Raw genomic sequence first — 140548 nt, 5'->3', positions numbered from 1 at the left:
AATTTAAAATAGAATTTATACGTTTTTTTACGAGCCCAGGCAGCGAGAGGAGCGGATTAGTGCGATCCGCTCTAGACACCCGACACCGCCAAAAGTGTGACGTACTTTCCGAGCGGACAAATTGTTAAGAATTGAAAAATGTTGGCCATAACCGTTCAGGACCATGCCCTGGCAACAACGCGAGCTGTGAAGCGCAATGAAGCGACGCCACGACCCACGCCATAATTATTAATTACACATGTTTTTTCGCCGACCTTTCACGACTTTGGCACCAGTTCGCGGGAAATCACCGATAAAAGCAAGGTTTGCGACGTCCATTACCCAAGTCGGTGCCTCGGCACCCGACACGCCCGGGCTGCAGTGTGGGAAAACTCCAGCGAACCGTTCAAGCGCAAAAAAGCGGCAACCGACGTTCCGGTTGGCTGCGACCGATCTTGGGGCCATACCCGGTGGCTCGCCAGCTCAACCGCCAGCTGGCGCCTTCCTCCGAAACGCTCCTCGCACCTTCGCGGGCGGGCATTGGCAAGTATTTTCATAAAGTGAGAAAACATTGTCACAATGTCAGCTGTGTCCCCAGGGCCCCGGCGGGTGCGGGTTAGCGTAAAGCGCGGCGAGAACACCGAGCACTCGGCACCATTCGTTCTCGTCAGCTCGTTATTCCAGCTATTCCCCAACAGACAGGCGAACCCGATTAGCATATTCGGAAACCAGCATCGGCTCCTGACTCCTGACACACACACACCTACATGCTAACGATGCCTTCACGGATCACGAATGTCGCCGCAAGAGGGCAAAAATCCGCAAAAGGGTTTCGCTTTTTTCGGACCAAAATCCCGGGCTGCCCAACCCGGCCGGCCTCGATAGCAAATGATTGATGTCAATTTTTTGGCCATCCTCGGCACACAACACTGTACGGAGCATTGTGTTTACATAAATATCATTAAAAGATGGATTTCGGATCCGGCGGTGGCAGGTTTCTTCAGCTGCTGGCGCTCGAGTGCTCGAGTGTAATGGAGTCTCCCGGAACGGTGCTTCGAGTTTGCCGAAAGTCCAATAAACAACGTTCATATCGACGGTAAACAACTGCCGACGGAGCTGAACGGTTTGGTTTGAAGTAGGCGCACGATAGGTGTGCGTGGGGATTTTCTCATTTTTTATGTGAAGAAAGTGATCGTACGTCGGTGGATAACTCGCTCCAATTCCACCAGACAGATGTCACGGCAGCTGCGTACGGTGCGTGACACACTCGTATGCGTTTGTTTTGTCCGTGTGCAGGATTTATTGCGCGACTAAGGTCATTGCTACAACACAAGCTCAATTTTATGTATGTAAATAAGGAACTGTTACTTCCAATTATTTCCGACATGACTTATTATAATCAGTCTCTCTTTTGTAATATGGAGCACCACCGTAATTGAATTAACATTTATGAACGGAACTCGGTCCTAGGCTTAGGCACTTCATAAAACGCTATTCGCGAGCCGTTCTATCGACGGACCGAGGACACCGAGCGACGCAATAATGACAGCATCCGTTCGCCAAGGGCACTTGTTGTAATGCCGAGCGTATTACATTCCACCGACACGAACCGGACGTAACGGGCCACCCATCGGGCGGAGTCAATCTTCGCCTTCCAGCAGATTCTTCTCCCACTTTTCCTTTGTGTGGCAGCGGCACAAGTAGCCGCAAAAAAGTGTCCCTTCCGGCGGGGCCACGCATAACGTCTACCGATTCCTATCTGCCTGCGAGCCCATTCTGCCTTCGACCGGTGCAAGATATGACCGGTATCCGTACAAATAATGTCATCATATCCTTGCGTCGCCAAAGCCAACCGAGTCCGATCGACCAGTCTCGCCACCGGCCGCCCTGGTGCCTCTTCAGAGTGCCATCGACGTGTCCTTTTCGGTTCTCGGAAGCGGTGCTCGGCTTAGTGTAAACAAGAATCAGGCCAGAGTACACAAACTTGCCAGCTCGCCGCAAACACGTCGCTCGCTCCGGCAAAAGATCGCGGCCAAAGCGAGAAGGCAGGCCGCCAGAAGCCTAGGGGCTCGGGCAGCACGCATTGACATAGTCCTTTCGAAAACATTAAACAAAGTGCACAACCCAGCCGGTCCCGGTATTTGCGGTGAAATGATTGTTGTTAATTATGCCACAAAGTTGTTCATAACTTCCGATTATTACAGTCTCTCGTTGCTGTAAATACAAGAAGTGTAAATGAAGAGTTAAGTGAAAAGGAAACAAATAGAGTTGAAGGAGAACGTTAGTGAAACCAAGTCTTACGAATCTGTTTTTAATAAAAGTTTAAACTGGTTCAGTAATTGATGACGTTTAAAATTAACACCTAGTCTAGTTAACCACCCCCAGGCCGTGATAAAAACGTGTCCATCAGCCAACGGAACGATAGGCCCTAATGACAACCCTAAACTAAACAGAAACCTCGGCAGGCTTTCGGCTCTTTCTCTCTTTCTCGATGTCGCTTCCGCCATCCGAGGCTGAAGTAGTACGAAAATAAACAACCATCCAAATCTCTCCTAGCCAAACCATTTATCATTCTACAACACAAACAGCCCACAGGGGTTCAAAAGGTTCGATGAAACCCGGTAAGCCCCTCAAGCATGTCACAAAACTCTCTGAGCTGTTTAATGGCAAAAGTTGGCCGGACACCATTTGCTATCGACCAACCGACACTCTCTGACTCGATCGAACAATAATTAATCGTAATTAGCGTGTTATTTTTGGGTGATTTCATTTTACGGTCACGTGCGGTGCACAAACCGAAATGCTTTTCCCGGCAGTGATTTTTGGGTGTTGTGGACATGTGAAACCAAATCCCTCAAACGGTTGCAAACGAGCATTGGTCGAGTTTGTTTACGTCTCCGGCCAGCGAACCTTTTACTGACAGAGTCATTTTATTGCTCGCTGCCCGGCGGGCGTAGGGACCTGTGCAGCCGAATGGCGTCGTAAGACTGAAACGACCACGGAGATTCGCCGATCACGACTACCCAACACATGGGTAACGAGTTACTCCAAATTGGGCGTGAGTGGGCGTTCGGCGTTGGCGTGTAAAGCTCGCGCGTCCTGAAAGCTCCCTAATCAGGAGCTTTCAAAGAGTTGCGAGCTGCAGCTGTTGAGCGATGACGTTTTAGGAACGACGATTGATAGCTCCCATCCATCATTCCGTACCGTGTGTCTCAAGTACCAATTTACTCCCAGATCATGCACTTTTAATCTTTAATTCTACCGTTTATTTTTAAACTTTTATAATAGAATATGGCGCTCCGTTTAGTTTCGGTTATAATACGAACGTCTTTAAGGATCTCCCGATAGAAACGATCTCGGTTAAGCAGCATGCACGTGTTACGGGGCTATGCTGTGGTAAAACATAGAACCGAGTTGTGCCATAAAAAGAGCTTCGCAAGAACGAGGCAAACGGCCCCAATATGTTCTCCATCAGAAAACTTGTTTACCGAGCGGGAAACCTGTACGAAACAATAACTGTTCGTACATCGGCACCGTACCTGGTACCTGGCATGCTCGAAAGCACAGGATTTAAGACGGAGGATCCACTTGTCAAAACCGTCTTCACCTTCCCGTCCGGTGCCGTTCCATCTTCTTTCATGGATAGTTTTCTTAGAGCGCACCGTTGGCCAAAGTAATCAAAAATTCTGCTCCTTTTATGAAAGGAAATTCTGGTGCTCGTTGGAAAAACTTTTCCACCGCGTTCTATCTGACGAAACTTGAAGCGAGCGTACAAATCCGCACATCCTGCATCCACGGTAAGCTTTCCATAATAATGGAATGCCGCAAACGGCCATATTAGCCGCACATCCTGGAGCAGTAAAACCGCGAGCGTTAGGTGATTATGTTCCCGCGTTGAGCTTACATGATGAGAGTCGGTCATATTCACTTTTACACCGCAACAGGAAGCTCTGCGGCGAATCGCGATGGCATTAGCATCGTGCAGCAGTGCACCCAGTCCATAACGCGGCAAGTTCTCTGCTCGTGGGCAAGCATAACCTGTGGGCCACCGTTACCGCGTTCGCTGCACTTCCAACTGTTGCATAAACTCCGAATGTGTTTACTGCAAAATGCTCCTTTTGTTTGAACAACAATGACCAAAAATCAATAAATGGCAGTCGTTCTTAGAGGCGAACTTCAAACTGCGACTAATTAATGCCGTCGAGCATTAAAAAAGCTGCCCACAATTTTTAATGTCGTTTGAACGGAGTTTTTTTTTTTTGATAGCCAAAAGAAGGGAACCAACGGTTCATTACTGCATAATTTGAGTTCACTAACGTAAAAAGCCAGCCGGAAACCGAATCCGGAATTTCGGTGTTCCGAAACAGAAAAGCCACACGATGGAAGCAAACCACAGCATGCGCGGCGTTGACACGGAACCCACCACCGAGTTCCGGCACCGAGTTCCGGCACCGTGCACACGCACAGGGTTTACAGATATTCAAACGTGTGAACAAAGGCCAGAAACAAACGAATCCGGTGGCCATTCCATTGTAATGGTCTCCCAGGGGGCGCACAAGGGACCAAACTGTGCGCATAGAAACCCAAAAAAGGACACCGTAACGTTGCTTCAGAACAGAAAAAACAAGGAACGAAATCATAACACGGTTATTGTATAGATAATTTCTTATCATTTTCTTTTAATCCTATCGCACGTGCAATCTAATGAGAATTGCTTCCTGTCTGTTTTAATAGGCGCCATTTCTACGAGGGCTCTTGTTGAGTTTTACAACAAGATGCTCACGAAAATGTGTTAAATAATTCAAACATTACCCGTCGACGGTTCAGCACACTCCATGTGATCTTCAGAACGCCACATCGACTTTGCGCACGGACTTTGCTCTCGGAAATAGTTTCCACCATAACTGAATTATGTTTCTCAAGTGTTTTGCCCCTCAGAATGGCATTTAAAAACCTGTTAACTACCGCGCGTAACCAGGGCCCTGTTTTAGTTCCTTTCGCGGGGACTTCGTGCTTTTCAACGCCAATAAAACGCCCGTTCCGCGCCCAGACGCTCCCGAAGGAAACATCGACCGGTTGCAACCATCTTTCTTGTTTAATTAAAAACTTGAACCATCTCATAATTGGCATTGGCCCGTGGAATGTATGTATGAATAGTTGCCCACAGCTGATGTTTGGCCCCGTGCTCGACGCCCGGCGGCGGCGGCCCGTTGGTGGGTAAACTTTCTGCGCTATCTTTTTCCTTTTCCCGACTCATTGCGCGCCACGTTTGGGGTGGTAGCCACGGTAAAGCCAGAGCACCGATCGTCGAAAATCCTGACCTGAGGAAGTGGAGCGGGCGTGGATTGTTTTGAAGTGGCACTGAAGTGCTAAAGTTTCCATTCGGGCGGCTTATGGAGTGGTTGGAACGAGGGGGCAAAGAAAATTTATAACCATCAGGAAAGAAACCGCCCTCGCCCGTGGGTGAAGCCATCATCATCATCAAAAAGTTAGAAGCGTAGTATTACGGGCAAGTGAGCAAATTACAGGGCCATTCCGGTCGTTAGACGGAGTAGTTCCCATTCATTCAGGGAGGAAAGCCGGCCGGCTGGCCGGAGGTCGCTGAATAGAAGACACTCGCCCTGGTCAATGGGGCGGACTTTTACTACAGTTCCTCGCCAATGCTTTCCACGGCTCGCCGCAAACGTTGGCGCAAATTGGTAGTTTGTGATAATAAATCAGCTTTTACTATAAAGTCTGCGGACCGGCTGACGTCTGAACTTTATTGAAAGATTGTGGTTTCGTGGTACCTGCGAACAGGAGGGAGCAACTGGATTGTTGCTGTCTAGAAATAGTATTTACTGGAACCGACGTAGGAGCACAATGTAGGAACCGCCTAACAAATGCACCTCAATTACGAAGCCAATAATTTCATTATGTTCTAAAGCCACTTCCAGCACCGGAGTGCTTGTCCCACGAGCGATTGCCGTCGTCCGTGGCCCAGCAATAATATCCTATCAACATTGCGCGCACCTTACGTGGCGAAGCTGACGCCCAGTGCCTGTTGACTTTGGTCCCAAAAGCAAACACGATTTGTATCGTCGTTGTTAATGCACTCTGTTACGTGTTCAAATGACGAACCTTGAGCGTCTCGCTCCATTGTTCAGTGTAATGCAATGATTCGCCCACGATCTGTGATGCAGCTTGCATGTTGCATCCTGCATACACATGTTTTTCCCCTTGCATCGCTGCCGGAGCGATATGAATACCTAATTGGATTTAAATAAGTCTGCCATTGACTGCCATTGTGGGAGCCGGTTCACGTGGCAAAACTTCTGCCACGAGAAACATGTCCTGATAAAGAGATTGTGTGTCATCGACTCCAACTAGCTCAACCGTTATCTCTGCTAGTATCAGATGCACTACACCGCGCCTCTATTAAATAGCAGTGTGCTGTCATTAAAAGCGAATTTGCTTCAAATACTTTTCCTTGAATTTACCTTCGTTCTTTCTAATCTATTTTATTCTAATGTGAATAATCCGCAGAATGCAAAGAATCGTGTTAAGAATAGAAAATGCAGTCATTCTCTTCCGTTCAGTCACACGCAACCATACACTGTACGAATAGACAACATAAACACACCATACTGAGCCGTTTCCAAAGGGGCTCACCTGACAGCAGGCTTCGAGAGAGCAAAAATACTGAGAGAACGCGTCAAATGTCAAACATACTCTCACTGTTTTGATATTTTGTTTTGCTTCGCCAAACCCAATATTTCGCCGTAGGCGGAGAAAAGGAATACGTTTTTGGCGGATTATTTGTCACTGAAAACCGATCGCGAACCAAACCGTGCTCGAAGCGAATTAGTGTGCCTTTTCTTACAACACCCGTAACGTGTGTGCGTGTGTGTTTTCGTTGCGAACCCGAAGTGCATTTGGCCGATGCACTGTGTGCTCACACAGAGAAGCCATCAACTTACGTCCTGCCCAAAATGGCAGATCAGGAAACGAACGGATACAACGACGAGGAGAGCGATTTCAAGCGAAAAAGTACCAACACGACCCGCGAAATCCACCATGAAGAAGAGGATATCGAGGAAACGAACAAGCAGTCGGAAAAGGCTCTCGAGTACATCCGAAACATACTGGCCGAACGACTGGCGATAGACCGCAAATATCCGATCGCCGACCGCTTGCTGGAAGTGGGTGAGTTGCCTGTGGGCTGTAGCTGGTAGGATGAGCCCAATGTCAAATGGTTGTACATGCGTTGCGTTGTCTTTGCAGAAGTGGAAACGGTCCAGAAAAGCGGCAAACCTCCGTCACGGCGCTACATCGACATATATCGAGAGAAACCCATCAAAGTGCAGGTGAAGGTACTGGTGCCGGTCAAGGAACATCCAAAGTTCAACTTCGTCGGCAAGCTGCTCGGTCCGAAGGGTAACTCACTGAAGCGGCTGCAGGAAGAAACGATGTGTAAAATGGCCATCCTCGGCCGGGGCTCGATGAAGGACCGCAAGCGGGAAGACGAGTTGCGGTCCGCAATGGACCCGAAGTACGCACACTTGAGCGACGATTTGCACATCGAAATCAGTGCGCTGGGACCACCGGCCGAAGCGCATGCTCGCATTGCGTACGCCCTGGCTGAAGTACGCAAGTTTCTCATCCCGGACAGCAATGATTTCATTCGCCAAGAGCAGATGCGCGAGATGCTGGAAGATCCCGATATTGAGCTCCCTGTTCGGAAGGCGTACAAGAAAGCTCTGGCGCCGACAGCGTCACTGCCACCAGTGATTGAAGTGCCTGCGGCACCGTCGATGTCCGGCAGTGCATCCATCCATGCACGATCACGCACACCTGCCAAAAAGGTGCTCTCGATCCTCGACAAAGCACGTGAAGCCATGCAGGAAACACATATGCCACGGTCTCTGTAGTTCCTCGAAGTGACGACAAGCGCTTTTACTGTTGTGTATTTACCATCAGCCCTGCGTTTCTCATCATTTCAGAAGCTCCAGTTTACGTTACGACGAGTCACGGTTTTCGATACCACGAGACGACCACGACAGCTATGAACCGTCGTATGTATATCATCCTGGAGCACCATCATCCAGACCAAAATACGGCTCAAGCGACTACGAGCCCGAGTATCGAAGAGACTATTATCGTGATTCTGACCACTCTTATGGTAAGTATTATTCCACCGGAAAAGTAATCCTTTTCAGCACCATCTGCCTCGATGCAGTATTTATCGGTTAGTGTGGCATTGCTGTAATCAACCGATCTAGATAAACTGAAACCACAAAAACAAACGCAAAACTATCAACCACATAAAAGAGCCAATCAAAAGCAATTAACAAAACAGAAAAAAATACTTAAATTAAATAAATAATTAAATTCATAATCAAACCTGTATTGTTAGCACCCCACAAGACCACCACTCCGTCGATGGGCGGTCGTCACTGGAAACCATCGGCTTATGGTGCCTCTTCATCGCGCGACGATATCTCCTCGAAACACCACGGAACGCGGGATCTTCGCTCGTATCGCCATGGACCGTACGCACGTCCGTCAAAATGAAAATAACTATCGCAATCCGGCTCGAAATCCACTTTGCCGTGTACCCGTCATAAGTGACCATGAGTGAAAACGTTTGCATAAATTTAAAACAAACAAATTAAACTAAAATCAAACTGAGCCATGGAGAAAAGGCTTAATATTTGTCGAAATCGGTTGATTTGGTGGTTTTTCAATGGCTGCTAGATGAGTATAATAGGCTATGTAATTTTTTGTATAGAGATACTGATGCTGTGACTGTGGAATGTCAAATTAGTTTAATTCCTATTGCTTGATGTCAAAGGTCACGCCTTTCTGGTCGATCGATCGATCGACCGAGAATGCCTTGCAAGAAAATTACAAATATTTTCACAATCAATGCCGCTGCGGTTGACAGTAATGTTGTAAGGGGTATTCCATTGTCTCTCCTCACATACAAGGCCAAAAATCATTCTGAGCAACTTCCGCTCGGTCGTGAGTAGATGGGATTCTTCAACGTTCGACAGGGCCCATGTTTCATAGGCATATGTACTGGGGTTTTATAAGTTTTCTGTATAACCCCAGCCTCAACCATCTCGACAAGCGATGTGGGCGAAATAGATTCTTCAGACTGATGATGGCTGATGGCTGCTCGCACTCCAGTGCTATGCCCTCTGTTAAATCGTTGTACGTGCTAACGTTTGACCCTAGATAGGTTAAAAAAATGCTTACTACAGAAAAGCCCTTGAGTGCCACATAAATTAAACCCACAAAGGAGTGCACTGTACAGTTCGGACCGGATCGTACAATGTCCTTGTGACAGTTTCACAGTTTGAATTTTAAAGGCAAAAATTGGCCGACATTTTTTTCAAATGACGTATGCAGTCACAGTCCACTACGATGAAAACATCTAATTACTCGTAAAAAGACGAAATATATTATGTATTGTACATAATAACAGTGAAAAGATATTTTACCACAATTGTTCTTAAATGCAAAAAGTCATTTAAAATATCACCAACAAGCGCCAAAGACGATTTACATGGCCCTATAACTTTATCTAAGACAAATATCCACATGTTAACCGTCGTTGCACGTAAACAGTAAACAATTTCCACTAATGACTCTTGAAAGTCAGATTTAGTATTCCGCTACAGGAACAACCTCTGCTAATAGTGGCAGGCCATATTATTCTGGGGAAACATATTTAACTTTCACATAGAGAACTATTAGACATAAATTTATCAATCGCACCTAATGGACTTTTAAAATCTTGTCGACTCGGTAAATTTGATGACAACTTACTAAACCATTCAAACTGTAACGTATAATATAAAACCATTAAACGCAGAATAAACGGTGCAATAAGCAAAATAAAATGTTATACTCTTAAATATCGATTGGATAAAAAGTGTCAAGAATTATAATACTCCGCCCTGTGCAATGAGCATTGTGTTGTACAAATTGGCACAATTGCTACAGTGCTATAGTACAAAGCTATAAATAAATCAAAACGAAATAAGTCCATGAATTCAAAAGTGAAGCATAATACCAACACATGATGCCAAGCAAATAAAAATGTCACAAACATCTAAATAAAGCCGAACCAACAACACTGACTTTCTTCAGCTAAGCTAGTTAAAAGGCCGATCTCTAGAACATTTCTCCGTACCGTGTACTTATTCATTGCCGGTGCCGGTACTAATTAGCACTACTATCAATTGCCAGATTTTCACCAATTTCTGCTCCCCGTTAAACGTGAGTCATGTTGGTTCACATAAAACAACTTAGTGAAAGCATATGGAAGCCCCGATTGTTCATTTCATAAAGCAAAGGGCTATAAATGTGATTAAACGGCAAAGTACTCAAAACCAATCGCTAAACGACGACCGTAATGTATCAACCATAACAAAAGATAAAACTATTCCGATTGTACCACGCAAATAATACATACAATACAATAAAGTTCGTATCACCAACGTAGATTGTTGGAACAATTTGTTGAAGCCTTTCGAAAACGAGTAAACACCGCTTCAATAGCAAACTTATTAGTTGTTTTATGTTGTAATCGTCGATAACTTCTTTTCATTTATAGCCAACGAAGACGTACAACCCAACCGAATCGCTGCTTATAGGCACAAGAACTCGACATCACACTAGATACTTCAATTTTGAACGATGGTCCTTTACACGAGACAGCCAAGAACTGAAACTGTTCTCTTATCTTTATCTTGTTTATAGCTGAATAAAACATTATTTTATATATACTATATTTCCTTTCGTGTATTATGGACATTTTGAAACTACAGTTGTTGTGTTTTTCCTAATCTCATTTCACTTGGGCGCATCACATGGCCAGCAAGCACCTTTTAATTGCGCTTCTTGCTTGGTGGAGCCGGCTTGGAAGGATAGATGGCAAACAGAGCCAGCTGAATGCCACTCAGCAAGACGCCTGCGAGGTTTTGTAGCTGCAAACAAGGATACCACAGAAATTTAAAATACGATCTTCCAGTGGGCCGCGAACCTCCGCTAATGGGCAAATCACTTACCACGACAAACACGTTGTTCAGAATCACGCCGTACAGAAGCCAGCTCAGACCAACGATCGTACCGGACAGAATCATCGGGAATGGCAAACCTTCGGTGGTTTTCCGGCGAATGATTTCCGGCAATCCGAATAGTGGTTGCCCGATCAGACACAACATCAGCACGGTAATAATCATGCCGAACCGGTCCTCCACCACGGCCGGATTCTCGTACTTTGCATACAGCAGTATTGCCAACGTGAACAGTCCCGACCACATGACTTGTCGCCAAAAGTTGCCCTTCAGAGCGGCCGGGGTGTAGAACGCGAAGAACGCAGCATACGCAAAGCTGATGCTAAATCCTACGATGTTCGTGGTGATCATTGCCGGATCGCCCATCAGCATACCGTGCTGCAGGAAGAGGATGGTTCTGTAAGGCAGGACGGACCAATAAATCGTTTCCGGCAGTCGATAAGAAGCAACCCCAAACTTACAGTCCGCAACCACCGATGAACATCATCGGTGAGAAACCCTCCGTTGTACCCTTCTTGCGTATGTCGTTGCACACAAAGCAGCCGCTAAACATCTGACCGACGGTCAGGAGGCCGGCCGTAAACCCGACGTGTTCCTTGTATGGTTGCAGTGCCTGCGAAATTGCTTCCATCCTACGTTCTGTGCTATTGACGCAGTATCGCAACAGGTGAGCGAAGTGTTTCACGGCGCACGGGATACTACCGGATCCACTGTCCGACCGTTTAGTCTAATCGGACACTTTTTTCTCCCATTGCGTCGCGGTTGGTTGGATGAATGTGTATTGTTCCTTCTCCCCTGGAGGTGTGTATGTGGGGCCACTTGCGACCCATGTGCGAGCGCGCAAGCCGCTTGAACGGTATTTCGCAAGGTCACGTTCCGTTCAGTTGTGTTGACAATCGACTCACCCGAGCAGCTTCCAACCCGATTGATTACAATCGTTTGGGACTATGACTAGGCACGTTTTTTTATCAGAACCACGTTCGTTCAGTCGCGGTCGCTATGCTTCTTATGCTCGTCTATCACGCAGACGCGTAAGCATTATACCGCGCTGCTGCCTCACGCCCACAAACGCAAGGTACCGGCATGACTATTGAAAACCAAGAGTTGGCGGAGTTCTCACACACCGTAGTCGAACGAAATTGTGTTTCATTTATTCGACTTTATTATTTATTTATTTTACTTTTATATGTATTGGAAGCATTCGCGGCATACCGTTATCTTATCTTATCTTTTAGTCGTGTTATTTGATGACATCGATGCCGTGTGCATCACGCTTGAACTGCTTTAATTCGCAATCGATCGTTCGAGCAGACTCTTTCCAATCGTTCAGTTCGTTGAGTTGCCTACTTCCTTCTTAAATTCCTCCCAAGTGTAGAGTTTGTCATCATCGAAGAGGTTGTGCAGTTCGCGTACCACTGGTTCTTTAAGCTTTGCCTTCACGAGGCAGATGAGCAGCCCGTCGGTAATCGTGCCGTGCTCCTCGTCTTCATTGGCCAACAGCTTCGCGGTGATCAACGCCATGTCCACTTTATCAATCAGATCTGCAAGCTCCTTCCGAGTTTTTATGTCACCGGAAGACAGCAGCGGTAGGATCTGTGCCTCGAAGGCTATCCTTCTTTTCTTGGCAGAGTTTTTGGTAGCTGACGATGTGCTTCCGGCTTGAGCACTGCCCACACATATCACGTCCTGCGGAACCGGAACTGCGGATACCGTCGGTGGTTGTTGCTCAGCAAGTTTTTCAGCAATCGATCTGCGTATACTTAGCAATTCGTCTGAATAGCTAAGCAGGTCGAGCAGTTTCCCTGACGAAACCACACAACATGCTTTGACGAGCTCGGCATACATTGAATCCAAAATGTCTTTGCGGAGCAGCATTTCGTCGGGACTTTGTGAACCCGCGAAATATTTGTTTATATGATATACTTTGTCTCTAACAGACGATAGCCAAAGGCCAGGCTTTTCCATCGCGTTTACCATCACTCTGGGATTCTCCACAATGAGAGTTCCTTTCAAGCTGATCTCGCACTGTCAGTCGTCACTAAGTCAGCAGATACGAGCAGAATGGTGATAACTGTCGGCGGTGGCTCGAAGACGGTGAAAAACGCGGACGGCGTAAAATTTGACTCTCCAAACTGACGTGAATTCGGTTAAGTCCGGCTGTCAACTGATGCGATTTCTCTCTGAGAAACCACATTTATACAAGTAACCATGGTAAGCATCCTAAACTACCTAAGTACTCCTATCGTATTTTTCAAAACCATATCGCGAAGTACGGCCGATCCGGGGTACAATGCATGGGAACTAATTACCAATTACCCTAATGTGCTGTTTAGTCCTTGTTACGGGTACGATATCGGTTACCACCAACGACGGCTAACACGTATGTTGTCTCTTCGAGATCAGCGCCCGTTGTACCTGTTGTCAAGCGTTGTTGCCAACGCCTACCGTTGTACCGGACCAGATATTCAACCTTTTCGTTTTGTATTCTTCGTTATGTCGTTGCTTTGCATTGTACGAGTTTTCGGTCGGTAGAGTGGTTGAGTTTGCTAGGATTGAGACCAAATGGCGCGACAAGGTAGAAGCCCATCAAAGTGACTCAATCAGGATAAAAAACAATTTAAGTATCATCACTAGCAAATATTCGATGCATGATCCCTATTATCCAATTTATTAAAAAATATCGTACCTACAGATGATAGTTCCTGTTGGAATAATTTGTTTCTATACTAATTTGTGCCTTGCTTTCAGCAGAGCGCATTAGAAAATATCACTATTAAAGGTTTGATCATTCACCTTAACATAACTCGATTTAAATATTATTCGTTATAACATCTTCCTCGATTTTTCGAACAGGAAACCTTACAGCAATCTTTGAAATTAGCTACACCAGCATAACAATGACGGTTTTACCTGAAACACAGCAAACATTTCATTACACTTCCATCGTCCGCTTTAAGGACATGTTCTTATCAACCACTTCAGTGGCGAACGCACACCCTGCTGCGTTTATCATTGTCACCACGCTCGCCAGTCGATAAACGAAACGACGCCATTCGGCCTCAGCCGGCACGTTAAATCGTTAAGTCAACCATTTTCGGCCACTGCAGAGTCGAAAAAAATAACAACAGCCATCAAAAACCCGTCCAACGCCTACCGTATTTGAAGGGAAAATCCATGAAAATCAACCCTGTACGGTCAGATAACGTATAACCACCCGGGCAGGAGATCCTCTCGGCATCGTCCGTCGGGCGGTGATAATTATTGTTTCTTTTCCCCTTTCGACGGTCCGGTGGCTGGGTAAATGATAAACAAGCATAACTGGGCCGCGCACAGCGCCAGAGCGATGGTTTTCTGTAGCTAAAACGAAAAACGGGACAGATCGGTAATGCCCATCGTGAACCGGCCGTCCGTTCGCGACCCTACTCTACTTACGACAATGAACGAGTTGCGGATGAGCAATCCATAGACCAGCCACAGGACGGATGCTCCCGTCGAGGCCAAAATAGCTGGCAGAGGCAACGCGGCCGTGCTCTTTGCCCGAATCACTTTGCGCTGTAGATTTACGTTTATTTAGTGTGAAAATTAATGAAAGCGTGAAAGCAGAGTACTTAAAAGTGAGTTGAGTAATATTTAACAATTGTTTTTCGCTTACCAGCTGAGCCAACGGCAGTGCGATGAATATGAGCGCCAGAACCGTTATGATCAGGCCTAGTCGGTGCAACGTGACCGGATCTTTAGCCTGGGAGCCGTACGCACACAGTGCAGCGGTTACTGCGGTCGTACCCAATGCCTTCCTATAGAACGGTCCTCTCGAAGCGGCCGGAGTGTACCAAAGGAACCACAGCGTGTACAGAACCGAAAAGCTTAGTGTGCAAGTACTCGTAGCGACCAGCGACGAGGACTGTAACTTCCGGAAGTACTGTAATTGAAGAACGGATCTAAAATCGATTATTAACGCCATGATAATAAAGTGACAACACAGCGACAGTTAACCGCTGCGTACGTCAACTTACAAGCTGCAGCCCCCGATGAACCGTACGGGTGAAACGCCCTCGGATGAGCGACGCCTGTGAATCTCTGCGCAAGTAAAACATCCGGCCAAATACTGCAGCACGGTCAGCAAGCCGGCAATCTGACCGACCAGCTCGCGGTGCGGATCGAGACCAACCAGCACCGATTGCAACATGGCGTCCTCGACACTTGATCTCACGGTACGAACTAAATCTCTAAAAACAGCTTCCGAGTCGCTCGGCAAATCTCTCCCAGAAGCCGTCACACCACCACAGCGAAGGGAGTCACCAGATTATCTCAGACAGACGCGAAACGTCGCGCGATGTAGGGTTGAGTCGGAGATGAAATTTATCAACGCAGCGCATCGCCTCTACGTCACGTGGTGGGTTCTTAACACTCAAAGCGGCCGCGAACTCTCACGCGCGAGCCAAGCCGCCAAGCCGCACGCTGATCTTATCGTGGCCTTGTTTGGTTTGGAATTAACAACGCATGACTGTGCGGCTGGGAAGCGCTAGCAATGGAACGAAAAGCCGGCAGACGCTCCACAGCACAGAACTAGTCAAAGCATAGTTCTTTAAACATTCACCTTACTACAGTTGTGGCCCAGTTGAAAATGTTGCCGCCAAAAGCATCTGCGTTGATTCCATTTTAGATTGCCTGCTACCAACCATCGGCAGCCACTATGCAAATCTTCCGGAACCCAATTCAATGTAGGACTGTAGCTGGTACCAGTCAGCAGCTGCATGTGTTCTTCGTAACATTCTAACGTTAAAATAACAAGCGAAGCTACAGTGAAGAAGTGACATTCTGCGACGAAAATGGCCCCACATTAGCATCAAGGTACAGCGCAACTGTGACCCGTAAACAATGCACACCGTGAAGATAAATCCAAGGTACACTGGGCCGACTTGCTCGGGTTGATTGTCGGGGGCTGTAAGTAGATTTGTAGTAGCATGCACGTTGAACGTTACTCAGCGAACCGTGCGCTGTCACCTGCTGAGTACAAGTTCCGCGATAAGAAGGCAGGGCAACGTATTTCACGCTCGGCTCACATGTCCACTGCGTAGCCGAGTTTTGGTGACGAAGACATAGGATGACCAAGTAGTAGGTAGGCACGGCTCGAAGTCGCTCGAGCGTGTACTTGATTATTTATCAGCTCTCGAAGCAGTGTTTTTGCCCAACCTTTCAAGCAGCGCAACGTCGCGAATCATTTGCATTTAATGTGTACTCTGTAACATCTCTCTGTTGAGAAAGGAACACCTGGAGCCACAGACCTAACGGGACCGCGTACTCCAAATATCAAAAACAAGATACGCAATATCTCTGTGCGACACGTTTCGTGTTTGATCGAAATTTTAGATAACATCGAAGCGGAAAAAGGAATGATAATGGAAATGGTGTGGTTATGCGGCAACGAAAGGTGCTTTACGCTTCGCCATTCGCGCACTGGTTCGGAGTTTTCATTAAGATACAATTACATTTGGGGGCGAATAGACTTCCAAACCCATTTGTAGCATTCTTCATTTTTAGCTCAATTTTCGGAAACCTTTTTTTTTTCTTTGAGCATTGGTAAATTTTTCTTTAATGTATCCTCAAGCATGAGCTATGAGTACGGCGTAGTGTGGGCCTTTCTTTAACCCCATTAGTCATCTATCACATCGCTCCGTACCACCATGGTACCAGTTGCACACACCTTGCCGGTTTATCGGTCTACTTCTGCCCTTATCACAATTTTCGCGCCCTTATCGCTGAACACCGTGCGATAGGGTGATTTCAACCTGCCAGCTAGCATGATTGCTGAACGCTATTTTGAAATTCTGCGTGAGCTGCAAAAGGTAATGAGAATGGCCCCTTTGCTTCTCGATTTCCTACTCGAAGCTGAGCCAGCAGCGTAGCTAATCAGTTCATGGTGCAAATTAAACACCCGAAAGAGACTTCATTAATTAGCTGTCCCAGAGCGTGACGTCCGCGGTCCGGTTCTAAACGATGATCATGCTGAATCCGCCTCCTCCCGTTTGCCTCAGGCCATGCCTTATTAGTATTAGGCAGAAAAATGATTGCTTTCATTTTGGCGAAACGAAAAGCTAATCCTTTCCCACATCAGACTGACCTCCCACAAGGACGAGAGATCGCATTTAATAATCCCCCACCGGTGGCAGGTGTTTGGTCTCCGTTTCGTCGGTGCAGACCGGCCAAATTGGGGCGCCTATGGAGGCAACTAAATTTCTAGTTCGTTTCCACTCCATCAGCTGTCCCGAGTCGAACCGGTAACGACCACGGCGGCCCTATCCACACCTCTAGTTTGATTTCAGTCGCCGCCTGTGGTTGGCTAGAACGCGGTGCTTCCTGCCGGTGCCAATTGTTTGTCATTTGTTTCTATTAGTCCTGACAGCGGACCGGGAAATCCGCCACCATCAGTGCCGCTCACTAAATCTCGGCAGCTCTACCAGTTGGCTGCCATTTAGCCCGCCGGTCGTATGTGGAACGCGTCGAACAAATATCCTTCATCATCCGTGAACACCCGATACGGCCGCGAACGTTGAGGGTTATCTTTAACGACTTGTACGATGAATAGCTTCACCCGAGCCGGTGGACAAATTGCTCTGGAAAATGGCTACTTCGCGCCCATGGCGCGATTCGATTTGATGGCTAAGCTAGGCAAGCCCGACACCGCACGGTAGCAACTTTCCACCGTACATTGACTTTGCAGCAATTCTTCCATCATCGGTCAGCCTAAAACTAGAAACGCCACGAAGGGTAACGAGTTCACCGTATCGTGTCGTTCCATCCGTCGTTTGCCACATAACTCCGGCCGTTCATTCTCCAGAGGGAAATAAAAAACGGAAATGGAGAAAAACGGACATCGGGACCATCAACTTACACGGCCTGACAACTCCCAATTAACTTTGGCACAATCTTTGTTGATTGGCCATCCTTCGACGAGTGCCGACAACGTTCCATCGTCCGTCCTGACCAGCGAGCGATTCACACTAGGAACATTTTTTTTCAGTTGTTTGTTTCCGGGGCTTGGCACATGGCAGCGAACGTGGAAAAACTGAAAAGGTAGCAATTTCCCGCCTGGGACCTTGCGTCCAATGACCGTGTAAAGACCACGCGTGATAGTTACAGGCGCTGGACAAGCGATCGTCGATGGGCGTTAGGTCCCGCACGCCTTGCAGATGTTAATAGGTTCGAGGAAATGACCTCATTTCCGGTGGACGTTAACCGATTTCAAGGCAGGTTAGTTGCTTGTTTTATAATTGATTTTTTTTTTGTCCAGTAACACCGGACAAATATCGTCCGGCCAACCGTACTGAAATAATTTTTTCCACTTACGGTACCGCGCTATGAAGCTGCTACTAAAAACCCTCTAAAGGCAGCATTTAATAATGCGAACCGTCCTCTGCGAGACATTTTCGTTTTGTGCTGCAAAATAAATTGACACCTGAGAAACCACATCATAGAGCCACTCGGAGGAGATCCCCGCAGATCAAATTAAATCTTTTGAGTATTCGTCCTTCGATTTGATTCCTTACGTGAATACGAACTCCGCTTTTCCTTCGCAGAGTCATACGTTTTCTCTGCCTCCGGGAGTTTCCATTAGATGCCGTGTGGCAGATGATCCACCGTTTCGGCCATTGAAGCAGCATCGTGCATCGGAGAGGACTGCCCGGGAAAATGATTACGTTGCTCGACATAAGTTCGTATGTTGTTTCGCTCCTTGTGTCGATAAACCGCAAAAGGATTTTCACAGTAGTGTCAAAGCAGTACCTACGATGACCCGCTTCCTGAGATTTCACGCACCAAGAATTTGAGCATATAATTATGGTAAATTTATTCACATTTTGTGATCAGACTGAACAAATTCTAATTTATCCGATCAAAATTAATTGGACAGCCATCGGTGCGCTCCGTAGGCTTGATACTTGGCTTCGATAATAGGGCAGCCGATGGATCGATAATGTCCCCCCTAGTTTCCACCTTTGACCCAACCGACGGGGCGCAACTAACGCGGCCAAAGGCTGGCCCGAGCCAGAGGTGTAATTTAATATGCAAATCTGACTGACATACCATTAATTGCTGTCCATCCACCAATATCCTGGCTCGTGACAGGCCATTGGGTTGGGCTCTCGATGCGCAATCGCTGCTATAATTTAATGGCCATTCCGTGATTTTTGAGACCCACTATGACGATTGTTGACTTTCTAATTATTCTACGCTGCTCTACACGTTGTTTCGAAGCAAATTGAAAACATCAGAACACCTTACAATCGTAAAAGCTTTATCGTGAACCATTAAAAAGCCAGTTGGAAACTTTAGGAAAACGGCTTCAAACTCAATCGATGCAATCTCCGATAAGGCGCACCGCCTAACTGTTTCGTTATCAAAAGTCCCACCGTTACTCGGGAAAATTAATCCGCAACTCTCAGTTCATCCGCCTTTTTGTGCGACAATTGCACGATCGTGGCCACCTTTTCGGCGGATGACGGGTTGACGGATTGTCACCAGAGCCATCGTCATCGTTGCAAATGGCATTTGGAACGCGAAACGCTATTCACTGGCAAAATTGGAACGAAACGAAGCAAAAATTAAGCCACCTCAAGCCACGAGAAACCGGGCGACAGGGTTACGAGCAGCGACCGGTGCTGGCCGCCAATTTCCAAATTTAATTTCAGAAATCATGCTTTCATGGGTGGGATGTAATCCGCTAGGATGGATTCGCGTCGACAGGATGGAAAAGCGAAGTGCTCGGTATTACCACGCGGCATTGGCCCTTCCGAGCGGACGGAATTTTTTTGTGACACGCCGAAAGAAAGAGTAGAAAAAGTAGTTATCAAACACCATCTACTAGGGGTACTTTTTTAAATCCCCAAAAGCAATAAGCGGACACGGCTGCATCAGCAAAGAGCAACATTTAAATTTGTGCAACGTAAACTGCATTTAAAGTGCGTAGGAAAAAGTCGAGTAGCATTTATCAGAAACAGAATCGAAATAAATGGCACCGGTAGCCGAAGCATGGAGCAACCATCTGCATATGTAGGCCCACGAGTATTGCCCTTCGAACCTTCAAGTTAACCTAGTTGAAATGATGTAACAATCACTATCGGGCATGCCACAAAATACTATCAGGTTGTCAGAGCATTACTTCGTCGACACTACTTGCTGGCGCAAATCAAACGTAGACCCACCGGCGCGTACTGCCAATGCCAATCGACTTTATCGCACGTTAATTTACACGTATGTAAATGCTAAACCTTGTTACGACGACGAACCACACACAGGGAGGAGCGCTTTCCCGTGCAAAACGCTCGATATCAAAAGTGGTGCGTTTGACAGCACAAGCCAACGTTACGAATCTTAAGCCTGGGACGTCCCGAATGCGAGCCTCAGTTCCTTCAAGATTACAACTTGCTGCACTGCACGAGCCCAATCACCTGTTCTGGTACGCAAATGCAATCGTCTCGGCCAGAAGACATTTACCTTGTTTGTCCGTCCTAACTCCGGCAGTCGGTCGACCGGCAGCGCCGAACTCCGAACGAACTCCGGCCACCGAACGTGTTTGCACAGCTGATAAAGCCGGTAGGGCCGTGTTCGGGCCGTGCGTTTATCAAACCGTAGGTTTTAACAAACACGCAAATTCAACCGTGTCACCGGTGAGACACCTTCGTGTACCAACGATCCAGTTGCAGCCCCGCTACGGGCAGGCCGGAATTGCTGCCGCTCCACCGAAGGTACGCGCAACAGATAAGTCCCCGACCGGCCGGCCAGGCGGGCGGTGTTCATTTTGGTTCATTCCTTCCCGAAGCTGGCGAAGCGGGCTTAAGGAGGTACATTTCGAGTCGCTTATCAGCAGGTGCCGGTGATGAACTCCGCGGCGTGGAGTGATTCATTCGTTCGTGGCCAGCTCGGGTTACTGTTTCCCAATGGGGGGTGCCGATTCACTCCGTTCCGTTGGCACCGGGGAGCAGTCCTGCGAAGAACGTCGTGCGGAAAAGACCGCCAACGTGTCCAACGCGCACCGCGAAAGGTCGCGAGCTTTCCACGCCAATAACACCTCGTGCATTTATTCGTTATCTTCGTGTGTGTGTGTGTGTGTGTGTGTGTGAGTGTAGTTTCGCTCCATGTGCTTGTGCACCGTTTGGACTTGGAAGGTATAGTGTGTCTGGTAGTGGGTTCCCATGCTTGATCAACCCATCAGCCCAGGTGCTGTGATTTTATGTTTTCCAACCGACGAGTTGTGTACATTTTTTGCCAATTTCTAATTAGATTAGAGTTCCGCTTCGCGTTGATAAGTCCCCGTGATAACCAGTCGAAGATTCTAAGCGAATTCATTGTAGAACCCACCCTACTGTGACCGTGAGAAGTGCAAAACCGGGTTGTGGTTGCATCGCTTTCTTAATCTGCGCTCTCTTTAGTGGATTACCACCCGCTTCTCGGTAGCGGATTTGACCCGAAACAAAAAGGGACGAGATGGGACAAAAAATTAGATTAGAATTTCTCGACTGGCCCGGGGTGGGTTTCGGAGCGGTGCTCTCGGAGACTGGGATCACGAGTGGTGCTCAGCGGTGCGAGGACAATCGGTTCCCGACGGTGCTAATCCGGTGGCCGCACAAAATCTCACCTTCACGACATCTTTGTAACGGCCTGTAAATCCTCTCCTGGGAGCCTTTTTTTGTGCGCGGAAGTGCTACAACATTCCTGAGGGCAGCGTGCCACCCCGCACAACATTGCCAACTCCACGAGGATTCCCGGTTTAGTCCGGCCACTGAATACCGCGCACTCCTCTCCGAAGGGAAAGAATTAATTCTGGTTTATTTTATTTATGCATTCAACCCCACCTCAAGCCAGCTTTTTCTTTGGCCACCACCCCGGGTTTCCCTGCCCCGGGCCACCCCCCTCGTGGTAACTTTTTGTGTTTGCGCTTTGTTTGCGCTGTGCTTAGCAACGCTTTTCACGCAGAAGAAACGGATCCTCGTGGCGTGCGGTGTTCCTGTGTGCCTTTCTATAGCTCCCGCTGTTTGTCAGTGTCTATCGCTCTCTAGTCCTCTATCCACCTCGAGCAAAGGTGAGGCCACACCGATGCAACGAAAGGCGCCCGGCCGGCCGGTGTGCGTCGCAGTGACCGGGAAAAACAACCCCTACCGGGTTCGTGGGGGGTTCGCTTTAAGCTGCACCATGCTCCTCGACGGCCACCGCGGTGCCGTTGCGGTTCGAAACTCGATTAACTCCTTTTCTGCTGTGAGCAGCAACGTGTGTAATGTGTTCCGGGTACTTGGCGGTTGCGTTGGGTGAAGGCAAAAGTCAACGTTGCAATGTTGAACCACTGCATGTGGTTCGTGCAGTCCGCGCGCGCGTTCGTCGGTCAGCCGCAGTGGTGTGTCAGCGGCGGTTCCCTTATTACGGCGAAACGTGGAAAAGTCATGCAAGAATTAAAGAGAAATAAACCGAAAAACTCGGTCAATGAGAGGGGCACATCATGACACACATTCGCCCGTCATGCGATCCACGAGTGGGTAGTGAAGTCCTGGCGAGAACTCGGCTAGGCATTGTGTGTGTGTGTGTGTGCAAGTCCACCCAGCGCCAGTCGGATTATGTAGAGCCCTCCCTCTCTTCCTCACTCGCTGACTGCATTGTGATGTTTCACAAACAAAAAACCCACGGATTACCCGGGGCCGGCCCAGAAGCGGCCGGCGACACTTGCGAGCGCCTCTTGGGCACCTGTGAGCCCGGTGGTGACCAAAGTGAAAAGCAACCCCACCCCCCGCCAAGTGTGGCCACACCAGAGCAAGAGTGGCGGTTAAGTACGTCAGCAGACGTGTGAAAGAACGAGTGCAGCTCCGCTTGCTACGGACGAGTTGCTATTGGGAAGCGATGTAAATGGTTGGAAACGAAATTAAGGAATCGTGCAAACAAACGACCACCGACCACCATTCTTCATCTGGGCTCGGTAGCAAACGTCAAAGGGTGTAATCTAGCATCCCAGCAGCCCTGCGTTTCCGTGACGTGTGTTTGTGTTTCTCACTTTCAGGCAGTGAAAGATTTATCTTCCCCCCACCCCAAAAAGCCAGACGATCCCAAGTGAAAACGGGTTCTGTGCAGTGTTCTGAGTGGAAGTGTTTTGTTTCAGTTCCTTTGCGTTTTGAGATTTTCATTTGAAATCGGCGGCCGGAGTTCAAGAACAGTGGCGGAGTACAAGTAACGCGGCCCACGCGACATTTGGCACGTTCATTCTGTTCCATCAACCCAACGCTGGGTGGCCAACATTTGACCAACCACCAGCACCAGCACCAGCAGCCCCAGCAGCACCAGCAGCGGCCACAGCATGTACCCGTACTACGAAAGCGATTGGAGTATTTTACCCCCGGAGCACAATCGAAGGTAACGTATCTTATCAAGAACCGTTCAAAGTTGGGACTTGGAAACTTGGGCCCAGGCGGAAGTTAGCAGCGGTCGGTGAGTGATGGGCCACAGCGTTGGGCAGCAGTTAACGGTAGCCACACTAACCCACATCCGTTACGGTTCAGTGGATTGAGTGACTGTCGGAAAAAGTTTCGGGGCCAAAGAAACTTACAGCATCAACGGTGGTTCGTTCCGTTCACGGAGGAGCCACTTGGGCACCGTTTGAGCCGATCGCATCCGTTGATGTTAGCATTTGCTTTCTGTTTTTGTTTTACTCCCTCTATTGCATGCCTCAGGGCCCATACACGGACTGAATCTTGGGTCGTCAAGGCACTACTGTCAACTGCACCAACTGTTGGCTCGCCGAAAGTGGACGACTTCATGTGCTTCGCTTGCTCCCTACTGTCTAAGGGCGCCCGATGCATTCATTTGCTATGCTCAGTCTGCTGTGTGTGTGAGTGCGATTCAATATTTCACGAAGGCACTTCAGTAGGCCTTGCACGCGGCACGGGCTCGGAGGAACTCGAACGAGTGGTCGTTATAAATCCGCTGCAAAATGCAACAGTTGCTGCAATATGCATCGCCATGCGCTCGGTGCTGACGTGTTCTTTAAGCCGGTCCAGATATTGATGGTTTGGCCTCACAAACTACAATCGATACGACGTGCAGGAGGAAGGTCACAAAATGTGTGAAAAGCACCGCGCTCGACGACAACGTAGACTGTGCTCATTTTCCTCGACGCTAAGCTACCAAAAGTCACCCCTGATCAATGGTAACATTTTAATTAATTCCTGAGCGAACCTTTCCAAAAATGCAGTTCCACCGCCAAATGTGACCAACATCTAAATGCTAAATGGCCATTTGTTTGCGTTGCCCACGACATGACATTTTAATATAATGCCAATGCATATTCGATTGCTGGTTATGGAAACTAATAAAATTCAATGAAGCCATCGACCGGTTCCGAGTAAAACCCCAAAGCGAACGCTGCACTGTGAAATGAGCAGTGAGCGAGGACGATTTTGGTGTCACAGAAAGAACATTCGGAGTTCAATCCCCGAGATCAATCCCGTCTCATTTACTATCCCTGTCGCAGCCCACAGCCCATTAGCTAATTAGTGCACCCAGCTCGAGGGTCGCGAATGTCGGAAGATGATTAAAAATCCAAAATGTACACTTACAGTGTGTTTGCATTTGGTTCGACTAGCAGACAGCAAATTTGCCAAAAATCTCTCCAGCTTTACCCATCAATCAAACCGTATCGATCCTCGAACCCCATCGCCCGGCCGTTCGTCGGGCGCAGAAAAACAAACGAATCGATCGAAAAATCGGCCGATTTTGTTGCCAGAAGTTCGTCGTTGGCCCCTGTTTGTGGTTCCCTGTTTTTACCAGCCCCCCTTTTTTCTGCTTTGTTTTTACCGATTTTCCGAGGCCCGGCAGGGCGGGCGACTCACGCGCGTAATAACTTTCTTATGAAGTAGTACACAACCAACCAACCAGCGTCTGAGAAAAGCGTCTGTTGTCGAGCAAAGCAAATATCTTTGTAAGTCGTGCCCGGCGTTTGTTTCGTTATCTTTCTTACCAAAAGCCACACAAAACGAGGGCCACTTCCAACGGTCCCGACGGTGTGTAAGCCTGCCATTTGCCGGCATTCCATTCCATTTCCAGCGCGTTCACGTCCATCAATCGTAGGAAATCCCTCCAATAAGCCACCGTTGGCGCGGGACATCCTACCGACGGCGGCAATATTGATAAAAACACAACCGCGATCTGCGATTGTGGCGCTTTCCTATTGATTTTTGTGCCCCAAGAAAACGACGACGACACTCGCCGTCCCTACGCGATTGCTGAGGCACAAAGTTTAGTGTTGGAACTAAAACGGCTTGTTAAAAGTCACTCCGTCACGAAAACGCTTCGCGGCGAAGTTGCGATGAATTTTTAAATCCAATTTAGACCAGATTCGACAAGCGCTACAAAACGAGCCCACCAGCCAGCCAGTTAAATCTGGCGAGCGTGTTCCGTTCGTTTTGTTACCTGCAGCGGGTTTAATATTTAACGGATCGCCTCGAGATTTACGATAGGAGTTCCATAGTTTTGGGCTGAACGCGACCGAGCCTCTCGTTTGCATTTCGTGCGCTTTCACTATCGTCGGGTTATCAAAAGCACGAGAACACGGGCGAAGAATGTTGCACTGCCGCCTGACTTCAATGGAAGCGCTAATTATTGCCATTCAGCGTGCACCGTGATGATGGCGACACTTTAGACTCCTGGAAAGCCTCCTCCCTGCCCGTTGGATCCGCTTACCTGAGCGGGGTGGCAGACTACACCAGAATTGCATTAAGCGACGGTGGTCCCAGGTGAGACGGCACCACTTCCGGGAATCACGTTTTGCCCTGAAACAATCATTATCCTGTTGCTCATTTCCATATTCGCCTTCGCCATTTTCTTCCGGCTTTCGATTCCGCCGATTGCGCCATGGCGAAACGTTAAAACAACGTTTTCCATTTCCGTTTTTTCCGATCGGCACGAAAAGTGGCTACGATTCGAGCGCAGCGGTACGAGGACACCGCGTTTTCTCTACTCCCGCACGTGTTGCCCGTGCCACGGTAAACACTACCGCAGCGCGCGCCCACCGATCTCGCACGAAATCGATCTTGGTCTGCTCGAAATTCAATCACGCCCTGCGTCGTGTGCCGCCGGCAGCAGTCAGGATGAAATTTTAAATAAAATTCCATCACAGCGATTGGCGGACGAGCAAAGGAAGAGACGGCAGCTCTTCGATCTGCGCAGGCAAACAGTGACCGTGTAGCCAAACGGGAAAGCTTTCGAGGGCCAAACGATGTCGAGCAGCACTTGAGTGTAATGTATACCACCCGGCCGTGGGCCGGCCGATCATATTCTGGGCGATGGTGGCGGGTCGGGCCGTAACATGATGCGAACTACAAACGAACCGTGTAGTTCGTCGCTTTTGGAAGGACAAAATCAGCTTTTTGGGCGTACCTTCCCGGTACCGGAGTGGAAAGTGTGTCTTGTGATTTTGATTTGCTCAAGTTCCACTCTATTACCATAGTGTTGGAATCACACACTACACACAAACAACCGTCATTGGCCTCATATTGTTGATTTTACGTTACAGTCAGTCACCATAACAGTCTGATTTGGGCTCCATCGACCTTGCCGCATATTCCACGAAGGTCTGTTCCCTTATTCATTGGCCTAACGACGACCACGAGGTCCACAACTGGTCGGTGTAACCGAATGGAGTTTCCCAATAGAAGTTTCCCGCCCTGACCAACGGTTCCACCTCGTCGATATCAATTTGTCGGTGACGCAAGCCGAATTTTCCTCCGCGCCTATGGCCAATCGTGGGCCGCTTGATGAAGTAACGGTTGATATCGCAACCGAAACCGATTGCGCTGCAAACGTTCAAACGCCTTCCATCATTTGATCCCCACCGTCGGAACCGTTCCCAAATACCGGACACGGGAAGTGCCACGACACGGGACGGGTCGCCAGAAAGATCATCCCAAACCAATCAAATGAGCGGTCGGCCGCGATTCACGATGTCCGCTAATGTCGGGCGGGAAACAATTTCGTTCGGCAAATAGGCACCACAGGAAAAAGGGACAATCAATATTGACACGAAAATCCCCAGCCAGCCAGCGCCATGGCGTCGCTCCACCGTACGGCAGAATGTTTGTGTTCGAAATTAGACGGATTGCCTGCTTTGGTTTGTCATTACAGCATTACTTGACCGCCGGTGGAGTGGATTTAAACAAACTCTCTTCCCAATTCGGTTGCCCAAACCCCAGTTAAGCCGCAAAAGCTGAACGGTGCCGCTGCCAACCAGCCATTCGTCGTCACATAATTAATCGCTTATTTTAGCTCCGTAGCTTAGTCAGCATAAAACATGTGTCTTCCTGTTTTCCGGTGCAATCGGAACTGCGTACTGTCCCCCGGAATGGGTGGCCCCCTATGAAGGACGTGGGGATGTCGGGCCAAATGAAATACTAATTCGGATCGACGGAGGTTCCTTTCAGCCCAACGTCGTCGGGTTATTTCATTACTCATGCGAACTCGGGGCATGCGGGTGTCTTCTTGGCTCGCAGGGCTCCAATGGCCCAGGTCCAATGAAATATTAACCAAATTCACCCTCCGGCACCCGGGGCCCATTAGGATTCTGACACTGGTTGATTCCGGGCCCGTGCTTGAGTTTTCCCCGGAAGGTGCGGGTTTCGGCCACACACGCATCGGTCGGGTGTCGCGTGTGGTTGCCGCCAGAAGCCTTTAACCGCCGCCGATGGCGCGCGGCCGAAGACGCCGCACGGAGCTCTGCCCATGCCAAATGTTCAAGCGCGAGAAACCCATCGCTTCCGGGCGCCCTGATGCTTCACTTTTGGGCCCGTTTGGTAATTGTTTCTTGCGAACGAACAGTGGCGATGGGATGCGTGATGTGTTGTGGCCGTGGCACACGTGTAGTGTGCCATTTGAAGTAATATCCTTTCAGGCGCACAGAGCCTGGGAACGGTTGCGATGCGAAGCATCGTTTCGTCCCAGCTGCTTATTTGTTCTCGTCCCCACCCGATTGCCCGTTTGCTCTCCGGCCGGCCCTGAGCGCGGAAGAAAACAAGCTTCCCTAATTGATGTAACGTTCCCAACAAACCGCAGGCGACACACACACACACACAGTGGCCCGTGCGAAGAACTAGAATGTTGGCCCATCTTCTTGGATCTCGAATTTCTTAATTAGCTCGCTGTCGAATTCGGTTACGGGGCCCACACCACAAACAAGAGCTTCGCGCTGGTCGTGGGTAGACTTCTGATGCGAGAGGTTCCCAGAGAGGTCCTTCCGCTGCACGTTCTGAACGTGGGAATGTTTAGAATCAGGTAGAATGAGAACCTCAACCTCGAAAAAGCATATTCAACTTCATTAGCACCTTGCCTCGTAGCGAATCACACGCTCGATAAGGCCGACACGTTGCCGACACGTTACCGACTTCGGCTCTACCGAGTTGAAGTTGAACAAGTTTAAAATAGTTTTCTCGGGTTCGGATCAATTTAGGTGTGGAAACTGACAGCACTGTCCTCCGTCTACAGGCTTCTTGCGTCGATGATGAAACAGTTTAGCAGAGCAAACCGAGGGCCTTTCCATTACGGCCACTGTTTGCACACGCCCGTCACATTAATATTATTTAATTAAGCCGTCGCCGTTGGGTCGCTTGCCGATTCATAAATTGTAACAACTTTCCCGGGGGCCTTTTTTCGAGGGTCACGGGCACATTTCCTTAAAACCGTCCAAATCGTCGTCCGAAACAGCCTCGTTGCTGACCCATTGCCATAGAAAGTTGTCCACTTGGTTCCACAATCTTTCCGCTTAATCGTTTCCGGGCGGCGTCGTTGTCCTGAAACAGCTGCTACACGCTCATCGTCTGAATATGGAGAGCAACGAAATGTGACCAAAAAACAAAAGCAGCAGCAGAAAAGTGAATGTGTTTGGCCGCTGTGGAATGGTCAGCCACCAGGCGACTCCATCGCCACCGGGCGGCTCCATCGGCGGGCCCCCGACTGTCGGAGATGGTAGTTAAAAATAAGAAAAAGAAAGGCGAGATGTCTGAAAAACTCATTTCCGCCCGCAAATTTTGTGTTTGTAAAGACAGCATCTTTTATGAGCCCAAAGTTTGTTGGGGCCCCTAGCCCGAGGGTTCTGAGTCGTTCAACGATGTCCTCGCACTCTGAGGACAATATCTCCATCAGTGGCCGTTGAAAGCCCGATTTTTATTGCTCCATTTCGATTTGGACCATTGAGAGAAGAAACAAATCAACCTAACCTTGGCTGGGTGAATGATGTCCAGCAGCGTCACAAAACTGGCTGGGCATGATTTGTATCGGTGGTCCAGTCCGTTGCGGCACGGCTTTCCGACCCGCTTTGATCGAGCGGTGATTAATGCCATACTTCGATCGACCCAGCACCAGAAAGCCGGAACAAATTACGATTGGCCTAACGCTTGGTGCTTACTCTTCAGCCTTCGGCCCGTAGAAGGCCGCGTGGCTGACGCCCCAAACGAGGAAAAACTCTCGCACCGCCGAAAGAAAAATGTACCGTCGGGTGGAGAAATTCGGTAATATATTTCTATGACCTCTTTCGAACGGTTCGCCGTGCAAGCGCGCCCGCGACATGGCCACGCGGGAGAGCCTCGTGGGGGAGCCCTCATTTCCATGCTACGGTAGGGTTCACCGGCCAAACGAACCGGAACGAAACTATTCGCCCTCGGCCGCCGGCACGCCGGAAAGTGGTTCCTGAGGGCCACGGATCTAGAGAGAGACGTTCACAAAGATCCGGTCATTTCTTTGCCTCCGTTGCCGGCAAACGGATCGGTCTTTATTTTTACGACAACATTAACACTTCCCGTTACGGTGATGTTGTTCCGTCGTCGTCCTTGCGCCAGTACGAGCTGCCCGGGATGAATGATAAATGATTTGTCAGACGAAGTTTTATATCTATTTTACATTTTCCACTCCACCGTCGCCTGGTGGGTCCGTTCTGGGCCGTGCCCTTCTCCATCACACGGCCGTCACGTTGTGAAGAGCAGAGAGAAAGAGAGAGAGTTAATTCAGTAAGCCAGTAACCGCCATCCATCTACAGGTACAAATTGGGAGATAAATATCAACAGATTACCATTCCACGTTCCGACCCGGCCCGGCCCAGAATCTCATTTGCGGTTCATCCAATTTTTGCTGTTCCGCTCTCGAGGCGATGTACCGTACATTCTCGGGGCGGTGGCGTTGACTTATCGGTGCCGCCGCAAGCTGAAATCTGTTTCGATTTAATTTTCCCTTGAAACAAAATAACAATCCATAACCGGCTTGGCATGAGCTTCCGTTACATACGGTACCCTCATGCGCTCTATCAATGGTACTTTGTCGCTACATTTGTTTACGGTTAAGTCTAGCAACAAGTAATCAAAATTATAATACAAAAATACTGTTTGTTATCCCAGCATTATTCGAGAAACTTTAAAATAAACCATTCCCATTTCAATGATCGCAGAACTATTGACCTATTTAGACAATCGATAACGCTTCTATAATTTGCTGGAGGCCCTGCAAATTGTTGATGATTGTGTTGATTTTATAGAACTTTCCCTTCTTAGAAATGCGGCTTGAAAACATAAGGCTTCTTATCCCTCGGAAATGATTCTTTCCAAAAACATTCACATTTTTTATGTGTTGTTCACGTAGATTTAAACTTCATAAAAAAGAAAGAAAGAAATGCTCTGTAAGGTCGGTCAGAGCCTTAATATCATCAACTTGAGTTGTTGCGTTCCACACCGTCACCCGTTTTCTGGCTGACGTCTTTCGCATCGGAATCGATTAATCGATGCCACTTGAACGATTGGTCGAGTCGCAGTATAGATAAAGCTACAATACTCCCTGTGTTGTAGTCGGTTTAAAATAATCCAGAAACAAAAGGATAATAAAGGAGAATTCATCGTCTAAAAATTGTTCACCATCATCTTGACAAAGAAGGTTCGGTATGTGAGTTTAAAAAAACGCAGTTCCTCCAGTGACAACACGTCTACCCATCCAAGCATTTTCACCACCAATATTGTGAGCGTTTTTCCACACTTCCCAGAGCCCTTTCCTCCGGCACCCGTTTTTCCTCATTAGTGTTGATGGTGGCAGCACGACAGCGATTCCGTTTTGTTGCACATTACACCACCGTGAGGCGTCACCGTGCCACGTGGCGCAAAGTTCTCGCGATGCTCGCCGGGAATCTTTTCGGAAGTTTATGCATGAATCTTGCCCAAAGTGCATAACCCACCGCACGAAAGCGAAATGATCCCGGTCCTCCCAGCACGGAAAGTAGAAGTAACGATCACTAGCGATTCCCCCCGTCGACTGGGACTCCATTTACGTGTTGACTGCTTTATTATGGCTCTGCCCGTGGTCAAAAGTGAAGTGAGTGGTTTGTCTCCAGCACCAATCTTGGGAGGGCCCTACTTTCACCGACGGAAGACCCCGTGGTCGCCGCCAGCTGGCGACACCAAAACCGGTGCTGTGCGCTGCGATGTACGTGACTGCATCGGTGGCCAGGCGAACACCGATCCTTGGATCAACGACACACACACACCCTCACAGCACAGTTTACGACCGAAAACTTGGCCCCGCACGTATCCATCGGACGATGGGGACCATTTTTGCCTTCGGCCGGCTGCGTTGTTTCATTTGAGTTATCTCGTCCTCAGCCAGTTGTTCAACAGCGGCTCGTAACAGTAAACCTGTCGTCCGGTCGCTTGATGCACCACACAAAATACACGCTCGACGGTGGCGGGGTGACCCTCTTATCTCAGCTGATAACAGGAAGATGAGTAAAGCGGCGAACTGTACGGTATCGCAACTCGCAGTTGCGTGCATTGGAGCGTAACATACGGTCCGCTACGTGATATCTTAACCTCATTTTCGCCCTTATCTGGGCGCCCTGTTTGGGCAACATGTACTGTCAACAGTGACTAACGACAACGACAGAGCGCACCGACCGAAAATAAATCGCCCAAGGTTCCTTTTTTTATCGAAAGCTTTCAAAACTTTCACTCGCCCAAAACTGCTGACAAGGACGTGTCCACGAGGACACCAGGGCCCGTAAATCGGGCTGCCCTGCGCGTCCGTCTAATCTTCGTGTAGTTCTCCGCTTGTTTGGACTGCACAAACAAACAGCCGTTCATTTCGGTCCTGACACACGCTCCTTCTTACACGACAATAACTGTTTCCAATGAGGTGACGCTATCGAACACCTGTCAAGGCTGGGAACCCCTGGGAACCGAGAACTTCAGTCGTCACAGCCGATGGAGGATAACAACGCCCGAAGCTAAGCGCCTTGGAATTTAAACTTCAAGAAAACGACGAGTCGTGCCGAATCGAAGCTGTTTGCTTGCCTCGAGCAACCGAATTTGGCACTCGATTTCGAAACAAATTCCGTGTCGATGCCATACCGTGGGTAAGGCGAAGCAAATGTTTTGCGTTCCCCGATGCCTAAAAGCGCTTGGCTTTCGGCGGTCTGCGATAAAATTATCTGTGTGTTTTGCGTTAACTTTATCCAAACGGAGAGTGCGGGGTGTAAAGCAGCAAATCCGCTCAACGAATCTGCTGCGATAGGAATGTTGAATGCACCATTTTGCAGAGCGGGACCCAAATGGTTACTGTACATTGCCGTAACCGAAATTTTCGGCGATAGGATTAACATGAAATTAAAAGCACATACTCTAGGTGGGGCCTGGATATTTCGACATTTTTTGCGTTCTTTCGGCTCCAATCCGAATTTGTCCTAGGGAAAAGAATTCAAGACACATTCCAATTTCCGCTAGATACGCTAAGCCTTATCAGCCTTCCTCTATACTGTACAGCATCATGGTAAGATGGAAACGGAATTTATCTTCGGTTTCTTGTTTAGGCTACACACCACGCAAACGTTTCATAATAAAATTTGAAAGGCTTTGCCTTTGTCGGGTCGTTAAAGCTTTTCTTTCAAATTTACCTTTCTGAGTTATTTTCTTTCAATAATCTAAACATGGTTTTGGGTCAGTCATTGTTACTCTTATGGTAGTGTGTTTGTGTTATGATGTAAGCAATGGACGCAGCCAAACTTTTTCGCCACAAATTATCTCCGATGTTTATGACTAAGTCAGCACGATCAGCGTCAATTTAAAGACCAAATGCTGTGTAAGCTTGAAAAATCAACATGTTTACGTCAAAGAGTGCCTTCAAGAAAAGGTTTCCGTATTTCATTCAAAAGCATACACATTGTATGTTGTTCAGGCCCGATTTAATCACTAGGAAAGGTAGCTCAGAAAATATGCAGAAAGCAACATTGTGGCAAAAGACTGTAATCGTGGTGAAAGTTATTGTGCCAGCATGCGGCAGAACCTTGGAAAATCAACAGGGAAAGTCGAGTGATGAGAAAGATTTTACCAAAACGTAAGGGAAGCATCCAAACCGTAACCGGAGATGATGAAATTGCTTTCGTAAGGCATAAAAAGTAATAGTTGAGAATGTACATGACGGAGAAGGAGCTATGACGAGAATATGTTAAAATATTCCTGATTTGAGATTATTTTGAGTTTTTACAGCGTGTTTTTCTTTCCCTAAGTTTTGCTTTGTCCATCCCTTAATGTAAGATTGTTACTGGACCAGTTTACCTCATCATCATCCACAATGTAGCTCCTAAACGATGACTATTAGGGCGCGCAACCACAAGGGCCAATATTAGCTAAGCTAAGGTCTTCCTACTGGTCATAGCGTTCGTGCAAAAAACAAAGGACAACAAACTTTTCCCATAACAACGCCTAGAAAGGCGTACCATGGACCACGGGTTACCGAAACAAAGACCAGATTGATTGACGAGCAGCGAGCAAACCATTCTCACATCATCGCATAGTTTAAAAGTTCGTTTGATGCAAACGCAACCCCTTCGAGAGGGTCAAGATTTTCCTTCGGAAGATACACTTTCGCACCTTCCGGGAGTTTAAAAAGGAAACAACCCGCCGTCGGGGTCAACTTCTCAAACCCACTTCAAGCTGTGTTTGATAAGTCAAGATCCTTTGGAGGGTGCTATCTCTTTCATCGGGGCCATACACGTGCTTCGGTGATCGGTGGTCGATTCAAAGACGATCCCAGGCGAAGGGTGCTGATGGAAAATAATTAAAATTAATAGCCTTGGAAAACACACCACTCGAGCAACGAAATTGATGGGCAGAAGATAAATTGGGAAGACCAGAAAGTCATCCCTTGAGTTCCTTATTTGAATCCACCTTTCTTTTGTTCGGTTATCGACGCTTTCCACATTCTCCTAGCCACCATCAGATAAAATGTTGTGTTATCGAACCTCGAAGACAGGGAGCCTTCGGGTAGCGAACCTAGAGACCCAAACCGTACTTTCCATCATCGCTCTCTTTGACACTTCCCGCACCACCGGGAGTCCCAGAGGGTCGTGGGCTGCATTCAGCATTCAGGCAGCACCCTTTTCCCGAGGCAAATACAACTTTTCGTACAGCGACAACCTGGACCCGAGGACCGGCCGTCCCGGACACTGATGCGCCTCGGGCGATACTGAAGAGTGCTTTGGGAAATCTTATCAAAACCCCAACCCCAAATGCTTATCGAATGACCGTAAACAAGTCAAAGTTTGCTTTTTGCTGAATGCTGAAGACGCTTTCAAAGGCGACACAGACTGCGACAGCGATAAAGAGAGAGAGAGAGCGAGTTTTCAAAGAAAATCGTTTATCTGGCGGTTACTTACCGGCACAATAAGATTGCTTACAAATAATCTACTTCGAGTGTGAGGCCATTGACTAGCTTCGAGATCGAGTCCTCCCCTGTCCCTGGTGGGCCGGTGATTAGATTTCGCCACCCGATAACCGATATCATTGTCGACTTGAAAGGATGTTTTGACGTTTTAATTAAGTGTCTAAACAAATAGCACCAGGCAGTCGTCGGAAAATTAATTTAAACGGCAAAAAAGACGGGCACCACAAGTAACACGAACCCACAACGCGGTTCCGTTCCGTTGTTGTTGTGTAAACATTTAATTGCTTTCCACGAAGTACCACAAACACCTATTCTTGTGGGGAGGAAAATCGGAAAATCCGCTGCATTCCCGGCGCGCACTCCGCTTCACGGTGGGTTGGTGCCGTCGGTCGTGCATATTTTAACCGAAACTCGATTCCCGAAGTCTGTGAAAAACTCTCGCAGACGCCAGAAGCCACACGAGCTTCGAGGGATGTCCTGCCTGCCTGCTTGCGCTGGGTCCACAGCCCTGCGAACCTAAGCGAACCAGATCTGTGGCAAATTAGATTCAGTTTCGTTTGAGCGCGTGAACCACGCGCGCTCTGATGGTGTTTAATTTCGCCGTTGCTGTCACGCTTGCTGGACGGGGACCACGTTTCCTGGTTTGTTGACATTTTCTCAGCTGGTGGTTGCGGGAATGCCGTATGTCGTGGTTACATTTTCGCGCCATCATTAGCCGTTAGCTAGTTTCATTTGAAATCCAAGAGTTAATGTCACCAGAACGGTGAAGTGGAGATAGCACCGTCTCTAGGTATCACTCGCGCCTTTGCTAACCGCACTGAGAAAGGAGAGAAAAACTAGAAATTAGTTAAAATATAATATCAAAAAACAGTCAGCAAAGTTTATCAAACCTAATAGAGTTTAAGTTATTGAAAAATTTGAAACATACCTCGGCAACCAGCTCGGTTTTAGTGCCTTTGATTGATTGCCTTTGCGCGTTCCCACCGGAGAACGAAATATGATTCCGTACGGTCCTCAGAGTCTTGGGACCCGAAAAAGGAGACGCACCGTCGGCGTAAGCAGTACCGTTGTCAATGTCCAGCTCGCTGTGCTAGCAGGAGTGCCGGACCCAAATTGGATCCTTTTTCCGCATAGCTCCATTACACACGGAGAAAACATCCCGAGGAGACACCCTTTTTTTGTCCTGTCTGCCCTGCCTTTCCACCGGCACCGCCAGTGGTTTCGAAATGTCCCGGACAAACAGGACGTGTTCATTTTCCGCTCAGCCGCCGGGAAGTTGCTCCGGTGACAGATTCATCAAAGGGCAAGGAACACCCAGCAGGAACTCAAGTCGAGGCGACCACATTCCAAACACAGGAGCCCGGCAACGGGGTGATCCGTTGGCGATCCCTTTTTTGCTGCAATAACAAATAAAGCATCCGCTTTTCGCCCGCCTCGTCCCACCAAGCGTCACCGCGTCTCGAGCGCCACTTGGTCAGGAGAGACCAGCAAAAGCAAACACCAGGGCCTGGGTCATCGAAGCACAATCTGAATTTTCTGCTCCAACACCCAGTTGCCGTCCCGGCACATAACGTCCGGGCTGTTAAGTAAATGTTGGCTGGCACCGGGCACTCCTGTGACCTGGCACTGCCGAGAGTTTTCCGGATTTTTTTTTCGGTCACTAGTGGAAAGGTACAATCCACACAAACCAGCGACACGATAAACATGGAAGAGTGAAAACATTTAAAACGCTCCCGCACACGGGCAAACATAACGTTTCGTCCGCTTGTTATCTTCTTTTTCACCAATGGTACGCCACCGGCTGGTCATCACTCATCAACCGGTTGTGGGACTTTGCCTGGAAACATGCTGCCGGGTGCACCTCAACCCCGGGCCGATCGTCAGGCCTTCCGTCAGACCTGACCTGACACAGGAGTGGACATCACGAGTGGGGATAAAAAATGTGCTCGAACCACAAACAAATAGTGTTTCTACTTTCGTCCGGCCAACTCCGTCGTGACGAGCTTGGAGGCCTCCACCAGGCAGGCGGGATGTGGATCAAAGCTAATCCCGAGGGCGTCGAGAGATATGATCGTGTGCCGTCCTCGTCCGGAGCACCCGATGGCTGCTTAACGTCCGGAGTGCTTATTCGGTACCGATGCCACGCCGGTTCCAAGCACCTTGCGGGCACGATTTGAAGCAGCCGTTGGGTCTAATAAATCGATAATATTGAACTGAATGTCAACCGACCCCGGGGGGGCGGAAAGTCAGACCGGTGGTGGTAGCCGGTAGCAGTGACAAAGCAACAACCGGCATTCAGGCATACAATCAACGTACGTGTATCTCACGATCGATACTACGCTACGTTCCGTACCACGACAACACTGTCATCAACTGGCGGCCCCGGTCCCGGATTGTTGTGGGTCGTTTGGTTGCAACCATTTTTTTTTTACCAAGCCGTCGTTTAACCTTTCGGTCTAGTAGTAGGGCCACCCTTCGTCGTCGGATACAGTTAATAAGTAACCGAAGAGCAGTGAAGGGTGATTGGGTGCCGTGTAAGTCACGGGGACTGGACAGGGGACTCATTACGGCTGTATTGTGCCCCGCCGCTAGCCCGGGTTGCGAACAAATTGTCATCGATTTTGTGTCCCGGACGCAGGAAGTGATAAAATATAACGAACAGTAGCTTGGTCCGCCTTGGTCGGTTTCGATGGCATGAAGGTTGTCTCCACTGGGGCGATCGGTTGTGTCGTTCAACGTTAACGTTAACAATAAAACGTTCAACTATTTTGCAACCTTCAGAAAGGACATGCGCATGTTGGTGGTGTACTCCCCGTTAAATCTGGATTTCGAAAGGGAACTCTGTTCAGTATAAAAATTTAACCGAAGACAGATTAAATCATCGTTGATGTAACATGCTTTCGTCCTCGCTTAGTCGTAGGCAGGATTAGTCATTCGAGCAGTTGAGCTCGCCCCATCTCGCTTATTCCAAGGGTAGCGCATCTGCGCGTCGCTCGAGTGCCGTTCGCTTCGAGCAGTTTCGAGTAGCAACTAAATCGGATGTTGTTTTTGACCGTAATTTTTTTTTTTTGCATGTAGTTTTAAGATGTTTATAAATATAAAAAAATAAACAAATAACAAAATAACTAATAATGTAGCGTTAGAAGAAGTATTGGGTTACCATTAGCCACTATGACCCGAATTCCGGTCCCAGAGAATTATTGCAACGATGACAGGCTGCTTCCGGTCGCTTACCGGGCAAAAAGCTTCCGTGGCCGACGTTGAACGATCGTACCGAAAAGTTGTTGATAATTAAAAAGTTGTTCCGAAAGTTTAAAATCTCCAACCAGTGCCAAAACTGCGTCCATTAAGCGATTGAGTAGCGATCACGGCTGAAGGAGAAAATCGAAATCTTAATGAATTGCACTCGCCAAGCATTTTACGGGTTGCTTACTCCGTTCGCGCTTTCGTTAGTTTACTCGGCTGGAACTTTGGAACAACTTACCGGCGAAAAGACGGAAAAGTACATTCGTACCGTAGTACCGAGAGCAAGAGAACATTCAACAAGCGGCCAAAGGGCGCAAACTTCTTGCCGACTTCTCAGAAGAAGACTAACTAGTCAGGTGAGGCTCCTACAGCCCCCACGTTATCAGTTGCATTTTGCCGCGCTTTGTGCCCCGTAACCACACCAGCACCGTAATGAAGTCCGGAAACTTTCCGGATAAAAAGTCCGGTCTTCTGGCCAAACTTTGGTCGGCGTGTGTGGTTGAGTTGCGTTGCGTACTTTTGGCCGATCGACGACCAAAGGGGGTTCCGGCACAAAAAAAGAATCAGTTACGAAAAATACATAACCATCAGAAAGTGGTAAACTTTCGTACACTGAGCTGCCCGTTTTAGAGTTGGCTCTCTGGGCGGCCTTAAGCCTCGACAATCCTCGAAAAAAACCCCGTCAGTTCTGTAGAGCGTGCCACTCATATTTACTCTACTTGCCCATCCATCAGGCCATTAGGCGTAAGTGCTTACGGCCTCGCAGGCTGCTACGTAAATGCGTTCGGCGGATTTGTAATGAGTTGGACGCATCAAAACCTGGAGGCCTAGTAGAGATAAGTGCAAGGCTGTCCGACGGTGCGCAATCTACACCGGCACACGGCCCGATTGGCCCGTGTAGCGTGGCATCATATTGCAGTTCGCGGCACAGAAAATAGATCCTTACTTCCTGCCGACCGATTTCCAGAATCTGTTTCGCTTTTTTCGTAGAAGTGTCCTCGATTCCGCGCACACTGTTGCGTACGTACATTTCTCGGTCGCTTTGCTTTCATGCGCCCGACCGGCTCGGCGTGCCGTTGATTTATGTCGGAGATGTATTTTGCTTTCACGATGCACATTGTTTCTGCCGTTGTGAGACCATTGAAATATAGGCCATCCGGTTCCCGGCGGACGGGGTTGATGGAAAGGCATCACCACCGCAGAGGCACCAGCTTGCGAGCTGATTGCCAAATGACGATCGTGGGCCGATTATGTGGGCCTTCTGTACGCAATGAGGAACCCCGGGAACGTGGGCCCACGGGAGACACCAAAAATATGCTCACTCGAGAGGAGCAAAACACGGGCCGACGGAACACCAGGCGCACCACCCGACGGACGAGAACTAATAAGACTTGAATGGGGCACGCCCCGGAGGTAATCGACAGATGGGAAACACATCCCGGCGGGTTGCAGGATGGCCGCGCGTTTTATCCGCAAACAGACACCGCGGAGGCGGTGAGTGAATCCGAATTTATGACCTCGCCCGGTTCGTGGGCTCGAAGTTGGATTAAACCTGACCCGAGACCCGGCCCGGGAGTGAAGAAACCGTGCTACACTGTATGAATATTTGACGATTTTCCATTCGACCCGGGAAGCCGTACGGTGGCCGCTCATGTCTTAGCCGGGCCACAGCGGACCAGCTGTTGCTGGAGTCTTTTTTCCGCTTCGACGCTACTTCCGTACCATTCTTGCTGTCTTATTCGAGAAACGTGTTGGGCGCCCGCAAAGACGTACCGAAAATTCACTCCATTCTTGGCGCCCTTTTTTGCCGCGCACTTCAAAGGTAATCCACACACACACAGGTTTGTGGCCCAACAGCCGACGAAATGGCGGCGTAAAACATTTACGGCGACTTTAAGCTGACAAGACGAGAGTACGGGCTAACTGTCATCATTAATTCAAGCGTCATTATTTGATTGTTGGGCTCCCAATTGAACGGAACGTCGTTTTGCTTATTGGATTTGTGGCAAACTTTATGCCACTAGGACCCAATGTTGTACGTTGTTCCATCGTTTTGCATTCTTCTTCGCCGTATTTGTTGTACATGAAATCAGAACTTCCGAACCACCACCTATTTGCAAATTTCTGCACGAAACGTGGTCGATACATCCGGCAACGAATGTACGTAATCGCCGCGCTCAAAGCCACCGGAGTTGCGGAACCATGCCGTACACAATGTTTCGATTTTTTCCACCATTTTCTTTCATTTCCATCGCTTTTCTGCATATCAAAAGGGTTGATTTCGAACCCCGGACACCGGCTGGCCAATACGAAACTCCAGCAGATGGCGGAAGCACCTAGCTGCAGAGGGGCACTCGAACAGATTCAGTGCCCGACGTTACGGCCCGGGTGCAGCAACCAGCCACCAGTGTGGTCCATTGGGAAATTGTGAGCTTTGCCAACCGGAAAACCCATTTCTTGCGACACTCCGACCGACCGGCCGACCGGCCGATATCTAACAAGTGGCCGACCCGGCCGGCAAATGGAGGCCACGCGGGCCCGGGGATGAATACCGATTGTTTGTTGTCGCTGGTTGTGAGCTGGCGGCGTCCTTGCTTCGCCACCATTCGCCACTAGCCACATCAAACAACGGCCGGTGTCGGGACGCTATTTTCGGGCTGCGGTTTACCGACACCATCAGGAACTTACACGTTTTGGCCCGATGCTGGCCCCAGGGCACGTACTTCTGTTGATATTTTCTCCCACTTCCCATTTCTTCATCGCGAGATGGAGTCACGTTCGGTCGACGGCCATCAATCAAATCGGGGGACGGGTGGCGGTCACGGACCAGAGAGCCAACAGTCGCCCAAGCAATCCTCGCTTCGCCACCGTCGTTTACAGTTTTAAAAGGCCCCGTACGAAACTGTGGCCAAAGGCGAATTGCGTTTGCGTGTCGACCCAACAGCGCGGCAATCGGCGTGGAAAATTGATACTTTGTCACTATTGACAGTTATTAAATTTGCCCTTTCTACCGGTGCCCATTCCGTGTGCAGCCTCTCATTTTCGGTAATGTAGTCGAAAATGATCCACCGATCAGTCAACCTCGCGCGCGCCAATGGAGGCGCCCGGTGACAGCCATTTCGATTCGCTTTATCGCCGTTCCAGCATCGGCGACTAATGGAGCGAACGAATCCCACCAGCGTCTCCATTTCGCACCCGACTTGGGCTTCCTTGAGGTGCGAAGTCACTTGAGCCACCGTTTGTTGCGTGTTTAATTTGACTGTGGCCTGTGCATCGGAATCCAACCGGGCGTCGTGCCGGAGTCGGACGCGAGCAGATGTGTCGGCAGATTCAATAAACTTTTTAATAGCCAAATAGCCGAAAGGCAGACAAAGCTCCGGCTCCGGCTGACGGTAATGCTTCCCGTGAGTCGTCGTGCGGGTCGTGCGTAATTTTGTTAGCAACAGTTTTGCTTTTTTTGTTGCTGCTACCGTTGCGTGCCTTGCGGAAGTCGGATGTATCAACTTTTTTACGACATTACGGGCGACCGGCACTGTTGCTGGGTAGGACGGAACAAACCGACGGAGGAGGTTTGTACACAAAATTATGGCTTTTGGGATTTGTTGGTGGTGGTTTTCTTCTGTTCCCCACCGGCAGGGAAACTCCATAAACTGATTGCGGGCTAGCTGGCTGGCTGGCTGGCTGCCGTTGCTTGTTGCCCCTGAGCCGTGCGACTGAACTGATGAGCTTCTGCTTCACCGTGGGGTGGTCTTTTACGACCGACCGGAGGACGACGGCGTAATGTGAGGCAACAAATTTAATTCGATCTTTGCGCGGAGGGAAATCTTATCTGTCGTGTAATTGATCGCTATAAACTTTTCAGCACACATTTTATGTGTTGCTCTCCCCTTGACTGGTTATTCGCTATTTTGTTAAAAGTACGAAGATTTCTAAATATTAGAAGTAAATGATCCTTAAAACTAGTACTTGCAAACTAAATCTATTTTGAAAACAGCACTTTAAATAGGGCTTTAAATGCGAAGGACGTCAGTTCGAACTCTACCAGTGCATCAACTTGAGTGCAAAACTTTCAGTTGGTGCCCGGTGCTCGGACAGCTAGAATAATAAATAGAGACGGATGTGGCTGGAAACATCTTGTGTTGGCGTTCAGTTAAGTTCGGTGTGGTTCTCTCAACGCCCAAACGGAGTCAAAATCCTTTCACCAAAGTTTTGATAGTTGAACAGAGCCAGAAGCCACCGGATATCGGAAACGAAGAATAACGAAGAATATCGACGTGTATAGATACAATCTTTTAAGGGACAAACATACCGGCTCTGATGGGAAGGATTAGTTTGCCAAGCAGTAAAGTAAATCTTCTGTTGGATCAAAAATGTTTGAACGTTTTTTCTTCGACATTTTTTTTAACTCAGCGATCGTTCTTTCTACAATCACTAATCAATACCGAAATGGGAGCATTCCGAAAACATGTGACCATTAATCGGGTCAATCTTTTGCTTAATGGGGGAAAGGCAAGCCGGCGAGGTACGGTGTCAGATTAATTGAATCAAGAAGCGACGGAAGCGACGTACCAAGAAGCATGACCCCAAATAATCATTAGCCATTAAAGGCGAAGGTCCCCTGGCGACTTTCGGACACGGTTGATTAAATCCGACCCTTTTCTTGGGACCTGTGCCACCGACGCTAAACAGTGACCCTTTTTCCGTAATGATCCGGCCACCGGAAGGGACGCGCTCGTAGTTCGGGTCCCCATTCTGTTACATTTCCCCTAACGTTAATCGAATACAATCGCTTTAATGCTTTTCTCCATTTTTTTTTCCTTTTTTGTTCCCGCCCAGGTACAGCCCGGGGTTGACGATCAACAACATCAAACAGGTGATCAATGAAACCATCGAGACCAACATCTGTGAGTATCCTGAAATATCCATTAGCGGACGCCGTCCGTTGGCCGGAAGCCGCCATTCGGTTAAAAATAAATATCCTTCCCAACCGGCAGTGCGGAAGCCGGCCCCGACCCGGCTGCGGGAGCTGATACGCCAGATACGGGCCTGTCGGACGGCGGCCGAGGAGCGTGCCGTCGTGAACACCGAGTGTGCCTACATCCGGAGCACTTTCCGCGAGACGGACTGCATTTGGAAGTGTCGCAACATGGCCAAGCTCCTTTACATCCACATGCTCGGCTATCCGGCCCACTTCGGGCAGGTCGAGTGCCTCAAGCTGGCCGCCAGCGCCAAGTACACCGACAAACGCATCGGTTACCTGGGCGCGATGCTTCTTCTGGACGAGCGGGCCGACGTGCACGTGCTACTCACCAATTGCCTTAAAAAGTAAGCGAAATGGAAGAACAAAAACCGTTCCGCAATCTGACCGGAATCCGAACCGGAACGGGATGGATTCCCGCCAAGTGGCATAAGCTAACACGACGGTTAATTTATTCGCGAATCAAATGTCTATGCCCAATGGCTATTTTACGGTTCTGCTGACTCCCGACAAAGGGACACGAAAAAGTTTCATCAACGACCCGGATTCACGCGTGACCCTCGGGATTGAATAATTAAAATTTAATTATTTTTCCTTCCCCGAACGCCGTGGGTCGTGGCACACGGATTTAGACCATCGCTTGTTCTACGGCCGACGTGTCAATTTTATGGATGTAACTTTTTTTTTCCTTTGGGTACAAAGGTGCTTAGCGGCGGAATTATTCGACCATTCCTGGCCCTCCAATCCCAGGATTGTGGAAAAATCGTTGACTACATTGGAATTAATCTTCGTCTAATTAATCAATCAATGTTTTCCAAACAATAATTTTGGGGAACAATGATTTTTCAATCTTCATCTATAGGAATATTCAACAACTAATGTGTTGACAGTAGATTCTTGATCTTCTCAAATGTGTTTATAAGCTCATAATGATTCCGATTTCCGCAGCGATCTGAACAGCCCCACACAGTTCATCGTGGGCACCGCACTCTGTACGCTGGCCGCCATTGCGTCACCGGAGATGGCGCGCGACCTGTGCAACGACGTCGAGCGGCTGATCGCCTCGACCAACGCCTTCCTGCGCAAGAAAGCGATCCTATGTGCCTTCCGGTTCGTGCGCCGCGTCCCGGAGCTGATGGAAGACTACCTACCGAAGTGCGAGGTGTTCCTGGCGGACAAGAACCACGGCATTCTAATCGCAACCATCACGCTGATCACCGAAATGTGCGAACAGAGTGTGGCCGTGATGCGGTACTTTAAGTCGATCATCCCGACGCTGGTGCGGATGCTGAAATCGCTCATCGTGACCGGCTACTCGCCCGAGCACCTGGTCAGCGGCGTCAGCGACCCTTTCCTGCAGGTGAAGATCCTGCGGCTGCTGCGCGTCCTCGGCCACGGTGACCCGGCGCAGTCGGAGATAATGAACGACGTGCTGGCGCAGGTCGCAACGAACACCGAGACGAGCAAAAACGCCGGCAACGCGATCCTCTACGAAACGGTGCTCACGATCATGAACGTCGAGTCGGAGAACAGTCTGCGCGTGCTGGCGGTCAACATTCTCGGGCGCTTTCTGCTCAACAACGACAAAAACATCCGCTTCATAGGGCTGCTGACGCTCGTCAAGACGGTCCACAAGGACATGACGGCCGTCCAGCGACACCGCATCACCATTCTTGAGTGCCTTTCGGATGCCGATCCCTCGATACAGCGTTGTGCCATGGAGCTTTCGTTCACGCTCGTCAACCGGCACAACATCGAGATGGTGGCCCGCGAACTGTTGCGCTATCTGGAGTCGACGGACGCAGAAATGAAGGCACTCTGCAGCAGCAAAATCGTTCTGGCCGCCGAAACCTACTCGCCATCGATACACTGGCACCTGGACGTGCTGCTACGGATCCTCACGATCGTAAGTTCGTACTGATTCGTACGGCATGGGAACGGGAATGATCAGGTCTTGTCGTTCGTTAGGCCGGAAACCACATACGGGACGACGTGATCTCGTCCACCATACAGCTCATCTCGAACAGTCCGGTACACGAGCAGCGCTTCATCACCGGCAAGATGTGGGAAGCGATCATGAATATGAACCAGCTGGAGAACCGTCAACCGTTGGTGCAGGTGTCCGTCTGGACGATTGGCGAGTACAGCGAAGCCGGTGGATTCGATGGTAAGTTGCAATGGCTGAAACTGAATTGAAAAATCTAGATCGGATTACCCAAATGTCCCAATTCTGCAGAGTTTGAGCTGATCGAACACTATCGGCAACTTCTGTGGGCTCCCCAGCTATCGATCACCACCAAACAGTATATCCTCGTATCGCTGGCAAAGATCAGCGTGCGGATAGATGGCTGCACTCCGTAAGTAGAATAAATGCGAACTTTGGCACGTAAATCCGCTTACCAAATGCCCTTTGCATTACAGAGAAATACAAAACATCATCAACTCATTCCGGGTCCACCTGAACATCGATCTGCAGCAGCGGGCGAACGAATTTGCGCAACTGTTCACCGACTACCGGCACCTGCGGACGTCGCTGCTGGAAAAGATGCCCAAACTGAAGCTTTCTGAGCTGACCAATCAGGTGTACAACGCAGACTTTGCCTCGAGTGTCGCGAGTGAGGAAGTCGAGCACCAGCAGGAGGCGCCCGTGGAGGAGCCATCGGTAAGATGAACTTGAGCACTTGCCAAGGCAGACTACTGTACCGATGCGAGGGTTTTCCGTTCGACAGAATCAGGACATTCTGCTAGACCTGCTGGGGGATTGCTTCACCAGTGATGCGAATGGCAACAACGCTCTGGCCGTCGTTCCTGTGCCCACCACCCAAACCCATCTTCAGAGCTTCAATCAAAACGCACCCAACGGCGAGTTCTTGGGTATGCTTGGGCTTACGCAAGGCAACGGTCCGGTAATGCATCGCCCCGCCCCGATGCCAATGATCCCTACGATCGACGTGTACCAGAAGGACGATATCCACATCCGCTTCTTTATGCACCCATACAATCAAGCGCAGCCCGTGAACGGCAATGCCTTCGAGCCACGGCCCGCGACATCCGCTTCGGCCCGCATCACCGTACAGACGGCCAACGGTTCGCACAATACGATCGAGAAGTTTGTCTTTCAGGCTGCCGTCCCCAGGTCTTTCACGCTGACCCTGCACGAACCGTCCGGAACGGTGATGCCACCGGGCGGAATGATCATGCAGGATCTGCTCATCACACGTAACGCCGCCATCGGCAGTGGGTTGCGCATGAAGGTGCGCTTTTCGTACGAAATCGAAAACTACTCCATGATGGAACAGGTCGATGTGAGCGACTTTCCGAGTGATTTCCTACGCTAGCGGCCAGCCGGGGACAGGTGATGATGTGCGGCAGTGGACCGAGGATAAGCCACGGCAAACGGAGGAACTGAGTATCGCGCTCCGAGATACAAACCTCGAGACGACTTCAATTTCAAAGCAACACTATGTAGAAAAATTCTAAAACTATACACCGCCGATCGGTGCGACTGAAGGTACAAAACGGACCCCGAGCTAAAGGACCCCATCCGGGAACGAACGTGTGATAACAGGGGTCCTGTGCGCAGTGTCCCAACGATCGGAAGCGGGTAGAGCTTTAAGCGTCCCTCGAAAAGAAAAAAGAATTGGACAACTTTCTTTCCGATCGGAGTTCTTTGCTCATCAGCATTTTAACAGTTTCAGCTCATTGAACGTTTGTAAAGAGGTCATAAAGTGTGTTACTTTTTCTATGTGTATATATAAAATTAACGAGTGTGTCCAGAAGGGAATGAAACTTTTAGCGGTATTCAGCTTTCCTATTTATACAGGTCGGACCTCCGGTAATCTGACTCATGTGATCTACGAACCCTGTTACGATCTTGCCCCATCCGAAACCTATCCCACAGAGTTATGTACCAGAAAATTGGACCAATTTATTGATCAAACAATAACCCTTAAGAAAACGTAAGCCAGTAGAAGAAACAATAAATTTACCCCACTGTTTAAGTAGTCCCGGTGAGAGTAGTGAGAGCACCGGTTGGTTTCGATATCGGACATCAAATCAACGGCCGAACTGACCGCTCAAATCATGTCTAGGTTTGATGAGGCACATTTATTGAACGCCTCCTTTCGTAATCACTTCTTTAATTTCGTGTTTTTATGATCTTGTAGATGATATAGCGTGTAACGGATAGAAAGCACCGAACGATTGAAAAGAGGAACCGTTGCTACGGATTCGGAACGACTTTTGCACACTCCGAAGTATTAAAAGAACTTGAACTTGTTCATTGTGTTTGCATTTTGCTGAAGGTTTATATGATGAGAGAAAAATAAATCAAAAAACTTGACAAAACCAGGAAGTTGTATTATTTAAGCCCTTAGTGGTATACTGCACTACAACGGATTAATAATTTCACTCCATTTGCACGGAAATGCTGCAATGCTCATCACGACCGACCAACCCATCCGCGTCCTATGCACTCATGTTTCGCTAAATTACTCGTAGTGCGTTGGGCACAAATTGTCGGGCCCATTTCTGCCTGCACCAGGGCCCGAAAGGCAAATTGATAAAATTAGAACGGATAAAGCAAAAGCTGTCCCACATTCACGCATCCGAGCTCAATCCGTCGGGTTCTGTATGACGATCAGCAGGAAGTCCTTATCGGGCGCGACCATAATTTCGTGCTTCTTCGAACGCACCCGCAGGAAGGACAGATCGTTCGAAGGATCCAAATCGCGCACCACCGACCGTGCCTTATCGGACAGCTGGCTCATCAGACCGGCGTACTGAACGGTGGACGTGTTGTCGAGAGTGCTTTTCACGGGGATGCCTACGGATAGGGAAAGCGAAAAGTACGGTCTTAATCATCCGCTGTTCTGTTGCTTGATGATGACATCATCCAAATCACCGATCCTAAACCCAAACACACGTACCTTCATTGTTAACCACAATCGTTCCTACGACACCTTTGTGCGATTGAATCCGCTTGAGAGTTTCTTCCACTTCTTGCGACTGTTCCGGAGGTGAAACGACAAGCCAAACCAGAATGAAAATTAGAAACATACTCGAAGACGGAACAAAACTTCCACCTCATCGCTTGGACGGTGGAAGTGGCCCGTTAAGCAGCCGTTTCGCTCACTTACCATTATGCGAATTTGCCAACAAATAGCTTATTGATACGCTGTCCGAAAAATACTTTCGCCAAACGAAGGAAAGCCTCTTTTCAAGTCGCAAAATTAATTTCCGTGGTTCGTGTGGTAAATATCGGAGCAAACTTGGATTCGCGATTTGTTTTGACAACCAAACGAAGCGTTACCATGATGACAGAACCACGGCGTTACAACGTTACGGTGTGAGGGGTCTTCAAATTGTGTTCTGATGGAAAAGATTTGAAAGCGCGCGCTTAAAGCGATCAGCTTCCTTATCTTCCGCTCTTTTACACCTTAATTTTTCAAGTTTTCAGTTTCCAGCAATTAAAATTAGATAAGCCAAGCTACGTCATGAGATTGCATAATGCATAACACGTGTTAAAGTAACCTCATCAGGCCTCACGTCATACGTTTGATAAAATTCTGTGCATTCCTGAGCATCTGTTTCTGTTCATCTGGCAAAACCAAGAAAGTATTCATTAGCAAGAGGTTCATAATCATAATCACAAGCATGGCTTGCACAGCCAAACTCACAATTCGTTTCCCATTAGTCTCTATCTTCACTAACAAGTCCATGCTTATTTGTTTTCAGTCACAAGCTAGCCATTTCATTTTGAACAAAGTCACGCGAGCACGCAAACCATCATTTCACAACAGTATACGAAATTTCGGCATTACTGTTGTTGTTATTATCACTTGAGAGATTTTGAGCATGAAGCTTCTTTCATATCTAACTGTGAACAGCTAGATAAAATTTAGACATTTCTCGTATGCTTCCCAACCCCTGTTGCAGCCTTCAGCGTGATGCCTACAAAAAAACACGTTATCAGCACAATCGTTCGGATAAGCACAGCATCTCTTCAACCGCGTGGCTCTCTTCGTTCTTAGGTCATTGCGTGCTCATGTTTCTACCTCCAAAGAATGCTCAGAGAAACACACACCCCGAAGTTAGGCAAACCACGTGCACAACGCTACTAACTGGAGAGCAAACAGAATCCACCTCTTGCGATATAAATTCCCGTGCGTGCGTGTACTTCTTTTGTCAGCTTTATTGTATTTTATATTTTTATCTGCCTTATTAACTAGTCACGCACACACGTAAGGCGTCAGCACACTCTGGCAATTTATGTTCAGCACCCTCAGTTTCTCGCGGAAGTAACGTAGAATAGGACGAATCGGGCACTGACGAGCGCAGGTCCACAGACCGCATGTCACTTTCAATTCTCCGCTGTGGAACACGGAAAAACGAGGACGCAGGCCAAAAGAGTGGATTTGTGTGCGTGTGCGGATGGTGTAACTGGATAGAACACGAGTCCTGAGAGAGTCCTCGTCCCTCCCTATCGGGAACAGTGGCCAGTAAGAGTGGGCCGTGATTACTTAACTGACGTGATTGTCATCAACTTGAGTTTGATAGAAGCTTTCGCGTGGAATGCTTATCACATTGATGAACGCTTCCGACACTAAACTGTAGTGACACGTGAAAAATTCGATTAACTTTGCGCCTCACATCTTGGTACCGCGCGGCCTGGCAACAAACCAGCTCGAAACGTGCCAGATTATCACAGAGTGTCCCGCTACGTAAACCGTTAGCGGGAAAAAGAATCGATTTTGCTTCGGGCCCATAAAAAAGGTCATCAGCTTCACTAACAATATCCGTCCAACGGTCTAGTATCCTTCGGTAGCTTTGCTCGTGTAAAAGCGAGTTTGACCCAGTTGTAGTGACCTACGGTTATTGGGCGTGAAAAATCGGAAATGAACATGTCACGCTTTTGTGTAAATCTATCCAACTTCACACATCAGCTGCAGTGTGGCGTTAGCGTCCGATGCCGATCATTGGCGACCCACCAGACGACGGTCATCGAGAAGCCCGCACCCGGAGACAGCTGCAGAGCCAGGTAATTAGAATCCGAGCAACCGCCACCGCCGCAAGCCAGTTTGGCACGAGCCGCGATCAGACCTCCCAGCCACGGCACGGTCCAGTGAAGGAGCCACGATGATTCACGTTCTGTGTCGCACCACAGCATCAAAACTTACACGAGCGTACCATTCAAAACAAGCCACGTTGCGAAATCCGTTGCAGAAATTCCATTTTCACTCTTCTCCACAGACTTCAGCACTCCTCGAGGCGACAGCTCAGCGGGAAAGCGGACTTTTACTATGACGACCGAAAGCGTCCACCGCCACAGATCGAACAGTAAGTAGTTCGGACTGCAGGAAACTGAATCGGTAGCATTGTGACCAAATTTCGAAACAGCAGACAAGAATGTCGAACCACGAAAAGTGCGTCTGATTCACGTCGGAATCATGCGCCCCTAGCAGCATTGAACTGGTTCCGTGTAGGTCGGCTGTTGACGAAACAAATGTATCACCCCGGTGTTTGTTCTCCTGGCAAGGTGTGTGCAACATTCAATGATGGGCTACGCCACGGACGAGTGTGTAGACAAGCTTGGGCATCATTGCTGATCAGCGCAGACACATCGCGTCTATCCGAAATCTTCCGCCGGAAGATAAGCCAAGACCCGGTGAACGGTGAACGGTCCCGGTAAACAGTGATTTCTGCTACGTCACAGATACGTCAGCTTTGTGCGGTGGTTATCACCTTCATGAGAGTTTAACATTGGCGGCTGATGGCGCAGACAGGTTACGTGGATTGTTTTGATGCGGTGTAATAGAAAACTGCACCCCAAAAAAGGCGGACACCACTACCAGTGCCTATATTAGGCACTACGCGGGACGAGCCCTTTCTAGCCTTCGTCGCAGCAACGTCGGCATGGCGGCCCAAATTACTTGGCGCAAGTTTGGCATAAACAGCCACTCGGGGTCTAGCTGTCTGCACATTGCTTAGTCCGCTAACAGTGGCGCTAAGCATGGAACCAAATATTGACTCGCAGTCGTTAGCATCCGCCTGCCATTTTAAAGCGGTAGCCGTTTCCTAGCTTCGCAATACGTCACGTCACGCCACGAGCTCCCCACTAATCACTCTCCCGATGCCATCCTTATCCGGCCTCCAGGGCGCGTTAGAGTTTGATCTATTGGTAACAGCATTAGATGGCGTTTGATATAATTTGCAACCTCCACCGTCGTCGATCGGTAACGAAAGCTTCAGCCGCCATTGTTGCCATTGTTGGATGAATCAACTGACGACCAGGGGGGGGGGAAGAAGAAACTGGACGCTGCTAATGGAGCTACTTTTGATCAACAATCAAACAGTAACGCTCCCTTGGTGCGTTTTTCCACACGCTTATCGTTACACTTTTATCGCACCTCCACCGATACAGCCACAGATTAGGGCAAGTTTGTGTGGAGCGCCTTCGAGCACGGCGAGCGAATAAAAGCCGCCGCGCAGCGACAGATTCACTGATAGTGCGCCATCGCCAGTTTTCGGATACGGGCGATCGGGAATCGATCAATTTCCCAAAACGAACAGCTTTTTGTGAAACTCTAGTAGTTGCTCTTGTGGCGTAGAACGAGTGGTGTCTCAAGCGAAAGTGTCCTGGGAGGTTCTGTGAGTGGACGTTTGGTGAACGAAAAGTTTCGAAAATGGGTGATCTTATGGAAAACCTAATGGACGATGAAACCTCCGATCAGGAGATGGTGTGCGACCAAACGTTCCAGGAGCTTAGACGGACGACGAGCAATGAGGTGACCGCACAGCAGCGCGAAGCGTTCGTTAAGTTGCTGGCCAACTTCGTGAGGTACGAAACATGAAACGCCGTTTCATTATTTGTTTCACAGCTAAGTCTACGGCCCGGGGTTGTTTCCTCGTAATGGTTTATCGCAGGGAGGGCTGCGCAGTCAGGGAAGACTCGGTCTCGGTGATGTTGTCGGAGATCACAGTGTTAATTGAACAGGATTTCAAGAACTCAAGGTATTGCAGGCAAACTACGTCGTTTAATGGGAGATCTTTTTTCATGAAACATGAAAACAAGTCAATTATCACGTGCGTCTTCAATAATGGTTATGCGTGAAAATCAGTTCGAAGTGATATTGAACACCGTTCGATCAAGTCTTTCGTTCTAGCACCAAGCGACGAACCCTCCGCATGGTTTAACTCTCTAATAGGCGTTTGTGCTCAATTTTTCTCCATCTCCAGCCAGCGCGATTCGGATAAGAAGCACTCGGAGGATCAGCTGTTCCAGATCTTCAAAAATAAAGACACAGGAACGGTCAATATGGGAAAGTTTCTTGCGGTAAGTTGATCGCTCGAGTCCTTACCGACAGCTGTTTGATCAGTGATTCGTGCTGTTAAAACAGGAACTGCGAACGATCGGAATCCGGCGGACGGATCCACGCATACAGGAGATGATGGAAAACCTGAAGCGCGTCCATAAGCTGAGCAACTACGAGAATGGGTCACCGCACACGCAGCAACTGAACGAGGAAACGTTCAAGGCCGTGATCGCTCCAAACATTGTGCTGATCGCCCGCGCCTTCCGCCACCAGTTTGTCGTGCCCGACTTCCAAGGTTTCACGAAGGACATCGAAGAGATCTACTGGAAGTGCAAAAGTAATACGGACGGCAAGGTGGCCACCTACATACCGCAGCTGTCGCGCGTCAACCCCGACTACTGGGGTGTCAGTGTGTGTACGATCGATGGTCAACGGTTCTCGATCGGTGACACGAGCATCCCCTTCACACTGCAGAGCTGCAGCAAACCGCTGACGTACGCCATCGCCCTGGAGAAGCTGGGACCGAAGGTGGTCCACCAGTACATCGGCCAGGAACCGAGTGGCCGAAACTTTAACGAGCTTGTGCTGGACTATGAAAAGAAGCCCCACAATCCGATGATCAATGCCGGTGCGATCCTAACCTGCGCGATCCTGAAGACGCTCGTCCACCCGGACATGACGCTGGCGGAGAAGTTCGACTACGCGCAGTCGTGGTTCTGCCGGATGTCCGGCAATGAGACGTTCGGGTTCAACAACTCGGTGTTCCTGTCGGAACGGGAGGCCGCCGATCGGAACTACGCGCTCGGGTTCTACATGCGCGAGCACAAGTGCTACCCGGAGAAGACGAACCTGCGCGAGTGTATGGACTTTTACTTCCAAATCTGCTCGATGGAGGTGACCTGCGATACCATGTCGGTTGTGGCGGCCACCCTTGCCAACGGTGGCATCTGTCCGCTGACCGAGGAGCGTGTCCTACAGTCCGGAAATGTGCGCGATGTCTTGTCGCTGATGCATTCCTGCGGAATGTACGACTTTAGCGGGCAGTTTGCGTTCAAGGTGGGCTTGCCGGCGAAATCGGGCGTTTCCGGTGGCGTCATGCTCGTCATACCGAACGTGGTGGGCATATTCATGTGGTCGCCTCCGCTCGATCCACTGGGTAACAGCTGCCGGGGGGTGCAGTTCTGTAAGGAACTGGTCGACGTGTTCAACTTTCACCTGTACGACAACCTGAAGCACGGTTCGAACAAGAAGGACCCACGGCGCCACCGGTACGAAACGAAAGGTCTGTCGGTGGTGAACCTACTGTTTTCTGCGGCCATCGGTGACGTAACCGCACTGCGACGTCACAAGTTGTCCGGCATGGACATTACGCTGTCGGACTACGATGGACGCACCGCGCTCCATCTGGCCAGTGCCGAGGGACACTTTGAGTGTGTGCGCTTCCTGCTCGAGCACTGCGGTGTGCCGCACGATCCGAAAGATCGTTGGGGCAATCGGCCGGTCGATGAGGCGGAAACATTTGGCCACGAGGACATCGTCGCGCTGCTGCGGCAGTGGGAAGAGAAAGTGCTGAAGGCGCAATCGCTCGGAACGACCAACACCACCGAAACGGGCTACAATTCCGATCAGGACAGCGACTCGTCGAGTGGGAAAGGGACGAGGTCTAAACCTTCGGGGAAACCGGATATCCTGTCTTAACGCGGGGATAGTTAGGTGCGAAAGGTGGAGACGAAACAATCTCTCCGGAATCTCTCATGCTTACGCGCCCGTAAGAAGCACAGTACCGCAATAATCGAAACAACTACCATAACGAGGACAATAACTGTTTCTGCGATTTAGAAGAGATTGATACCAATGTTCCAGATCTTGGCGTCATTGCTACGCACCAGCTAGATGTTACTATTCATGTCCATTTGTGTGTTCCGTCATGCTCATAGTCATTTATGTACGTCAATTAAGCTTTTCCGAAGGGGAGAGCAGAAAAAACTGTATCGAATGAGTGTAAATCAATAAAAACACCCTTCTTTGGGAAATGTAAACTGTCTACAAGCCTCTCTTACTGCTAGACAAAGTCACCTGGAAAGACCCACACCCGAATCGAAAAATAACCAAAAATTAGAAAACTATTATTGGAAGGAGGACCAATAAACCATGGTTTGTAGCGCCCGCCCAAACGACAAGAACATATGTCAAACGACACCGTTCTAAAAAGGGGTGAATTAGCATAGCGGTCCCCTCTTTTCTATGATTAATGTCTAGTCAAGTCAATTTTTCTATTATGTGGTGAGGGGAACGGAAGGATTCAGTGTCCTCTGACCGCAGAGTAGAAGTGTGGAGTTTGTTGAATGATCCGCAGTCCCTCATCAACCACCGACTGATCCAGAAGGATATGGTAGGAACTAGCGGTGAAATGTTGTCTATCAATTTGTCCGCCCAATTTTGTGTTAACTCACTATTTGTCGTGCCGTAGGAAAAACCACCAAGTGTACCGCCACCCGAGCCGGAACCGGAGCCAGAAAATCTGCATGAAAAGTACCTTGATCATTGCTTCGAGCGTGCCTGCAAGATACGGCTGGTGAAGCAGGTGATCGTAATGAACGCGGAAGGACACCCCGTCCGTTCGACGATCGCCAATTCAAACGATACGGTGACGACCGCCGGTCTGTATGCTAGTTTAAAGGATAAAGCTAGCTACTTTGTGGACTCGCTCGATGCGGACGATGAGTTTCTAATGCTGCGCATCAGAACGCGTCACAATGAGGCAATCATCAGCACCGACCCGGAGCACGGACTGCTGTTCATTGTGGTGCAGGCTCCCGAATAGTTCCGAGGTCCAACTTTTCGGTGCAACAATCTTAACTCGTTACGAGTATCGTTCAAATAAACTGCTTGCATCGAACAATATATTTGGAATGTTTATTTCTAGATTACAAATGTTTTTGAAGAATGCGAATAAATCTTTTTAAATTATTTCTCAAGCAAAATTTCCACATGGCGCTGCTCCCTTTCCGAAGATGAAACGGTAACGCTTCGTAACGCCGTAACGGTTCCGAGAAGTGACAGTTCACCGAGAAAGAAAGAGACCTACCAAGAGTAAAAGAGAGCAACAGTAGCGCGTCGCACACGCGAGAGAACATCAACAAACAACAAATGAGTTGGAGTACGTGTGTCAGAGAGAATCCGCAGCACACTCAAGCGTGGAGACAGAGAGAGAGAGTGCTTTGGTTTGGAGAAGAGAGCAAAAACAGGTGAATCGAAAGGGTCTCGCGTGAGCGGATGTGCTTGCGCGTCTTGCGTATATCGCGAGCTGCGTGTTTAAGGCGTTTTTGTGGCTAAAACACCACAAAATGAGAGAAGAGTGAGAAAGAGAGGGAATGCGAAGAGAAATTCCGTGTAGAGCCTCATTCTCGTAAAGGAAAGCCTCATCGCACGCCTTCAGCAGTTGCAGCGCGAAAAAGGCACGTCCGCGCAAACGAGTTTGTACTTCGGTCGCGTCCGGTTGTTGGTGGTGGTGCACGCGTGTCTTCCGGAGTACGGGCTAGAATCTTGTGTTTTTCCTTCTCTCTCTTTCTCTCTCCCGCTGTGGGCCCCACACTTTCTATGGGCTTCACACGCAGCACGGATCGGGCCCTTCGAAGTGGTACGCGTTAGTGAGATTATTGTGTTTGCGGTTTGAAAAGATAGTGCAAAGCTCGACCGTGGCAGCCGCTTTACGCTGCCACTCCCAGTCGGTGGCCCACCCACCCAGATCGGCGGAAACCGGAAATCGATTTGCCAGATTGCAATCTCGGCGCCAGGCATTACAAGCGGGGTTTGCGTCCGCTTGTGGCCCACAAAAAAAGCTCGCGGAAAGTGTCAGCGAAGTTGTGAATGAATGCGTTGATTGTAAGCCACCGACCGTTCCGTGAGTTTGTCTGTGCATGTGTTAGTGGCTTGTGTACACAGAAGCGTAAGCTTCGACAACGAAAAAAAGAAACAAGTGCTGCCGCGTGCTACTTCACCGTGTGCCGTATTGTTGAATCCAGCACTCAGCGAGTCCTTTTGACCCAACACGACACGACAGAGTTTTATCCTCTTAGCACCAAAAATCCACCAACGAACGCGGAACGTCCGGAAGGCGTTAAAAAGGTAAATTCTCGTTCGCAGGCTTCCCGATCGATTCCCGGCTCCCGGGAGTCCTGCGGCACGTGAGAGAACCGTCTCGTCTCCCTCCTTCTTGTGACTTGCGCCACCCAAAGACGCTGGTGAGAAGCCAAATCGGCCCGAGCGATTAGTGAGCCGTGGCTGTAGAAGATTGATTTGTTTTTGCCTGCGGCATTGGTGGTTCGTATTTTTTTTTTTCGCGTTCTGTTTTGTCGCGTTGAATTAATGAGCCCATCTTGCGGCCTTTGGGTGGCCCAGAAACGCGTGTTGCGGCCCGCGTGTGTAATGGTGGTTGGCACCGCGCGGCCACCGTGTGCGCGTGTGCGTGAAACGTCAGTTTCGTGTGAGCCCCAACCGTGGTTGGTGATAAGATAAAAGCGTGCATCGGAACGCGAAGGACCAGAAGAAGTTGACGAAAAGAATGTTTAAACTCTTTTGCTTACGCAGCACGGCAGTTGCATAAATGGCCGATGAATCAGCGTGCACCATCGTCCGTCCTTCGCCTCTGACGCATGTCAAGCGCCCCGATTAAAGTACCAAGAAAAATGCTTTTGTTAAATAATAATTTATTATCACAATTTTGTGCCTGGAATCAATCGGGAACGGTGAGTAACGAGCCGTGAGACGCGATGAGCCGGAGTGAACATCGGGAGGCTCGCCTGCTGAGATGCAGCAGCATTCTGCGTTGCACGCTTTCTCACCTCTCGGCTCATCGATGTGAGAAAAAGGGGCTCGTTCGCTTGGATTTCTTACAAAAACATTCTTTCATCGTGGGGTCGCCGCACTTGCGTACACTGTGGCGCTGCAATGGGCAATTCCGCAGTGTGCATTCCGCGAGACTGGCTAGGTGGTGTGAACTACGCCAGAATCGCATCGGGTAACATGAATCCCCGGCGGCTTATGTGTTGTAGGGGGAGGGTGGTTTATGCTGACCCGCACGACAAGGGGGCCGTTTGTTTTCTGGAAACCCCCCTAGCTCTTTTCTGCTGTCTGGCGCGTTTCGGGTGGGACCGAAGAACCAGTTTTGGTGCGTCCCGACACCTCGGTTGCGTTATGCGAACGCGAGCTGTCCGCCCTGGAGCTACCACCCCGTATGTTACCCGTATCCGCTTACCGTCACGAGCACGGGCACCGGGTTTATGATTTTCAGCACCGAAGTGCAGACTGTTCCTACGTACCAGCAGCGGAGCGTAAGAAAATATGGGCATTCTCGAAACCCGGGCGAAGCGAAACCATCGATTGCTACCGAGACCGAGACCGACTGGTGTTTGGCCGCAGGAAGCGCATAAGAAATGGCGCTAAGGAAACGCTCGAGTCAATGAGAACCGCTTATGCTGCTCCCATTTCCAACCGGCAATACGATTTCCTTTCGTTCGTATCACCTCTCGGCAAGTGTTCTTCGCTGCTCTATCAGTGCATCTGGTGGCCGGGGCCACTTCAACTTAAGGGCGCTACTCACCGTTCAGAGTGTATATCGTTTACAAATTCTATTTTGAACCAAATCCATCATCTGCCCGAACCGTTTTGGGAATAAATTTCGAACGTAATTCCATATTACGGTAATCCGGAATTTATTCAGATCTTTTTCTTTCGCATTCGATGGCGCCGCGATTCGCACCACTTTGCCGGACCGAGAGACGATCATTGATTTAGCACATAAAAGTTTGTCACTATTTCACCGGCGGTTGGCCAGCAAACGCTAGCCCCGCAGAAAGTGGCTCCGAGTTCAAAATGACCCCAAAACAATTCTCATAAACCACAGCTTGCGATGTTTCTTCTTCTCGTTTCGGGCCTGGCGGTGGCGATTCGATTTTGTGCGATCTTATCACCCCCGTGGGGAACGAAGAACTTAAACAACGTTCCAACTTTGTCCTTCCATTTTTCCGAGCCTGCGAAACGACACATCTTCGACGAAAAAAAAAAGCCCGGATCAGTTGCCGCTCGGCTTGTGCTCTTTCGAAAACTTTGGTGACCATCTTCGGTTCACCAACGGCAAACAAGGGAAGTTTGGAAAATACGGTCCAGCACAACTAAGCCGCTGCAGGGGCGGGTTTTCGTCTTGATTTGAGGCTCCCCACAGAGGCGCTGGTGACCTTGCCATCTCGGAAGCGTCGCATTAAAATATTGGGCACGTTGCTCGAAAAAAAAACACCCAGCGACCGGTTGGACCGGAATAAGTTCCGTACAGGACGCCCCGCATCACGAATGAATCGAACGGTTGTCTTCTTTTTTATTTGATAAGAGATTCCAATCCCCGACAATGATGCTGCTACTGCTGCTGTGGGGTGAAACGAGAAAAAAAGGTACACCCAAAATGACCATCTGTGTGGCGAATGAGCAGCGGCCGAATGGGTGTGTGTTTAAACGGTTCCATCTGGCAAATATTTAACAACTGTCCGGCAAACGACAGCAGCAGTGGGTTAGTTAAGGAATCTTGCTATGACAAATAGTGTGGCGGGCTGCCCGCGCCCGCGTGTGCCGTATGACCCAGAACACGTGGCCCGCTCTCAACGATGCTTGCCGGCGGCATTGACGCAACTTAATTACTTTTTTCTTCACTCCACCCAGAGGAGCAGTGCGCAAAGGCACTGGTGTGAAATAATGTCCACAAAAGGGGCTTTAGCTCGGGGTGATTCAAAGACAACATTGCAGCTGTTTGGTGCTTATGAAAGAAGCGTCCACTTTGGGGCGGGTAGTAAAAAACAAAACAAAGTTTTCGACTAAAATGGAAGTTGTCAGTGTTTGTAAACGTTAAACGTTAAACTTTACTCATTACGACGACATTTACTACCTTTAGTTGAGTAAAGTTCTAGAATGTTGTGTCAGTCACAACATTTCGATGCCGTTTTTAGGTCAGGGTTTCGCTTTTACTAGAGGTCGGACTCGGTTTCAGTTATTCATGAAAATCCCTGCTCCGATGTTCATCCGGTCAGGGCATACATTAGCATCTCCTGTGTGCCACGCTTCAACCGCAGGCGGAAATTCTCAAATATTTAAGCCCGTTCTTCACCGGCTCCACTTGCGTGTGTCCGGTTAAATAAGCTGCAAAAGCAACACACTTCCAGCACCGTAGAAAGTGAATAAAATTGGTGAATGCTGCAAAATGGAAAACTGTGGCCTCCACGCCACTTTTTCTGTTCACATAACCTTCACTCTTTGATGTCGATAGCAACGGGAGAAAGACAGCTTTTCAGAAATGCAAAAGTTGAGCCATCCCCTTCTGGGGTGTACTCTTTGCGGTTGTTGTCGTGAAGATGCTGCCGTAACGCAAAACCCTCAATGGGTCTCGGAGATGTGTGTAGATCGCGTCAACGTCGCTTACATTTTCTCCTTCAGTCGTATCAGTTCGCGACATTCCTGGGAAGGCCACCAGTATTTGTATTCATAATACGTCCACAATAATGCCGCGGGCATCGCATTCGAAACTAAACCCCAACGCGTCGCAACTGAGCAGGAAGATATTCTATAGAACAGGGCCGGCAATGGCACGGTTTTGGTCCAGTTTCTTTCACCCTTCGAGAGTAATCTTTGCACGCGCATTACGGTGCAAACCGTCGCCTTTTCTGCGTTCTTCCGTGGTGTGCTGATGGCACAAGATGTAGAAAATGACCCATTTCTGGGAAAAAACAAACCGTTCGCAGACGACATTCGATGGTGATAGGAAAGATGTCGCTCGGCATTGTGGAAGCAAAATAACACGATCGCTGCAAAACAACGGCGCTCGGCGGAGAGATAAATGTAGGTTACGTTCGTCTCAAGTTCTTTGCTTCGTTTGCAGTTGCAGATTGTGTCTGTTGTTGGTGAGATTCGGAGAACCCGGGGGCAGGGCAGAAATGCCTATAAGATGTCTCGTTATCGTTGCTCTCCCAAGGATGGATTCCCGGGGTGGGAAGAACCGAGCAATCTGCATCAGTGTTTCGCTTTTTTTACGCTGTTGCCTTCTGTTACTTCCAACAACTTTCCACAAATCCTCTGGATTGTGCATTGTGTAAGTTGGTTTTGTGTCTTTTTGTCCAGAATGAGTCTCAGTCCTCGGGCGGGCAAAGGGCAAATTAATCCGCACATTAAAAGCCGCCAGGATTACGAAACAGCAAACTTGAGGGTTGTGGATTCTGTCGAAACGCGAAAGGGATAAAAACATTCTTTTGATGACCGTTGAAGCAATATTGAAGTATTCCTGGAAATACCTTTAACACAGCATAACATACAAAGTTTAGCAATAATACAAAACGTGTCCACGAATCCGGCGTTTAATCAGGTCAACGGCACAGCATAAAACCTAAACGCGATGCAACTAAAACTGCTTTTTGTCTGCCAAGAACCAAGGGCATGGTGACCGGGGGTCTGGGCACAAAAAACGTTCTTGGCACACTTAATGTTACGAGACCGAGTGCCCAACCGAACTTCATTTCAATCTGAAAAACGTGACGCTGTTCCCGCCGACGCCCTGGAACATTCCACGTCTTTTGGTGGCACGAGCCACAAACTGAAACTTTGTTGTACACTATCCTCCCCAAGTCCGCCAAGGGCACGGAATTTGATGATTCGAGATTTTATCGTGTTTTCGGTTAAAATTCCACCCGAAAGACGAGCGTCTTCTCGCCCGAGGGCGGACTTGGCTTCCCCGGAGAATGCTGGCCAAACGACCCAGTAAGACTATCAGATAAGATTGTAATGCCGATGATGGTGACGCTGGTTGGTGTGTTGGCTGCACGCTAATCAATCGCTCCTGACAAAGACCGTGACACTAAAACGATGCCAATGATGGCGAAGACTCTGCTTTAAACCATCAAAAGGGAAGCGAAAAGACACGAACTAATCATAAAATAACACACATCACGAGATACAATCACCAACGGCGATGTGCCTCAGCGAGAAGAATGTTTCGTCGGAGATGACTCAGAATAAGGCGAACAACTTTCCGTTTCTATTCAGCTCTTCGATGAGTCATCGTTCGGAAAGCCCTCGGCCATAACGGTCCGCCGATGCCCGGCAGCAAGATGTGCTAGTAAAAGAAAGACGAGTTTTTCAAATAACAGGCCGAGACGGGGGTCGACCGACCTTCGGACCAACCATCATTCGTTAAAGACAACATTTTCTGCGGTAAAACACACTTCGGATCATGCCGCGTCGCCAATTTATTCTCCCATCTGTTCGTGTCGACATCAGGGCCGTAAGACTTACTTCTTCGTCCTTTTGCGGTGTAAGGAATATGGTCGATCGTGAGAGAAATTTAAGCACCCCTCAATAGGCATGCAGACGTGGCGTGTATGTGTAAGACTGGAATGATTCGCTTCACTTGACATGGCGCTGTCAGCCTCACAGTAATCAGTAAGTGCGATAATGCTCGGGCACCAAATGTTGGCGAATGTTGGGGCTTTGAAGAAATAGAAATGTCACCACAATCTAATAGAAATGTCAGCACAATCTGCTAAACGAACCAACCATTCAGCTCATCGTTTGATCGTCGGATACGTCTGGGGTTTGATAAATGCTTGTTTCGTCAGCGTGTTCCACGAACCGACGGACTGGTCGGTAAATGTTGTCAGAATTCTGAAATTTGCCCAGAATTTCAATAAGAGACAGCACTGCCAAAAGTTACCTCACTTGATGTATGGTTTTTTTTTTTGTTTCTAAAGCTTCAAATTCACGAGGCCTCTTCTTGTCATGGTGAAGGTTAGTTCTTCTGCTCGATCCGATAACAATGATTTGTCAAATCGGCCAGCACGGTTTGTTTGGATAATTTTATCGAATTTGGTGGATGATACGCAAAGCTTTTCATCCCTCCAAGAGAAATATGTATTTCTGTATCGACCCGTGTAGCCTCAGATGCAGACTCAGACTATCCAACAGACAAATTAGCATAGCCAGACAGGTTGTCGGGGCCAAACAGGTCTACTTTCGGTCGGCTCATAATCGGCTCCAAAGGACACGATGAATATTCATACGGCTTTAATGAGATAAAACATGTTTTATTTTTTCGATGCTAATTCTAAATAATGAAAATGTGGTCTCGTTCAGCTACGCTAATCGTGGTGAACGGTTTTACACTCTGTTCTGTAAAAATATAAACGACTGATAAACGGAATGATTCAGTCATTGCCTGATAAGACTTGTAGTTTATTTGGTGGTTTTTTAAACACTGTTAAGGGCAAAACGAGCTGAATGCTTAAGCACTTTCAATCACCAATCACAGAAAAACCAAATAGAACTGGAAGTACAAAACGTTTGTTTCATCCTCTTTATCGCGCTGAACCTACCTACCTCTACGAACGTGATGCAAAATTACATACATTAAATAAAGTACAACCCGAAACTGGCCAAGGCCGACCGGGTGGAAAAACCAAACCCAGCCAGATAAACCATCCATTTTTCCCCACAAACCGACGCTACACGTTGCCTTTTCTCCATGAATGGCGTCTTACGCATGGCTGAATGGTTTTTACGTTTCCACGTGTACTCGTGTTTGTGTGTGTGTGTCAGGAATCGAACCATCTTTTTCTCGGCCCAGCAGATAAGTCCGGAAAATCGGAAGAGGTCGTCACGCATAATGGGTAGATAAAAATTAATGTTACACTCGACGGCACTCCTGGGTTAATGCTATGTGGCCGCTGAGGCATCTTGCGCGTACGATGCGATAGATGGATTTTCCTCCTTTTCGGGAATCGAAACGCCGTTCATCCTGCCGCGAAGGAGGAAACCTCGGAGGAACTGTGGTTGGAGCTACGCAAAACGGGGCAGGTATACTCGTTGGATGTGTATTTTTAGATACCCAGCAGAGCTCCCCCTTTAATGGCCCAGTTCCATACGAAATCCAGCCGTTTTATCATGTCTGGCGCAGATAAAGCGCCACGAACTTTGGCCTCCCGTAGGTGCTCATTAAATATTGGCCCAAGGGACATGGGACGCTAAATTGAAAAAAACTAAAAGCAATGAGCGCACATAAATTGACATTCCGGCCGAGACGGGAAGGTATTTGACCACCGTGGACGGTGCACCAAATTTGGCAATTGGCCATCCGGGGATGAGCCAACCGGAAAGAGGGAAAAAACTACGTTCAAACTCATAAACCACACACACACACCGGCACGTCGTCCCTGCAGGCCGCACTGCGTGACGATGATGACCAGACGGCGGTGATCACAGCAGACGGCGATTCTTGAATATTTGATGAAATCGAAATGCACCTAGACCATCCCACTGATTGGTCACTCTCATTTGTCCCCAGTCCGCTACGTAAACACGTAGCCGAAGCCACAGCAGAATACTACGCCGATCCATTGAGCCGCCGCCACAAATTGAAATATTCACAATCCGCCGCCAATTGCAGCATCGTGTCGTAAATTGGCTAGACATGACGCATCGCAACCGGCGGCCGGAACCCAGACACATCCGCCATTGGGTGAGTTGTATGATCACACCATGAGCTAAGTGCGTGTGTGCGAGAAAAAGAGAGAGACGAAAATTTTTCTGTTGTTTTTCTAACATTTTGATTAATTTACCGCAGTTCCGGCGAGACGACTAGACGAGTGTCCCCGCGTTCCGGGTTTTCCTTTTCGCATACGAAGCCAAAAAATGGCACATCTGAACGGTCGTCAGCGTGACACTTCATTAACGGCGAGGCACCGGCACCGAAGGTGTCCGAAGTGTCCTTCCAGCCACACTCCTGTGCCGACGAAACGGGCTGGAGCTCACAGAAGCTCACGGGCGAAAGCCTTCCCCGGGCACAGTAACCGTGTTCCGTGTTGGCTACCACCCCGCGTGTCATATGCATCCCAATTTAGCGTTATTTTGTGTTAGCAAAAACGTGAAAAGTCTTCCCAGTGCGATACGTCGTCACCGAAAATGCAAATAATGGCCCGTGGTGCTCATGTGTTGCCTTCCGACGGGCACGGGCGGGTGCCTGAAGCCATTTAGCCTTTTTTCCCCGGGGGACCTGTCTTTCAAAATACCAACAAGTTTAGCCCGTCTGTGTGTGTGTGTTTGTGGCTCTGGGGGAGAAAAATATACATTTAAATATGCGGAACCCTTCAGACTAATGCTAATGCGCTCGCCTCCGACAATGTTGCACTGGTGTAGATAATCACCTTCCATTATTAGCGCCCGGCTGGGTTCGGTCCTGGGAAGGCTTGAGCAATTTTCACCTCTTGGCAAGCCGGCCTAGTTTTTGGCTTTGTACTCGGTACACCATATACACCCCGGTACACCGGCTGGACATTAAAAGTTGTTATCTACGACTCTGCAGGCTCATTTCTGTGGCACGGCGGATTGTGCACCGTAAAGCAATGTTTGTCTCAAGCATTCTTCGCGGACCGGGTGTCAGGAGCAAGATTTTCCTAAGACAACCTGTATGGTGGCAACGGTAAGCAAAATCCGTGTCACTCTAGCCAGGCTCACGGCGAGGGGTTGAAGTCTGAAGTGGAACATAAATATGGAACTATAGCATAGCATAGACGCGTGCAAGTAGGCACTGAAGTGGCATAATGAGACGTCGCAGAAAAACGCTATTAGCGAGCAGCGGTTTTTGAAGTAGGCGCACGATGATTATGTGTGTTGCTAGTAGGTTGCTTTTCCGTGCACAGTAAATTCAATCCCAAACTCCGTGCAGGTTTAGCCACTCTCACGCACGCAAGAGTCACAGAAAACCCTGTCAAATATGAGATTTACCGTATTATAGTGGAATTTCGTTTAAAAAACTAACCAGTAGCCGGTTCCGTGCATTCCATTTCACAGTGTGGTTTATGTTTTCGTTTATTGAGGCCCCAGACGCATTCGAGTTGGCATTTATTGGAATATCCAACCAAAAATTCGTACCATCCGCTAGCGGCTCACAAATTCCTCGAATATCTTCGGGGGAGCCCTTGAGGATTTCCAGTGCGGACATTTAGATTCACTGGTACGGGCCGTATCTGTTTTACTTTTTTCTGGACAGACTTTACGCCGGCATTAGTTTGCACAGGACCTTCTTCCATTTCGGTTATTCGGACGGTTTCGCAATGCCACGTAAATGGCCCCTTCCCCACGGTCGGACATTCGACAACGAATTTCACTTTGGGTAATAATACTTTCATTATTTCCCGCCGCACTACTATGCTGGTAGGCTCTCGTGTGAATTCCTTCGTCACGGGCGCGCGCCTCCGGACCCGAGTGAGCGCGTGAAGTGTCGGAAAAACTATTATTGTTTAATGGAGCTCGGGAGTTTCCGGGCGGAGCGGGCTCGACGCAAAGCGGGACCTCCCAAGGGAGCCAGGTTTTGGGCGAAGGCGATTTCCTTCGATCCTGTGCGCCACTGTGTGTGCTGTGCCGCACGCAATAATAGTTTCCAACAGTCATTGCAGCGCCACTCTCCGCCGGCGCACACGTCATGCTCCTTCGCCGCACGGTCCTTTGATGGGACGACCGGGTAAGGCCTCTCATCTTTGAATTTGAATGCGAAGTACTTGGGAAGGGCACAAAAAGAAAAGTCGAGGATGTCAAAGAATAATGGAAAAAATAAGTTATTTGGAGAGCACGTGAACCACCAGCTCGCACACACACCGGTCGGACGCCCGAGCCCCGTACGCTGCTGGTCGTAATGTACTTGGTAATTTCTTTCAGGCGAGCCACAAAAACGCCTTGTGACTAGCATATTATGCCGCTGTGCGAGCTTTTGCGAGGAAGGAGGAAGTTTTATTCTTTAGTTCCATTTACTCCCAACACCGGTCGGTCGTGTGTAAGGGAGGAAGCCGTAATAAAACAGAAACTTTCGCGAAGCGTTCACCCATGAATGCTAATGGCGAACAGTAAATCTGTCGTGTTTTACTCTCTTACTCGTGATCAAACTAGAAAGTTTTCCAAGCAACGGCGATGATTTAAAGGTAACAAGTTTTCATCAATCGCCCAGCGAATTATTCATACTTTCACCGAGTGAACGGGAACCCTATCCTAGAACAACATCGCAGGCAACACAGAGCATCCAGCTGCTCCTGGACAAGCGATCTGAACAATAATTGGGAAACTTATGTTTCATAAAGCTACCCCGACGGAGCGAACTTTCCTTAAATCATCACATTCCGGGAAAAGGATCAACCTCGGCCCGACCCGGTAAGGCGGTAACCCCATGATCGCCGGATACCCGCGGGGAAAACAAAACTTTGTCCTTCCCCACGCCGTTCCCCGGAAACATCTTTTCCCATCAATTGAATTTCTCGGAATTACGAACTTCTTGGCGAAATGAGCGAAACGTTCCATGTCCGGATCGGATCGGACCGCCTTTCATCGACCGTGTTTTCCACTTTCAACAATCAAACAGTGCTCCTCTGGCCCGGGCGCGGGCAAAGTTAATTAAACGACCCTCCCGTAGGACCCTTTCGAACACCACCGTGGTTCGGAGGGAAGGTCAGAGAAAAATTCTTGATTGCACCGCCATTCCGTTACAAATCGAATAACATTCCCGGAGTGTCCACCGGCGGAGTTCATTCGTTCGCTTGAGCGGCATGGATTTTTAATAACCCCAGACCGGTACTACACGCACCACTATTGATTATGTTTTATGTCACGCCTTACCCTTTCATGGTGCGCCTACATGCGCCCGCGTGTCTCCACTCCACTGTGCGTAGGAAGATAGATGGACAGCCCAATGCCATTCGGTACCCCTCGCCCGGGTTCCGTGAATCCCTTTGCATAGTTAACGAAATGCCATCGAATCGATCTCGACGATGGACCCTCGTTTTGGGAGCTTACCTTACGGTTAAAGATGTGCGGATAAAACCCATGTATAGAGGAAACAAGATAAAACACCCAAAGAACCCAAGAACCGCACCGTTCCGCTGTCCATCCATCGGACCGGACCGGACTACGATAGATGTTTTCAATTTACCTTCGATCCACCGGACCGTTCCGTGCGGCAGGCCACCGAAAACATCCTTTTCTGGTGCCGTGGCAGCAGATAATGGTGACGATGGTTAGGGCTGGCGGAACGAAAGCCATTCACCAGCGAGCCCGCCAACGTGCTAACGGCTCTCGGGACTTTTCTCTCCGGTCCCGGTGGACTTCGGAGCGGAGCTTTGTCGGAGGATTAGGGACCCCGACCGAGTCGGGAAATCGATTAGCCGTAAACGAATTAGTGAGTGACACGCTTCCGAAGCTCCGTCGAACTTTGGCTCTCTGGCGGTTTATTGAAAAGCTAAAATGCCAGCACCTGGATAATCGCGAACTGCGTGAAGTGGAGCAAACTTAGTAAAGAAGTGCCATTCGGGAAGGCCTTTGTGCGTTAACAGTTATTCCTACGAGACATTAGGACCTCCCGGATTAGGCACCAACATTAGGGAGAGAGAGAGAAATCACATCGTGGCCAATAATTCACTTGACCCACAATCGATGATCGCAATCGTAAAGTAATAAAATAAACGACCATTCCATTATCGGCGAGCAAAAGTAACTGCGCGGGTCTAATTTGTTTCGATGACATTTATCATCGATGAGGTGCACGAAACACGGGGGCCCCCGTTTCGGGGCTAGTTACTGTTTCTTACTCGCCCGCTCGCCCACTCCTATTGCCATTAATCTCCCGCCCAAGGGTCCTAGGTCCGAGGGCCTAGATACCAGGCCCATAGCTCCAGGACTCGTTGAATAAATAACGGCAACCGGCGCCTATGCCGTTCCCGTAATCGTTGTTGGCGATACTTTCCGGCGAAGCTTTTCGGTGATTCGCAGTTATTTTTTGTCCCGGATCCCAACTCGGATCAGGATCGAAATATTGGCCCAGCCTCGAGTGGGCTTTCGAGCCGCGGCCCGAGAGGTGACATTTTGGCCTCTCGGGTGCGCGTGTACGGCATCATGATTTATGCCGTATTATATGTAAAATGAATAACACATGGCACGGACATGGCACTGTTGGGATGGTACCTCAAAGTGGCCATTATGTCCTCCCGAATCGAGCTCGCAAATTCGGTCGCAGCAGCAGGACAACACGCGACTGCTCCTCCGAGTGCTCCGAGAAATGATCGATCGGAATTATATAGCAGCATGTCGTGTCGCTGTTGTTGGGGCAAATTCCATTACAGAACTCCTCCGCACATGCGGTCCAATCGAGCTCCGATCCTGGCGACGGCAACGGCGTTCACAAAATGCTTCCCAAATGCTTCGGAACACAAACCGGAATCAACACCACACGGTGTTCCTTCTTTTTCGCCACCGAACGGCAGCGCCACGTTATGCTCCGTTATCGGAAATGATTTATATCCACATGCTTTGGCCTCCGTGTGAAAAAGGCACTTGCCGATGGTGGATGGCCACCGGCATTCTTGGAATGGCAGGGAGAAATACATTGTCATGGGCAGGGAAAAGGGGCACTTTGGTTCCTGGAATTGGCCCATTGGAAGGGACGCGTCCTTATTTACAGAAAGCAATCTATTGACTGTAAGTGAAAAAGGGCGCATAAATAAGCACCCTTAGTACAAGTTACCGTTTTGTAGAAGCCGCCGCTAGAAAGAACAATAGAAATTGGACAGAATGTTCAACACTCACAGCAACTCTTCAGGAGTCGCGCCAAATTTCCTTCCTAATTGAAACTGACCAGAAGCGGCGTCTGGCCGCTGGGGTACTGTGGTAGGCAAACAGAATCAAATTCTTTTTGTTTCGGGCGCTCATGTTTCCGGTTTTTCCGTTTCGAATTCTTCTGACCACATAATGCCTACCCGGGAGCCGGACGGCTCCGGTGGCCGGCCCGAGGAGCTGAGTATTACTGGCTGCCCGAAGCATCGTTTGCGGTGTGCGGCCTTTCGTTAGAATCGCGCCAGTCACCAGTTCCCGGGGACCCGTGGGCTGGGAGCCACCAGAATCGAAAGGACAACATTAGGGCTCGGGTTCAGGTTTCCTTCGGGTCGACCACCAGGACCGCCATCGCCGCCCCACCAACTCTGTTTGGTAAACATTAACGCTTATGAGTGGTGCTTCTGCCCAGAATATGGTACGGTGCAGTACTGTTCTCGCAAAGAAATGTCTGCCAAACGTACCGCGCAGTCGAAGAAGCCGGCAACCGCGCCATTCTGTCTCCTTTGGTAGTGGCTGGGCGTGACGGAGACGGCCACTGTCTCCTGATGGGTTGCGGAAAATAATTTGCCCAAAGTATCTCGCGGCAGTTGGCGAACCATTTGTGGCGGTCACTGTCTTTACGTCGACCGACATTATGCCGACATTTACTTCGAACGAGCGGGCCGCGGTCGGCTGTGGTTAAATTAATTAAACCGTACATACTGCGGCTCGGTTCGGCTATTCGCGAACTATTAATTGATGGCCCAAAAATTGGCAACCATCGGGGCACGATTTACGAGACGATACTTTATGGTTAATGGGGCGCTTGTAAAATAAACGGCCGCAGGGGGTCGGGCAGGGCCGTGCTCCACAACCTTACTCCGGGTTTCCAGGGGGTTTTATTGTCCGACCGATCTCGGGCTCCGCTATTTTCGTACCAAATGATTCTTCCGGAAAGTTACACAAAGGAGGTAATAAGCAAAATTAATGACAACCTTGTCTGGAAACCTATAGAATCATCGCGGCTCCAAACGGGGTGGGCCCATCTTCGGGTATCTCCGGGTATCGCTCCTATCAGATTGCGTGCAAATTGCAAATTAACCGATTTATTCAAACCTAATCCTGCGAAACGCTGCCACAGTTTTTGGGTGAAGAACCCTCCGATCAGCGGTCCGATCCACATCGGTTGCGGTGATTGAAACAAATCTCCTCCGTCCGGTTCGCAGTACGCGCCAACGATTAATTATCCCTTTTCGCGGGCCGGAGGGGGGATGGGATCCGTAATCCTGGACAAGCCGAAACACGCAAAAAATACACCCTGAGCCACTGATTCGAGCCGGAACAGGCTCGATAAACCGCACGCATTGTCGTTCAACCGTGATGATGAGGATGCTGCTGTCCATGGCATGGCGGTGATGGCGGTTGCTGTCGCGGAATCACAGTGCACAGTGATGACGCGCACCGCTCCCGACACGATGATTGGAAACACGATACGACAACAGCAAGTGAAAAAATAGCGGCAAACAGCGACCCCCCAACCGATTCAGCACTTTGTCAGCGGGCTAGGCCACAAACACGCCCGGGGACCCGTGGAGAGTAGATAAAACGGGACCGGGCCGGGCCAGGAGCCGGGCCGAGCGTTCAGCAACCATGTTTAGCAACCCGTACACTAAATCCGTCACTCCGTAGCTCTGGGCGCGATGCGATCGATGCAAAGTGTTGTCTAACGGAGCATAAAATTATCGGCAGCCGAACGGCCGATTGGCGCTGCTCTGGCATGCATCGGTGGCGTTCACTATCAGTCGACAGGCTCGAGTCGATGCACGGTCAGGCTCGAGCCGATCGGTTTCACTTTTCACCGGGCCCGGCCCACCCCGACTCCGCAGTGGTGCCCCTGACGTGGTGCAATCAACGTCGGGCCCGTCCGAGTGATGCCGATTAATTATGATGTTGAGCAGTTACCGCAGTCGGCAACTGTACTCTGAATCACGGCGACGACGATTGATGGAGATATGGTGATTAGATGGACTCGCCGTGTGCGCTCTCTCTCTCTCTCTCGCTCAGCGGTGAAGGCTCTCGACAGCGATAAACTGGAGCGATGGGTGCCCGTCACGCGATCGCGATACATCAAACGATCGGCACCACGTTGGCACACCGGGGTTTGCGTGCATGTTGCGCACGTGAAATTAAGATGCCAAACGATTGTGAAAGTAACGTGTAGCTGGGCGTACGTTTTTCGTTTCGTTTCGGGTTCAAAATTTCCAAAATCATCCCATGAAACTTTGAATGCAGCGATGAGCGATTCCTTTTCTGAAGCTCGTCGAACAAGATTCGAACCGCACGGCGACCGCTTCGGATTTTATTGGACGCGGCATGCTGCCCAACGTCAAGTGGACACCCGCATCGACGGTAATGTAATCCTTTCGCCGATGTGTCGCCATCCGCCCAGCTGCCGCAGTACGCATTGCGGGTTGCATCCTGCCGAGCAGGGCGCTGTGGTGCCTTTCCGGGCCCCCCAGGGGATGCGATTCATTTGACGCGCGCACGCATCGATATGGTCGGGTGGAATAGCGTTATCCGTTACCGGGTCCCGGCCCTGGCCCCGGCTCCCGGCTGGTTTTATTGAACACTCATTGTAATTTAATATCGCTTCTCGCGGCGACCGGATTGACCACAGACCGGGCCCGGGTCTTCGATGGGATGGACGGGTTCCGCTAAACCCGAAACGGAGCGTAAAAGCTCGAGAAGATTCCATCGCGAACCCCCGCGGGGGGCCCTAACCACAGGCCACCCATTGCCCTCTCTGGGTTAGTGTGCCCGGCAACCGCACATTAATTAAATCGGGGGTGTTAATTACGTCGAGCAGTGTCGAGGTTCCGTCACCACTGCACTAATGGCGATGATTGCAAACAATTGCGAGGCTGCTCGTTGAATGTTTGCTCCGAAGAAGCGTAACGTAACTCGTGTCCGAAATCTTTGCAAAATTCATAAACCCCGAATCACGCGGCAGATTTAGAAGACCGCGAAGGAAACAGAAAAGACCCGTCATCCGCAGCGCGCACGTCAACGGACGAGAAAAGTGAGCTCCGGGGTTCGCACTCGGGATGGGTGTCGTTTCCTTCTTTCTTTCTGCTCTTTTCTGGCTACCCAATTACGTGCACGAGACATGTAATCTTTCGACCGAGGCACGCCCCGGCCAAACCCTCCCCCCCCACGCAGGACAGTTTTCCGTAGTATATTTTATGTGTCACCCGTCGGGTCGGGTCGGCTGCCTGGTTCCACCAGTTTTCCTGTTATCGTCCTCCGTCAGAGAACCCTTTTTTGGGGCCATTTTATGTGCGGCCCCCTTCCATCAGGGCACACCCGGCTGCCCCGGAACCACCAAAGTTTGATGCCACCAGCAGGTTTTTGGCAAATTTTCGTTTTCGCCGTTACAGCCGCCTGAAGGCGGATTCGGTTTCATTTTTACAGCATTTCTCCTGGCCATCAGAAGTGAAGCAAAAAAAAACGGGGGCTGCCGAGCCGAAAATGGTGTCTTTACCCTCCCCCCGTTAGAAAGAGCGTATCGAACCCCTGATCGCCCCGCCGATCCGCCGGTTGGTAGGGAATAAATAAAATCAGCGCCGCATCCACCGGCCGAAGCGTTGGCCGACGACCGTCAGCGAGTCTGAAGTTGCACTTCGGAAGGTGAAATAGTCCAAAACAAATTTGCCCATTCAATTTCACTTTCATCGCGCGCCACGTATTTACGCGCGCGGGCGAAAGCTTGAAATTGTCTGCTGCGGCGGGCGTGATTGATGCGTGTGGCTTTGCGATCTGCGTCTTTGCGTATTCGAATCAAACTCTCCGCGTAAAGCCGCTCGTCGGTTGCTCATTAGGAGAGGTGCCTCACGGGAACGCGTTGCCGTTTTAAGCACAGTTTCATAACCTTCCAAGTAGTGCCGTGTTCGGGTGCTCTCTGTAGACCGTTGGCTTTTTGTTCCTTGCTTAAGAGATTGTTACCTTAGCCTTTAGCTTACCGGGTCTCTTTTGTCATTGAAAAAGCAAACCTTGCGTAGGGCGCGCTTTAATTCTAGGATTTTATATTTTCCCCGCGGCAAATATTTAACAACCCTAACAGACTCCCCGGGTCAACAGATTCTTAATTTGATTTCGTTCCCTTCGGGGCGTAGTCGTGGACTGGGCCAAAATTTACGAAGGCGTTTCTCGCACGAAATGACTGAAGAAATGGAACTTTTGCCAAGATGCACACACTCTGGTACACTCTGGTCTCTTTTCGTTTAGTTAAGTAGTAATTACTTATTAAGGCCAAACAAGATTTTTTCACCAATTTTCCATCCATTTTCTCTTGCAACTCAACATCTTTCAATACGTTTCGCCATGAAAAGAACGCTCTATGTTGTCCCGGTTCGCTACTTTGATCTATCGATTGTCTCAAAAGCAATCGAAGAGGGCTTTGAGTATCACGAAACCAAAAACCCATCGATCCACGTTCAGAGTGACACAATTTAAAACCGGCGGCCGACACATAGTTTTCATAATTTGTCATTCGCCCGATGTTATCCCTAAAGTGGCTGAAAATTGCCCGTGCCGAAAAAAACCGCAAACAATTCATACCGGAAAATTTTTGTTAGCGTGACAAGTTGCCAGTCGTCGCCTGCTTTGATAAAAGACTGCCATCAATCACCGACCGGGAGGCCGCGTGCGCACATTTGGTCTGTCACTTCTGTCTGAACCTTCGGCACCCAAAACAGGCCCATTATCTATGGGCGCATCCCTCGTCACCGCGAGCGCCATTAAGCGGTGGCGCTTCGCTGAATGAAAATTTATGATCTGCTAAAAGAACCGAACACCGCTTTTCCCCACCGCTCCTGGCCGGTGCCGGAGTCCGGTGCGGGGTGTTTTTCCGGGGAAAATAAAACGTCCATGCAAAAAAGCTTCCCCTTTCTGCCGCGGCATCTTGCCACTAATCGTGTCGGTTGGGCGCGCAATCAGAATGGGTTCTCGTGGTTGATGGTGCGCGGCCATTTCGACATTTGATTTTACCAAGGGATTTGTTTTCCCTACAGACACCTACACTGGTGCCGGCCGTGCCGCACCGGCAGCCCGGCGTACTGTTTATGGGGGGAAACATTTTAATCATCATTAAAACCGGACCCTAATCGGATGTTTGGTTTAACTCTGGAAAGGTTTTACGGTTATGGAAACGGTTTTCGCGTGGCTTTCGTGGCGGTGGTGCTGATGGTCTGGTGAGTTATCTGCCGCTCGCAGTCCACCCGCGCCAATCCGGCGACGGCCAGTGCTGCTGGCTAAAGTCAATTTGACAGTTCTTTAATCATCGTCCGAACCAACCACCAAGCACCGGGGCATCCCGCAAACGCGTCGCGTTCAATGATAAATGTGACGTTTAATTACATTCTGTTTCTACTCAACCACGCTTAAAACAACGATCGGCGGCACCATCGTCGGCGGTTGGCTCACCATTTTCCCGCAGCTGGTTACAGTAACGCACTGACACGTTCCCCGGGCTTGACTGATGGTCTCTGGCGGACCGTACCTTCTGGTCGCGCCCCGGCCGAACAATGAAACGAGTGTTTATCACCCCTTTTTCTGCTTCTTCTTCTTCTTCCCGGTAACCGATTCCAGTCAAGGTTGATTCACTTCCGCCGCGCGTCGGAACCGTTTCTGGTTTTACGACGTTTGTACGCTGTTGCTCGCGTTAAGCAGATCCGCCTTTTAACGACTTCATAAAACTCTCCACGGAGAGAAAACGCAACAACAAAAAACCGGCCGTTGGGGCCGGCATCGGGTTCGGTGTTCAGGTTCGATCATCACACGATCTTCATCGTGTGGAACCTTCGTGGTCTTTGGTGCGATCCATTGAGCCGGAAAAAGGGGGAAAACAAACACACATGACACACGGCACCCTAGTAGGTAAGGCCATTGTGTCCTCCTTGCCATCTCGCGCGCGCGTGTGTGTGTGCCGAAGTCGCGATGGGAGGAATGAAAATCTGTTTACATAACACCGGCTCCCCGGCAACCGTGGCACGCGGGCGGCCTCCTAATGGAAAACAATCAAAATCACGGCCAGCAACCACGCGGAACTCGGCAGGTGCTTCGGCGGTCGCGGTTCGCTGCCATCGGTTTGCCGCCCACCGGTAATGGGCGCGCGCTCCGCCTGCCAACGGCACGCACCGGTCGCGCGGTGCTGGGATTCACTTTTCGGTGACCAACGAACCGGAATACGGTATCGAACGTGTCCCGTTCTGGGAATAGTCCGCCCGGGGGACCCGGCTGATACCACCCTTTTAGGTTTAGGTTGCAAAAACTGCAGGCACAGCAGCTCAGCAAGCAACAAGCCACGTCCTTGCGGCCCCAGGACCGACCACTATGCCGATGTCGATTTTCATTAGTCAAAATAGAATACAATGTGTGCCCATCACGTTTATCAACGTTACGGAAAACTACTTTGCCGTGGCCACTGTGGCGGAACCCCCAATTATGATCGGCAGCATCAGTGATACCGTTCCGTCGTGACCGCACGACGACCCCATAACGGTCGGCGAGGTGGGGCGCGCAGCTTCTGGCGTTGGAGTATTTTTATCACAAACATTCGATCGATGCGATGGCAGACGATGACAGTGGGCAACAGTGGGTTCGTCCTCTCAGCCGGAAGTGGAAGTAGAGAGCCCTGTCCTGTTCCTTCGGCAACACCGCGAGACCACCACCCCGTCGTCGGTAGCGTGGAGCATTACGATGTAAATTTCCTGAATCGATACACAGAGCACCCGGCTCGATACTTCAGTGTGCTCAGAAGAAGAGTGAAGTCTCCGGGAGTACCGTAGGACTTCAGGACACGGCTCACACTTCAGCCACACAGTTGACCTCGTTCGTGAGGAGCACGCCTCCCGGGGCGGGGTGACTGTCTCTCGTCTCTCGGCCCTCTCGCTGTGATGGAAGAAAGATTAATTGAGCCGTTGTTACAAATTGACGATGGCCAATTCCCGGGGTGGTACGCAGCCTGTGACCTTAACGATCGGAGATGGAGATGACAGCTTTTCATTTCCTCCACCGTTTCGCTTCGTCGGTCGGTATTTGTCCTGAAACATGGCACGAAGGGACCTTTCTCGTTGTGAGTTGAATTGCGGGTTTCGGAATTCCGCAACAAATTCCTGGTCTGGAATGGGGTGTGCCACCGCTTCCAATAGTTCCGGAAACGAAATCTGATCACTAGCAGCGTGCCGTGCCTTTGATCTTGGTTGGTGGGCGAACCAACGACACAGCCGCCAGCCAGGAATATGGGGCAATATTTTGTTTTAATTCTTCTTCGCCCCTGCACAATTTAGGGCGCACCCTGGACTTGGCCCAATTTGCGATTGTTCGTGTTCGTGGAGAAAAGGCGTAAAAAGGATCAACAATCAACACAGAATACGATCCAAACGAAGCTTCTTTCCAGCAGCGATAATGTTGCTTCACCGCTCGGGGCTCCCTGAAGTGGGTCATTCAAATACGGTCCGGGAAAAGCGGTGTGTCGCGAGCGAAAGGAAAAACTCAAAACACTCAACAGCGACTCGAAAGCGGCCTCGCACCCCGAAACAGAAAACACAACCGTAGAAGAGCTCTTACTCTTTCCGCCGGTTCCGTGCTGTGAATCCACGTCCCGGAATGGGTGGCCCGCATCCCGCGTGCTTCTGCCGCCAGATATTATGGACCCGTAATTGACCTTATCGTTATAACGAAGGATAACGTGCTGCTGCTGCTGTTGCTACCTTCGAAGCAAACACGGTGCCCGAGAACTTGGTGGAAAATTCAAAGGAATCACTTTTCCACGGTTTGTGGAATCGAAAACAAACGAAAGCGCGGCAACGGCAACGAGAGCGTCCCGGGACCATCGGAAACGTCGCAACCGTATCGCTTAGCCGGGGCTCCGAAAGCAAACTGACAACCACAACTTCGCGTGGCGTGGGTACACCATCTTCAGCGCCACCGTTCCGTTTGTTTCGGGCAACTTATTTTCGCCATTTCACTTCGAGCGCTCCGGAACGGAGGAGCAGTGGGAAAGCAGGGGCTCCGGCTACCCGACCCGTGTTTGTGTACGTGATTAGACGTCCTTCGCACGGTCCCGATTCCGGTTCTGTGGGGTTTGCCTTCGTCCGTAATTTGAATGTCGCGTGACATTATTCGTAGCTCGCGCACACCGGTTTGTTTGGGTTTGGCTCGCCGAGCGAGGCCGTCATTTCATTACGCCCTCCGAATTGCTTGTAATTGGATGAGTTTATTTTCCAACGCGTACACATTCCCACCCGGCAAAGTTGTACCCGGCACACCCGGCCGCGAATGCCTCGTTAAATTGAAAGAGAAATCAAAGCAAGGAGAAGAAAAACCCCACCCGACGGCGGCGCTCGGGGCTGCCATTTTCCCAACCTACATTTTAAAGACTCAATTCAATCGCTTCGCATTCCCTGTGGGACCGTAAACAATCGCAACAAGGGCAGATAAAACGGACGCGTCCGCACCGTATTCGTTGATGGTGTAATGCTCGAGATAATAAAAATAAATTAACCTACTACGCGCCCGTGTGTCAGATGGGGCGTGCTTTTTGATCGGTCCCGGATCACCGGGAAAAGGTGGCTCGAATTTTGGGAAAATAATCATAAAAACGCCACTCACATTCAACTTTTATTACGATAATCATAATCATTTTTGGCCGCTGATTTGGACATTTTTAGACCGTCGCAGCCAGTTTGCAAACAAGGCGCACCAGGCGCCTCCATCGCCACACGCATTGCGGTCATTGAACGCAAAGAGCGCCCGATGGCAAAAGCCCTTGACTTCCGTGGGCGGTAAAAATGGACGCCTCAACCCCCAGCGAGATGGGTGTTCTGGGCACTAATCCGGATTAAATCGGGGATGAGGGAAGCGGAACCCTGGAAGATGCACCGCAGAAAGGCACGTGTTGCGCCCGGGGGGGGTACACACAGAAGTCAAACTTTTAATAAAACCGCAACCACGGCGGGCTAAAAGTTCGCTAAGCCAAAAAGCGATCGCGCGAATATTCGACACCGACCATCTGCTGCCGGATGATGGTCTGAGGTCGTGGCCACTCACAGCGAAACTTCGGCACCGTACGACGGCAGCGAGGAGAGTGCTGGGCGTCGCGTTTCCCTCGCCAGGGAAATTACCAGCTAAACGATAAGGGCCTCTCACAGGCACCCGCGCTCGAGTGCCTTTTAAAGGGCACAGTTCAAGTTTTTAAAATAATATTTGTTTTTTTTTTTTGGCAAACATTCTCCATGCTCCATGCTACAAGAGCCCCAGCTCTCGTTATCCGGTCCGCTCTTTCGCTAATGGAAAATTAATTTCTCTTTTCCGCAGCAATCGTTCAGGGCCCTCGACACGGCGTCGATAGAATCAATCATCAACAGCAGCGGCAGCAGCAGCAGGAGCACGAAAAACGGACACAGGGATGGAACCGATGGAGGCCCGGGTGGCCATGCTGCAGGACCTGAAGATACAGTCGTTCGACACGATCCGATTCGCCTCCTACCGGACGGCCTGCAAGCTGCGCTACGTCCAAAAGTCCACCAACCGTAAGCTGCACACCGTCATGGCCCCGAGCCACCCGATCCGGTGCCGTTGCCGTTGCTTAATTGATTTTCGTTTCCCATTTCCGCCCCGCCCAGTGCATCTGGTCGATATCTGGAACGTGATTGAGGCGTTCCGTGAGAATGGACTCAACACGCTCGAGCCGCAGAACGAGGTCAGCGTGAGCCGGCTGGAAACGCTCGTCAGCTCGCTGTACCACAACCTCAACAAGCGCCTGCCGCCCAACCAGCAGGTGCACGTGGACTCGAAGGCGAGCCTGCTGCTGAACTGGCTGCTGGCGGCTTACTCCAGCGACAACTCGGGCAAGATTCGCGTGTTCTCGATCAAGGTGGCGCTCGCGATCATGTGCGCCGGCAAGATGGTCGACAAGCTGCGGTGTAAGTGTCACTGGGGTCTGAAAAACACAGAAAAACAGAAAGCTAAAGATCACCGATTGTAACTCTATCCCGCAGATGTTTTCTCACAAATTTCGGACGGCGCCGGCCAGCTCATACACTGGAAGTTGGGTGATTTTCTGCGCGAGGTGCTCGCCCTGCCGGCGGCCGTCTTCGAGTCGCCCACGTTCTACTACAAAGAGGGTCTCGAGTCGGAGATCTTCCCGGTGGAGAACAAGATCACGGTGAACGACTTCATGGCGGGCTTCATGACCGAACCGGGGCCGGCCTGTCTCGTGTGGATGCCGCTGCTGCACCGGCTGGCCACGGTCGAAACCGTCGTCCACCCGACCGTCTGCTCCGTGTGTATGCGCGAGAACTTTACCGGCTTCCGGTACCGGTGCCAGCGCTGCCACGGGTACCAGCTGTGCCAGGACTGCTTCTGGCAGGGCCGGGTCTCGCTGAACCACCAGAACGACCACGAGGTGAAGGAGTACTCGAGCTACAAGAGCCCCAGCAAACAGATTGGCCATTCGCTGCGCAAGAGCTTCCGCTGTGTGCCGGACAAACCGACGCAGGCGTTGCCCCGGTTTCCGGAGCTGCCCGAAAAGACGCTCAACCTGTCACACATCGTGCCACCGTCGCCCCTGCCATCGCACAACGGGTTCCCCGACGGTGGCATCCCCGGCATGTACGATCGGAGCAGTACACTGGACTCACGGTAAGCGAATTTCGGTGACGGCGACGAAAACGAACCGGTTTCTGACTTTTTGAGCCCTTTTGCGATGGGACGTTTCCTTTGCAGAGCCACCGGACTGTCGCTGGACAGCAACGGGACATCGGGAACGCGCGGTGCGGTGAACTCGAACGACGAAGAACACAGACTGATCGCGCGGTACGCCGCACGACTCGCACAAGAAAGCCGAACGGTAAACTCAATCTCCATCCTCCATCACTCGATCGATGTGTAATGTCGAACTCTTTCTCTCTCCCTCGCACAGCCCGGCGGTTCGGCTCCGGATCCGGTGCAAATCGGTCTGGACAGTTCGCGGGCCCAGCGCGAGCTGATCATGCAGCTCGAGTCGAAGAACAAGGAAATTATGCGCGAAATTCAGAAACTGCGCCGCCAGCAGGAAGCGGAACAGGTGGCACCCGAAAGCCCGGCCCTCATGAACGAGCTGCGGGCCCTGCGGCAGCGGAAGGGCGAACTCGAGGGTCACCTCGGCGCGCTGCAGGACTCGCGGCGCCAGCTCATGGGCCAGCTGGAGGGTCTGATGCGGATGTTGAAAAACCATCAAACGCAGAGCCCACGCTCGACGCCCAACTCTAGTCCACGGTCGGGCAAAAGTCCACCGTTACCGCAAGGTAGGACGCGGTACGCCTGTGGCGCGCGCGTTTTAACCCAAAGCTCTGGATCTCTTTGCTCTCATTAGGTCCCCCGATGCCCAACCAGGGCCCCCGGCAGGGACCGATGAATGCCTGCGGTTCCGGTATGCCGCAGAATTTGCCACCCGGGATGCTTCCGCCCGGAATGCATGGCCAGGACCCGCACATGGTCGGTGGCCCCATGGATATGCGGGGCTACGCGCCCAACGGAAACAACAGTAAGTGGCCAGTTGCTTCGCTTTCGTTGTTGTGTTCCTTTCTCGCTCTCTCTCTCTCTCTCTCTCTCTGTCTGTCTGTCTCTCTCAGTCTCTCTCTTTCCGCTAGACACATTCCCTTCCCACAGTTCCCGGTTCACGCTTCCCTCACATCTCCTTTACATCCACACGTCCACAAGACCCATAAAATGAGGTTCCAAAAGCAACAACCGAAAAACAAAACCTCACGATTAACCCGCAGGCGGCCGCAGAAAGCATCCTAATGGGGAGAAACCCCCCCCCAGGATACAAAAGCTTGCTTCAGTTGTTGCTTCTGCCGTCCGCAGTTTTGTCATCCGTTAAATCTAAATGTGTTTGTTTTATCACACGATCTCTCTCACACGATTCTCTACTTTCACTGCCTAATCGGTGTCGGAGGACTACCCCATATCATTACCCTTTGTTCCGTGTATGATTTCGATCTCATTCCGTGTACGTTTGTGTGTGTGTTTGAGACTTTTCGTTCCCATCATGATCATTGGTTTGGCACCAGGGTAGACGCATTAACTAAAGGCCACCGATAAGACTAGTCCCAATCGTAACCATATCACCGCATCGCGAGCATTGCTGTAGCTTGCGCTTTCGTTTTTGCCGCGTACCGAAAAGCATTTAGTCCATCATCATCATCATCATCAGCACCACCTTCCGTCGTCGGACACGTGGCCATTTTGAATTCGCTTTTTATGACACATTCGCATTCGTCACCATTAACAGATGGTAGCACCGCTAACGGTGGTCCGCTTGGTGGGTCGAGAGCGCTGAACGCCGGGGCCGCGGCGCCGGTGGTGGTCGGTGGACGGTCCGATCTGCACTACGCGGCCGATTCCGTGTCCACCGCCATGTCCTCGCTGGTGCGCGAACTCAACTCAGGTACCTGTGACACACCTCGCACTCACGCACTCACTTCTCACCGAACTTCTTGTCATACATGTTTCCGATCTCTCTCTCTCTCTCTCTGTCTGTTTTCTTCTCACTCTTTTTTCTTCATTCTTCTCTCGCACCGAGATTGCTTCCGTCTTCCGTCACCGGTCCGGTGACCGGTTGTTGCACAAAACCCCTGTAGCCGCCCCAGTTTTCCCGGGGGCGGCGGCCACTCTTTGTGGGTCTCTCTCTCTCTGTCTCGCTCTCAACGTTACCGTTTTTCCGTTTACTGTTGCATTACTCCGTGTGTCCATCGTGTTTCTTCGGTGTCCGCGTGACTTCTTGCTTCGGAATCGGCAGTGAATGTGACTTCAAAATTCGATCATTTTGAGCTTTCGCACTTAGTGTAGCTTCAATAGCGCTTCTTACTGTCACGATCAAGAAACGGCTCTCACTCAACTCAGTGGTCGTGTGTTGTTTTATTATCATTCTAAACTCCACTTCTTAGCTTCTCGCTTCTCGTTGCTTTATTTGTGTATGTGCACGTGTCCATGTGTGAGCACGAACTGTTTTTGTTTTTCTTAGCCTCAAGTACGAATCCGCAAGGGCTCTAATAAGGAAGGATATTTTGTTGGCTTAATCGAACTACACTTATGGTGAGCTGTGTGTCACGTCACGCACAGTCGTCGTCCTGGGGACGGTAATCGAACGAACGTCCAGTTCGTCTTTAAAAGCCGCGCCGCGTAGGGAATGGAGCCATTTGAAGCTAGCCATATTCGCTTGTGCTGCTATAGATTTCTTCCATCTTTCATTCCTCATCTCGATGTCGTGCTCTAGTTTTTTATTACGGGCGACCAAACTTTGCGCCGATCGCCCCATTGGTTCATTCTTCATCCAGTGCTTCTGATGTTTTCGTGTCATTGTCGTTAAGGCTACTTGTTTCCGTTAAGCTAAGCCGGTCGTAATGCCGTCTGGCCATGAGTGTGCGCGTAGAAACAATGCAACCTGTTGCTACAAACGTTTGTATCATGCCGCAGCATCAAGCCCAATCTTCAGCTTCTTCTACATATCTATTGCCCCAAACGTAAAGCCTTTAGTGCTGCCGCCTGTGCGGCTGCGATGCTACCTCCACTCACGATCGCGATCGAAATTTTGTGTGTTTCCATCTGGCACCGTTTCGAGAAACTACTATGGACCTCCTTGATTTCTAGGTTCCTCTCCGCCGGAACAGGCCTTCTTGAAGGAGCGCAGAGTTTAGTGCGGGGCGAACGGTCTTGACCAGAAGCCTGCCTCTTCGAATCAAACATCCCTCGGCGCGAGCAGTACACCCTTCGGCAGTAATGCTTCCCACTCTTCGCTTACGACGACCCCCACCGAGCCCGAACACCCATCGTGCAATGGACACACCAAGGTCCTTTAGTTTACTCCCCACAGACTAGCAAAGGTCCGGGTTTTCCAAAACTACTTCAACCACACACCCAACTCAGCGAGACCATCGGCAGCGTAGTGTGAGAAGGTTCAAACTACGAAAGATTTCAATTTGTGGCTTTAATAGAAATTTGCTAGCTTCCATAATTTAAGAACAATCCAAAACATGCGACTTGCGCCATGTGCGCGTTTAACAATAAACTACTTCGGGTTCTAAACACCACCAGGCAAAAAACAACGACAACACATGTATCGAAGCATTGCCCAACAATGCTTGCCATTAACTCAGAAAAAAAGAAAAACAAAATGCTCACACATCAGAACTTAATACTCAACAACACACATGCAACATTTCGCGCGCCCCGTTTTTTTTTTTTTTTTTTGCCACTTCCGTTTCAACACACCTCTCTGGTTTTAAATGGGAAACACTTTCCACTTCTATCGGCAGCACATTCCGAGGGCGGACGCGAAACCAATGTACATACATCTCCCTGTTTGCTTTTTGCGTTGCATTTAACATTCGCCAAGTGTTTCGTTTTGTGTTTTGATACGGCCATTACCGACGTTTCCCACCGCCCTGACACCAATTACGTGCAAACGAAAGTACAAAACCCAACCGAAGCTGCTGCGCAAACGGAGAGCTTGTTTTGTTTTTGCTTTTTTGTCGGCAAAACCATTTTGTTATGCATTTTTAACACAACCAAGGTTTACTTTTTGAAATGACAAATTACCGCCGAACCCTCTTAAAACCTTCCGGTATGCTGCGGAACTACCCCAGACCCATCACAGCTTCCAGTTTGTTAAACCCAGACCCAAACATCACAACAATGCGGTCCGATGCGTATATGATCCTTTCCGTTGAGCACACGTAACAAACACCGAACGATCGATGATCGTTTTCGATTTTTTTTCCGCATGTCAATAACAAATCAACACGCTCACCACCAACGACCACAACTCTCACGAACGGTCACCGTCGAACATCGATTTTTGGTACACTGCAACGAAAATGTACAATTCGACACTTGAAATGCTTCACTCCACCAACAACAACAACAACAACCACAACTAAACTACATTTGAACAAACACAAACACGCGATCGCGCCCACTCTCTCTGGGGGCGCACACACCAACCAACTATCGATCGGGCACCCGATTCACGATCGGTGGTGTATGATAACGAACATTGTGTGTGCGTACATTAACAAAAACTAACCACAAACCAAACACAACTCCACGCCACGCGCCACCCGTCGGGGGAACAGTTTTCTTTCCCCACTACGATGGACATCTTCCGCCCGGCGTCGTACACAAACCGCCGATGCGCTTCTTTTCAGAGGGATCAGACGACGATAGTATCCCATCGCAGCATGCTATGCGTCACTCGCTAGGTAAGCATAATTCGAGCTCATTCACTTTCTTTTCGCCAAATAAAAGCGACCCCAGCTTTTCGCGTGGGTTCGGTTGCTTCACTCAAAGCGAATTGTGAGGGGGGTCCAGGGAGCCTTGGAAACTCGTGGCCTGGACCCGCGGCCTGTGACAAGTTAACACATACCATTTACCCAGGAGAAAGCCTTCCACAAAAACATGGAAAATCCTTTAAAATAGCATCGCCGCCTGCTTCATGATTTTGGCCACGCTCAAAACGCTCCGTTTCCGAACGCACTCGTGTTCACTGTTTGTCCGTTTTTTTGTTGTGTTTTGTTTAAACATTTTTCTAATTGTTTTGTTTCACGGTTTAGAAGGCACCCGCTTATATTTGAACACCAATTCTCTGTCCTGTTTTCTCGTGTACACCAAACGATGTTTCTTCTGATGTTCTGAAACCAAGCACGACTCACGACTTTTCCTGTGTCTCTACCAGCACGCCACAGAATGCCATCGGTTCTGTCTTTTGGTTGTCCTTCCAGCACACGCTAATGAAGCGAAAGCCACAATCGCACTTCGTGTTTTGTTTCAATAATCTTTGATAGTAGCCGCACTTGTGGAAATCATCTAATTTATCATACCCTGTAACATTAACAACCATGCGGACGCTGGAAATCGAATACACTGTTCAAGAAAACTGTTCATAGACATTCTCAGGGTCACTCGAGTAGAATAGAGAACTCAAAATAAAATCATGCCAAACAACTAACGAGAGCTAATTATCTACGCTAACAACTTAATTCACTAACAGATATTTCAGGACAATATCCACTTACTAAATTATGTTCAAAAATCAAACTATTGGCGCAACATACACACATAGTGGAAAGAAAAACAGATAAAACATTGAATTTTGTCTTTCTTAAACATTCCTTCAATTGCACCGTGTACCTGTGCTTCAGACGTTAGCTTTAGAAAGGTTCCATCGAAACAATCCATTACCTTTTTGAATCTCTTCCAGATTTCGACGAGATGCACATGACGACCCACGAATGGAGCGAAAAGGTGGGTGTCTGATCAATTACTCCAATTCGAGACATTATTTTCTCAAACTCACACTCTCATCTGTCACATCTAATCGTTTGCAGGATAATACTCAATGGCAGGAGCAGTTCGCTGCCTGGAGTCTGCACTCGCAAAATCAGTAAACGCGGATAGAACGCGCAACGTTCTAACGTTACGTGACATCGTCCGCAAACCTCCTGACGGAGTGTCCTGATTCGTCGTACTCCGTTGTTTTTAGTGTATCACTAAAGCACACAAAAGACACCTTAACACACTCGTCGCCCGACACGACTGTTAGATTCCTGTTCCGCACCTACGCATACTAAACGCTTAGCGAACAGCTTCTTTCGATTATTTGCATTCCGTTGGCGTGCGGTAAAATTGAGTGTTTCTCAATCGCTTAAAAACAGCAATAATGCAACCCAAATGCATCTTTCATTTGGTTGTTGTATTTAATCGGTTGCATCGAAATGTGTTAGAAAACGGTTTATGAGAGCCCCAGGAACCAGCGAAACCAAATCGTAGTTGATTCAGTCCCCACCATGACTATTCATGACTATTTTACTTACACAAACATTAAAAGTAATCATGAGCGTAGCGAAAACGACGACGCACTGGTGGAAACTTTGCCATTGAGAACTCGCAGCCACAGACGAGGAAACGTATCTTGCCAGATTTAATGAAGCATGTTCGTTCGATTTCATTTTATTGCTGTTTTGATTTTGACATAACGTCATAATTTCAACCAGAAATTCCTAGATGAATCCTTCAGTAAGGGTCTTCCAATACTATTGTATATGACTTCTTAGTTTAGTATTATGTTCAGTTTTCCCAGTCAAAAGCTACATGATTTCATGCGTTACAGGGATTGATTTTTAAGTTCGCATTCGTTTGTTGTATGCAATTAATTTTAATAAAGAAAATTGTCTTTTTGTTGACTATTCGTAATTGTGACTTCGTTTCAACTTGTTTTTTTTTGGTTTGTTCCTCAGTAAAGAAACTTTAGTGCAAAACCCCATTACTTCGACGTCCAAGACACTTCATGGTTTGAAGAATTTGTTACCATTACTTTGATAGCGATAGAGATGTTCGCCTAGTTAGTTTTGTCCGCTTAGCACGGCCCAGCATATCGTACGCAGAGCGAAAGGCGCATTTACGCACCCCCGAAACCATGGACTGGCCCGGATCTCATATCATATACCCACACCCTTGAGCACTGCGACATCGTAATCCTTGTCATTGGACACTAATCAACATTATTCGATATATCCTATATCATCTATCCCGTTCGTATGCTTCGCGGTCGTGGAAAACCTTTGTACCAGAGAGGTAGCTAAATCGGTGTCCATCGAAGGCTAACCAAAGCATTTGCAGTTTATGAATCAAGACGGTATCCCATTGCGAAAACGGGAGTAAAAAACTAAAAACAGTGTATGTACATACGAACCAAGATAGCAAAATATTCAACGTAATATCGGAACATTGGAAACAAGCAAAATTTGCAACACAAACCGGATGGTGGTTAGTAAAACGAAACAATTATCAGCAAAACGAAATAGTAAAATCCATATTTAGGTACCGTTGCGCAGCAAAGTTAATCGAGCAAAATTAGAGAGAAATAAATCCCAGTGGCTAAATTCTTTGATCGAAACGACAGTATTCCCGCTAGGCCAGGGTGTTCCCGATCGAAGCGGTAAAACCCAAAAGTAGTAAAGTTAGGAAAACCGGAAAACAGTACACACGACCGAAGCATGATATTAGAAAGTTCATTCCGTTCCATGTACGGCGAGACCGATCGAAACAATGATGCATGCCCAATGCATTTCGCGGAACTATACCATTAGTTAATCCGAAAGTTCTCCCGCCATCTGCGCGATACCGAAGGGCGGGCGAATGGTGCCAGAAGCCACGCAAGAAGGGAACCAGAGTCTACAAGTTGAAAACATGTACCAGTAGTTAGCTAACAACGATATACACGAATTTGCGAAGAAAAGGCGCCCATTATGGGAGCCGCCCTTTTCAACGACCTGATACAGAAAAAAAGTAAAATCCAAATCCTTAACTTACTCTCGCCAGTTGAAACGAATCGAAACTTGTTTGTGATGCTCGCGAAAGACGGACACGTGAAAGCGACAAACTTTTTCTATTTAACTGTGGCTCATTTATCTGCGTTCCATAGACATTACCTATCATTAGTGTTTACATTTGACGCATGGAACAATCGTAGGATGCGTGTGGCGAAGTTTTGCGTAAACGCCTGGTGCTGGGCAAAGGGGTGCACAACTGTGGGGATTGCTGGAAACTAATGGCTTGATGGAATTTTGTGGATACCTGGTGTATCTGATCCTTCAAACGAGAGGTCCAGGTTGTAGTATTAAAACGAGTATTTGTCATCACGAGTATGCACCAGGTCTAGCATTTTGTCTCAAATAATGGGAATAAAACGAGCGAAAGGAAGCATCTTATCCACAGCATTGTAGATAGAGGAACGTTTTTAATAGTTTCAAAGACACATACGTAGTACAATGATGCCGGCGCGTCAAGAAAGAATTAGTATACCCGACGGAGGAGACAAACAATAACCATGGTCTTGGCGTAAGGCATAAAGAACTGCGATTCGTACCCATTTTATCGCAGTTATCGAGGATACCTTATTAGTATTATTCCAATATATTTACTTAAGACAGTAAACCGTACCGACAAACCGTTATGGCGAAAAAAGGGCCCCAAAGAAGACGATAGTGAACACGTTCGAGGATAAAGGTTGTTCCATTCTGTTGCAGTTGCGTTGCGTCGTGAAACGTTTGCCAGTGGAACGGAAGCTTCTTGTGTTTTTGTTTTCACACGGAACGAAAATTTCTACACAATTTATAACATTTCCGGTTTATTGGAAAACATATCTGATTATAAAATATTCTTCACACCTTCCTCTTGCTGTATTGTTCGCCGTTTCTAAAATTGCAGTGCAATATGATTAGTAATTCGGGAAAATTATTTGAACATTTGCTTTGGTTTGAGCTTACATATTAACCAAAATCCCGGCCGTTATGCATTAAAGAAGTGATGGCGGTCAATCTGCTTCGAGCGCAGTGGAAGGTGGACTAAACGCATTGGCCACACAGCAGAATAAACCCTCGGAAGAGTGAACACCCGAAACAAAACTGTATGGATTTGGTACTGGGGCGTTAAATATGACGGATAACGGTGCCATGTTTCTCATTTCACTGTTATGGATCAAAATAAAGACTAAATAACATACTTACCCAACATCTTTGGAATGGAATCCGAAATTCGGCGCGTTGTGATATCTTCACTGTTAGTAGGCTAAATTATTCTACGTTATTTTCTCACATTTTTCGTCGGCGACCATGTGCGACGAGACACCGAACTCGTTTATTATTCAGTCTGGTCAGAACGTGATACGTTCCGCTTGGCCTCAGTGTGCTCTCTTCTTCTCGAATTAAGCATTTCACCTACTGTATGTGGCTACATTCTTCACGAAGCTTCAAAGCAGCCAACTGTGACTGCGAACAAAAATCAAACAATTGTAACACATTTTATCTGCGGCTCTATGATAGTGAGTTTCTTGTGCGAACGAAGTACGATGGATGCAATAACCGGAATTACGGATGATCTATTGGTGGTGAATGCTTTTTTAACCGGCCACACGCCGCTTACGCGACCAGCTTCGATCGTGTCATGAACGCCACGTACGCAACGAAGCCGACCAAACCGGTAGCCAAAATCTCCGAGTTGATCCACGGGCCCTTGTAGGCGCCCGAGAAATGCACCGCCAGAGTGGTCAAAGGTTTCACTGAGCTCGTATCCTCGCCTGCACGCTGCGCTTTGCGAACGGCGGCGAACGATTCTTCATCAAAGAGCCGGATCTCGTACTTGCCACTGCTAGCCTTTTTGATCTCTTCGTTCCAGCTGACCTGCAAATGCACCGCAACATACCGAACGGATTGTTAGCGTGCGATGGAATCATTGTAAACGGGACACGGTGCGTGCTAGATTACCTGGTATTTGTTGTCCCCGATGCGTACAACGGGAGCCAACTTGCCAAGAACTTCGGCAAAAAGCGGCAGCTTTTCGGCACCGGCGTTCGAGCACTTTAACGTGAACTCGGTTACGAAGCCAATCTGACTAACGATGGTCGCATCGGAGGTGGAATAAAAGTTGGTTTTCACATCTGGATTGAGGCAAGCGCTAGCTTCACTGGAGGTTACGGCCAGGCCGCACAGCACGATGGATGCAAGCACAAACTTGAACATTTTCTGTGTTTCTATTCGACAAATGCACCTGAAAAACGCACGCGTTGCTTTCGGTTTGTTGTCGAACGAGAAATAGAAATGGTTATCGGTGCCGGAACGCGGACAATCTCTTCTTTCCCAGCCACGTAGCGATGACAGTTCCGACTGAAGCCACGTTTGACTGCTCTGTCATAACACGTTCGGATTGACAGCATCTTTCGAATCATGAGTGCTGTCAATTGTTACTCACTGACAGCATGCAGCGTAACGATGTAACGACTTATTTATTAACTTTACAAAAATCTTTGTTTTATTTTGTATCTCCGATCGAAAACATAACGAGTTTGATGTTTTCACGAATAATTTAATAAAATAAATCATTCATGTACGAGAGCTACGCTCTAATGTTCACCTGTCCACTAAAATTGCTTGAAAGAATTCTCTAAAATATTACAATTGTAGTACAAATTAATCTTGACAACCTGGACATTACGGACAATTTTGTAGCTATCACTCCAAAGTCGGTTAGTAAACGTCCATACCAGCACACAGGCAGAGGCAATTCAGATTGACCCCCTTGCGATCGCGAGCACGCAGCTCCAACCAGCGTTTCTGATTCGGAACAAACATTTCCGGTGGCAGTGGCGCTTTTTCGTCGGCAGTTTCTGAAGGTAGACAAAATTACTGACCCTACGGTTCTCGGTCATCGATCATAGTGACACTACTTACCATCAATCTTCTTGCCCGGTTTCGACGGACTTGGCAGAATGGATATGGTTTCCTCCGGTTTTCGTAGTAGTAGCTTTCCCACGCCTTCGCACATTCGCAGCACCTCGTGATGGGACAGGGTGTCTCGTATTCGTTCGTCCAGCGTGGTACAAGCGTTTATCCACTCCGCCACGCCGTCAAAGTCCTTCAGCAGGTTGAGTGCACCGGAGCTGCTGAACCGGGTCTTCTTCATATAGATATGGTCCAGCCACGCTTCGCAGATGATCTTAAGCGTCAGCTTAAGGATCTCGATGTCCTTCGTGGCCTGAATGACGGGCAAATAGATCTGGTTGAAGAAGTAAGCCACGTACTCGTTGGCACGCTCCTGCAAAACCTCCGTCTGCCAGTGTTTGAAATGGGGAAAGCAGAGCGTCAGCGAAGCCAGACTCGTCGTGCGACAAACAGCAGCTAGAACGTCAATGCACTCGGTGCAGGTCGCTTTCAGTTTGATGATGTTGTCCTTAATCTCCGACACGAGCTTGGCTCGCAAAGCCACGCAAACTTGCACCTGCACCTCAAGTGGATCATCAGCTGCCAGTTCCGGCACACGGATGTAGTGTAATTGCTCGAGACACAGTCCGATGTCGTTGTGAACCACTTTGAAAAACATCATCATATTCCAGTCGGTGCACAGCGAACGTGCCCTGTTGGCCGCCCAGATGCGCATCGAATGGATGGAGTGATCGAGCCGGTGAAGCACCGGAATTTGTTCGACCAACGGCAGCTCATTAGCGATCGTTCCGATGTCGCAAGTATTGGACAGTTGTACCAGCTGGTATAGTAATTCACTCCACACTTTACCACACACCGTTCCTTCAATCTGGTGAAAACAACGAGCGTCATCAGAAAGAATGTTTCCAAAAGCGAGATGAAAACGCTGTGCTTACCGTTGTGCTTTTCCCACAGAATTCGCTTTCCTCGAACGGATAATCCACCGGGAGACTGGACGCGACGACGGCCAACCGGAACTGCTTATCCCAGATCGTGCTGGTTACGTGGACCGTCAGCGTTTCTCCCAGACCCTTCAGCGTGGAGAGTATTGGCTCCGGAGCTTCGTCCAGCTGCAGCAGCGATAGCCATTCCCGTAGATACTTTGCACAAGCCGGAGGCCTGCAAGCGAGTGGAGAGGAGCTCCACCAGAGCACCACATGCTCGAGCGTTCCACCGATCTGCGTCCAAAGACCGCGGCTGCCCCGGTTGACCCACTTGACGAGCTCCGACTTTTTGAGCTCACGATCGAATGCGGACGGACAGAACTTGATCACCTTCATGATCACATTCGCCACAAATATCTCCTCGTCGGCAATCAGATTTTCCAACAAGTCCATCCCATCCGGTTCGTTGACGAGATAATTGATCGAATTGTACGCTATCGCTTCGGCGGCCATTTCGTTGAAAAAGTTTATCGCCGGATCCTGGTGGTGGCGAAAGAGAAAACAAATTCCCAGTAGACGTCGAAAAACACGAACACCATCATCACTCACATTGTGTTCCGTGTCGTCCAGTTCGCGAGCTTCCGGACGAATGATGGGCGTCACGAAAACCTCCCGTCCGGGGGTCGCTTTCGGTCGTGCGTGAATATCGCCGCTAGAGATCATATTCACACTCGTCTTTCGCCGAATATTCATCTCCTCCTGGATCGGATCGATGTGGCGTCCGTCGGGCCCTTGTAGGTTGGTGGTTAGGGCTCGCAGAATTTCCACGCTCGACGTATCCGATTCGTTGTCCTCGTGCGTAACCGCCAACGCACCCTTGCACGTGGTCAGAAGGCAGTTGATTAGCGTACTGCAGCACTCCTCGGCTCGCTGCTTCGTAATGATCTGCAGGATCATCCCGACGTCCATCTTCTTCGGGGCTGACATTAGCGAAGGAAAAGAGTTGCTGCAAACCTGAGCATTGGTTTGCGTCCGGGCCTGTGTTGTCTTTTGCGCCAGGATTACGCTCTCGTTGTGCAACGTACACAGCAACAGCGCTCCGTCGACCACGACCTCGGAGCTGTACGTTGCCGCCAGCATTAGTTTGATCTGGGGAGCAGCAGGATAATCATTAGTTCCTCGAAATGATCATAAAACAATACCATAGTACCGTACCATTTTGTTGATGATGAAAATCAACTGGAAGTTGCGTTTCCGCAGGTTTTGTCGTATCAGGTGTGCTTTCCGATTGAGCAGTGTCTTAAAGAAGCTTCGCTCGACGTTCTTGTCCGCCGACGAGGCCGACATCCGTATCAGGCGTGTCTGCACGTGGGCCGACCGTTCGAAGGCTTCACGACTTTGTTGTAGCAACCGTTCGAACTCCTGGTGAAGCATTGTTGGGCCGACGTTTATTTTGTTTTGTCCAGACGAGAACGAGAAGCGTAACACAACCGAGAACACGTTTCAGTCGAACGCAAGGACGAATGCTAGGTCGCTAGTATTTGGTGGGTACACCACGTGGGCTAACCGATCGCTGCGGTAGTCACTCGTCCGCCCGCTGATTATGCGCACCTGCGCCGTTTGGAGGTCCCTTTCCCGCCAACGATGGGAACCCCTTTGGCCGTTACGGTATTCGTGCCATTCGATCATGGGCACCGATGATGGCTGCATTTATTTCATTGAACTTCGTCGAATTGAGACATTCGAGGCCGAACGGCACAAAGTTCGCTTTCTTCGGGGTCTGACCCCGACCGAGGAGCAACCCCCGACATTTGATAGTCGATAGTCGATGGGTAAAACATCGAATGCTTTTGTTTCGCTATTCCATGCCCGCAGGCCTCTCGCTCTTTCTTCCTGTTCCGCTGTCTCTTGCCGTTGAAAGTGTAGCTATTTGGACATTTTACTACGGCTGGTCGTTGAGACATTGGGTCAAGGATGTTTTGTGAAAGTTTGGCCATGTGTTCGCGATGTACCAGGGACATCGATCGATTTCAATGTGGCAAGAGCATGTTTTACGACTCGAATCGAGGTCTGGGGTATTTATACAAGGGTCAATAGCTTTTGTACTATGTAACAAATATATTGAAAACCATGTTGGATGTATTTAAAAACTACGAATGGTTTATTTGGCAGTTTAGGTCAGTCTTTGGTACATTATTGACATCGGCCATACAGTTGCCCACTAAAGTTATTCATGACACGATTTTCCATTGAATCCCTACCCTACAAGCATAGGGATACACGAAAAACTATGCTATCATTTGACACGAAATCCATGCTTCGCATTCTTCGCAGTGATAAATGGACTAATAGCAACCAAACTATTCACCCGTAAACTTATGTGCTGATACACCACAGAAATGTAGTTTGCAGTCCACCCCGTCACGACGTACCCCATGTTTCGGAGCGATTTCCCTAGCCAACAAATGACTGCAAGAAGTTGCCAAGCTTTGCGACGGAAAAGAACATTTAGAAGATGCATTTGTCCATTTAATGGTTGCGCGAGTTGCTATTCGTTTTCAGGCGTTCCGGCGGTACTTTGCACGCGAACTACCAAGCATTCTCTTTGGCACGAAAGGTCGTTCGTGAATTTCTTTTTTCTCTTGCGCTTTGCACATTTTCACGCCTTCCCGTGTTTGCCATCATCGTAAAAGCCGAGGATAATGGCTCAATATCAAGGTTGGAGAGCTGCTGCACACGAAATTCACCTTTCCGACACTTAATGGCAGGTTCGGATCGATTCTTACTGCATGTGGATTCAACGTATGGGTCCCTCCGTCCGGGTACAGCAGCTGTGGACCAATGGCGATTGTAGGCGATCCGCCGAGTACTTACATAGTAGTCCGGCAGATCGATGTTAATATCGGTGGCAAACTTTTTGCCCAATATCCGGAGTTCCCGTTCCAGCTGGCGCGATTGCTCGAACAGTTTGATCACCTCTTGGTGCTGCTTGGGCAGCCACTTCGATGTATTCATTGTGGAACGGCGGCTACCGTACTCCACGAACTTTGTCACTGCGAAATCCTAGGTAGCCCCCAGTCAGTACCACTCCCCTGCAGAGGTACCCACTTCTGTACTGCGGTACCGCAAAAATTAGGTCATAATTCACACGCGACACGCAGGTGCTATTTGACTGGTTTAGGACCCACAGATGTCCATGGTACCCAAGGCACCCGGAAGGAATCGTTCGTTCGAACCGCACGCGGCAAAGGATGATCGGGAACTGAAACCGAAAGTTGCGAAAAGTGAGCTTCGGTTCCACCCAACCACTGCACTACACGGTCGGCCATGATATTGGCAACCTTGAATTTCCGATCAAGCATTCACCTATATCCCGCAAGGCTCGTCCCAAGGAGTTCCGTTCCGCTCCGGCTGGGTTCGTGTCCTTATCGATTAAGCATACCGCGGCCGGTTTGGCAGTGCCTTAAGCCGCCTTTGCCAGGACGAACCGAGCGAACATCTCGAGTGACAAGCGTCCACGGTTCGTAAGGACGAGAGCCGAGCGTTTGGAAAGTCAAGTTTAGCCATCGTGCTACGAGCGGACGACGACGTTGATTGCTCGGATTTTTCACGGTTGCCAAGGTGATCGTGGCAACGAATGGGCGAGGACGCAGCAGTTGCTAGTTCGGGAAATCGCAAAGAGTGCGTTGGACCACAGTGGCAGTCAGTTGCAACTCCACAGTTCGGCATTTAGGGGCAATGGAACTCCTTGAAACCGCACAGAGGAACACACACACACACACAAATGGTTTTTACTCAGTGTTTTATACATTTCGATTAATAATTTATCGACCAATTTTACACAGACCGGTTATTAACTTCCGGGTCATTTTTTCCTTCATTTCTGTTACAATGATCTTTCCTTCGCAGCGTTACATTTCAATTCATCCTTTTTTAGCGACAGTTTCACTTTATTCCTCCGTCAAATATCTTGTTTCACTTTTTTGTTCACCTTTTTACCTCTCTCTTTCGCTCTCTACAGCTAGTTATTGTTTAAGTATAAAGAAAAGGTTGTTGATTGGTTGGCATTTGCGCTGATGTTGGCGCGTGTTATAAATAAGAAAAATCGAACAACTAAACAAACAAAATGTCTAAATAAAAAACAAACAATCAAGGTAATCATTCCATTAAAAAAACACAGCTTATCCATACCGATGGACGAAAGTTGTCCTCTTCCTGTTATACTTCATCCGGTTCCCATTCGTGAAAGGAACCCCCATCGATTGGTTTTAACAATTCATCCTATCACTACTGCTGCTACCACACTGTACCTAGGACATGAGAGTTTCTTTAGCGGCTCTCTCTTCATTGCTGGTTTCTTTTCAAACGCAAAATAAATATGATAAACTAAAATATCCTACGCTAACGCTTGCCGTGTCGTCATGGTACAATGAAGCCAGGCGGAACGAATACGGACTGTTAATCCGTTCGTTTCTTCTTTTTTCTTCCTTTTTTTCGTTTCGTTACACTAGCTAAAATCCTCCCGATCACTTATTATCATAGTTTGTCCTTCTTTTTGCGTCATGCTTCTGAGAAATCGTCCTGGCTGTTTGGATCATGTTCAACTTATCGAGCCAAGCACGGTACACGTTGTTGGCGGCTCAAAGGAAATTCGGTTATTCTTCGATCGGCGTTACATGCGATTAAATAAGTGTTGTGTTTGCGTAAGTATTATTTTCATACAGTTTTTGACACTTGTTACACACGAATAATTCTTCTGCAATTTATGTTTTTTGTTGTCAAATTTATTTCAAATTGGTTTTAATCATATTTTCGTCGGTATGTTAAAGCTTCCAGCATTCTCTCTGGAATCGTAATGAGTGGTGTCATTTTTTGTCTGCAGTCATAGAGCAGAAAGTCGTTTATTTTATCGGCGATTATACGCACCTCTATTTCTGAATGAGAGGTTAAACAAACTATGCCCGCAAGTAGTTTGTTCCGATTGAAAGGTATCCTTAACCTGACAGCTCTTTCTGAGTTTGCGAGTTCAAAAACAAAAAACCGAAATTCTTTTGATTTAGTGCCGATCATCTTCATAGGAGGAAAACAGTTTTAGTTTAACAATCAACTTATGTAAATGGTAGATAAGTAGGATAAAAGGTATGGTGAGTAAGCTCATGATGTAGACTACGCGAAAGGGAAGAGAGTAAAGTTCAATCCTAATGATGGCCAGCGCGCGCTCGGGCGTGACAGATCGAAACCCTGTCAGGATCGTATCTGCCTTCGGCCTTCCTGCTAGACAACGCAGATAAAACTTAACAGTGAAACATTACTCCGAAAGAAAACGGAGAAACGTAGAAATATCCTCCTGAATCGATAACGCCTTCCATGGCATTCGCCACTGTTTACAGTGAGGAGATAGAAACACGTAGGTTCGTTTGGATACATTTATAAAACATTCATAATTGTTCTAATCGATACTTTACTAATGAAAGCTGGCATATTTCCACGGCTGCCGGTCACATCGAGGATTTACCATCTTGCCATTCGAGCTACATGGCGATCATTTGGTTGTATGATTTACGTTTCGCTCCCTTAAAAACAACTATTCATGTCCATGGATTCAGCGTCCATGCAAAACCGTAGCACAATAGTAACTGGACTAGATGGCGATTGTACAACTAAAATAGTAACAGATATGCGCTTCTTGTACATCCACTATTGCTGGTCGCCAGCAACATTTTGGATCATACGCCATTTTCAAAACTGCGGAGCACTTACTTTAAGACAAACTTGTTGTGTTTTACATTTTACGATCAACTGCGCAACACGGCTTTCGATCGACTTCAGCTGACAAAATGTCGTTCGCATAAACGTCGTCGCCCAAGGTTATTTTACTTTACTTCGTTTCGGTCATGCAATTCCATAGGTTCATCTCGATTTCGACGACATGCACGAGGAGAACCCCACAATCCGCATTTCTTATGTTTATTCTTACACATTATTTTGATTCCCTAAAACGTTATCATATGAATTCCTTTTGTTGTTTTGTTTTCTTGTGTTTACAGTTGCTCTCAGTCTCTTTCCACGTTTTGATGAAACAGTTACAATACGTTACAGTTTTACGCTTTTGTTCGACGGTCTACGTAGTATAAGTTTACAAATATTGAGAGAGTCCGGTAAAAGTTGCTTCATTTCTCACACCGTCACCGTACCGTTCATCCAATCAGTTACAATATTCTGTTGGTTTTGTGTTAGCATTCCGTTTGAGTCGATTATAAAACTAATCCTTCTACATACAGTGTACGCGTACGTCACATGCACTCTACCTTCTAACGGTGCCCTTGTCACAGTACTTCGGCATTGCCTTTATCAAACACAATCAGTTGGACAGTTTACACATCACAAAGTCTTCATAATGTGCCTATACCGTCCAGTCCAGGATCAATGACAATGGTCACACCAGTCGCTAGGAGCATGAGGGGAAGGATTCTGTAGGAGAGGGCATTGGGGCCAGAGGGAAACGGTTGCCTAGGGATCGATGGAAGACAACTAGCGTCTAGCGGCGCTTCTTCTTATTGCGTCGCTTTCGTAAGTATCGTTCGCGCCAGCTGATCCTCAGGCTGATCTTTTCGCTGTCGCTGTCGTCACTGTCGTCATCGTTTTTCCTATAGGCAAGCATACAACAATTCAAACAATCTGTTTAGTGTCAGCCGTCCAATCTTAAGCGTAGGCGCCACATGAAATGGACAGTATGTAACGAAAATGCTTGGGGCTCAACAACGACACCGAGGATCACCACCTTATGCGCACTCGACATGATACGGTCAAGTCAAAACGAAGCACAGCTAAGATTGGGAAAGCTAAATGGAGATTCTTTTGTTTTAGTTTTGCTACAAGTAGAATTTTTAGTTGGTTCACGGACTTTTCCCGTATCTTGTATTTCGGTGCCAATTTGCTTAACTGAAACACTGATTTTCTCTCTCTTTTTCACTACAATGGCAGAAGGAAAGCTAGGATTTAAACGATGATGAGACTGTTGTCACATTGATAAGAACGCGTCAGCACACGGGGGATGATGATCGTTGAACCAAGTTCGATGGCTGATGGATGATGCTGGATGAGATGTGTTTATTTTGGTGGCACGGTGTCAATCTCGCTAGCGTATACCCGACAGCAGGTGGCCGCCATGTACACGGTCGAAGGCGATCATAGCAGATATGATAGAATATACAGTCATGGGAAGCATGTCAATGTAAGCTGTCGAGTGGTAACCACGGTTGAGCTACACGCCGCTACCAACCCAGCGAGCGAGTTGGCTTTTCGTACAACGGACCAGGGACGGATATGTGCACCTCTATGTCACAATCTGTAACATCTAACATCTGTTGCGCTACTTCCCTCTAGCTCTTTTTAGAATGTTGCACTATTCTACACTGTTGTCACCGAGCATAACGTGGCCAAACGGTTACACGGATATGAAGCCCAATACTAGTATAATGCAAGGACAATTGTTTTGGCACCATGGTAAAGCTAATTGAAAACAACTATATAAAAGGAAGTGACCGGTGTGCTCTCAATCCCATCTGCAGGGTTGCACGGGTTAGGAAATGTTCGTAAACATGCAGAAGACAAACGGGCGTATAGTTTTTTGTTTTCTACCATTGCTTCACTCAGTGTACAGCGATGTGGATTTTGCAACAAGTGTCGATATGGTAAAGCTTCAGCACCCCATAAGCGATCACCACTAATGTAAGATCTTGTCGCACAAACGTAAACTAAATTCCGTGCGAAAATTGGCCCTCTCCCTTTTTGGCTAAACGCTCTACCGATTCTAACTGAAAACCCGGTTACACTACGATGCAGTTTTGCGTGTTTGTTATCTTTCCTCTTAAAACCTACACAATTTCTTCGCTACCAAACATCTGAAAATGGTAGTGCTTGTGCTTGCCGGTACGATACGCTCGCTGCTCGTGGCACCTATAAGAACAAGCCAAAGGTACAGAATGATAGGGAGTAAGATTTTGTATAATTTCGGGTGACAGACAACAAGGAACATCTGCAACGAGCGTAGAGAGTGAAGCACGTTTTGGCAACGGTCTACAAATGTGTTACGCGCGTTACGCATCGCTGTAAGCTTGGTTTAACCGTGTTGGTTGTGAGTTGTTGGTAACTGTTTTCTGCGTGACGATTAACCAATTAGCGTATTTTGTTACGGGGCTTTTTAAGATTTCTTCCCCTTCTAGGAGTTATCATGATACACCGTTTTTCTTAGTTGCATGCACATTAAAGCTAGGCGCGATCGGCCATCGATCGCCCACTGGGGTTGTGTTCCGTTTTGTTTGTTTGTTGCACATCTATCGAGATACGTACATTGACTATTATGCTCACACTCGCGTGACACTGAGTAACTGGCGTTCGCATGAGACGTTCGAACCGAGATGTAATCAGTGTCGGCGTTTGAAAAGTATAATGGTAATCATGGTAGTAGCAGTAGTAATAGGAGTAGTATCGCAGTAATAGCACTAGCAGTAGCTGTGGTTATTATTATGAAGGTGTTTGCCCGCTTTGTAGTAGAGTGTTGTTTGGTTGTGTACCTAGCATCCCATGCGACCTTTCTCTTCCTCTCATTCTTTCTCTCTCCTTCTCTTAGAGAGCTCTCTGATCCTCTCAGACTGTGTGTTCAATTCCCTTAAATCAAGTTCCTTCCATCGCTTGTCCATCCAGACTGTCTAGTTGCTCCAGGCCAGAGTCCTACTCCGCGCGAAACATATTGCCCACGGTGGCTCGGTATGATGGCACGCACGAAGCGTTCGTCGATTTGGTTTTTTTGGCGCAGTGTGCTCTCAGCGGCGTGTTCCTTCTGTCGCACGTCTGTCTGTAGTGATGTGCTTGATACCTAGAGTCGATCCAGTTGCTCCTGGATGGCCCGTTCGGCCGTCTCGAAGTCTTCTTCCGACTCTATCTTCACCGTATCTCACCACTCGTTTAGTATGCAATCGTCTAACTGTGACTCGAGAATATCAATATTAGGCTCGTAGTCGTCGTCTTCATCATAAGAACTGCTTTCGATACCATCCAGCAACCAGAGCGAGAGCGCCCAGGGCAAGATGATACCCGCGGATCCGGATTCGCGTTGAGGATGGTTGCGTTGTTGGGTGGTGGTTGTGTCGATTGGTTCGTGTGCATTCATGTTGTGCGATTGCATTGTGCGGCACGTGGTATTGGTTTGTTAGAGGCGCGATTATTTTGGTTTTTATTTTTATAAATTATCATATCCATGTAACAACACCATCAACACACACAATCACGCGTGGAAGAGCACGACACATACATCGGACCAAATCAGAGTACGATTTACGTTTTAGAAGGATGTTTAGAGGAAGAGAGAGAAAGAAAAGAAAAAGAGAGATGAAACGAATTAGTACATCGATAGCAAATTATGCGCGCCGTGTTGGTGGATAGCATATTCGAAGGATTATATGCGAAATAATGTGTGATTTCTTAGTAATTATCGATCGTTACGCCAAAATTATCTGATTTTTCAAGCCTCAACTAGAAGCCGTGGCATGCGGATGGTTTGGAATTAGCAAATACCAAAATGGAAAGCTGCAGCGTGTCTAAGTGACTGAATCTATACACCGGGTTTTTAAAGCACAAACATGTGCCACTCTACTGTGTGATATGGATAGCAACGAAAACGCGCTTGTAATCTATTACATTTTTCATCAAAAAGTTACAAACATCGTTTGCATTGTGTAGTTAATGATTTCACAAACAGCATAAACAGCTTTAACGCTACAATTATGACAAGCAAGCAAAGCTGAATTGTACTTGTGTGTATGAGAAAGCAACTATCATCTATACTATACAAAAGATTATAATTAATCATAGCGCTATCGTAATCGGAGAATAGACGTAATCCTTCTTAAATACACCACCGTGGAATAAGTGAGGCTAAAATATGGAAAAAAAATATTTAAATTGAAACAAAAACACAAAAATCAACGTAAACTCTAAAATACCAGTGTGAGACCATGAGAAAGATACACGATATAGAACAGACAGTAAAAACACTTTCTTCATAAAATACAAATACAGGAAGAGATTGGTTTAAGTCTTTTTGTACAAACCAAGTTTACAGTCTTGCCAATTGTTCCTTCTACCAATAGCCATTAATCATCGTTTTCGCTGATGAGGAACCATTTTCAGCTTTTCAATTCGATTAGCGATAAGAATATCAATTTTGACACACACACACGCACGCACTCACGATTCACACCTAAAAACCAAACTTCAAAAGAAGGGAATAGATAAATTTCTTCACCAGTCCTTTCATTCATCAGGTAAAAGCAGCAGCAGCCTGAGTTCTCTCTTCGCGTCAACGAAAACTTCTGTATTTACGTTCGTCGCAATAAGGTGGTATAGAATTAATTGAAATCCGTTCAAACTGAGATTGATACTGAAAGACGCGAAAACCACCCGAGAGACGCAGGTAACATAACACAAAACACATTTAGGCATGTGGTGGAAAAGTGATACATGACAGAAAAAATAGACATTGATACAAAAACTAGAGTTAGTACTGCACAACACTGAGACGGCCCAATGCGAACCGATCGGTGACAACAAAACAAGGTACCTAACCCTCGCACTAAATAGTTTTCCTTTTTTTCGGCAAACCAATCTTCATAACGCGATACCGCACAATTCTACACCAAGGGCCGTTTTGTGGCGCTGTATAATTTTGGAACGTTCGTTGCACCCGTGAAAAGGTGCACTTTCTCGTTTATCAACTTTTACACAATTTAGTTACTCCGATGTCCAATGATGTTTCTCTTGGCTGTCGTTCCCGCATCCGTCGCATTCGACAGCGCACAGAGAAACGCACACATAAAGAAGAAATGTGTGCCAAGAGGGACACAGAAGGAATAGCAAACAACGACAAACAGATGAAAAATATGGATAGAAGTATTGTCAACGAAACAAGATCGTAAGGAAGAGAGCGCCGGTCGCGTATGGTGCAATAATATACAGAGAACAAAAGCCTAACCCGCTTTGAAAATCATAGATGCATAAGAACAGAACATATCAACTGTACAGTGGGGAAAAACGGGAACCAAATATAAATCAGAACAGCCCTGCAGAGCAACGCAACCAAACGTACATACAACGAACAACAAAACGGGATAATATTCCTGTGCAGGCTCAGCGAAGTAGGAAGAAACCAAGGACTAGAACTGCGTCAGTTGAAAACTCTTGGAATGATCAGGTTATACACAGTGCAGGATATATCGGAACACAAGGGTTAAAAGAGTACAAACTGTCAATTCATAGTTTAACTAATCGAAACGATACTCGTCCTAAGTGACAAATAAAACACAATTTTCGGTGGCATTCCCACCGGGGGTTGCAAAAACGCTCGCAGATGGCAGAGAAAAAACCGAAAATAATAAGGACATGAAAGAGGGAGGCGGAAAGTAGAGAGATATAAAAACATATAGAGAAAGAGTGAGAGAGATAGAGAGAGAGAGAGAGAGAATAAAACAAAACAAGGTAAGAAAGTGAGAATGTGCTGGACGGTTAGTTACTTACACCAGAAATGCGCTATAAAAGGAATTAAGATCACTGTCGAGTGCCATCATTTTGCGGCTCGAATGCGTCGACGCTTCTGGTGCAGGAGCAGCAGCAGCAGCAGCAGCACCACCGTCAGCCACGGTATGCTCTGGTGTCTGCGTATTGCGAGCGCTGGTGCAGGCTTTGGGGCCGCTGTTAGTACCGGTGGCAGAGTTGGTGCCTTTGGCAAAGCCTGCGCGTGATGCTGAGCGCGAATGGTGCACGGTCGTGGCCGACAGGGATGTGCAATGCACGGTACTACTGACACTGGACGTCGTACCGCGCCCGGTGGTTGAGCCGGTAGCGCCAGAATGCAAAGGTGGTACTGGGAGCCGATTTCTGGCCGTTTCCATCACGGTCGGTAGCCATGGCTGGCCAAAGACGAAGCATCGACTGAGGTAACCCAGATTCCGGGGACACATATTTCATTATTCGTTCGAAATCGTTATGATCAATTTCCATTTTGCGCGATTTTAGTAAGAAGTAGAAATACGGAAGTTTATTTTTTATTATTATTTTTTGTGTGTGTGTGGTGGTTTCGGCATCATTTCGGTCGACGACGATAATAGGTACAGATGTGTGTGGTTTCGCACATTTGGTTTTGTATGACAATATTTTTTGTTAGTAGATGATTTTTCGGGGATAATGGAATTTAGAGAAAAAGAAAAAAAGAAAATCACTATTCACTCGGTTTGGAGGGTACATACACCAGCAAGCACACGGCATTTCATCAGGCACGCACAACATACAAGTACACGCACACAGCTAAGGGGTAGTAGTATTGGGCGGAGCAGACGGTCACGAGCAAATAAAAGCAACCCTGTAGCAACCCAATCGTCAGCTAACCACGAACTATTCTAATCAGTGCCTGCAGAAGGGTCACAAACTTGGAAGCATCACAGTTTGCAGTTGCTCGAGGACCTACAACAACCCCACCACAGAGAGGACGAACCGGACCGGAGCGGACGCAACAGTGTTCCACAAGGCGTTGGAATATGACACACGTGTTCGACACAACGATACTACGGTAGAGGACGCTGAAAACAGCCGAACCTATTCTAGAAAGACGATGAGGCACCCAAATACCCAATAAATTTGAAAGAACATTGCAACAAGCATCCCGTGAATGGCAGTGGAGCGCAGGCAGAGAATAGAAGACATGAGCTGGTCCATTTTAGCTGCCCTATTGCCCATTTGGTTATACTGTTTGGCTGTTTGCGCAACGAATGCAACCGAATGGCGTTGAGTAATGCGCTTAGCTTAGCGCTGATTGTGTTACTGTGGCTTAGTTGGTTGGTGCATGGTGGCCAATGGTTGGCGCCAGTTTGGCATGGCATGAGTTTAAGGATAGAGTGAAAGCACAAGTAACTTGGTTTAGCAAATGACGAACTTTACACTTTGATTAGCAAATTTGTGATACACGGAGCGAGCTCGCATTGTGAGTGTGATGTTTGAATAAAAGTAGGTTTTGGTTTGGCCGATTTTGGCGAGCCATTGATCTGTTGATTCTTACCCCTAAGTAGTGCGCAATTTTAACAACATTGCTGATCAAACTCATCATCACCTATCTCTCTATCGGGTCTCTTCCTCCCTTCACCGTAAACGGAAAAGTGTATACGAAAAAGAACGAAAATCATACCAGTGTGTAATATATTTGGACGAAGGTGTTTCGTTTGTGGGTTTGCATGTCGGTGTGAAACAGTGGTGTGTAAGTGTGAAGAGATGGTGTAGAAGAAAAGAGAGAGAGAAAAAAAAGGAAAAGAAAACAACAAACACAAAACGACAAACGAAAAGTTTGATAAAGAAACAGTATAAGATATGTAACAATACAGCTTCAAACTACTTGTAGTATATTTTACTTAGTAAGGACATTGAAAAGTATAGCATAGTACAGAGTTGTGGAATATGGCAGTTGTGTAAGAAAATTTGCGTCATTAGTAGGAACCGAGTATTGAAGAGACGGGAAGTGAGACAGGAAAGGTAAAGCAGAAACGAACGGGTTCATATAAATACTTGTCCCGCAAAGCAAAAGAACTGTCGATCAACCAACAAATGGTGATGGGAAGGGCCTGTAGACGGTTCCCGGATTTATTGCATATGAAAAGTAAGATGCTTCTAGATTTTAAAACCCTGCAAACCCTGCAACCAGTGATCGATTGTATGTAAATCGCACATTTACTGCAATGGGCACTACCATTTTCACAAAACACGTTGCCCGTGCATTCGACTCGGTTAGAAATTACGATCGAATTGTGCACTAAAAACAAGAATTCCACCGATGCCGGAATTTTGCGTGATGGAGAAAAGTAAGCTAAACAGAGGCAGCGAATAGAAACAGCAACATAGCGGAACTGGGACCAATGCCAGAACTGGGAAGACATTCTACTGAAAGTGAGGAATCGAAATTGAAAAGGGAAAAACTTTCATTGTCCCAGAAAAGCATAAGGAGAAAGAGACAGGAGCTAGAGTAGAGGGAACATAGAAAAAAGGAAACAGAGAGCGAAAGACAGAGCGAAAGAGAGAGACGGAAAGAGAGAAACAGGACTAAACGGACAGTGATAGAATGCTGGTCAACGAAAAGCAATAGAATATGAAAGAAGATAAAGACCAGAAAGACTACGGTGCGTACGAATAGGTGCACTATTTACCCTTGCGTGTCTCCTCCCTCCTCGGCCACCAGCAATTCATACTCCTGCGCCGCATAACGATCCCAATCGGAGAGCTAAAACGAACGGAAATCGGAATCATTATGCCCTGTGGTTTGGCCGTAAAACCAGCGCCAGCTCCTTCGGGCTTACATCATCATTTTCACGCTGGGCAAATGGATCACGCTGCTCGTGCTCCATGTATTTCTCCAGATTGAAGAAGGTATCGAAGAAGATGGGCGTCATCTTGCATCGCTTCAGATCGGCCAACGTTACACAGCCAGGCGTGGCCGGCTTGAGCATATCCAACATCTGTGGGCAATATAGGTACAAGGCCGGTTAAAATACTTCCATCCGGTTCGGCCTGCGCGCCGGCGACATCCACAACCTGACAAAGGCAGTCCTCGAATGGAAGCGTTTCGATGCCGAGGGACTCCATGCGGTGCTGTTGCTCCTCGTAGAAGTACTCCAGCTCGTACATGGACAGAGCGCCATCGCCGTCAACGTCCATGCAGCGGAACCAGTACTCGATGGCCGTCGGATGTGACTTGTCTTCCTCCGCCAGCAGGAACCACACGAAATCGGTATACGACATCTTCGGCCCGTTCGGTCCCTGGATCATCGGGTTGTTGTTGCCACGCCGCGGACTTCGCGTTACGCAGCCGGAGAAGATACGTTCGATCATGCGCGACGATAGTGCTGGAAGGTTCGACACAACAAATCGAAATAAAGTAGGTGCCATGGACCGGGCGAACGATCATCCGTACCGTGATCGTTGTGTCTGGCCAGATCCTGCTGATCGATGTACAGATCGTGGTCACGGTCCAGCTCCCAAAATTTGCAGTAAATCACGTAGAAGTGCTCGTAGCTGAAGTACGCCATGATCTGATTGATGTCCTCCTCCTCCTCCAACAGCTGGATCACGTCGAGCAGGTTCGATTTGCGCAGCTCCGCCGTGGTGATCTTGCCGGTCCAGCTGCGATTGACGTTGTAATAGATCCGCGCTATTACCGTGTGCACGTACCGCGAATGGAACTCGGCTGCCTCCTTCAGGAACGCCAGCCCCGGGTGCGTATCGACCACGTCCTGTATTAGCGGGGCAAAGTCTTCCGGCAGGATGTACGGTCTCGTGCGATCACCCCGCGACATTATGTAAACGAAGCGCGAAGCCGCATCGTGGCAGGCTGATGTCATCCTGTGCAAAAGAGAAAACACAAAACAATTCGAACAATTAATCGGCCACCTTTCACAGGACATCCGAAATGCACTCACTGTCGCCAAAATTGCAGGAATTTATCCCCATCAACGGCACCGTTCGGCGTTAGTTGGGTGCACATGAACAGTGGCAAACGCCAGTACAGGGGCACCTGGCACATGGTGACGATCATGTGGAACTTCTCTCGACTGCACTCGTAGCTTGGCAGACTGTCGAAAACCTGCTCCAACCGTTGCATCGTCGTTTCCGTCGTAATCGTTGGCGGTGGTTTGCCATTCGGGAAGTGGAATCTAGAACGAGACAGATGGGGCTTAGATCAGAGTCAAGGTACGAGGCATAGAAGCCGGCGGCGGACACGGAAAAGCAATTTGCCAAATTACGATGCTCGAAACGGACCGCCGGGAGGGTGGAGTGCAACGTGAAATCGTGCCAAAATGGCACGGCAGTGCACCTGCAAGATGCAAGTGTTTCCATTCACAAAATAAAAGTCATCTGAACGCGAATCAACAGCAGTCCGGACGTGTGTAGTTGCGGCGTTTAATGAACGAAAACTTGCTGCATTTCGTGTGCCGTAGCGCTTGGTGTTGGTGGTGCCAAGCAGAGCAATGAAACGCACCGGATCGGATCCAACGGACTGCCTTCTTGGCAGCGTTTGAGCAGTTTCGAAGCCGATGTCGTTTGTCACTTGGTTGAAAGTAAACAACGTTGATCTTTACCGCGACCAGTTCCGGTGGCGATGCCTCCTGCATGGCCGTGTCTCTTGGGCACAAGAAAGCACACACACACACCGTAAAGGTTGAGTGATAAAATCCCGGGCCTTCGCATGGTGAGAAAAAGAGGAAAGCGGCGATGCGCGCGTTGGCCGTTGATGAGAGTTAATTCGGATCGAAAGCTGACACGGCCATTACCGTCCTTTGTTGAGTCATTGAAATTTTCCCACTTTTTCTAAACACCGCCCGCGATCGCCCTCCGTTTTCATCGGCAGAAGAACAACATCGTTACGGTTGCGGCGGTGAAAAAAAAGGGAAAGTTTTATGATCTCTTGTGGAATGGGTCGATCGGTCGCCCTCAATTGAGCGACACTAACATGACGCTGTGTGAAACATAGGATAAGATGCTTTGTGACTGTAAATAATTCAGTTAAAAGTGACAATGAGGATCTTATGGTCTCTCTAGATGATCCACCGCATCTGGTTGGGAAACAAACCTAACCAAAAGTATACCTAACGACGATTACCGATCGCGATCACACCAACGATTCGCAGGCTCGTGAACGTAATGTATGTCAAACGGCGGCCATCGAGTTGTGTCTCGTCTGCCGTCTTCAAGTTTCCCGTGCCGTTCGCGAAGGATTTTTGAGTCTCTTTTCATCCCCGTCACTGGCAAGGAATGCTTCTAGGCAGCGACCACCGTGTAATGAAGACGGCCCCGACGCAGAAGGCGGCTTATTTGCATTCAGCTTTCAACCGGCCGGTTGACCAAAATAATTAAAAGACGACAGCAAGAATCGGAGAAGCAAAAGTCCGATTCAAATGGCGCCTCGAGTGTAGAAAAAACATGACACAGCGTGCCCCGGGGGGGGGGAAGGGGTATTTCGGGTGCCAGGAGGGCGGCGGAGCGGGCCAAAGGAACCGGTCTTTGGGTTGCGCCGCCTACGACAACAACACGACGGCGGCTTCATCTTCGCCATTGCGCCGTGTCTTCGACTGCTTCTCGCACTCTGAATGGTCTTTTGGTGGCGCTGGCCGTTGGCTCCGTCTCCCTACGTTGCCCATCATCACCCAGGAATTACTGCCCGGGGGCTGGGAGAGAAGTGATTGTGGAGGTTTTACTTTTGCTCGACTTTGTCGAATCTCTGGCCGCGCGGCAGGGCCCAAAGGATATCTCGGCTGAACCCATCTCACTTGCAGAAGGTCGGTCAAACGCCGGTGCGGGGTTCAAGTGCGGTTACACTTGCGGCGCGCACACGATGATCTCTCGCCCGTCGCCGGTATGGCTTATAAGACGGTAATGTTTTTTTCGTTTCTTTCCGCCGTTCTTTTCTTTTGACGACCAAATATTTTTGCTTGCGTAGGCGTTCATTCAGACGCAGCCGGCCGACCATCGAGAGGGCAAGCTTAACTTTTTCTTAGCTTAACCACCAGCAGCAGACCGGGGCCCCGGGTCAGCGACGAACGAGACGAACGAAATGGGACACCGGATTTATGCACGGCTCCTCTTCGGTGGCGACAATACTTACTGCGGTATGTAGGGTGCCTTGGTCGAGTTTTTCAGGTGCCGCTGAAGCGTCGTGTGGATGTTGGGCGGTATCAGCCGGTTGACAGGTTTCGACTGTGAAGGAAGGCAGGAAAAAAAAAATACGAAGAAAGGATGAAAACCTGACGATCTCATAAAGGCGCAACATAAACAACAAACGCGGCTCTGACGCTGGCCGCGCACATCAACACACGCGCACGTGTGCGTTCGAAAAAACAACGAAAACATCCGACAGCGAAATCAATTAGTTGGTTTTGTCGCCGCGGACGACAGCGTCGTGACGGGGTTTGTCACTTTCGGCCCCGGGGACAGCAGGCGCCACGCACTGGGGGCGCTGATAGACCACAGAAACTGAGAAGCAAGGACTTTGGGACCGTTTCTTGGTAGGGAACTTTAATCAATCTCTTGTCAATATTCATGGCCACACTATATTGATTTGATTTCGGGTATCGAAAAACCCCGGATACACAACCAAAACAAACCCGTTCTCCTCTTGCGAAACGGCGGACCTCATTTTCTTCCCCAATCTAGAGCAGCATCAGGCAAAAAAACGGGGATCGTTTTCACATTTTCCCGAAATTAATGATCCCCCGATTGCAGCATTACGAGATGAGGCGGCCGCTTCTTTCGTCACTGGCTCTCCCATCTGTCTCTCGGCCTCTGAGCGCAGAAGGAGACCGGCGACGCAGGTTTTACGCACGTCGCCTCCAAGATGCACTAACGGACGACCTTAAGACAGTGAACGGCGGCGACGAGAAAAACGAGAGCGCAGCCGAGCATCGCCCGTCGATCGGGCCCCGAAAAAGCGACATAAATTTCTTTTCTGGCCAGAAACGATGCTTCGGCGCACGCACGAAGCAAAGAAGAAGACCGAGCACCGTGTTTATAAATGACGAAATAGCGACACCACACGCTGTTTGTTTTAGGACCTCGCAGCAAGAATCTTAACGGCATCTCATCTCAGGCAGGCTGGCCCGGCGCTGCTGACCATCGTTCGTGGCCTATAAAATACACATGCCACGGCGACGGGAGATGGGTGTTAAACTAATCAGAAAATTTGGCCATCAACTCTCTTTAATGCGTATCCGAAGAGAATCCGCCCAACACTCGCCCAAACTCGGGACCGCGCGTCGGGCTAAGCGCGCTTTCGCCCCACACATGTTGATCCCGTCCCGTCTTTAACTCCTTCGGGGCCTTACTCTTTCTTGCGGCGCGCGATAATTAATTCTGCCTTTTTACGGCCCATCGGCGGTGGAAAAGTTTTATTACTTTCGCTTCTCCCGTGCCGGTCCCGAACCACGCTGGATGATCATTTGCCTGGATTAGGGACACGCCCTGGCGAACGTCCAGGATTAGTTCGAAGATGTCTCCTCCGCGTTCGAAAACTTCAGCTCTCGGGGCGGATTTAATTACGGGTCGATGAGATGCACAACGCTCTTGGGGGCCATGCCACAAAGGAAAAAGGGGAACGCGGTGCATAAAAAAAATTGTTTCCACTGGCCACAACAAACGGCGGCCGGCATACGAAATTATTGATAAATAAATTCTACAAACCGGCCGCCAACCGCTTCAACGGCCGTTGACTTTTGCAAATGTCGTACCGTCGCTCGACATTCAGGAAAAAGGCAGGCTTTACACAAACCAGCACGGCACCACCTACACGACCGCCTGGGCAATGGCCGCCAGTGACCGATGAGAAACCGATGAGAACCTTCAAGAATGCACACACGCCCCCTTCGGGCGAAGGGCGAAAAGTGGATACCGCGCGAACTGTCATTAAACCCCCACGCGCGCCACGGTGACCAAACTCCGGATCGATCCTGCGAGCTACACTTTGAAGGTTCGAATTCGAAAACTTTCACAGCTTATGTTGGGGCCCGCGCCAATCACACACTACTGCGCGCACCCATCATCGGCAATCATGCGTACCGAAGCGTGTACGGCATGTTCATGCTGCGCCACGTACACGTTCCCCTCGCGGGCGCCTCCCCACCTCTCCAACGATGGCTCATTAGGCATAGCGAGACGGGGCTCTAACCTTTCGGTTGTTGCGCTTGCCAAACCGAACATTTGCATACCCCGTTTGCTGCGCACCATCATTCTTGCCACGCCACGACGCCGTGCGTCCGTGTTGTGATGTGACGGACTTTCCGATCGCAGGATGGGGGCGCGCGGATGATTAGCATCAACATCACCCCGATCGGTGGTTTTCCCTTTTTTGACTTTCCCATAATTTGGCGTTTTGGCGGTCGGTTCGAATGCTAATCGATGGAAGCCACTTTTTTCTGTGCTCTTCCTGTTCCTTCCTGTCTTTGTGCATTTATAGCGCTGGACATTTGCGGTTCAATATGTGAAAAATGGTGCCTCGTCTGTAGATCGCTGCACCGGTCAATCGATTTCTCTGCAAAGAATGTCAGCTCGAACCGTATCGGGACCATTAACTTGAGCGCAAAACTTTAAGTTGGTGCTTAATACGGCTCAGTCCGTTCTAATAAAAATAAAAAATGTGATAAATGGCCCTTCGGCGATAGAGTAATCTTTAAAGCTGCTGGTCTGTGTTCGATTCTCGAAACTGTCGAGACCAGGGGTAAGCAGCAAAGCAATGTTAATCACATTGTCTCTGTTGCAAGACCAAGCCGCTGGTTGCCAGATAATAAAAATGTGATAAATGTACGAATGATACCATAACCAACTTTTATGAAATGATGTCTGCCTCCTCTGGAAATCCATTCTCATCATTCTTCAGTTTTATTGCGGCGCGTTCGAAGAACCACCCTTTCTCATTCGTCACATAGCTAAACTTCCCGTCACGTAGCTTAAAGAAGCGCCAACCAAACCATCTGCCATTCGAAAAGCAGCGGAACATTCAAATAAATCACATTTTCTTAATCGGAGGGCGTGAAGCGGAGGCGTGCGCATTCGGCAACGTTCAACGAACGACAAAAGTATGTTTACTTCTCCGCCATAAAAAGGGGGAAAGCACCGAATGCGCATAACTCATTCGCGCAGAACGCCAACTTCCTCCGGCGTCGTGTGACGTAAGTACCACGAAAAAAAAAACCGATGCATAAAGGCGGCATTACCTACCATCCACCACAGCACCCCCCCACCGACGGTCATTGTTGGGCCGTGGCCGCCGTTCTCTAAACGGGGCCCTTGATTTTCTCGCCACGCATTACTTAACCCAGCCCAACACGCGGACGATGCGCGCCCGCCAACCCATGGGCTCGGCTCGGCTCGACTGCACATTAACCGTTGCCGGTGGTTCAACAACAACAACAAAAAACGGCAAAATGATTGCAATTTCTTTCACGATTAATCAACGACGGATACTTCCGTTGCATGTCGGGCGAGTGAGATGAGTGGTGGGGAGCGTTTCAGTTCAGCTGATTTGTGCGGACCTGTTTTTTTCTGCCATTTCATTTGGCTCGGTTACCGCGGCCCACCCACCTAATTCCTCGTTGGAGGCCGCTCCGACACTTTGTATTGGCCATCGCCCTCGGCACCGCCGAAGACCGTAGAGAGAGGAGGTTGGATCCGGCCGACCGTCGGTGCCAAAAAGTTTGCCACAAAGTGTGGGCGACTTGAATCGCCCCGTGGGGGCCTCGTGATGACAGGGTATCTCCTCCGTCAGATCGACCGAACCCCGTGAGATTCACAGCCCAATTCGTTTGATTCCAGTTCCAAAAGCCCCCTAGGTGCTGAATATGATTCGTCAATAAGTGTCTCCTCCGCTGGGGAGTTGGAACTTTAAGCCCATCACCGGAGAGTCCAGTGTACGATGCGCACTCGCAAATGTTTTCTCGGTTTTTATGGTCACAACAAACAAAGTCAACCAGAACAGACTGGAAACGAAACCGAAGAACGCCGGCCAAAGCTCGGACGGCAATTAAAGCGCACGCTTCTTGGCTTTAAAGTAAACCAATTGCTAGGCACCTTTCAGGCGGACAGTGTGTCCACCACACTCCAAATCGTGCTGCTGAGCTCGCGAAGTGTTTGCTGACCACCCGACGGGGACCCATCCCGACGGCACGGTGGCCATAAGTGCGCACCACTTACTGGAGCGCGCGAGGAAACTTCGCAAATACATTTTGCTCGGACCGAACCGGTAGCTTCCTACATTTCCCATAAATCTTCCCTCGGGGGGTGCGTTCCACGACCAACAAGCAAAGGGATTACTTACTGTTACGCCATCCATCCGCATCCACACGAACCCGTCCTCGCGCGCGACGCATAAATCAATAAAAGAGCCTCATCAATGGGGACCCCGCGTTCGCGTCAGCAAAAGGCATCTGATTTAATTTTTTCCCACCATCGCGCACGCAGACACACACACACATAAACGAGCAATAAAGCGATATAATTGCAGGCTGGCAAGAAAAGTAGAAAAAGCGGGCCACAAAGATTGAATTGTTTCGCAACAACACACAAAATAATTAAAACTATCAACAAGTCAGGGTCTCAGAGAGGGACTGACTGTCGAGACCGTCGCGCCACCTTGAGAGAAGCGGTTGGTTGTCGGGTTGCAGGTTGCAGGAATTCGAAGGTGAGCTGAAATAAATATTGAACATAGCCTACCCCGGGGGGGTTGTTGCGGTTGCCTCGCCGGCCTGCCATCCCGATTTATCTTTGTGTGGCGGCAATGGCGCAGCAGCAGCTCGCGATTGCCAGGGAGAGATCGAAAGTCCCACTGAGATCGCCTGAGCCACCGCAAATGCGCATATGCAAATGTGACGAGCATCGCACCCGAGGGGCCACACTACCTGCCGGCCGGTGCCGGCCGAGCGTCATAGACACTCATCAACAACATCACCACCATCCTCATCGGATCGATCGATCGCGAGGAAGAGAGAGATAGTCGAACCGATGCACCGCAATCGTTCATTTGTTGTGCAACGTGTGTCGCTATCCGAGGAGTGCGCCATGTGCCGTGCCATGCACGACATAAAACTGGTTTACAGAAATCACCACCACAGAGGTAGAGGCCAGAGCAAAGGTGTGCCTTCGGATCACTTCTCCTACGCCACAGCCAGCAACGATCGCAGAGCGGTTTTGTTGGTCGATCAAATCGGCGCGGTTTAGGTACCGAGATGGCTCTACTCCACGGCCACAGAAAACTGCACATCGAGTGACTAGTGTGAGTTGTATGCGCCGTCGTCGTAAGTGCCCACTTTTCCGGTTCGTTAAGGCGCCGACACTAACCGACGACAAAATGGCGAATCAACAACGAAAAAAGGCACGTTGGCTAATCTGCGGTGATCCGATCGGGACATAAGCCGAGCATAAGTAAGGGGTTGTAATTAAAAAGGCCCACGGGCCGACTTACCACTCGAAGGAATTTCAATTCATTCATTCCACGTAGACTTGCTCACAACTTAAGCTCACAAGTCAGTCGCATTACAAAACGGTGCCCCGGTGACGGTACCAGACATCACACAGCGGCCGCAGAGAGCCTGACACGAGCGTCAACCAGTAAAACTTTACGGCCATCTTCTGGTCGGGTGCGCCTTGGTTAGTCGGTCGGGGTTTGTCAACGGATGATTTAGTCCCAATTTTCAAAATAGCCCATTCGTGAAGCAAACTTTCAAACGACACAAAAACCACTCAAAAACAACCGACCGGCGACGGAGACTGTAGTAGTAGCCGGGATAGTGCCCCTACTAATCATGCTCCAGGGCCACACTGGATAGGAGTGTGGTCACTTGCGCCCGTTACAACTCGGATGGTAATAAAGCTAATTGACTACCAGGCATACGACGCTGGGTCGGTGGTCATAAAACGTTGATAGGGAGAGGACACCACTTTCATGCGCTGGGAAATGCTAATTCAGCTTAGGTTCCAGCTTAGGGCCCGGAGAACTCATTCGAAAGCTGTCCAAAAGTTTAGCACCCCCTCTGAGACGGGGTTCGGTTGGCGGGGGCATCGTAAGTTTAGATGGAGTTTGGCGTTAGTAGCGCCGCGCCTACGAGAGTGTGCCGGACATCCTTGAGATCACCGCGGCTTTCCTCAACGAGTTCCCGAATGCCAGAAACAGAAATGGGGCGATAGTGTTAACAACGGACGGATGATACCATCCGCGCTCTGTCAACCATTTCCGTAGCCTCAGCAACATCATCACCTGTCTGGCCAAAATGCGGGACGAGAAACTATTAGGTGTAGCAAATAATACGTGCGGTTTTACAATAGATGGCGTTACTCACTAAATAGAACAAATATATTTTTTTTTGATTATGTGTTTGATAGCTACTGTCATTGCGCATCTAACGCAGTATAGTTTTTTTTTGTTAAATTGTAAACAACACCTTTTATAAGCATTTGAACATGTCAAGTTTTGTTCCTTGTATAATATTTTTGCGGGGAGTACTTTTTCATTACTGCTTGCACGGCAGAAAAAGGGGCTCTTGTACCGAATCGTCACTGGTGATGAAAAGGGGAGTTATTACAAGAATCCTAAACGCAAAAAGCCCTGAATACACCCTGATGAACCAGGTTCATCGCAACCAAAGCGAAATATTCACTTTGGAACGGTTATGCTGTGCATATGGTGGGATATGAAAGGTGTGGTGTACTTTAAGCTTTTAAAACCGAATGAAATTGTTGAAGGACAATCCCATCAACAACAATTAATGCATTTGAAGCAAAGCTTTCGCCATAAAACGACAAGAATGGGATAACAGATATGGAAAACTGATTTTTCCACACGATAACACTCGACCCCAGCTTGCAAAACCGGTCAAAACCTATCTCGAAACTGTCGGATGGGAACTGGGAACTCGCTGTATTCTCCAGATGGTATTAAGGCGCCAACATAGGTTCAATTGTTGTAGTTAGGTCACAAATGTCGAATAAAAACCACACGAATTAATTGCTACACCCGACACATCATGAACCCGCGTTTGACATCAATCACGGTACCTTAGTTCCTCAACGACGGGCGGTCGTCGTGTTCGTTCCCCAAAACACTAAACCCCTAAAGATGAACACTTCTCTCGCTCGACCGGTCGGAGACGAACGTCGAATAGTTGGAACTCGACAGCAGCAGACTCAACCAGGCGCAACCATTTCCCTAATTTACGGTCCCGTACCAGAACTGTAATGAGCTGCCCGTCTGTCTGTCTGCCTGTCTATGATTTTATGGACCTCGGGATGGATTGTTCGACACTTTTGCTTCACCGGCTGAGAGCCTGCACACCAGTGTGGAAGTCTCGGAACGTGGATCCACAGGCTCCCATGGGCATTTGCTGTTCAATGGAATGCTTAGTCCAAAAACGGCTTCATTGTTAGCGATCGCAGAACCACCACGCCAAGGGGGTATTAAGTGTCTGTTAAATGACTACCTACGCTTTCGGGGTGCATTCGCCTTTTACCATCTCGCGTTGCGTCAAACTCGTGTGTCGCATCCATCTCTCCGCCGCGCACGCCCGTTGATTGCTTAATCTTCGCGCGCGCTCAACTACCTCAATTGCGCTTAGTCGAGTCGAGGAGACCCCGTCGGCCAGAGAGGGGTCGCAATTACATGCACTAACCCCCGCGGCATGCGCCAACGTATGTCTGCTCCGCCGCCGCCGCCGTCAACCCCAAAGTCCCAGAGAAGCGCAGGCACAGGCACGCGAGGCAATGCGTCTTTTAGCGCTTCAATTAGTCGGTGGTCGTGGGTCGATCGCAAGCGGCCATTGTTGGCACAAATGGCAACCAACCGACCGACCGGCAGACGACTCCGTACTTCGTCCGCGAAAGTTGCCATCCCAGCAGACGGTGCTCCGTTCCCGCGGATCCAGACGCGATCGGGTCCCCCGTCGTTGAGTCAAGGACTTGAGCCCTTGGGGCGGTGGTTAACCTTCCTTCGGCCCATTTTTAGGGCGCACACGCTTTATATGGTGCGCGCGTTCCTCCCAGCCAGCCAGCCAGCCAGGGTTATCTGCATTACAGCGCGCATCGTGTTCGCGGAACATTAACATTTTGTTACAATTTAAATGAATACACACGACGAGATTGAACGATTCGGCTGCAATCGGGGGGTCCATTTCGGGTCCGAAACAAGCCGCTTGTACAGCTCGCTGCGCAGACAGCATTCAAAGCGGCTTCATCCGGTTAGAAGAGAAACCGCTACCGGCTACTGGCGATGTCCAACCACAGCCACACGGCGTACAGTGATCACGTTTTCGCTTCGCCGCATAAACCGTCCACCAGTCACATTGCGCGCACCGCAATCGAAATGTATGCTGCACAGGAACCGCCACCAGCCTCGAAGCCGTTTAAGGCCCATAAACGCACCCGGCGCAAGATTTCTCTGCGGTACTTTTCACGCTCAATCGCGCAATCGCGGAAAATTATCATTTCATTACAGACTCCGTGCGCGCCCCGTTCGTCCGTCAGGCCCCCAACATTAGCCCTCCATTAGGCCCCGATCCACGGGTGTCGTCGCCGGGAAGAAAAGTCTAGTCCCACAGCGCACACTTTCCCGATGCAAATCGCACCCCACAAAGCAGCCATTGCACCGCTCGCGGTCGCGCATACGTAAATATACACCGCCGGCCCGTCATCATCATCGTCAGCATCGTTGTGTTTGCATGAAATGAAAGTGTTGCGGCCCTTCAACGATTCAAATGGGCCGACGCGCGACGACGACGACGACAGCAATCAGGCGGCCAGGGTGGCGAAAGTTCCCTTCGACGATCGCGCAAAGGGGTTAAAAGTCCGATCCGGGCCGTCCACAGGTTCGGGCGCGTCCAGCGGTTTCTATTTCCGTCCCCAACCGGCCCCGGCCAGCTTTGGGACCTCTTTTGTGCGGGTCGTAATTAAAGTCGGCGGGGAGTTGGTGGATGATTCGGATTTTAATATTTTGACACACTCGTCGCGGGCGCGCACGATGAATCGGTAAAAAAAGCCGGCCACAACCGATGAACCGTCGACCGGATGCGACGCATTTTGTGTGGCCGTTGGAATCGACGGTGGACATCATTCGATTGCGCAGCACGTGACGAAACCAGGGGCCCCATTCGGCGTTCGGCGGGGTTCCAGATATTAGAAACGCTTTGCGCGGCTTTGAGATCGGCCACGATTTCGAAGTTCCAGCGCCGCGCGCGCATCGATTGACGCGTGCCTCAGTATCGAATGGGAAAGGCAAACAAAACGAAACCCACCGAAAACGTGGATGAACCCGGGGGTTTACTAAAGCGACGTTCCGACGCATGCATCAGGAGCTCAGTCCATGGGCCAGCCAAAAATGTTTTACTATCATTGAAAGTTTCCCTTTTTTTGAATAAAATCAGCGACTTAATGGCTTCTCGATTAAACTTGAGCCATCCTTAGAATGATCTGTTGGCGGCTGGCACCCTGGCGCGTATCACCCCTCAGTTATGTCATTGCTAATCTTTGACCCTAGATAGGCGAAGCTCGAGACGACCACGAATATCCGCAGCTTGCTGAATCTCTATGCAAGCCTGAGCTACATCGGAGGAGAACCTTCGACCTATAATGTCTATGTCATCAGCATAGGCCAGGTTCTGGCTGAACTTGAAGTAGATGGTCCCTGAAGTATCCACTCCAGAGTTCCAGATGAGTGTTGGACCTTAAGCTAGCTTGTGGCGTTGGTCATGGTCGATCATTCCACTATTCCGAAACTAGTCATGGTCTCATACTACTCTGGCTAATATTTAAATGTGGTAAGTATTCTGACTGTACTCAACTATCATTTCAAGCACTATGAAATCGAATTGTGTAAAAGTTGGCTCTAGCTGTCAATTTGGTCTTCCTAATTGTGCTTTTTGGTAACAGGTAACATAAACCATTAACTGCGACTGCAAAAACAAATCGATTCGGTAAAACACAATGCTGTGTGTCTGGTGGGACCAGAAAGGTGTGGTGAACTACGAGCTACTGACAATAAATGATCACTCAAACACGTATAGATTAAAGATCTTATAGACGGTATTCAGCACGAACTAAAACCATTCGGAATGCAAAATTCCCCTGACAAGGAGGCACTAAAAGCATCAGTTCAAGTGATCGTTATGGGGATAAACCATAAAACCTAATAGGTAAATGCAAGAACACGTCATTAAAAGCCTTCCTACTGGATGGGAACCATTTCCCATTCGTGTTCGTGAAATTTCGGTTCCCGATTTGTTATCATCATGCTAAATGATTACACAAAGCGCACAGGTAAACTTTGCCACCACGTTGCATATTTATGGAGGTGCTCAAAATAAATTTCCTCTTCCACCACGAGGTGCTTCGAGGCCATTTCGAAACGAGGCCTTGAGCTGCCACCGAGCAGAGCCAGCGAGCGACCATTTCCCATAGAGACCCACAGCCCTCCGTAGCAGCAGCATCCGCCGCCGCCCAACGGCTACCGGCTGCATTAATAAATATTAATACAACCATCAGCGCTTGATTTACATTCCTGTGTGCTCCGGGGTTTCGGTTCTGTTCTACGGGGCCGCCACGACACCACGCGACGCTACTTCTTCAAGGTCAGCAGTTCTTCTTCTTCTAACCACCCGCCAAGGAACCGGGCGGGACGCACAAAAAAGGCCACGAGTCCCGCGGCTCCACCAACCCCGGGCCGGCGGGCCTACCCTGCTTGGACAACTCTTCAAGGCCGTCCCCATCGTGGCCGCCCTGCGATCTCCACGCGCTGACGTACGGGCGACGTGCCGTCGAAATAAGAATAAATCCCAAGCCTCTCGAGTGGTCGCATTTAAATGGACAAAGCGACAAAAAACAGCGACTGAAGCTAGATAACTGAAGCAAACAGCCCACCGCGCCTGTGCGTGTCTTTCTCGTGCGCCACTAACCTTGAGCGCGAAAATACCAATCCACGGTGACGACGGTGGTGGGTGGGTGGCACAGGCGTCCCGCGTGTGGTGGGAAAAGTGTGGCACAAAATGAAAATGGAAATGTAACATCCGCCTGCGCCGTTCACGGCCAGGCGCGGCCATTTTCCAATCAAATTGGAATCATCTTCACCGCACCGCGCGACCGCTTCGACGCAAAATTCCATTGCCGTCCTGAGCAGCCGTTCGCGCGCCGAGAGATCGGCTCGGAGATCGCGCGGCTTGGCTTTTTAAAAATTACTCGATCGTGGCCCACGATGATCGCGCGTAAATCCATAAATCTAATGTTTTGATGATATGTTCGCGCCCGCCTACCGCAGCATTCCTTTGCCGATCGCGAAGAAGAGAAACACAGAAAACCGAATTTCGCGGGACCAACCCTCCCCCCGGGGTGGGTAACATGGGTAGCGGGGCACCATCAAAACACACCCGAGACCGCACCTCAGCGTCTGCTTTTGCTAATCTCACTTTTTGGCCCACTTTTGGCCCCGCACATGCGGTGCGGGGTGGTGTGCGCAGGAGCGCAGCGCTACCGTGAACGCGCTCAACACACACACACGCAAGACAGCGCGGTGCACGCGTGCGCGCACGAGTGGTAAATTGGCTGTCATGTTTATCATCGAAACGTCACACACAACTCTCCGTCGACGGGAGGGCGTTTCACAACCGTTTTGATGGAACGGTTCCGCTGATGCAGAGTGGGACGGAGAGCTCGCGGTTCGATGTGCCGCCCTTTGTTTACACATCCGCGCCCCGATTGGGGTGGACTCGCGAAACATGCTGTAAATCAGCACAACCGCGCACCTCGGCTGATAGAGGGAAGCTGTCACGAGTTGTCAGAAAGCCAACGACGCGAAGATCCTTGCTGAAGCTGGGCTCTTATCGCAACCTAAACAATCAGCCGCTCTGGAAGTTGCATAAGCCGTTGAGTAATTATACAGCTCCTGTCCTGGGCCCACCCTGCCGGGCTCCCGGAACGAATCTGCGGTCTCTTTGGTGCTGAAAGCCGAAGCATATGCTCGGCAAAGGACAACCGCATTAATGGAGCGCCCCACTTAACCACCCCTACAATGGCAAACCTCACCATGTTTTCCTGCCATGTCGGTCGGCGCGCCCAACATCGGTCACACAGCATCGGTAGAACCTTATTCGAGGCATTTAACCTGGACCCGGGGCCCCGCCAAACGGTGACTGTGGAGGAAGGGAGGCCTCCGCCTACAATGGGTCAGCGCTGAGCGTGCAGCATTAATTCGATTGACACAATCTTCCACCGGGCAGCCGGGCAATTGAACCCGGTGTCCAACAAAAACTGGGTCTACGCTAACCACCACCCGACCCCGACCCGACCCCACACACAGGAAGACGATGGCGACACACGACGGCTACGAATTTTGCTGGACACAAAAGTGATCGTGGTAATTGAGTTGGCGAGGGTTGATGAATTAATTTATTTTTAAGGCCATCCCAAACGGCCACAATAGGGCAACAACAGACCAAGAGATCGACCGACCCCGTTGTGTATTGAATACACCCGCACGATTTGGCCTATTAACACCTCTCGCGTTACGTAGATTAGCGCTGCCATTTTTAACGCGCGCGCCCACCGGAGAAGACGCCACATATGGTCAAACTTTGGGGACATGGGGACACCACATTAATATCATTTAGTATGTCAGGCAGGACCAGACAGAACCGTATAAGAACGTTTTAGTTTGGCGCACTCTAGAGGATGCTGTCCCTGGGTTCGAACTGGCGCGTTTCGCAACCGATAATTCGGTGCCGCGTAGCCGGATGATCTACGAACGCGCTGCATCAAAGGGACGTTGCTATTGGAACCATAAACCTATATGATGGTCCATCTAGTGTTTGGTCAAAAAGGTGTCAATCGCTTGATGCTAATTCCGGACTATACGGTGGATGCATTAAAACTTCCCAACCAAGCTCCCGGACAGGCGAGTCTAAAAAGACGTGTGTGAGATATTTTTTGTCCTGATAGAACACAATACCTTTTCTTTTGGTTGATTCTAGCCATTTCTGATCAATCACTAGCTTCAAATGGTGCAGTTCTCGATAGTAGAGATCTGAACTTAGTGTTTAGCCACACAGTAGCAGCTCATAATAAACGATTCTTCTCAAGTCCCACCATATACCCAGTAGAACCTTCCTGGCCGTAAGTTCTGGTTTGGCCACCGGTTAAGCTGCTTCATCACGGTTAGACCACGATCGTTTTCACACAGTATTGTCGTATGTATCCCATTCTTCATCCCCAGTTCCCATCCGTTTACGAAATGGGTCCATTCCGTTTGGCCAAAACTTCGCAGATGGCGAGCCATCATGTTTTTTGGTGTAAATAGGGTGGCGCCCAAACATCGAGTTTTTTGTTAATCCAGCTTTGCGCAAATGGCTTTAAGGTGTTCGATGATTGATCTTTAGATTCTGACCGATGCTTTGATTACTAAAATGCCGATCTCATTTGATTATTTCTGTGACTTTATCGACACTTTCGATAACGTACAGTTCGAGTTGAAGACTCACCAGTTTGGAAGATAGATTTTAATATTTCCCAATTTTCTGAAAACTTTTACTAACTACACTCAAATACTCGGTAGTTACCAACTCGCAACTCACCTGCAGCTTGACCGGTTCCTTCGCCCGTTCCCGTGGCGGTGCCTTCTCGGGGCACTTCTCGAAGATCAGCACCCGCTCGGCGACCGAACCCCGCGACAGGAACGGCCGAATCGGACTCGGGATCGTCTTCGGCTGCATGGCGGCGTTCTTCTTGTCCGCATCGTCGCCGCCGCCGGAGCGCCCAAAGTCCTTCGGGAGCCGCGTCGTGGCCACGTTGCGCGTAAAGTTCATCGACAGCTTCTCCTGCTCGCGGATCTGATGTATGTTGAGGATCGGGATGTGGTTCGGCTTCATCGGCACACCGTTCCAGTGCTTGACGCTGGGCGTCTCGGCACCGGACACGCCGTTGTTGTGACCCCCATTGACGGCGATCCCGTTCCCGTTCGCCGTACCGTTGCCGTTCATCGCGATACCGTTGCCGTTGGACAGCGCAAGTGGCCCCCCCACGGGGGTCGCTAACGCGGCGGCTGTCACCATTGTGGCGGGTTGTGAACCGTAACTGACACTAAGGACACCACCACCACCACTGAGTCCTGCTGTGGCCGCTGCGTAGTCCGGGACGTCCCGATCGGGCAGCGTGGAGGTGATCACCTCCGGCAGAATGCAATCACTACTGTTCAGCACGGTTCCCGTTTTGAGTGCGTTTATCAGACGTTCCTCCTCCCGCGACACTTCGTCCATCAGCTCCGCGGTGTTCTTGTGGATGACCGCACCACCACCGGCACCACTACCACCGGAACTGCTGCCCACCGGTGAGCCCGCTTTCGTTTTCACGACACGATTCTTCAACGGCCAGCTCGGCACATGGTTCAGCAGGTGTTCCGGTTTCACGGGCGTTTGTGGCTTTTCGCGCACCACCACCACCGCCGCCGACGTCCCCTTCGGTTCCGCGAGCGTGTCCCGCAGCACGTCCGGCACCACGACCACGTTGTTGCTGTTCTTGTTGAGAGTACTGAAGTTGTTGTTGTTGTTCGTCACCAGCGTCAACGCTGGGCCACTGGGCCGCAGGTAACCTCCTACGGGTGTCCCCGCACCACTCACTGCCGGTGGTTCCGGCCCACCAACACCAACACCACCACTACCATTTCGTTCAAACTTTTGGAGCACACTCTTGACGGCGGAAGAACTGGCCCCGGAGGAGGGCGTCGGGCGATGGATGCCACCACCAACTCGCTGCTGCTGGCGCTGGGCGGCGATGCGGGCTTTGTCCTCGCTCACGAACGAACTGACCAGCTGCTCGAGGCTGTTGTTCGAGAGGTTCGGTGCCTTGGCGAGTAGTTCCGCGACACCGGCCCCCGGCGAAGGACCCGGTGGCGAGTGACCGACCGGCGAGGAAGCTCCTGCTCCGCTGGGGGTGCCTCCTACTGGCGACGAGCCACCGGCGGGGGGTGAGCTGTTGGCAGGGTTTAGTGTTTGGCTGAAGGCATGCTCACCGTCGCCGGTGTGGCAGTTGAGGATCTCGGTCGGCGCGAGACCGCGCGCCTTCCACGTCTGGTAGATCGCTTCCGCGTGGTCCGAGATCTGCTTCGCGATCGCGTCTAGGTCCTCCTGGCCCTCGACGAACGTGCGGACCGCCGAGTTCGGGGACGGCGAACTCGAGGACGACGATTGTTTCGCTGCGGTCGCCATTACGGGTTACGCAGTTTACGGGTTTATAGTTATGCCGCCGAGGTTCACGATTTTCACGTTTCCGGTTCCGGCAGGTCAGTGTTCATGGTCGCGCGCGAAAATCGTGAGTGGCCACAAGAAAGAGAAAGAGAGAGAGAGACGAAGAGAAGGAGGAGTGGTTGGTCAATTGTTTTCCACGCACTTGGAGCCCGGTCAACCCGACGACGGCGAGTTTGAACCCTAAGAAGGTGCGCGCGGCCGTCAAGTGGTTAGCTGACACAAAGGACATGCACGCACCACAGTCCTCTTTCTTTGCACAGTGCTCGACACTCAAAGGCACGGCAACACACGGACACACAGGCAGGGACACACTGAACAGCGGATGGTGATTAGCAGAGAACACTGGAGTGCCAATTGAGGAACGTTGCGCCACTCGTCGTGGCGCCACTAGATGGCAGCACCAGGCCTCCGCACTAATTACGCTATTGCTTCCACAGCATCATCATTGTGGCGCTCGCACACACACACACACACGGGCATTAGTTAGACAACGGCAGACATCGAGCATCGGCGCCGACGGACACCAAGGATTAGCGCGTCGCTAAGGACATTCTCTAGAGCACTAGCAGCACAGCGTATTTCCCGCGTTAAGGCGCGCGCGTGTGGCGTTTCACACACTATTTCCACACACAGAGAAACCAACACACACACACATGTACACAGCAGGCACTAATACATAGATTTGGATGCACAGGCAAACAACACATCAATTCCCCGTCATCATCACCAGCACATGGTTGAGTAGTACTTATATTCGGTTGCTGCGCGATATGAAGACGAAAAAAAGGGTAAAATACGAGTATAAACACACACGCACAGACAAATATATCAAATGGAACTCAGTTTTCCATCGCCTTAAAAAACAAACGAACGTGTACGGAGAGAATTGTTTGGATTAACAACACCGGCCAGCCAGCCAGCCGACCAATTAGTGCCCGATCCGCAAACGTCACGTTCTGGTCGAAGACGTGGAATCGATTTTCCATCCACTACGAAGCCCGAACGTGACCGCGGGCAATTGAGTTGTATTCTGGGCACAAACTTTTAACATTTAAGACTACCAACTTCCCAACCGGCACGACGTCGTGTACCATTTTTTTCGGCACGCCTCGTGTCCGACTTATGTTGGTTGGGTTGGGTGGCAGGTAGCAGGGTTAGAAGGTGGCTAGGACAGGTGACCCAACACAGCACGATTAGGGAGTGGACCTGAGAGGTGAGTTAGTAAGACTCGTGCGCAGAGCAGGTTAGTGTGTGACAGCAGCGCAACATAGTATTGGCAGCGGCGATTAGCGGGGAAACCGTTAGTAAACACCTCGTTCAATCACTGTAGGGGCCCGCACAAAGACACAAACACGGTGGCACTCGGCAAAAAAAAACAAAAACAGGGGATGCCTCAAACGGAACTCCATCCAGGGGGTGGTATTTAAACAAATGGAGATGGGCATCTCGATGGGAAAAATGTGTCGCAATGAAAAAATGGTGCCCTTTTCGGGCCACCGCGAACGCGGACTTTACAGACGCGGATGAGGTACGCGATAAATGATATACACATTGCGATCTCTATGTTTGCTAATTACCCGCAAAACTCTACTCTTGGACGGGGATGGGTGGTGGTTCAGAATAATCCTTTTCGGGCTCAATAATCTTCACTTCACAAACGCACACACTAGACCACTAGAAATAATAATATTTAATATCGTTAAACCTCGTTGCGACTAAAAGAAAAAAGGCTGAAGGCTTGAAGAAGGCAATGGAACGCGTTGGCGTGTTTGTGTCTTTGCCGTCCGCCCGCCCCTCTGTTTCATTTTGGTTTGACCGCGAGGAAAAGCAACAGCACCGGGAAATTAGTTAACGTCACAAAGGCTCCGACGCACGCACGCACGCAACTCACTCAGAAGGAACGCTAGATGCTGGTAGTAGTAGTCGAAAGCGTCATTCATTGAGACTCGCGCACTCTCGAACTCGCGGTGTGCTCTTGGGAGTATGAGGGTGGAAGCCACAAATCGATCACGTCACACACGAGGGTTGCCTGGGGCAGCAGGGCATAAAGAGATTAAGCATTAACAGGTAAGCAATACCCGAACCCGAAGGAAGGGAAGCACCACTCGCACGTGGCCCGTTTGTTACTGCCCAAACCGTAAACAAACATTCCAACGCTCCAAGCGAAAGTGATTCGGAAAAGGCCGCGCGTTCGGAAGCAATCAAAATCAAAACGGGGGGGGAGGCTCCAAATTCGAGGCAAACCAGAGGCGAGTGGGGTGCATCGAGGTTGTGAAAAACTTCACCCGAAAATCGAACGATCTTCCGGCCGGTCGGTCCGGCGGTCGATTTCTACGTTTCTGTTTTCGTTCACTATTTTTAGCGCGTCTTTGGGCGGCGAAGAAACCCACATCCATCTGCGGCCTTGCACCGCGCCCGAAACAGAGAGCGAGAGGGGACACTGCAGCTCTCTCTCTTGGGGGGCGGGTGTCACCCAAAGGATGGATCGCGAAAAGAAAAATCCCGCGCGGCGTCGATCGGAACACCACTCCTTGCGGCCGAGTTCTCTGATCGCCTTCGATTTCAAGGTCGTCCCGTCGCATGGCAATACTTTCACGGCGGCGGCGGTGGTGGCACGGGCAGCGGGCACACTGGGGTTTGTTTTGGGCCTCGAATCGAGGTTCTCGGACGACGGACGTTGTGCCTGCTGCCACCGCTCGATAAATTCAGACACCATTCCTCACTTTAGTCGGCCGCCCCGGAGTCTTCACGCACGCACGAAGGGTAATGGGCGGTGGGATTGGTTGGGAAACTGGGATTTTCCCGCCACCCATAAGCAATGTCCGGCGCGGATCGAAACGTTACTTGGTCCGAGAGATTCCGTCCCCGCCGTTTGCGTCACACACTTTGAACAGCTCGCGGACGCGTGTGTGTCCGCCAGGGAAGAAGTCTTACTAGCGACTGCGGCGGCCGCAAATGACGGGACACCGGGCACCGCCGCGCCACCGGTGCGCCATGCTCTTCGTGAGCTCCCGGGGCCCTTCCGGACACGACGCGCGGTTGCGCACGCGCTAACCACACACACGTGTGCGCGAGCGCACGCGCGCGCCGTCGGCTGGTGTTGGTGACGCACGGTAGCCCTTCACGCCTGCGCACCGCTGCCGCTACTACTTAGCCCACCCGGATTCGCCCTTCGCCGGGAAAGGTTCTCCCGCGCCTTCTGCTGGGTGTCCCCTCGAGTGCCACAAACTCTCTCTCACACGCACACTCGCACGCGCACGCAGATAATTAATAGGAGTTGACTTTCGTCGCGGCTTGAATGGGAGGGCCGGTCCATCCGTGGACACCTCGTTCCGCACCGTCCTGCAAGGCCTGCTCCCCCAGCCAACGACAGCGCATTAGGAGAGTTTGAATACAAAGATTCCGACGGGGGAGCGATTGTGGGTTACGCGGGCGTTGGGGTGTCTTTCGTCCGCCTCCTGCTCCCGAGGCCTTAGCGCGACGCTGCCAGCAGCAAGCAACGCACACCGCAACCGCAACCGCGACGCGTATATTTAGAAAACTACTGCACCCAGGCCGCAGTGGGACCCGCGCCGTCGAGTAGCTGGCTGACTGGCGTGCCCTGAAAGTAGAAAGAGAGAGAAAGAGAGAGAGAAATGTAAATGAAATGCTGGTTTTGGTGTCTATCGAAAATAAAGGTTAGAGTGTTGCAGGTTCGATGTTAGATGGTTCCGACGCACAACGCGTAAAGGGACCGAGAATGCCAGTAAATACCTGTCCGGAATCCCAACCTACAATGAGTGTTTCTGAGCGATCGACAATCATGCGACCACAAGATCAACCGATATCTTGGTCATAAAACATTTGCCCTCACCAGAAGAGACTAGGTTCCAGATATCTGAGTCCATCCAAGTGAGTAGCGAAATGTTACAACTTCAGTAAACCTTTCTTTCGCTCCATCTGCAGCGGTCAGTGAAGCAGAGAAGACCGATCGCCACCACCGTACGCCGTGGGTTGGCCATTAAACTGTCGAATGCACTTTACCGGATGATGGTTCTTTCGCTCGAAACGGCCACCCGGCCACCCGGCCACCAGTCAGTCAGCCGAACAAGCGATGCTATTGGAACCCTTCCAACAAGTAACCGGCGGTAGTGTAAGCAATTTGTCATTAGTGTCTATATGCCTGCCGCGCACACCGAGCGAGAGAGAGAGAGAGTGCAACAGTGGACCGTTCCGTCTAAGGACGACCGAGGCGACCCTTTGCCACAAGGCTAAGTGGACCCATCGTGCCCATAATTGATCCCGATTTTAAAAGACACCATTGTCGGGGCACACCCAAAGTGTCCGCCTGGGATCGGCGCAACTTTAACTTTGGTCGTAAATTTTGTGCCCCACAACAGCGGCAGGCCCTAGGAACCAGAGAACACGGCTCTCGGCCACTCTTGCGACAATTGCGTCTTTGTCGCTATGTAAATGTCATAGAAATTATCATCAAATCCCGGCCCGGTGGCGTTAACTTTTCGGGTCTCCACACATCCGGGAGCCGTGGTCGCGCGGTGCGGAAGTTCACGTGGCATTAACGCGGCGCGCGCGGCGAGGGTCACCCGCGAGGTGTAGCCCTCGAAACCTCCGTCGACCTTTGGCAACGGCACAACGGGTATTGTTTCATTCTTGGGCGGAAACCAAACCACGGAAAGAAGGTGATCGAGGGAACACACATCGAGGGATATTCGGTGGCTTCGGCAATTCGGTAGCAGCAGCAGCAGCAGCATCATGTTGGTCTATTTTTACGCCAAACGCCGAACTGATCTCGCCACGTCACGGTGGCGGCAATGGTAAATCACGCCGAGGGCGACAACAGAAACGGGCCTTTGGTTTTTCCCGAAGGGTATCCGCCGGAAATGCTTTTCAAGCAACGTCAACGTGCTTGACGGAACCGGCACAGCCTCGAGGCGTAGTTCTTCCGCTCAGTCGAGCCCAGCTTCCGCTTAAGCTTCGCGACGGATCGACTAACGTTCGGGTGAGTTCCAACATTAGTCTACCGTTTTCTAGTTCATCCCAATTTCCCGATCATGCTGGCGTAAAAATAATACCTCAAAATGACACTAATCCAACGGAACCCTTTAATACAGCAATAAAAATTAACATTTTCCAACAGTCCGATGGCAACTGCGACTCCAAACTACTTCCGGCCGCACAGGCAGAGAGCGCAGGCTTATCTGTCAAACAATGAGATCAGAATAAAGTCCATGTAAAAAAAAACCTATCTCCTCCATCATCACAGCACGGTAGCGAACAACATTCTGCGTAGTTTGTCAACCGGAACTCTGGTACTAATGAGGTTCGCTCTCTGTTGTGCTGGAGTGCCGGACGGCATCCGGAAAGAAGCGATGCTACGCAAAATGCGCCACTCTACCAGCTTCCCCACACGGCAGAGATCGCCATTTTTACGGACGATAAATTTTCATAAAAAGACGCCCACCCAGAACATGGTGGTCCGCCCCTCCCTGCGGCCTGGCCCCGGGGCCGGTGACAACACCACCCTCGGATGTCGATGATGTTGCTGATGATGGTGACTGTCGATGTGTGACGAATCACGGCTTTTTACATGGTCCAACAGTTGCACCGAACGTGCGACGCGAGCGCGCAGTGTTCAATGTCAAGTACATTTGGGGCCACCATGGGAGGCTCGCATTGAAGGGTGTGGCGTGCGTCCGACGGCTGTAAAAAGCATCCTCGGATCAGTGCCGACATATGGTTCCGCACATTCGGACACACATTCAATAATTTTACGATCCGCCTCTGGTCGGGTGTTTGGTTTATTTGGGAAAATGTGCCAAAATTCCTGTGACGGGCACAAAGAACGCTCCACATGTGCTATTCGGAAGCTTGCCTCGAGCAATGCTAGGTAATGGATAGGAGACAGATGTTGCTGGTACCAGTGTGTTCGATCGCTGCTCGCATTTTGGGGACTTTGCTCGCACAGAGATCGCTGACAATTCCCAACGGCATGCCGTCGAAATAATTCTTCGACTTGTCAATATAGACCTTAGACCTAAAAACACAAACATGGATGGTGGATCTACGCCTCAACTAGTACCCCCACGCAGGAAGTCGTTTTGAAGTACTTCACCAGCTCCTTTAAAGATGATCTGTAGATACCATATCAAAGGGCGCCCGCCATCCGGAGATCGCAGTCACTGCGCCTCTTTCATCTCACACAGTTTCCACGCCATCAACAACGGTCAAAATGATGGTAAATCACTGCAAAAGCAATCATCATTAATCGAATCGATAAATCGTACATCATCTATCCGTGAGGGAGCCAGCCACCCAGTCGTTAGGCCTCCTCGGAGCATAAGCTATGTAATGACCTTTTCCAATTGACCCAAACATCACGATGCAGCTAGGCAGCTACCAACCGACACCGGGGGGCAGCGCACATGTTTAGCCACTTGCTCCCGCGCCAGTTGCAAATAAATGGCCGTCCCCCCCCCCCCCCCTCCCCACCAACGCCTGTGCGTGTACTCGCCTGCCGGGTTTCGGATCGAAAGAAACACTTTTTTCCTCCGAATCGATCGTTTGTTGTGGGAATATTAACATTCCGCACCATTCCCAACCCAAGAGACCCGGCCAATGGTAGGTAAAGGTCAAGAAACAGGTTTGATACGCTTTTTGGCGTGTGCCTGAGTCATCGTGCGACGCAGCAACGTGACCAACGTGAAAATGTTGGGCGGCACGGGGGCCGTAGCACGGGGTCCCCGGGAAAGTATCGATAAAACATCCAGACTCCCGGCGGCTCGCAGTCGAATATCGTTGATCCATCGCCGCGTGTCTTTAGCAGAAGAGGCCGCCACTGTCGGTCGGCGTTCGCTCGGTCCCTCCATAAACGACGACGTTAGACGGTTGCTCCTTTCTTTTCGCTAAGTTATGGATCGACTCGGGCGCGGCCACCACGCCGAGCACCAACCACTTTCCAAACCGTATTCTGGCAACACGTAACCGTCAAACGGCCGTAAAAGATTATTATGGATTTTCGATGCTGTGAGCGCGGCCGGCGGAAGCGGGCTATTTATATATATACGCGGGGAGACCTGGAGTCCTCTCCAAAAAAGAACCATCGCGTCGATTATCGTCGCACCCGGCAACATGGAGGTCGACCTTTTTTGGAAGACAAATACAGGCAGGATATATGGATGGACCGTCAACAGATCCCGCAGCTTCAGACAGGGAGAGAGAGAGAGAGAAAGTCAGAGACCGCCAGTGATTCGAAATCTGGACACCCAAACCCAAAATCAGCATAAAGTTTTAGTTTTCCGCCATTCCAATGCGACAGAATATGGTCCGCTTGGAGCGAGCCGCATTAAATGAAATGCAAAAACCAATCCCACTCCGATGGAAACCAAAGAATGGTAGAATTCTTTGGCACGGGTAGGACCCCTTACACAAAAAAAAGGTCATCGGTAGACCAGCAAAACCAACGTGTCTCGTCGGCACGTCACATAGCACGCTCCCCTGGCCAGCTGACGAAGCGGCGAGTGGTCAAAACTTTGTCGTATCCAATACCCGAACCGAGGCTCGGTAGCTAGACAGTGGTCTGCGGAAATTCTCCGGTGGTCGACGACATAATCCAATCCGCCGGGACCGGCCAGAACCGATTCCCCCAGGGATTCGGAAACATTAATGAGCATCGAGAGCGTCGAGGTAACGGTTTCCCAGTGGACTGTACGACCCTGGGGCTGGACACCGCCAATAGTCACGTTGTTCTTGAGAAGACCTTTACGTGAAATTTGGCCTGCAGCTAGGTCGATGTAGATCCCCAACACCCAGAGAAGAATCGATTTCGAAGGACATCACCTAAATTAACCAACTCTTTAATAGGGGGAAAGTTTACGAGAACTAGCGTTTCCCAACACTAGATCACAACGAACGTTGGAGTAGGGTGGCTAGGCATCCAATACCTCCTGAAGTCTTCTCTGTGGAACAAAATAATAATTATACACCCCGATACGCATACGGAACCCCCAGGCGGGGACCTGAGACCGGGGAAGCAGTGGTTAGTTTATGTGGAATATTATCTTCCAAATAAATAGCAAATCTCCAACTCCGACGGCGGAACTCTCCACAGGACCGTTGCAGTCATAAATTGCCGGTCTTTCGAAGCGAGAAAACCCATTTAGTGTACCAGCAGCAGCAGCAGCAGCAGCAGTCGTCGCAGTGGTGAATGTCGTCGCACCACAACACGACACCGTCACGCCGCTAGCCACAGCCTCTTGTGGTGGCCCTTATCTGCCCGTAACGCATCGTTACACCTTGATCTTCCTGTTTTCGCGGCCAAGTAACGGCGGGGACGGCCTCTGATAAATAAAATTACATCCCTAGACCCGAGACCCGAGTGTTCGAAGGCGGTTTTTCTCGACGAACCGAGGGGGTTTTCGATAGGGGTGGACCTTCAAATTAAACATCAAACGCGCAAACGGTCTGCGCACCACGACCAGGCAAACTGGACCTGGACCATAACTGTACAAGCTATATTTTCTCAAGGAACCCGGCCGTATCAGTCACACATTGGGACCCGGGACCTGCCTGGGGCTGGCACGCAGATGAGAGGTCGTGGCAGGAACGTGGAATAACACACCTTCTTCTTTCCTTTGCAAGAGCAGCTTGCAAACAAATCAACCGGAGTGCTGCACACGAAACGTAAAATATAGAAGTCACCATCCATCGAGCAGCAGCACCACCACCACCACACCTGCGCCACCGGGCCAGCTTTTCACGAAAACCAACGGCTTCGGGTACCGGGCACTTTAAACCATCCGTGTTCCGTTGGCCGGCGGCCAGGGCCGGCAAAATTATACGCGCACTGCACACTCTCTACCCGGCAAAGGAGCATTTTGCGCTTCAACTGCAACACCGGTGGGAGGCGAGCTCGCGCGAGAGAAAGGAGGAAGGAACAGGATCGTCTTTGTAGTTTTCGCCACGGCCGTCCCCCGGCCCGGCCATTCCGGATATCAAACATCTTTTTCTCCGGCCGATGGACCGCGGGAGCGCGGACGATAAAGCAACGGCCAGCGAGCCGAGGTTTCACAGGGTGCTCGTGATCTTGCGCGAAAGTGCAGCGCACGGCACCGGTCCAGGCCAGGCCAGGCCAGGCCGGGCGGTTAGGATGGCCTCGGCCGTCCTGCCAACCTGCAGCAAGCTCCATCAGGTTGCGGTCGACATGTGCTGTGCGCGGATGGCGAAAGTGACGGCCGGCCGTGTTGTGTACAACTACAAACGGCATTTCTGCAACAACACACCGTTCCCCGTGTGCGCCACCGTAGGCCAGGTTTGGTTGGTTGCACGCGGAAACTAGAAATAGCCCACCGAACGACGGGGATCAACGCCAGAGACATGCCCCGAACGGTCCCAACGAAATCCCAAAGATCAGCGACGGAGTTATGAAGCTGACACGCATGTTTCAGGACGCAGAGAGCATAGCGTTTTCGTACCGCCCCGGGTCGAGTTTTCCGCGGCCAGAGTCCAATGACCTTTATGTTGTGGCTGTGTGTCCCCCATGAAGCCGTTCCACAGTCAACCGCGAAGTATTCGGAGACGGAGACGATTCGGTTTCGTCGCTCGTGTGGTCGGCAAAAGCGCATTACGGGAAGCCATTTTTAGCATCCCACTTAGGTGGCAGTGATATGTTGCCCAATCTAAGGTAGCGCTGCCCAGGATCGATTTGGAGACCGAAATTGCCATCAAAAGCGATGATTGTGAACAACTTTCCGCAACTTGATGGACGTGGCCGCCTTACGGCGATCCGCATTTCGAAGGAGAAATGGCATTAAATTTTACATCACATTTAAATTATACCATCGCCGGGGACTGACATCACCTAAAAGGGGGGGGCCCACTGCAAGGGCGCCTGCAGCAGAAGACGAATGGACCACATCCACAGCTGCTGCTGCTCTCCGTGGCGGCGACGATGGTCTAATATCGACCATCATCTTCTGAGGCAACGCCATCAGATATTCCCCAACCATCGTGTGTGTGTCCATCGCTAGCGGCTGGGGACCAGTTTCGACGAGGAAAACGTTTTTCCATGTTTTTTATCTGAACTTTTTCTCTCGGTCACCTCACATCACATCGCGTCACGACGAGGGGGAACGTTACTTGGACCTGTTTAAAGCGTGAGGCCGCAAAAAGGTCTTCTCTCGTAAGAGAGCGACAGTTCTCCCACAGCCAGCACACGACGTAACTCCCTCTGGAAGCTGCTGTCGGATGAAGTGGGAAGGCGATAGCGACAGTGGATGAGGTGCAAAATGCATTCGTTGCACCGAGAAACAGGTGCACCAACAGGCGGCTAGGCAATGTTGGAGTCCGGCAAGATTGAAGATTTCCCCTGACACGTTACATGCCTTCACCGTATGCGGGACCTTAGACGACTCTAGATTTCTGTCCAACTCCTAATCTTCCCGGTCTCGCGGAAAGTCTTGTGAGTTTCTGACATCGCCCACAGCCAACGGCACGCACATGTCAAGTAGTCTGTCTGTCGGTGGTGTTCTTCATTTTCATCAGCTAAATTTGCAACGGCGAAAGTCTCTAACAAAATAATGTCTAACCGATTCGTTAGGTGCACCGAAATAGGGGATCGACTTCGACTAGGATTTGGCTAAATTGGCACCTCAAAAGAAATTGTATCAATGCATCATCCATCAATTTTATACAAATATCTTTATTAACATAGCCCTTTCATCATTTGGCGAGCAATTACTGATTTCCATCAACGTAAAACTTGTGGATGTCTGTCCGTTAGTTTAAGGCTTTGAAGGCAGCATCAACAAAGTAAACAATCATCATATTCAAACCTTTTGGAGCATCAACTTGAGTGCTTTAAGTTTAAGTTGCTGCTTAATATGGTATGGCTTTGTCCGTTTTAATTATGATAAAAACAACTTATGAATTTTCACACGATGTTCACAACAATCATCATCGTAGCCTGAAATGCGGCTTTTAAAAAGCCCACGATCAACACGGTGACCAGTGACCGCAAACACTTTTTTCACGGTCGAATGTTGTTTAGAAATTTGATTTAAATTCATTTTCATAAAACAACGCCTCCCCAAAAAGGCCGAGTGGGCGGCCGAAAATCAGTTTTGCGTCAACCGAATATGCAATATTTTAGACTGAATGGCGTCACAGATTTTCTCGCTCCTGCTCTTCACCACCACGCAACTAGGTGCAGGGAAGGAAACGAAGCAGAAAACCTTTTCGCAGTTGCTCAGCCCGGCTGCGCAGTTTGCATAATTTTCCCGGCCAAACACAGCGAACGAAAAACCGCCCATAGTTGGGCTCACGAATGATCCGGAGCTAACGATTGGCGACGCGTCCCGAAATTCACATCATTCGTGCCATCTGTTACACACACGCACAGCAGCGTCTCTGGCAGGACTGCTGCTCTCGTGGCACGATTGGCGCAACATTGTCAAGCGTAGGAGCAATTTGTTTTGCTCTAATTTGACAAATTTATGACACACTCCAGAAGGTCTCCACTCCTTCACCGGGCCGACACCGGCGGGTGTGTGGCCCCGCAAAACAACACTTGCCCCGCCGCACGGGCCACAAGTTTGCCGCCCATTTCGGGGGCAATCCGTGCCGACGTGGCGTCAAATTGTTCCCACCGTTAAGGTGTCGTAGTACACATTTATTTTACTACTCTAGCGCCACGCGATTCACGCCGAGCGCGCTGTCTCTGCGCGCCAGGTGAAAGTAAAAGGCAACGAATTTCCAGCTAAATTAATTTTCCAGCGCCGCACTCTTCGGGCAGAGAGAGAGACTGGACGCGGTGCGGAAACCCTGGTGAACTATTCACACTTCGGCTACCGGAAAAAAGCAAATTAAAACGAACCATTATAGCGGCGTAAAATTTGGTTCGTAAATATCGCGCGAGCGCAGGCCAATCGCAGGCAAAACACCATCTCTTAATGTACGTATTTACCTCTCGAAATTCTCAGCTTCATTACGAATGGCGCCGCCAATCAGCCGGACCAAATTGAAGGTAGTTTTGGAAGCTGAAACCGAACGATGGCGACGACGATCAACAAGCGTAACGTTTCTGGGTCAATTAGGTTGAAGTTTCTCGTTCCCCTCTTTCGTTCGTTCGGTTATGGCCGCTTCGCGGCGGAAGTGCCCTCCCGGGACCTCACGGACAGCACGTGGCTTTTTGGTGGCGGTATCTCCTCGGATCTCATCGGTGTAATAGCTTCCCTAAAACTTGACTAAAGTGCTCCGAAAGGCACGCTACAGCCGTCGTGGATACGCGCCTGGAGCGGCAAGAATACCGCGGCCGCGAAAAAACTCCATACCGAATGTGCGCCCTCCCCCCTTCGGATCGACAGTCGATCGGCGTCCAGGCAGAGGAGCTCGCGAAAGCTTTGCCACCGGCCGGCGGAAATTATCTTGATGAAGCGCAAATAAACGAATCAAACCGATGCGTATTAGATTTTCACCCACTACCGTACTCTACCGGCCCTCGGGTGGGGGGTGGTGGTCCAGGACGTTCGGAAACTACGGACCACTTTCTCCGGCCATCCCCATATACGGCGCAGCAACCCGATAGCCGCCCGCTTTCTGGCTACCGTTCAACTGGCTGGCGATAGAATGAATGGGAAGGGCCCTCTACGAACCATCGGAGAGAGTGCCAGGGCGTAGGAGTCCACTACGTGTCTGTTTAGTGTCGCTGAAGGAAAGCAGACACATATGTGGCGGCATACAACCAACCGAACGCTTCTGGCCGTTCCTGGCCGCCTTGAGCGTTTCCTACGGTGGATGCGGCTGTGAATTGAGCGAGATTATCCGATGAAGCCGCAGTTTATTATATTGCTCCACAAACGGGAGGTTCCCAGTGGACTTCTACAACGCCGCGTCCAGGGCTATGAGATTATCGGAACTATGCCTGCTCCGCAAGGAGGCGTAAACACTGTCCACCTGGGAGCGGATTGTAGGTGTCCATAGTCTTCAGGTGTCTGGAACTGGAAAGGCTTCCCCCATTTGAGCTACTACTTCCTGGCCCCAAACCAAAGTAAGTGGCCATTTATTTGGACTCAAAAGAGCTCGCTCTGTCGTATCGCTCTAAAACCAACGCCATCGAAAGACGTTTATTAAGTTTTCAATTCACCTTTTCAACGGCTACCATAAATTGATAATGCTCTCCTCACGGCCCACCAACGCGTATCAATAACGAAAACGCCAGAATGGCCACACGAAAGGCACCCCCGGTCATAATTTCATTAAATCCCCGTGCCCTTTTCACCCGACACGCAATGTCGCCCGAACGCATCGTTGGCACGGTTTCAGCGAGCTTCTTAAAAGCTGCCAACCAGCAACAACGACGACCGGGCGGTGCACTTGCACTTAGACCAGTGGACAACCACCAAACGACAGAGTGCGTGTGTGTGTGTGTGTGTGTGGCGACGAGTGTAATTAATTTTACCCACCATCGACCGGAACCTGGACCGGAAGATTGGTCGGTCCGCCGGAGTCGTGTCTCCTGTACTCTAACACAAACTAATGAACAGAATTTTTGGTCCAGCCGGGTGTCGGCGGCCCCCGAGATTGCTCTCTGGCTGTTGACCTTGGTCCGTGTAGAGCCTCCGCACACGGGTGGTGCCGCCGAAATTCGGACACGCAGCATTACACCTCGTGGACACGCTGAAATTAAAAACTCAGTGCCCGCGCAGTGGACGAGGGTTTCATGGTGCGGTCGTGATTGGATTCGGTCGCCCGATAGTGTGCGGTGTATCAATCACGAGCCGGTGTCATCAAGAGCGTCCACCATCTGTCAGCATCATCGGGTCCCCTGGGCGAACGTTCTCATCCGGCGGGGCCGTAGTTAATTTACGGTGCTTCGCTGTCACGACGGAACATGCAAATAGGTTTACACAGCAACCGGCACGGATCGATGCGGTACCTGTGCGCGGAAAGGATGGTTCGGTCATCGGCGGACATTTTGGACGTCCGCCAAATGCACCACACACCAGCCACCCGGGGGCTAGATCTTCGATGAGCCGACAACCGTTAAACGCTGCAGTGCGGCTGGGGCTGTGTTAGATGGTACGAAACGAAGTCGAAGATTTGGTCGCAATTAACACAAACCACAGCTCACGGGTTTTGTGGCAGAGAACGGGAACCAGAAACCGCTTCCCCATCGGCTGTGATGCCATTCTGAAACATCACTCAAAACCCAATCAATAATCCAATAATCCAATCCAATCAATTATTAAAACACACCACGTACTGATGCTTCCCCACTTATCGATTTCGATGGTCGCGTAGTTCCGGAGAGCGCTCAGAAAGTAAGTTTCGATTTGAACCCCGGAAGTTCCTCCGGAAAACCGTGCGCACCACAAAAACGGCACCCATCTGTTCGTGAGAAAAATCACATACAGTGTGATGTCGCTACTCACTCGTCGTCCCACAGTGGTCGTCGCGTCCATTCAGGGGATCACCCGATGCCCACTTTATTTGGTGCCATTAAGAAGCGATAAAAATATTTAAAGGGCTTAACGTGCCCCGGGCCAAGCCAAGATTCACGGTTCACTAGCAAACGGTGCCAAACAACGCATTGTAGTGCGACCGGCGGCGGCGCACTGCAGTAGGTGACAGATCAATCTGGCAGTAATGGCCGGCGACTGCGTGCTGTGCCAACGACGGCACAGCGGAAGCAAGCGATTTCAATGGCACCGTCTTCGAAGTGGACCCGAATGCGTACAAAATAAGATCTGCCGTCGGACACAATGTGGCAAAGGAAGGCACACCTAACCTTGAACATCGGACGGCACAGCCCACGGAAGGGCTCGAGAGGCGATTCAAGCCAGATCAGAACCGATGGCTACCTTGCAGTCTGCGTACCCCATGACGTGTCCCCCTTATTGGGGAGCCAGGGCCCGCGATGGGTGACGGTTGATTTGGCTTCATTACACACCGCCTCCACACAAACCTCTATATGGGAGAGTACTCCTGGCTGCGGATTCTTTGTTCCTACCGGTCGGTCTCTGACCGTGCGCCAATGAACTGCCGCTTTTTATGCTGTGACCGGCGGCGCTGGGCGAACCAACCGTTAATCTAAATCGACAGATCCGACGCCCGGGCCAAGAAGTACCGTGGCACAGATGGTTTTTTGGCGGGGTTTTGTGGGTGTGCGTCGGCGGCGACTGTTGTGACTTTTCTCGCGTGTTTGGAAAGACATTTTCATCATGCGTGGTGCGCTGTCTTCAGCGATGGGCGGCAAGCATCAGAATTCTAGTTGGAAGAATCAATGAAATCCACCAAAAAGGATCGATCGCGTTTTCTCGAGTAATTTCGTTCAGATGCGTCGAATGAGACTTCAATAGTCATTTTAATTTTATATGAAACTCGGAAAATTCTCCACGGCAAATCAGAGCATTCTTTAGCGTTTTACTAATTCAGAGTTCAAAACCCAAGTGGATGCGAATGCGTCATCTACTACATTTGTCGACTACAGTGTTTCGGGGTGCTGAAGTGACACAAATCTACGAAGGCTCTGTACTGACTCTACCGTGGGTCGAGGGTACCAAAATCGGTCATTCATGCATAAAGTTGTGCCTCCGTTAATATTCCTTTGCTTTCTTCTCCCGATGCTGAGTTGGCTGGCGTTCTGTGCTGGAATCGGTATGTTTGAAGAGACTTTGTTCGGCGCTTGGCGACTGGCTCCACCGACGATGATGATACACAAACCCCCCATATACATAAGCAGCAACCATCCCACGCACGGAACTATCGACCCACGAGTCGCCCTACAGACGATTTACAGCTGGCACTCGAATAAAATGCTATAAGAGACCCACACACACACACATTCATTTTTATGTTTTCCTCCATTCTTGCTTCCATCCAGCAGTTTATCTAAAGAATTTTTAGTTCGCTGTCAGCATAAATCGAAGACTGAAGGCATTCAACGACACCGACACAGGCACAACAATATGATCCAATCTATCAGACGTTAGTACGCAATTTGAATACTCGCTGTTAGACGGCGATGAAGATATAGTGAATAGACACATGCTCAAGACAGTGTCTGCATGTGACAGTAACGGTGTCTTCAGAAACTGAACACCCATCCACCGCGGGCACGGGCACGGGCACGTGGGTTAATAATGCACACGGAGATCTGTCAGGCTGACCTACAAGAGAGCGTGCCAAAAAGCCACATAACCACCGAAGAAGCACCACAAAAACGAGACGAAAGGAAAATGTGAGTCACATCGTGTGATGGTGTGTGTGCAGTTCGCCTAAATGAATTATTACATAGAACATTGACCTCATTATAGAACACATTTGGTTGCTCCTGTTTTCTGTTGTTTTTTCTTCAAGACGATCCATCAACCACTACGACTGAGAAAATGAACGGTAGAGCACGAAGAAACTCAACCACCGTCTGAACGGATGTGGTTTTGCCAAGTCTTTGCCTCTGGTGAAAGGTGATCCCTACCTTCTGCCAAGACATGACACATGCGGAAACCACATTGCCA

At 49.5% G+C, this 140548-nt stretch overlaps 11 protein-coding genes across 16 annotated transcripts; 5 read left to right on the top strand and 6 right to left on the bottom strand.

Annotated features, from left to right (window-relative positions):
* Positions 1-6869: 6869 nt before the first annotated feature.
* On the top strand, positions 6870-10722 carry LOC128274030 (KH domain-containing, RNA-binding, signal transduction-associated protein 3-like). 2 transcript variants are annotated; one of them, XM_053012113.1, is made up of 4 exons: positions 6870-7164; positions 7243-7879; positions 7962-8140; positions 10583-10722. In XM_053012113.1, exons 1-4 carry the CDS (start codon positions 6951-6953, stop codon positions 10645-10647), a joined length of 1095 nt encoding a protein of 364 aa, XP_052868073.1. In that variant the 5' UTR covers positions 6870-6950; the 3' UTR covers positions 10648-10722. The 2 variants fall into 2 exon arrangements, with proteins under 2 accessions (XP_052868073.1, XP_052868072.1); XM_053012112.1 differs by having other exon boundaries at positions 8375-10697.
* LOC128274031 (sugar transporter SWEET1-like) lies at positions 10624-11724 on the bottom strand. The gene is made up of 3 exons (XM_053012114.1): positions 11507-11724; positions 11037-11442; positions 10624-10955 (listed from the first exon to the last, which is right to left on the bottom strand). Exons 1-3 carry the CDS (start codon positions 11674-11676, stop codon positions 10857-10859), a joined length of 675 nt encoding a protein of 224 aa, XP_052868074.1. The 5' UTR covers positions 11677-11724; the 3' UTR covers positions 10624-10856.
* Positions 11725-13689: 1965 nt separating this feature from the next.
* Positions 13690-15241, bottom strand: LOC128273535 (sugar transporter SWEET1-like). Of its 2 annotated transcripts, none has more exons than XM_053011525.1 (4): positions 15059-15241; positions 14698-14983; positions 14478-14597; positions 13690-14402 (listed from the first exon to the last, which is right to left on the bottom strand). In XM_053011525.1, the coding sequence occupies exons 1-4, from the start codon at positions 15229-15231 to the stop codon at positions 14304-14306; spliced, it is 678 nt and encodes a 225-aa protein (XP_052867485.1). In that variant the 5' UTR covers positions 15232-15241; the 3' UTR covers positions 13690-14303. The 2 variants fall into 2 exon arrangements, with proteins under 2 accessions (XP_052867485.1, XP_052867486.1); XM_053011526.1 differs by having other exon boundaries at positions 14698-14964.
* Positions 15242-23379: 8138 nt separating this feature from the next.
* On the top strand, positions 23380-46671 carry LOC128274395 (AP-1 complex subunit gamma-1). Its single transcript, XM_053012590.1, has 8 exons — positions 23380-23435; positions 42840-42907; positions 42998-43328; positions 43930-44887; positions 44950-45148; positions 45218-45338; positions 45403-45643; positions 45711-46671. Exons 1-8 carry the CDS (start codon positions 23380-23382, stop codon positions 46317-46319), a joined length of 2583 nt encoding a protein of 860 aa, XP_052868550.1. The 3' UTR covers positions 46320-46671.
* A 474-nt stretch (positions 46672-47145) lies between these two features.
* LOC128274396 (dynein light chain roadblock-type 2) lies at positions 47146-48257 on the bottom strand. Its single transcript, XM_053012591.1, has 3 exons — positions 48120-48257; positions 47910-47988; positions 47146-47806 (listed from the first exon to the last, which is right to left on the bottom strand). The coding sequence occupies exons 1-3, from the start codon at positions 48120-48122 to the stop codon at positions 47595-47597; spliced, it is 294 nt and encodes a 97-aa protein (XP_052868551.1). The 5' UTR covers positions 48123-48257; the 3' UTR covers positions 47146-47594.
* Positions 48258-49875: 1618 nt separating this feature from the next.
* LOC128269845 (glutaminase liver isoform, mitochondrial-like) lies at positions 49876-54276 on the top strand. Its single transcript, XM_053007250.1, has 4 exons — positions 49876-50020; positions 50233-50319; positions 52219-52315; positions 52380-54276. The coding sequence occupies exons 1-4, from the start codon at positions 49878-49880 to the stop codon at positions 53991-53993; spliced, it is 1941 nt and encodes a 646-aa protein (XP_052863210.1). The 5' UTR covers positions 49876-49877; the 3' UTR covers positions 53994-54276.
* On the top strand, positions 54223-55119 carry LOC128269844 (dynein light chain roadblock-type 2-like). Its single transcript, XM_053007249.1, has 2 exons — positions 54223-54240; positions 54766-55119. Exons 1-2 carry the CDS (start codon positions 54223-54225, stop codon positions 55117-55119), a joined length of 372 nt encoding a protein of 123 aa, XP_052863209.1.
* Positions 55120-78408: 23289 nt separating this feature from the next.
* LOC128275642 (dystrobrevin beta) lies at positions 78409-86306 on the top strand. Of its 4 annotated transcripts, XM_053014216.1 has the most exons (10): positions 78409-78541; positions 78635-78934; positions 79010-79652; positions 79737-79860; positions 79933-80296; positions 80365-80535; positions 81286-81441; positions 84128-84253; positions 85252-85295; positions 85379-86306. In XM_053014216.1, exons 1-10 carry the CDS (start codon positions 78418-78420, stop codon positions 85436-85438), a joined length of 2112 nt encoding a protein of 703 aa, XP_052870176.1. In that variant the 5' UTR covers positions 78409-78417; the 3' UTR covers positions 85439-86306. The 4 variants fall into 4 exon arrangements, with proteins under 4 accessions (XP_052870176.1, XP_052870177.1, XP_052870178.1 ...); XM_053014217.1 differs by lacking the exon at positions 84128-84253 and having other exon boundaries at positions 85252-85301; XM_053014218.1 differs by lacking the exons at positions 81286-81441; positions 84128-84253.
* A 2351-nt stretch (positions 86307-88657) lies between these two features.
* Positions 88658-89681, bottom strand: LOC128272348 (translocon-associated protein subunit delta). The gene is made up of 2 exons (XM_053010140.1): positions 89315-89681; positions 88658-89230 (listed from the first exon to the last, which is right to left on the bottom strand). The coding sequence occupies exons 1-2, from the start codon at positions 89567-89569 to the stop codon at positions 88970-88972; spliced, it is 516 nt and encodes a 171-aa protein (XP_052866100.1). The 5' UTR covers positions 89570-89681; the 3' UTR covers positions 88658-88969.
* Positions 89682-90073: 392 nt separating this feature from the next.
* On the bottom strand, positions 90074-94206 carry LOC128273922 (uncharacterized). Its single transcript, XM_053011995.1, has 6 exons — positions 94066-94206; positions 92407-92613; positions 91801-92340; positions 91204-91731; positions 90278-91136; positions 90074-90213 (listed from the first exon to the last, which is right to left on the bottom strand). The coding sequence occupies exons 1-6, from the start codon at positions 94204-94206 to the stop codon at positions 90074-90076; spliced, it is 2415 nt and encodes an 804-aa protein (XP_052867955.1).
* A 778-nt stretch (positions 94207-94984) lies between these two features.
* LOC128275134 (uncharacterized) lies at positions 94985-125977 on the bottom strand. Its single transcript, XM_053013534.1, has 9 exons — positions 125929-125977; positions 122370-123985; positions 108887-108978; positions 106704-106937; positions 106199-106626; positions 105820-106130; positions 105585-105743; positions 105435-105508; positions 94985-97838 (listed from the first exon to the last, which is right to left on the bottom strand). The coding sequence occupies exons 1-9, from the start codon at positions 125975-125977 to the stop codon at positions 97730-97732; spliced, it is 3072 nt and encodes a 1023-aa protein (XP_052869494.1). The 3' UTR covers positions 94985-97729.
* Positions 125978-140548: the final 14571 nt, after the last annotated feature.

Source organism: Anopheles cruzii, chromosome 3, assembly GCF_943734635.1.
Source record: "Anopheles cruzii chromosome 3, idAnoCruzAS_RS32_06, whole genome shotgun sequence".
In the NCBI taxonomy this organism is placed as follows: domain Eukaryota; kingdom Metazoa; phylum Arthropoda; class Insecta; order Diptera; family Culicidae; genus Anopheles; species Anopheles cruzii.
Note: the sequence above shows the minus strand (reverse complement) of the source record. Positions and strands in the feature narration are given on the sequence as shown.

What these genes read in the sequence shown, in the direction of transcription:
- LOC128269845 (XM_053007250.1), top strand. Translation starts at nt 49,878, where the DNA reads ATGAACATGTCACGCTTTTGTGTAAATCTATCCAACTTCACACATCAG. An exon ending in CCACCGCCACAGATCGAACA is followed by an intron (nt 50,320 to 52,218) that starts GTAAGTAGTTCG and finishes CTCCATCTCCAG; the next exon opens with CCAGCGCGATTCGGATAAGA. An exon ending in ATATGGGAAAGTTTCTTGCG is followed by an intron (nt 52,316 to 52,379) that starts GTAAGTTGATCG and finishes CTGTTAAAACAG; the next exon opens with GAACTGCGAACGATCGGAAT.
- LOC128274030 (XM_053012112.1), top strand. Translation starts at nt 6,951, where the DNA reads ATGGCAGATCAGGAAACGAACGGATACAACGACGAGGAGAGCGATTTC. An exon ending in CGACCGCTTGCTGGAAGTGG is followed by an intron (nt 7,165 to 7,242) that starts GTGAGTTGCCTG and finishes TTGTCTTTGCAG; the next exon opens with AAGTGGAAACGGTCCAGAAA. An exon ending in CAGGAAACACATATGCCACG is followed by an intron (nt 7,880 to 7,961) that starts GTCTCTGTAGTT and finishes TCATCATTTCAG; the next exon opens with AAGCTCCAGTTTACGTTACG.
- LOC128273922 (XM_053011995.1), bottom strand. Translation starts at nt 94,206, where the DNA reads ATGAATACATCGAAGTGGCTGCCCAAGCAGCACCAAGAGGTGATCAAA. An exon ending in TCTGTGGGAAAAGCACAACG is followed by an intron (nt 91,137 to 91,203) that starts GTAAGCACAGCG and finishes TGTTTTCACCAG; the next exon opens with ATTGAAGGAACGGTGTGTGG. An exon ending in ACCGGGCAAGAAGATTGATG is followed by an intron (nt 90,214 to 90,277) that starts GTAAGTAGTGTC and finishes GTCTACCTTCAG; the next exon opens with AAACTGCCGACGAAAAAGCG.
- LOC128274395 (XM_053012590.1), top strand. Translation starts at nt 23,380, where the DNA reads ATGTACCCGTACTACGAAAGCGATTGGAGTATTTTACCCCCGGAGCAC. An exon ending in CCCCCGGAGCACAATCGAAG is followed by an intron (nt 23,436 to 42,839) that starts GTAACGTATCTT and finishes GTTCCCGCCCAG; the next exon opens with GTACAGCCCGGGGTTGACGA. An exon ending in CGAAGCCGGTGGATTCGATG is followed by an intron (nt 45,149 to 45,217) that starts GTAAGTTGCAAT and finishes CCAATTCTGCAG; the next exon opens with AGTTTGAGCTGATCGAACAC.
- LOC128272348 (XM_053010140.1), bottom strand. Translation starts at nt 89,569, where the DNA reads ATGTTCAAGTTTGTGCTTGCATCCATCGTGCTGTGCGGCCTGGCCGTA. An exon ending in TCGGGGACAACAAATACCAG is followed by an intron (nt 89,231 to 89,314) that starts GTAATCTAGCAC and finishes GTGCATTTGCAG; the next exon opens with GTCAGCTGGAACGAAGAGAT.
- LOC128274031 (XM_053012114.1), bottom strand. Translation starts at nt 11,676, where the DNA reads ATGGAAGCAATTTCGCAGGCACTGCAACCATACAAGGAACACGTCGGG. An exon ending in TTCATCGGTGGTTGCGGACT is followed by an intron (nt 11,443 to 11,506) that starts GTAAGTTTGGGG and finishes CCTGCCTTACAG; the next exon opens with AACCATCCTCTTCCTGCAGC. An exon ending in TGAACAACGTGTTTGTCGTG is followed by an intron (nt 10,956 to 11,036) that starts GTAAGTGATTTG and finishes CCTTGTTTGCAG; the next exon opens with CTACAAAACCTCGCAGGCGT.
- LOC128275642 (XM_053014216.1), top strand. Translation starts at nt 78,418, where the DNA reads ATGGAACCGATGGAGGCCCGGGTGGCCATGCTGCAGGACCTGAAGATA. An exon ending in CGTCCAAAAGTCCACCAACC is followed by an intron (nt 78,542 to 78,634) that starts GTAAGCTGCACA and finishes CGCCCCGCCCAG; the next exon opens with TGCATCTGGTCGATATCTGG. An exon ending in TGCTATGCGTCACTCGCTAG is followed by an intron (nt 84,254 to 85,251) that starts GTAAGCATAATT and finishes AATCTCTTCCAG; the next exon opens with ATTTCGACGAGATGCACATG.
- LOC128273535 (XM_053011525.1), bottom strand. Translation starts at nt 15,231, where the DNA reads ATGTTGCAATCGGTGCTGGTTGGTCTCGATCCGCACCGCGAGCTGGTC. An exon ending in CACTGCCGTTGGCTCAGCTG is followed by an intron (nt 14,598 to 14,697) that starts GTAAGCGAAAAA and finishes GTAAATCTACAG; the next exon opens with CGCAAAGTGATTCGGGCAAA. An exon ending in TCCGCAACTCGTTCATTGTC is followed by an intron (nt 14,403 to 14,477) that starts GTAAGTAGAGTA and finishes TTTTCGTTTTAG; the next exon opens with CTACAGAAAACCATCGCTCT.
- LOC128274396 (XM_053012591.1), bottom strand. An exon ending in GATTGTGGTTAACAATGAAG is followed by an intron (nt 47,807 to 47,909) that starts GTACGTGTGTTT and finishes CCCTATCCGTAG; the next exon opens with GCATCCCCGTGAAAAGCACT.
- LOC128275134 (XM_053013534.1), bottom strand. Translation starts at nt 125,977, where the DNA reads ATGAATGACGCTTTCGACTACTACTACCAGCATCTAGCGTTCCTTCTG. An exon ending in AGGAACCGGTCAAGCTGCAG is followed by an intron (nt 108,979 to 122,369) that starts GTGAGTTGCGAG and finishes CTTCCTTCACAG; the next exon opens with TCGAAACCTGTCAACCGGCT. An exon ending in TCGAGGACTGCCTTTGTCAG is followed by an intron (nt 105,744 to 105,819) that starts GTTGTGGATGTC and finishes TATTGCCCACAG; the next exon opens with ATGTTGGATATGCTCAAGCC.